This window comes from Rhodamnia argentea, chromosome 10 (genome assembly GCF_020921035.1).
Source record: "Rhodamnia argentea isolate NSW1041297 chromosome 10, ASM2092103v1, whole genome shotgun sequence".
Classification (NCBI taxonomy): domain Eukaryota; kingdom Viridiplantae; phylum Streptophyta; class Magnoliopsida; order Myrtales; family Myrtaceae; genus Rhodamnia; species Rhodamnia argentea.
The window spans coordinates 10,648,665-10,763,570 of NC_063159.1; the positions used below are offsets into that span (position 1 = coordinate 10,648,665).

Consider the following 114,906-nt stretch of genomic DNA (forward strand, 5'->3'; position numbering starts at 1 on the left):
CATGGACATCTTTAAATCTGGACCAACAAAAAATTGTTCCGAGTCAAAAAAAAAAAGAAAAAAAAGATCCAAAGTTGTCTCGATAGACGGTCTCGGTCGATCATTAAAGACAGCAAAGCCAGTATCCATTAATCCGAAGTGGAAAACCGATGCCGACTCGCAATTAACACGGGGGCCAAGAACGTGGTCGCCACGTGTCGCGGAACGGTTCGCCGGTGCGTTGCTGGCAGGTCTCTTCGCCGCCCCCACGTGCTTGGAAGGATGCGAGGCTAAGTTTTCGGGGCAACTGGGCGTAGGGGAATCCTCCACACAATGGATATTCGAATATGCTTCAGCATCTCTCAAGCGGAGCCGGCTAGCGAAATTACCCTTAAGCCCATGGGGTCCTGCGGAAATTGGGAGGTCCATTACTGTTTGCTCAAAGTTTGGGAGATTTTGGTTCGAAATTTCCCCTTTTGTATATATATATAATTTCGATTATAAAAGAGATTTTGCTCTGGATTTTGCGAAGTTGAACACTTCACGGCAAAATATGTTCACGACAATCATTGCTGGCGGGCACGCCTGTGTCTGCCCCTTCAGAAAGCGATCCAAAAGCGTAATCTTTCGCCGAATCGGCAAATCCACATCAGTCATTCAAGCGAAGGGCATCCCTGTGATGTCATTCGAGTTAAAAATGAAGAAGCGGGAGAGGGGGGCAAAAGGGGTATTTCGCCGGGAGCCATTAGGATGTGGTCGTCGTCGTCTGGGGTTCGCGCACCAGCTTAAAAAAGACTCCCTCTCCCGCTGCTGCTTCAAAAGCTCCAAGCTCTCTCAGCTTTCCTCTTTCGTTCGGTTCAAGCAACCGCGAAATAGCCCCAAGACTCGGTGCAGATTCGAAAAGTTTTAAGCTTTCTCGAGAGAGATTCGATCGCTTCTTCCTGCGGGAGGCGGTAATTGACTGCGCGCGACGGACGTAGAGCAGGTATTCAATTTGCTGTTTTCTACCTTCCTTTGGGTTTTCTCTTTTTTCCTTCCTTGACCGTACTTTGCGCGTTTTACTTCCATTTCTGGTTCAGACATATTAGCGTGTTCTTCTGGACGTGGTAATGGTTGACCTTATGTTGGAACTTAGAGGAAGAGTTGTGGGTGCGTTTAAGTAACTTCAATTAACGTTCGGACACTCTGTGTATTCCTGGAAAATGGGGGGGTCGATCTGCTCTGTCGATAGTAAATGCCACAACTTCATCTTTAGATCGTGTAATTAGTTGTGTTCTCCTTGAAACATTTGGATTAGTTGAGCATTCAAGTTTCTTCATACGGCCGACTCTTGTAGACCAAATTGAATTCGAAAGATGCCCACGAGCTTTGAGAATTTACCTTGAACTGAGATCTACGAAGATTGTGAAATTGAATGAACTCGTGTGCACTAATGAAGGCGAATGCTAGCAGAAAATAGAGCGAATTTTACTCGATTCCCACAGTATATCGTGGATTTCTTTAATCCTGTGCTTGTTTCTTGTCCGTTGAAATTGAAACCTCGCTCTGTTTTGATAATAATTCCACGGGGTTTCTGATGAGTTCTTTTTCCTGCTTTTCACCCAATTTCAGCTACTGTATCTGGTTTGTAACGGGAAGTGATTTCTTGCTTTCTCTTTGTGAGAGTGAAAAATCCACATGGGGTCACTTCCAGAACCAGGCCCTGATTGCAATCGTACCAAGCCGCTCGGGATTCGTTTTTTAGAACACATAAAGAAGGGTAGTCTTCCCTTTCGAAGTCACCAAGCCATCGTCTTGGTTGTTACGTTTCTTGCCTACACAAGCTACCATGCCGCTCGGAAAACTACCAGTGTTGTGAAAAGCGCCCTCGATCCCAAGTCACCTGATGTGGGATTGAAACTTGTTCCATGGAAGGCCAGTTACTTCTTTAACCCACCTGCAAGCACGACATTATCATCGGCCCTTGGAAATGGTTGGGCTCCGTTTAACGGATCTGATGGCACTACATTGCTTGGTCAACTTGATGTTGCTTTTCTCCTAGTGTATGCTATTGGAATGTACTTCTCAGGGCACTTGGGCGATCGAATGAATTTGAGAATATTCCTAGCAGTCGGAATGATCGGAACCGGTTTGTTCACATCGCTATTCGGTGCAGGATACTGGGCTAATATTCATAGCTTTTATTTCTTCCTAATCATGCAAGTGCTTGCTGGTCTGTTCCAGTCAACAGGGTGGCCTTCGGTTGTTGCTGTGGTTGGTAACTGGTTTGGCAAGAGCAAGAGAGGGCTGATCATGGGCATATGGAATGCTCACACTTCTCTTGGCAACATTTTGGGTTCTTTGATCGCTTCTGCTTTGTTAACCTATGGCTGGGGCTGGTCATTTGTTGTGCCTGGTCTTTTGATTGCATTTATCGGTTTGGTCGTTTTCTTGTTTCTGCCAGTCAGTCCTGAATCTGTTGGAGCTGAGAGAGACACAGACGAGTTTTATTCGCCTAGGAAAAATGGCGAGAGCGTGAAGGAACCTCTGTTGAGAGCAGAGTCAGATGACGAGGAAAAAGCTGTAGGGTTCATGGAAGCATGGAGGATTCCAGGAGTGGCGCCTTTTGCATTTTGCCTCTTATTCGCCAAATTGGTTGCTTACACATTCCTCTATTGGCTTCCTTTCTACATTAGCCATACAGGTACACTTACTCATGCCTCATTATCACTGTTTCAACTTTCTTTTCCACTATGGTGATGATCATTTAGTGTATACTTGTATTTAAATTCAATTTACGATGAACATCATCAAATATTTAAATTCAGTTACCATGAACATCATCAAATACATAATACTGCATTTTGCCTCAAGAGAGACTGCATTGTTGGGTTCTTCTTCGCCCCTTTTTTCTTGTGGTTCGTTAAAGATCTATTAATCGGGTCACCTCTATCTGTGTTCGGTGCTTACATAATCCTTCCTCCCTGCAGCTATAGATGGCAAGTATTTATCCAGTGGGGCTGCTGGAAATCTGTCTACATTGTTCGACATTGGAGGGATCGTGGGCGGAATTCTAGCAGGCCACATTTCTGATCACCTCAATGCCAGGGCAATAACAGCTGCAAGTTTCATGTACTGTGCCATCCCTGCTCTCTTCTTCTTTAGAAGCTATGGTCACCTCTCGTTGACCATAAACATGGCTCTCATGTTCATCACTGGTATGTTTGTGAACGGACCCTACGCTCTCATAACAACAGCGGTCTCGGCCGACTTGGGAACCCACAGCTCTTTAAAAGGGAACTCAAGGGCGCTGGCGACCGTTACCGCCATCATAGATGGGACAGGCTCTGTTGGAGCTGCAATTGGACCTCTGTTGACAGGTTATATATCCGCTAAGAGCTGGAGTGCTGTTTTCACAATGCTGATGTCTGCAGCTTTGGTCGCGGGGTTGTTCCTCACAAAACTCGTCGTGGCTGAAGTCACTGCAAAGCTCGAACATTCGAGGCACAAGGAGAGACTTCATCAAGATCTCCCTTGACATCACTTGGAACACGACAGAAATTAAGTTTATGATGGGAAATTTTAATCCCGTGCTTGATTCTTGCAAAGCGGTCCGGTGCTATCCTACTTCATCCAACAATACAGGATGAGGGGGAAGCTTCTCTCGTCACTCTTTGGCGGAGACCCTGAAGGGAGAAGTAGTTGGAGTCGAGAAGTGGGTTTGAAGGCCTTCTCCAAGATTTGGAAGCTGGCAAGAGATGGAACAACTCGGTTCCAGTTGCTCTGTTTGCTTGCGTGTGACATATGTATCAATACTATCTAAGAATAGGAAGGAGGAAAATCACCGATGAAACTTGATGGACCACATTGTCTCCAAGTTTATGTTTTTATGTCAGAAACTGATGGAAGGAGCGCTTGTGGCTTGTGAGATATTTCATAGAAGAATTTCTTATGCTGGGGAACACAGAATCACGCTAAAATTATCCAGAAGACTCCTAAAAACTGGAAAATCCGCCGAGTGCAGCTTAAGACCAATCAGGCATGTATTGAAGGAAGCAGAACGGCCTTGGTTTAAAGAGTTTTCAAAGGTTTCCTCTAAAAAAGCAAGAGAAAAGCGAGTTGAGTAATTTAGAGCGGCCTTAACATATGCCATGGCGATCTCACGACCTCGGTTAATACATCAGAGACTCTCTCTTGCATGGTCGAGGATGGCAAAATTAAAAGCCATGCGATCATGATATGATGCGCAATAGTTGAATCAGTTCTTCCTTTCGGCCGACAATGGGAGAGGTCGGAATTGGGCTGGCGAAGATCGTCACATAAGTTCAGTCAGCACAGCTCGTGAACATTGCCTTAGTGCATTGGATCTTAGCAATACCCACCTTGCTTTTATAGACGTGAATGCGACTATTGATATTTGAATAGCCCACTTAACAATAGCATGACCAGCCATTCTCTCGACGGTAGGACATATATCATGAATCCTGCCTCGAAAGACAAGATAATCCAATGGCACAATACAACATGCATCCCGGCTAATCAGCTAAGAATGGGCTTGATTTGCATCTCCAGCCATAGTCCAGAATAAATATGAATCTGCAAGGGATTGCACTCTTGCCATCCTGACCCACTTTCCAGGGACTTTTTGTTTTTCATCCTCGACGAGTTTTGGACTATTCGGTGACATTATGCTTCCTGTCACTTAAAAACCTTGTTTTATATTTTTAATCGGTAACTTGAATACATTATAATAACCATGAAATTAGGAGTTTTTGCTGAGCTTGTTCTTGTCTTTTTCTGAGTAAACACAATCATATGTATATTGTGTGGTCCATAAGCCCTAGCTGCAGGCTTTTATTTCTGGGCCAACTTCCATATACGTGAAGGGGCTGATGTCTCTCACTCTCCACCATTCTTCAAGAACCTTTTTTTTTTCCTCTTATAATCATTCTTCAATAGTAGTTTTAGGAAACATCAATCACGTGCCTAAACAAATTTACTCCGAAAAAATTGTAAATTCTCCGTCCATTAAAATATAATCCCTGCAAGTATACAGAAATGAGTTCATGTGTTCATTGAATTGTGATTTGTTATAGTTTTATCTAAAGCTCGCTTGAGGTCACCCGACCTCATGCTTGGAGGTTGGCACCGGACTCAGCCGTCGGCGACCTGATGAGGTCATGTGAGGTGGGACATTTTCGGAATTATGAAAAAAAAATTGTACTTGTATTCAAGAAATGCAGCAAAGACGCATCTAGACCTGCTTCAAGCCAGAGGTCTTTGGAAATGTAATTGCATCTTTCAAAAGCTCTCCAAAAAAATATGTCAAAGCGCCATTTCCATTTGCTTAGTGGAGTTTTGACAAAACCGAATCAAAAACATCATTTGTCTCGAAGTTCATGTTTATATGACAGAAACTGATGGAAGTGGCCCTTGTGGATTGTTAGATACTTCATAGAAGAATTTCTCATGCTTGGGAACACAAAATCGCACTAAAATTATCCAGAAGACTCCTGGAAAACGGAAAATCCACCGCATGCAGCTTAAGAATATCAGGCATGAATTGCAGGAAGCACAACGGCCATGGTTTAAAAAGTTTTCAAAGGTTTCCACTCAAAAAGCAAGAGAAAAGCGAGTTAAGTAATTGAGAGCGGCCTTAACATGTACCATAGCGATCTCACGACCTCGGTTAATACATTGCCAGATACTCTCTTTTGCATGGTCAATGTAGACATTACTAAAAGCCGCACGATCATGTTATGATGCCCAATAGTAGAACAGGTACTTCCTTTCGGCTGACAATTGGACAGGCTGGAATCGGGCCGGCGAAGATTGTCACATAAGTTCAGTCAGCACAACCCGTGCATACGCGTAGGGAGAGTGGGACATTCCCTTAGAGCATTGAATCTTAGAAATACCTCTTGCTTGTACAAATGTGACTGCGACTATTGATATTTGAATATCACTTACCATTAGCACAGTAGCACATCTAACATGAATCGTGCCTCGAAGGACAAGATAATCCAATAGTGCAATACAAACATGTATCCCGGCTAATCAGCTAGAAAGGGCTTGATTTGAATCTCCAGCCATAGTCCAGAATAAATATGAATCTAAAAGGGATTGCACTTTTGCCATCCTGACCCACTTTCCAGGTCTTTTTTTCATCCTCGACAAGTTCAGTCATCTAGCAGCGATTCAAGCATCACGGTATGCATTCTATGACCTGCAATCTCCCACAAGCTCCTAATATAAGTAGATATCCCTCTTCCAAATCCAACTGTATAAGAGGGGATGTAAGAAGTCAGACTTCAATACATGCTCCTATGTCGAAACCGTGAATGAAAAGAGGATTAAAAGTATGTAGAATAGCCTACCTAGGAGAGCAATTAAAAAAAAAGAATTGTTCCAATCAATTATACTGGCAAGATGGAAAACCTCACGACCATCATTCATGTCAAGAAAACGAGGGGGAGAGAACAGATCCCTCTTTTCATAGGAAGACTGAAAGGAAGATTCCCATTAAATCTGCTTGCCAAGAAGTGAAGAGTTTCTCAAGAAGCTGACTGCTTGTTCCAAACAAAGCAGGAAAAAAAAGATACCCTATAGTCTAGTTAGCACATTCTGGATGAAGCCTAGACCAGCTAGTGTGTGTATCTGGCTTACGGATCCTAATGCCGAAAAAACTCGACAATTGCCAGGTTTTACCCCGCTCCCCTGACACTTCTTGAGTAATAATTGACATCTATTCACCAGCTGGTTTGCCCTCTCATTTGAGTCGTTAAGATTAAGATAACAACATCCTGAATCCTCCAAAGAGCAATGCCCCCCATTTCCATCTTTTGCCTTCCCAATATGAAAGTAGTCACAGATAGGAAAAGCAAGTCCCGACACATTACCACCTGTCTCTGCACATTCTTAGAGAAACTGTCGGGGGCACTAAGGAAAAAATTTGTCAATGTTCCATCATTCTGTACATACTGCATGCATTTGCAGGTTAGGTGGTGCTTGTCTTCCTCCTGCAATCTCTTCTGGTAAATGATGGAATTCCATCTCATGTAAACCCAACTTGTTCTTTGTATACCAATAGGGACACAACCTCAAAAAAACAGATAACAGCTGTCCCATGACCATTCCATGGCAAGACATCTTCCGTGCCTTTTGACCCAAAAAAAAAGAAATCTTCCGTGCCTAACATCACCAATGACCTCTTCCCATGCTAACGGCTCTGCCTCTGCATTGGAACACTTCCAAGTAAACGTCACTGCTCTTCTTTAGCATTTGACATCAGGATAAAAGTCGACATGACAGCGGGATCAGTTCATGTAGCTATCTGATATAACCCATCAAAGAAGTCATTTCGAAGAGCCAAGAATCCATTTAATCAACCTAAAAGACATACATGAACCCCTTGTTTTTTAAGCACGAACCTTCTTTTCACTTCATTTCCAAGGCAGTGAGGAAATAACATAAATGAAACCTTTCATCATCTGAACAATTACAGTCATATAAAGCAAATCAAGATGGCATCATTGAGGGCGTCCATGATGATCTATTCAGCCATGATTTGTAGAAAGGAGGTCTTTCAAAGCACGGATCGGCAGGATAGACCATCGTCAACACTACTTGTCTCGATCAAAGGGTCACATAAAAAATCAACAAATTGAAATTAGCAACCTCGACTGGACCCTCTATCCTCTCCTTTACAATTGAATTAATTTATATTCGTTATAGGATTAGAAGGCGGATTCAAAATCCTTTCTGTTTCATTTCAACCCAATCGCTCTTCTGATTTTGGAAAAGAAATAATCTTCATCAATATGCCACTTCTTCGACACATATGTACAACCGGCAATAACACTAAACGGATATTCAAATTCGTCATTCCACCTGAAAGGTGATCTGTTCTACCTTGCAGAGGAAATTAAAGAACAGCCAAAAGAAGCTATAAGATCCTCGATATGACAAACTATCCAAACTAGAGCCATCCAATGCAGAACGAAGTAACCAAAATCTGCTAAAAGTGCGAACCTTTCTTAGTTCAATCTGGCTCCAACCATCAGATTGACTGCCACTTTAACTGTTGAGTCTCCGAAAAAGAAATCGGCAAAGGCGTCGCCTTTATAACCAAAAGCCGACTACCGTCGTCAATCATCATCGCTAGGCTTCTTGGGCTTGCGATACTTTTCCTCGAAGAGATTGGCCATGAAAATGGCGGTGCTTGCGAGCTTCTTCACGTTGGGAACGTTGTAGTTTTGAGCTACGTATATCCCGGCGGCGATCCCGGCTAGGAACGAGAAGCCGCTCTTCAATACGCCCATAGCAATTAGGAAACAAATTCTAGGGTTTTGACAGTGATCTGATCCATCTTAACAATACTGGATTGGAGAAATCCAGCTAGCTCCAGAAGTCGACTCCGAGCCCCCAACAATGGAGAATCTTTTTGTGGGGAATGCCCCAATTTTGGTTTCCACTTCCATTTTTCTTCGTGACAGAAAATAAGGTTAGTGGCTTTAATAAAAGGAAAATGGTACCTCCGAACTTTTAATTCAATATGTAATATAATTTCTAAACTTTTAATTTAATTAATATGATCTTTAAATTTTAACCCGATGCATAATATGATCTATGAAATTTTAATTTGATCAACATAGTCCCTAAACTTTTGAAACATATTCAATTTAGTCCATGAATTATAATGAAATGTTCAATATAGCTTTTCCATTAATTGAAGTTTAAGAATGACTTTGAACATTTTCTTATAGTTCATAGACTAAGTTGAACACGTTTTAAAAGTTCGAAGACCACATTAAATAAATTGAAAATTCGGATATCGCATTACATATTGGGCTAAAGTTTAGAGATCATATTGGTCAAATTAAAAGTTTAAGGATTACATTACATATTGAGCCAACGTTCGGAAAATTAATCAAACTGCGACTTTTATTGCATAATTCTCTCATGCTATTTAAAATATAAGCACTATTCCAAATTTTCGTAGGAAAGCGAAAATGTTAATATCGTTGGAGTGTCCTTCATTTCTTACTTTTGCCTTTGTAGAAATCTTAGGTGTATATTTTGATTGGTTTTAAATGTTAAGCACGTGAATATTTCATAGCATAAATAATAACGATATGTGAATTTCAGTGTAATTTTTCCATAAGTCCAGACAAACAATTACTTTTAATTTTTGAAAAGTCCATCCAAACAGGTCCAAAGATTTGTTAACATTTACAGAAATGAAGTGGACCTTAATTTTGTCGACATTACCGATTTGGTTGCGCAAACTCAAGGGTTTGCAGCTCAACTAGGCTCAGTGCAGGATTTTAAAAAATTTAATGCACTTAAAAAAAACTAACAAGCTGATTCTTTAGAAGCTATCGATTGATTGTAGCCATATCATGTGCAAATTACGGCATGATGCATTAAATAATTCGTGCACAGGGGCTTCCTTGTAAAAGACATTGCTCGAACAACAACGAAAGCGGTATGGGCCGTTTCGTCGGCCATCATTGCAAGCGTGATTCAATTGAATTCACTGATCGATTCACAAGTACAGGCAATGCATCATGTAATTTTTGGTTGCATACCCATTAGGCCCCACCAGGGTCAGTGACTTCGCAAACGAGTTTTTTTTTTTATTTGTCAAAGAGAAAACATTCGCATCCCATCTTCGCGTCACTGGTCAAAATCTTAATAATCCCTCCCTCAATCTCAACCCTTTCCTGTTTTTGCCAACGTATAGTTTTAGACGTCGACGGAGATTTTTGGATTGAACCTCGGATTCCATTCCATTCCAGTTCCACACAGGAAAGCCCAGCCCAGACCAGATCAGACCAGACCAATCACAATGTCTCATTTACGGCAGTTAGGTCGTAGGGGGTGGGGTGGGGTCCACCAGATCAGATCCCTTCACATGGTCCAGCTGACCTCGAGATCGCACTCAACACTCAGCTGATGAGTATATAGATTCTCGCTGTCTCCGTAATTTCACCTCGCCGCCCAGGTCATTCCCGTACTTTCGCCCCCGTCAATTACGCGGCGACGCCGGTTTCTCTCCCCTGTCCTTGTCCAATCTTCCCCGTCACGATCCAGCTTCGTCAACTCAAATTCCCATTTCTACCCTCAAGAGGCTCTCGCCTTTCGGCTCGTCTCGTTCCCTTCAAAAGTTTTGTCTTCTTCCGCCCAATCCGATCGTCATCGTCGCGAAATTCGCCTTTATATCCGCCTTTCGAGGCCCAGCTCGGCGTACCGGAACACCCCCCCCCACCCCCCCGAGTCGAGCATAATGAGTCTACTCAGGCGACTCGACATCATGGACCCTTTCTTCTGCCCGCCCCCTTCCTTCGTCGCCGAGACCTCCGTTTTCGCTCCCAGAGCTTTCACATTCCCTTCCTTCTTGGACGGGCCTGAAGACATCTGCCTCGCGCTCGACCTCCTGAGCCCTAACCCTACCAACTTCGACCTCCTCGACAGCGTCGAGGACTTGGTCCAGATCGAGAGGACCCCGTGCTTCAGCTCCTACCGGAGGGTCCTCCAGCGAGTGAGGCCCGAGTCCTACGACTTGCAGTCTCTCTGCTATCGCGTCTCGGCTCTCGAGTCGCGCTTCGACCGCCTGGTGAGCCCACGGGGCGCCGCCTCCGATCGGAAGTACACCTGGACGGCGGAGATCGAGGGGAAGGAGGCGGACCGGAAGTACAAATGGACGGCGGAGATCAAAGCCGGGAAGAAGGAGAAGGAGAAGGAGAAGCATCATCATCTCCATCATCACCTTCTCCACCACCACGGTGGAGCGAAGAGCTATAAGTGGACTGCGGAGATCAAGGAGAAGGGCGAGGAGGGGTATACACGGACCTACACGTGGAGGTCCTCGACAGGTGGGGGCGACGAAAGCGAGGCCAAATCGCACAAGGACAAGAAGGAGAAGAAGAAGGAGAAGAAGAAGGGGGATAAGTTCGCCACTCGTGCGGTGGAGATCGAAGAGCCTAGTGGTCATGAAGCTGTAGTTTTGAGACAGGTTCGTTGTGTAATGCTCAAGCTTTCATTCCAGTTTGCTTACGATTACACAGATTTAATTCTTCGTGACTGGCTTTGTTTTTTGGGTCCATGTTGTTCCTGGCTTCTCTTGTTTTGTTTCCTTAATTTATTGAGGTTTGATGTTGAAGATGCAGACAGTGACACTTCTTCACCGACTTTGAAACTCTTTTTGAGCACACGTGCACGATTTAAGTCGAGCGTAGTTTTCAGCTGTCTTAGTGTATCCTAGTTATTTGTTGAGCTCAAATTTGCCAGCATACTTCCCCTGCTAAGCTTCTGGGGTTTTAGAATATGGAAGAGTAGGTTTGACTGTGTGATCATTCTTCAGAACGTCGCAATGGATCCGCTGAGTTCAAACCACTTATGGGTATACGGTCAACTTCAATTGTTTCTTGCAGTCCTCTCTAATTCCTGATCAAAATCACAGAAAATATAGATCCGTGAAAATTATTGGCAGTCTGTTAATATGAATTTCCTATGGTCAGGATTTGTAGACTGATCAGTCTGTACCTGTTCCTGGTGATTACATTGTAAATACTTTTCTTTTTGGAAGGCGGACATTATTTATTGAGTATAGTGCATGTAGAGAGGGATAATGCAGTTGAAGAACAGAACAGAACGCTGATTGTGATATCCACGAGTTAGGTAGAAATTTTCGTTGATTAAGAAACTACTTATCCTTGTGATACTTGCATGAGCAGGGAAGAATTTTTATTCGTCATGGAGCATATGAACCTACAAATATCCATAATCCTTTGTCGGTTAATACTCGCGTTCTCTTTTCTTGAGTTGCTCCCGCTGGTTTAAGTTTGCTCTGTGGAAATTTTGTGGTTGTCAAGGGTTATGGTTCGCCAATAATTTTGCTCCCACTTTCACTGTGATTGATGGGTTTTCTGTGCTTCTGCATGTATTTTGGTTAAGGCTTTTGCCAAGAGAGCTGGGACTAACCGGAAGGCAAAGGGAAAGAAGAAGGACCTTTCTCCTCTAGATGCAGCTTTAATGATTCAGATGAGCTTCAGAGCTTATCTAATCCGTAGATCCCAGGCTCTTCGCGCCCTTAGAGAGCTGGCAGTAGCCAAGTCTAAGTTAAAGGAAATTCGGGCGTTTTTCAATAATTTCTCCTATCGTCGTCGTGTTGCTCATGATGCCGAGGAGCGTCAAAGGTTCGCCGAGAAGATCATTGTTCTGCTCCTAACTGTTGATGCCATTGAGGTAATACATTTTCAGTCACTGTAATACTCGTAGTTGTAGGTGAACAACTGGTATGCAGCTCGTGCCGATAGTTTTTCAGATAATGGAAGAGAGGTGTCTTTATCCTGCATTTAGTGTCATTATTTCTCTGCCCAGATTGATTCTTATTACATTGCAGTCTGCCATTTAACCTGCAAATATTTGCATATACCTGTGGCAAGTAGTACTTTGATGCCTCTGCTCAGTTTTTTTCCAACTGGGGAAGGACATGAGCTATCCCACTGAAAGCCACAAATGTTTGATCTTCTTCCTTTGTCCAGCAAAACTTCTCTCTCCCCTTTTTGGGTGTCTTCGACTAGGGGAAAGGAGGGAAGGAAAAGGTAGAGAGAAGAGGCGCGAGTTAAGGGAGGCAAATTCTTTTGTGTTTGCTGGGTTGCTTTTGGGTTCAGTTGAAACACGAAAGAGCTCAGATACTTTGTACTGAGAAAATGCTAAGTTTATATAGGGGTTATCAGTTTAGTTTGTATCCCTTTGTCTTGCACAGGAAAAGAACAGATACCGATCATCTCTTTTCATGGATGCCTATTAGTGACTTCATTTTGCTCTGCGGATGAGTAAGAAGTGGGAAGAGCGCCTTTGATCTCTTGGAGCAGCATATATTTTTTTGTTAATTGGGAACAGATAATAACAGACACTTTGTTAAAGAAAAGGGCCAGCTAGCTGATGTTATGGTGCGGGCAGAGAGTATCCATTTAGAAAGTGGAGGCAGGGTGCTTGCGTATGTGCATGCATATTGGGCCCTTTGTGTCTGGGGTTTCAATTTGCAATGACAAAACCGAACAGAAATCAAATCTTGAGCATATTGGCAACTTTAGAACTGAACTGGAGAAAAACTAAATGTAAATCTGAGTTAACTGTCACTTGCCATCCGTACTCTATGTTTCCTTGTAGTCTTTAGCAGATTTCTCCTAATAAGTTTGATTTATCAGTGGAATGATTAGTCTGTTGTGTTCAAAGATAAATGCGGGGCGCAGTGGCACAGATGGGGTATGGTTGAGGGATCATATGTGTTTGGCTTTGTTTTTGTATTTCTCCATTCCTTATCTTGGACTCTAGGTAGGTGATCACATTATGTAAAAGCTGCGTATAAGTCCCTTATACAGGTTTTGTGTTTTCCCCTATTAATGTTAGGGAGCTGATGTAATGGTGCGGGCTGCAAAGAAATCGATGATAGACGAGCTGGAAGCAATGCTAGAAGTGGTGGACCCCCATCCCCCGGATAAATCACTTTCCATGAGGAGAAGGACCTTTGATGTGCCTGATGGGGTCATCCAGAAGGAAATTGCAGATGGCGTGGCACAAATTGTGAAAATGCTCGACCAGGAGGAGAATAGCACCACCGCCTCAGAGACATAATTGTGTGCAGATCTTGCTCAGGGTGCCCTTGACCGCGGTATTTGCTCCTAGATTATGTGTTTTATTCAGAAGAGGCGTGTTTTCTTTCTGTGAGTCAATTGTTTCAAGTCTGTCGAAGCTTTGTTTTGTTGGATACCTTGTGGTGAGGAAGTGATATGATATCCTCGTGATGCCGATTGCTTCTTGTGCATCTTAATATCCTCTGAATATGCTGTAACTTCCAGGTCTTTTTTCTTACTCCATGGCGCTTTATTGCTTCAAATCTGAGTTTTGGGTTTTGCCCTCTTAATAATCACTCGGTTAAACTCCTCAGCTTTGTAGATTGAAGATTATAATGATGTAGAAGCAGTGATCCATTCTATTAGACGGTGGTAGGAGAACGAGAATGGCTGAGTTCCAAGTTCTGATCCGGTCCTACTTGAAAGCCCGTTTGTGGAAATTGGACATCTTAGTTCCATCGATAAATGGCCCACGTTAAGACAGCAACGTCATAACCCGGTCCAGTCAGTCGATGATATTTGATTACTTCGATAATGTGTTTGTGGACATTTCTTTTTTTGAATATATGAGGTGAAATCCATATATTTTGCAAAAACTCACTTCAAATTTTGGAATCGGGATATTTCACGAGAACGAATTTTCGAATATCCGAAATTAAATCTGGATATTTCGTAAAAACTTGATAAAAAGTCCGGTGTCCGCGTTCACGAACCATCTAGCGAGAACAAGACACGGCCTCATTAGCTACTTCCAAGATCGGCCGACTTTATTCCAAAGGCGAAGAATTGGGACCGAAAGCGATTTGAAGCGAAGCAATCGGGCAGCATCCTACGCGGGTATCCTACGGACAAATAGCAAGTGGGCGGGTGGGTGCTTGGTTCAAATTGCATGATCGGGCCCATACGAACCATCGGTTTGGATTGTCATTTGCCCGCTTGTGCCGAATTGACCACTATTACAGCGACATGTCTGGTTTCATTGTCTCTGGCCACTGTCCAAATTCCCGAATTCTGTACATTGTGGAATGCAAAATATACAAATTTAATCTTCTTACGCATCCATTAGTTTTTCCATATGCTATATCCCCACGTGAACGTGAACAACATGTTTTCACCTTTAAGCATCTTCGAGAGTTTGGGAGCATCGGTGACGATCGATCATGCATGTAGGTCGTATTCAATTGGGCCTCTCCCTTTTCTTTAATCGAGTTGCTTGGGCAATGCCTTTTGATTCCTAAAGACTTTCTACATTCTAATCGACCTCGTGCAGCATGTTGTGCAGTGCCCGCGTATAAGTTCGTCAAGAATCTTGGCTGGCCCAAAAGTGATTCGGCAAAAGCATTGGTCCGCTTAAGGATTATAAAATACGACGTTGGCCAAGAAAATAAAGAATAATTTATTAACTCTGCCCAAATGCCATGATTCGAAAAAAAAAAAGAAGAGAAGAAAGTGAAAAAAGAGAGAAGAAAACGATGAAAATCTTTTACGGATCGCATCGCCCAAAGATTCAGACAGCGTAAGCGATATCACCATTACGATGTTATTATAAGCTGCACGATGAATATATGACGCTGATCTTCTATAATTTGGTACCAAACAGGGTATTCTAAAGGTGCAACACTCACTGTAGGACACTCTTGACTGAGGCTTCCGTGGTACACAATCGTTACGATGGTTTGTAACAGTCCCACGACATTACAAAGTGTCAATGTAATCGAGCATAAAATGATCGTAAAAAATTTATAGCACGGTGCGCCGGTGGTGCACTTCGAAATCGTCGACTCTTGACCGACGCTGACAGTGGGTTTCAAGGAAACTCCCCCCCTTCTGTGAAAACGTTTTATCAGTAATGTTTCATTGCTGAGATTATGTTCCCCGGTTTAATTATCGCTCTCGGGGTCGTAATCGACGGGAGAGTCGCCCTCAACCGTCGCTTTCGCGGGGGAAGTTTCGATGGGGGAAGCTTCTAAGAAGAACACCAACTGTCAGTGGGGCCCATCCTTCCCCCCAAACCATTCCTAGTCTTTTTTTTCTTTTCCTGGTCAAACAAACCATTCCTAGGCTCAGGCAATCTCTCTCTTTCTGGCGTTTAGCCTCTTTCTTGACTTTCTCCCTCTTCCTTCCTTTCTTTATTTATCACGGCATTCATTAACCATCCAGCGTATTTAAATAACTTTCTCGAAGTAATATTTTTCTCGTGTCGTGCATAATCAAGGTATTAGAAAACGAGTTTCTCTTTATTCATTTTGATTGATCGGTGCCCTCAAGCATTTGCTAACTAAACCCGTTCGTCCATCGGGGTTGAAAACCCTTTTGGGTCTTTGTTTTTTTTAGATGACAATTAATCACGTTGTTGGTCGATTTAGTGCTTTGGTAATTAAAATTTACTTTTCGACAATCCGACAAGAAGAGTAGGAAGATGCGACCACATTGGTGATCCGCGCGGATATTATCATGAGAAACGTTTGATTTGGTCACGACGACTCTGAATTTTACAAGATCCGTTACTATCGGACCGCCACACGATGTCAGCAGGAGTAGAGCCGGAGTTATCCTACCGGTGGCGTGACCGAATCTATGCCTGCAGATGAATTTAGGGGTTGTCAGAAGTCGGGAAGGGATCGGGGAAAATCGAATCTATTGATCGGGAGATTCTTTGCATATTTGAGAGTTATCACCGGGCGAACCGCGGCAATTTCGAAAATGGAGAATTCCTTTACTTAGTCGCGTGGGCTTTGGGGGACGAGAGTCCTAATTTGCCTTTCTCGTCGTCAGCATCTTTGACTTTGACCGGGGCATTGCCAGCGGAGATTGTCCCCCGCCCCAATACCGCACGAGTCTCAAAGGCCATTGGGACGCAACACTCGGCCGCACGACCTCAAATCAAAACCCAGTCCCACTTTAAAAAAAGAAGAAAAAAATTCATGACACGTCGAACAGTGGTAAGCTCGTCACCCAAGTCAACGCCAGATGCCCTTCCTTTTCCTCTTTCCGGTTTGGTCCGAAGTTTCGCAAAAAGTACGTCAAAACAGTGCCGACGTCGAGCTGACGAGGATGTCTGAAATAATCAAATTCCACGGGGACGACCCCTTTTGATGTCTCTCGTCAGCTGTGCAACTTCGTCACGGGGCATTTATTATTATGAACTTTCAGCGAAAAAGAAGAGGCGTTTCCTTTCCACTTCCTCGCCAATCGAATGACTCGGACAACTGCCGAACCCTCTCATTTGCTCCAACAGGCGAAACTTGAATGCCCGATTAACAATTCTCCGGCTCGAAGGTACCCAACTGCCCACCTAACCATCACATGGGCACATGCTATAATTTTCGTCAAAGCCCGTCATTTTAACAACTTTATGTGTGTGCATATGCATGTAAATGTGATTAGGGCCGCGCAATATTCGAATAATCGGTCACTTTTACCGTTTCCTGCATCTAGTATTTTTGGCGAAGTTGCTTTCCATAAGTGAAAATCAAAATAGACGTATAGTCATATTTGACTCATATAGAGAGAGACTCATCTTAATGTTTTTTTTTTTTCGTGTGACTTGTGAATCATTGTACTCGAAGCTAACCGTAATAGTATTCAGTAAGAGTAAGTGAATCTTTTTAACATCGGATTGTTTTATTCCAATGATAATTTTGAAAGCTAGATATAAATGATTGCTTTAACGGAAGGACGTGATTGCATAAAACCACGTCAAGATCTTAGGTTCATCTATATTGATAAGGATTCAAAGTTAGACACATGGCGCTCAATTGGAAATGGTACTTTGTCGAGAGTGTCACCGGACACCGACAATGCTACGGTGGTGGTCGGGAGAGAATTCGTGGACGAAGGATTCGGAGAAGGAAACGAGGGATTCCATACAGTAAAATTGCATAAATATTATAGAGGATGAGTTTCCTTGTCGGGTCCAGGTGGAGTCGGGTCGACGGAGGCCCATGCGCTGCCAAGTCAGACGATCCTGTGGCTACGACTCTTCTGAGTGAGGAGCGAGGACCAAAGCCAGCGGGACCCAGTCCAGCCACGTGGGCCTCTCTGTTAGGCGGGCCCGCGTTCGTTCCAAGCCGCAGCTGCGACCGAAGGCGACGACACGTTCCGCACTCGGCCGAGTGGAGGGTCCCAATCCAACGTGGCCACGTCAGACCGAAGTCATTCACAGGTGTCCTCACGGTCATGGCCCGGTGAGTCGCACCTCCACGTGTCCGTCATGCCCCCTCCCTTTCTCCGGCCCCACTCACCTCTCACGTTACGGTCTTGGCGGTTTTTTATTAAGTTGTTAATGACGAAATCGACCATTCTAAACGCGAGAAAAAAGAATCCGGTTTTTCAGTTGACATCGGAAATACTTAGCCACGCGCGGCGCTCGAAAGTGGCGCCGACAGCTGCCGTTCGTTTAGCCGTGACGTGCACGCGCCACGTAAGAAAGTCCGCATCTTAAAAAAATTGGTGGGTTTTAGGCTGTGCTTTTCGGTGATGCGGCAATGCATCACCAACCCAGGAGCCGGTAACTAAAGGTTTCCGTCAAGATCGGCTCTCTATTAATACCAGACCTCCTCCGTCGTGATTCTCTTCTTCTTCTTCTTCTTCTCCTTCTTCCTCTCTCTTTCTCTCCTCAGAGTCCTGCAATTCGCGTTGCTTTTTCATACGCATTGCATCGCTTCTTGGCTCGAGTTCTTAGGCTTTTCGCTTGTAGCTGTGACCATTGCCGAGCTCTCTCTTCCTCCGCAGGTGATTATCTTCTTCCGGATTCATTTCTCTTCACTCTTTTTCCAAGGCATTTACACGAGTTGTCGTTCCATCCTCGGCTGCTGAGAAACGACGGAACACGAAAGCGACGTCCTTGAATCTCATTGGACGTCCGAATTCGTCTTTGTTTTCTTTCCGTTCCTCAGCAGCATCCAAACGACCGCATTGAATTCTTTTTATTTTTATTTTTCCTTTCTTGAAGATTCTATGTATATGGATGTGTGCCGTCAATGCGAGAGGCATTAACGGGGTTCTTGCGCGGTTTACGCTCGTCTATCTTTGAAATCACTGTTGAAATTCTCTTGCACCGGCGTTTGGAGCTGGTTCGCCAATCGTTTCCTCTTCTTTTTAGCGGGTACGGCACGATTCTTTCGCTCGTCAAAATATGGGCATCTCCCTGTTATCGTACCTGCCTTCTCTTCGAATGCGTGCATTCGCGCAATGCTCTTTGGCCTTCCTTCTCGTACAATCCCATTTCAGTTTGAATTCGTTTGGGACTCCGATTCTTATCTTAGAATCTTTTGCTTCTTTTTGTAGGCAAAAGATCGTAATTGGCACATTAATCAGCGTGCTTCGATTGGTTTGAAGTTTGAACAGCCGGGGGCTCAAGATTCCCTGTACCAGATGGCCCCTGGAGAGTTGAATAATGCCATGATTTGAAAGAATATTGACTTGGATTGGATTCCTTGTAATCCCTGTAATCGTTTTCCCTGCCTTTAGTTTTGCCCCAACAGGTCTCGAGAACACAGCCTCTTTTTCTTGTTTGACTTTTGTTGTTGCTATTGCGTGATTGATGAACATTTATGCTTTCAGTCCTGCCTCGAACCTCGCCGACTTTGGTGCGGTTTCGCCGAAACTGCATCTCATTAAAAGAGCTGATGCTATTTCTTACCTGTTTCCATCTTTTGATTGTTTTAAGTTTTCTTGGGGTATTTTTCTTGCACCCCAAGAAGGTTCCCCTGGTTTGGTTGTTGGCGTGGGAGGTCAAATTTTCCACGCCGGTCCTGTTTAGGCAATTAAAGAAGAAGATACTTTTCAGACTTGTAATTCTATTTTGCATGGTTTGACCTTCAAGCTCTTTCCTTTTTGGAACCTTCAAGTCTCTATGTAGACTCGAATCATTTCGGTGGTAACTCAATATTTAAGGCGAGTCTAGACTTTGAAAGTATCAAGCTATCTATCTCTCCTCATAAAACACGAAAGCCTCCGCCCACTTTGATAGGTTTTAGAGGGAAGCGTTTTGGGTGTGTCGAGGTCATCATAAAGATGGATCCTTTTGGAAAGCATGGTAAGAATGCTTTACACATATCTTAATCAGGAAGTTTTACATTATACAGGGAAACTGTATTGCCTCGTTGTTGATGTCCCCTGCACCTGTAACACCATTTGCCATCAGCTGTCTGTTTCGATGAACTATATTGCTTACTTGTATTGGTTATTCCAGCCTTTTGAACCTTATTTTTCTCTGGTATCTAGTTACACCTGAGTGCTTTTATTGATTCTTTGTTCATCTGCGTTTGAGACCTCATGCCCCATGAAGCACGAGTGGCCTTTATTCAGTAATGTCCATGAACTGAGCTTTTTGGTAGACCCTGGAACCTTCTTGTTATTGATTGTGCATGCTTTGGATGCTATGCCATGGTCATTTGATGGCACCTCTCGTGCTCGTATGGATGCGAATGAGCAATTAAAGTAGAACTGGAGCTATCAGTATTCTGTGAATCTTGATTTATGGCTAACAAGGTTTTTACTCGCTCATGTTCAGGCTCCTGTTGGTTAGTGGACTAATAGACAAGCAGCAGGACAGGCCGGCTTTTTATTGTGATTTTTTTGTCAGAATCGGATTGAACTGAAGATTGCAGATTTCACATTTGTTGCAACGGGTGCTGACGATCTGGATCAGATGGACCTCAAATCTAATCATGCTTCTCCTGTTCTAACTGAAACCTCTCCAATTAATAAGTCAAGACGAGGCCTGCGCGCCAATTTGCTGCCATGCTCAGCCCCATCTGCAGCTGTCTCACCTCTGTATCTAACAATACCAAGGAAAAAGAATGGGATTCTTGACGATGTTCGTTCTGCCGCATGGGTGGATGCTATGAAATCATCATCTCCTCCCCCCAAGATGATAACCAAGGACATCACTAATGACGTTGAAGCTGCTGAAGCAGATGTTGCTGACCAAATTTGGATGGTAATTTTACATATCTTTCTTGATTTTTCCTGCATTTGGCCCGCATTCTTGACGTTTGCTCAATTCTAGCTTTTAACTTTGCAGCAAAAGTATCCATCAGCTCTGTTGTTCTTTGAGAAATTCGCGAATTCTGCGAAGGGCAAGCGGATTGTTTTGTTCCTAGACTATGATGGGACCCTTTCTCCCATCGTTGAGAACCCTGACTGCGCATTCATGTCTGAATCTGTAAGAGTTTTCTTCACACATCTTACATGAAAGACACTTTCTAATTTTTCTCTTTGGTGTTATCACTCACCCCTTTCAACTTTTAGATGCGAGCAGCTGTTGAAGAGGCAGCAAAATGCTTCCCCACAGCAATAATTAGTGGAAGAAGTCGTGATAAGGTGACTAATGGGCGATTAATTGAATTTAGATTTGAATCCTTCCTTGCAGTTTTCATGATGTTTCAGCTGCGACTGATCATGTTTTTCGCTGTTGATCAGGTATTTGAATTTGTCGGACTGACTGAACTCTATTACGCGGGTAGCCATGGCATGGACATTATGGGCCCTGTTGGATCTTCTTCAGATGACCACCCGAACTCTATAAGATCCACGGACAAGCAGGTCTCAGATTCATCTTCTCTCGCTTCTGCCCACCATTTGGGCTCTCTTCTGATCTTTTGCATTGAATGGGCAGTGCATTTCTGGTTTTCAATCTCTTTTCCTGCTGTGGACACAAAAACTGAGGTGTGAATCGTCTGTCTTTTTGGTGTATATAGGGAAAGGAAGTCAACCTATTCCAGCCAGCTAGTGGATTTCTAACCACGATTGGAAAGGTGCATAGTTGTGCAATTTTAGTCTCATTTTAGGATACTTTAAGGTTTATGGACCGCAAATACTCATTGACTAAATGCCTTTCTTCAATCTCTGCATGAACAGGTTTGTGCATCTCTTGTTGAAGCTACAGAAGAAATTGAGGGCGTGACAGTGGAGAACAATAAGTTCTGTGTATCTGTACATTACCGCAATGTTGATCATAAGGTAGGCCTTTTATAAACTGCCATGTGAATACTGTTGTTAATTCCGCTTCCGTCTTCTGATATTTTCTCCTTTTTCAGGATTGGAAAGAGGTCGCAGCACGTGTTAATGGTATTCTAAAGGAGTATCCTCATTTGCGACTAACTCATGGGCGGAAGGTAATGCTCACTTTCCATCAAATGTTAACTTTGTAGAATAGCGAGTGTGGTAGTCCCGTTGAAAAGGGTGTGTCTTTCATGGTGTCACAAGCTACAGTCATGTCGTGAGCGAATCTCTGGCTAGCTTGTGCTTTTTGGACATTTGCTACCTTATATTGAGAGACTTCGTGCAGGCTGTGGTGACGGGCTCGTACACCAACTACTAGTTCCCCCCCCCCAAACTCTTTGACTGATCAAAAAAATAAACATGTTACCTTGGTAGAATCCCGTGGTTTTGTTTGCAGTTACCATGAATACTTTTCTATAATGAACATCGGTGATTTGATGCGTGTTTGTCTGTTCTTCTTTTTCAGGTTTTAGAGGTCCGGCCGGTGATCGATTGGGACAAGGGGAAAGCTGTTATGTTCTTGCTTGAATCGCTCGGTACTAATTGGCTTCTTTTTGTGGCATCCTTAATCTCTTGAATCGTCGTCTGCAGTTTTGATCATTTCAACTGGGACTGTATGATGAAGGCTTCTTTTTTCTCTCAGGACTTAGTAAATGTGAAGACGTGCTCCCAATATACATTGGAGATGATCGGACAGATGAAGATGCCTTTAAGGTAATAAATACATATCAACTTGGCATTGCTGCAGATATAGGACTTAACTACTGTCGAGAGTCGGTGGTTTACTAACGGTGCGTTATTGTACCCGACAGGTGTTGAGAGAGGGAAATCGAGGTTACGGCATTTTGGTCTCATCAGTTCCCAAAGAAAGTAGCGCCGATTACTCTCTTAGGGACCCCTCAGAGGTAAATATCATTGTTGATCAGTGAATGAGCTTGACAAGGGAAATCATGTTTTTCTTGAGCAACAGAGTGTTTCAAATTTGACATCGTACGTGTTTTTTTCCCCGAATATCTCGGCATTGTCCTGATTAAGTGGGGTCTTGGTTAGCTTACATCATTGTCTCTATCGTTTTTCTTCACATTGAGCATGACAATGATGGAATGTTCGCATGTCCATACAGGTGATGGAGTTCCTTAACTCGCTAGTACTGTGGAAAGAGTCAAGCACATTGTAATATACGATCGAAAGGAAAACGATACTACTACACATACTACTAGCAAAGTTATATAGAAAGTCCATTAGGAGACGCGCATCAAGAGGTTCTGGAGCATCTTCGGACAGAAGACCTCGAGCTGGCAATACATATGACGCCTTGGACTATTTCTTCGCACGAAGCTGCTTTCTGTGAACTGTAAATTCCCACCCCCTTAGCTTCAACTGTTGGCATTGCTCTAATGTCCCAGTGTATCTTCCATATGTTTCTCTCGATTTCGCTTCGCTTCTCGTCCAGCTGAGCTCCTTACAGCGGGAGAACAATATAGCCCTGACGATTTGTTCATTCTTTCACATATAGAATTGAAATCAAAGTGTTCATGAGGCCACTAATCTATGTAAGGAAGGATCACTGCCTTGTCCAAATTGTCTGATATTTGCGCAAAAAAGTGGTTTATGATCGAATGAAATTTATCTCAATGCGGGTCTGATCAAATTCATGTACTGGAACTCAAAATGGCTACTGAATGGAAATTCGCACCGCAGGCGCTTCCGTTTCATTAGCATATTTCGATTTGGATCAATAGGCCCGTGTGCCATAAATTTCCTTTGACAAAGCAGATCAGCATTTGTGCGAAAATGTACGCCTTTGGAGGGAAAAGGGCCGGTTGGCTCATGAAAATTTGCCATTTAGCATTGACAATGAGCTGAGCTGGGTGCAGTTGAACCGAATCGCTGCTTCGAAATGAGCTAAATAGTTTATGATACCGTTCGAAAGAGCGGGTCGGATGGTAAAACGATCGAATTGGAAACTGGAGATTTCTGTGTATCAGTGAAGCGGGGGCCATGAAAATTAAAGTGGGGAGGACAAGTTAAGGAGCGATTTAATTGACCATTCATCTTTGCCGTTCTGCTTAAATCGTATGATTCTCGGACCCACAAAAAGTTGTCCATGTCGAGTCTCCAGCACATGCTTGTCTTCACTTGCAACGTATGGGATCGATCGTAACTGTCCTTCTCGGTCTTATAGATCAGCATTCCACAACTGCCTTGGAGATCTCTCAAAAGGACCTAACGGTCCAATCTTTGGTGAGCAACGACCATTCGCCTTCGAGCAAACGAGGTTAAGTTAGAAGCCAAAGCAACGACAAACTGTGGAGATCTTGACGACCGACCAATGACGATTAGATCGTTCATGGTTGGAAAGATCGAAGATGTCACGAGTTAATGCGATGTGTCAATCTGAAGGATGACATCGATCGATCACATGAACACATGCTCGTCATGAATGAATTCGAGGCTCCGTTTTGAGCGGCCTATCTGCCTTCTGCCAATGCCAACGGTCAAAGCATCCGATGTTGTTGTTCGTTCATCTTCTGTTTTTAAATTAACTTAATTCTTATTCGGGAAGGTGAACGGGTTTTTATCATCTGAATCGAGATGTGTGTGTAGCCGATGCATCTCAACCTTTAGATAAGATTGGGTCTAGCTTGGCACTCTCCTGATACACTGGTGGAGATTCGTATTATGCACGTAATAATAGCTTAGTTTACGGAAAGGAAAGGAATACGCTTTGGATCACAGGGAAAATTGCTAATAAAGTCTCAAACCTATTGCAATTATGTAAATTCAGTTTAAATTTTTTTAATTTAACCAATTTAGTTCTAAATTTCTTGACGATATGCCAATATAGTCATCCGTTCAACTTTGATCGAAAAGCACTTATGTGGATGCTCATCTTCCCATATTTATTTATGTGGATGCTCATCTTCCCATACTTATAGGCACGTCCTTCACTGACATTGACAACTTTTTTTTTAATATTGTAATATTTTTCAAACCTTTTTATTTATTCTTTTCTCTTCTCTTCTCTTTTCCTTCTTTTTTGTTTTTAATTGTGGCCGGTGCGGGTCATTGAAGCTCGCCGACCATTAGCTAGCAAGGGTTGTATCCCTTGCTCGACCTTGCCCGGATCTCGGCCGGATGGCCTCACTCGCGGCCGCCGAGGGCTTTGCGGCTCAGTCTAGTGGCCAACGAGCTTTGGTGACCCTAGCCAATCACAATGAAAATAAAAGAAAATAAAAGAAAAGAAGGCAAAGAGAAGAAAAAAAAAAAAAGGAAAAAGAAGAAAAGAAATAAGTAAATGAAAATTCAGATAATATGAAAAAAAAAAAATGTCTCGCAGTTCCGCGTAAAACAATGAACGTCCATCTCATCCATTTCCGGCCAAAATTGCCACTCTTGTCTCTGTCTTTTTTTGTTGTGTTTTTTACAATATTTTATTAATATTTTAAGTTTAATTTTATTAAGATTTTGGTAATATTAGAATTTAGGCCAAAACGACATCGTTTTAGCTTTTATGTTTTAGTTTTTAGCCACATCATCATTACGTAGGAGAGCAATTATTAAATTTTTTTTTTCATTAGTCTAAATAGGCGGAGTTAACGGAAGGACTCGATTGCATCAATTTGACAAGTTTTATGACTTGATTATACTTTTTATAAGTTTTATGACTCAATTATATTTTCGTGATAAATTTTAGGACTTTTTATACACATATCCCAAGTGAGAGAGTATCTTGCATACATATGCTCCTCGGATACAAGGAGTTGGAGATGGGTTGCTTACAATTCAGCAATGGTCGATCGGCTTGAGACTCGATGGTGCTATCCGAAACAATGTGATGGTCGTATGGCCACCTCAAACCTGTACTGTACGTGCGGGATTCGCGTAGAAGTGGGCCCATTTGATTCGTCTTAACGTCTTCGTTCCTACAGTTATTCACATGGCGACACCCTTGGAGAGGGCTCTTTCGTGGGTTCTTGACGGTGGACGGAACGTCCCAAAAAAGTGCAAAACAACATAGTTTATGAGGTAATTGCTGATCTTACACGTAGTTTGTCACGTGGTGGTGTTGGGTCTTCAATTGCTAGAAGGAAGCAAATCCATCCAAGCTGCAGAATTAGACGAAAGCCCGTCCCGGTCTTCCATCTCTAGCAACAACTCTCACGAATTCTCGTCTGTGTTTCGCACACAAACTAATAAAATTAGTCACGGGATCCTCCCCTTTTATTCACAAGCGAAATTCGATCGATTGGTATTCGATAATCCGAACGAAGGGCGAGAATATTAGCACCCTTTATTGGAGCAAACCGCGAGCATGTAATTGAGCTGGTACGAAGATCCGATCCGTGAAATTGACTTGTAGAACGACGCGACGAAGTCTTCCGAGACTACTCTAGTATATTCAACTAAAATTATTGCTCTTGAGTTAGTTGATGTCGTTCACTTTGTTTGGGTAATTATGCTTTAGGTGATTGGTAGAATACCATGTTATCGGCGAGTTAGCGCAATCACACAAGAAAGCAAGATTAATGCTAATTAAACGGGACAGTGCCTATTCAATTTTTATTGCTTACGTAGAGACTTCTATAGTGAGACTGCGCACGTTTCTGCTTAAAGGCTGCTAAATATTACTTGCCGTACTAATCAACCTCGCCCTTGAAAGTTCTCTCCGAGTTTGACGAAGGGAGAGTTACAGCAAATGACAAGCATTTTTCTCTTCCCTTCCTTGTCGTGCACAAACGCAGGGTCTCATCTTAACTACTCTTCCGGTTCAATTTGTACCTTATTTCATATAGCTGGTTAGTGAAGTAACCTAGGAGAGAGAGAGAGAGAGAGAGAGAGAGAGAGAGAGAGACGCTTTTAAGTTCTAGAATACGTTATTCAACGATGATTTCTTTATTGGGCGACGTCCGTGTCGGAGATTTCCTGTCAAAATTGGCCGGATGAATTGAACCGATACAAACGCAAATTGTTTAGGACCGAATTGGAACCGATGCAAGGATTTAAGACTTTTTCGATACTTTGTTTTCCATATAAAATGCCACCCATTTCTTAGAACCGTGTTTCAATATGATTCGATGACTGGATCGAGCCAAGGAAACTCTCATTATACATTATGTGGATTTCCTCTCACGGACAAACGCGACTTGCAAAGAACATACAAATTCACGTTGGAAATGTTGGACGATCAGTTGCGATCCGCTCAAGGCGTCGTTCCGATATCCTTTAAATCGAGAGGGGTGGTTTAGCGGGGAAAGAAAATGCATGTCGCGGCGCGAAATTGCTTTGCCAATTCAACAAGGCAATGTTATTCCTTCTAACTCACAAGATCTGCCATTGTTATTTTTAATGGGGTTGACCGGAAGGTATGAAATAAAAAAAAAAGAGACGCCACGTCATACGCTGGAAAGTCCGTGGTTTGCTTGTGAAGAGAGGAATTCAAGTTTACACTCCTCCGAACTGTGAAATCTTTTTGGATTTGGACTGAGTAAAGCTACATTGGGGAGTTCTTTGCCGTACTATTTTCGAGTTCAATCACAAGAACGGGAGGAGATCCATATAAACCCTAGACTCACCAACAAAAACTATAAAAAAAAAAATGAAAACTTTGGTAAAATGTACAGAAAACCCAAGTACCCTGACCCCAAAAAAAAAAAAGAAAAAGAAATAAAAGAAAGTAACTTCCCTGTTCCCTCCTTGTTACATTAGCACATGCACATTTGGTCTTTCGACCTCCACAGAGGCACAATCAGACAGAACCAGAACTGACACAACAAGAGACCGACGTTGCCCGACCGTCCATATCTTGACATCCCGCAGTGATCCAATCCCCGCAAAGCTAGATCATACCCATGAGCTCCTGAAAGCCAGCCACTCTCTCTCTCTCTCTCTCTCTCTCTCTATTTAAGACCATTGCATTTTCCTCCGAGCTTGTCAAGAAGGAAGCAATGCAGAACAGCCCTTCCCACACAAATGCACCCTACACCCTCCTGCCGGAGGACCCCTCCCCGGCGAGGCCTCCGGCGAGCTCCCGGAGACCTGTCAAGGTGTTTGCAGCGACCGCCGCTTCCGTCGTGTTCCTGACGTCGCTGGTCATGCTTATCGTTAACCAAAGCCCCGAGACACCCACCGAGAGCGACCACCCCCCTCGCTCCGACCCCTTGACCTCCAGAGCGACGACGTCGTTTTCGCGGGATGCGGGGCGACTACCGACCGGAGTGTCCCAAGGGGTGTCCGCGAAATCGTACCCCTCCGTTCGGGACCGGCTTTCGTACAACTGGACAAACGCAATGTTCGCCTGGCAAAGAACAGCTTTCCATTTTCAACCTGAAAAGAATTGGATGAATGGTAGGTGCAACTACACACTCTACCATTCTCCACATTTCGCATCGTATGCCCTTTTTGCTTTACTTTGATTTGATCCGATTCAGCTTCATCTGATTGATTAGTCTTCTTCTGCTTTCTCTAAATGGCATGTCACTTTTTGTATCTTTCCCATTTTAAATCTACCGCATGAGCTCTTGGCTTCACCTGCCGAGTTTCATCTTAGTTCTTAGTTCGTCAGTTTTTTAATCTCTAATGTTGCACCACCCATTTGTCATGGTGACGACGGCGACGACCTCCACCAGTTTCCGTCGTTATGTGGCTCATGTCTAACTTTTCATATTTGGTTACTTTTCTTTTTCTTGTAAATTCTCGTAGAATGGAAACTGACCCAATGCAATTATTTCTCTCACTTGTTGCCATTTCCTCCTCGGCTGGATTCGGGATGCTTCCGCTGCAGATCCTGATGGTAAGTCCCCACAAGAATCCCTTCCTCTTGCTTTTTCCATATATTGAGCGATTTACTTCCATGCGTGGCTATCAGCATTTAATCCTGCAGTCATTTGATTAGCGTTATAGCTTCTTTTGGTAAGGCAAGCAAACGGTGATTAATTAAGCACATGGATCTGAGTTAGCTTTATAAAACTAATTGTGGTATAAGGTAAGATTTGACACGTAACTAAGTCGTGGGTCAACGGCGAATGGGGCCGCCTCTGTGTTGTGCGAAATTAGGGCTCTCGATCTGATCTTCCATACAAAAAATTTGCTCGGGCGGATGCAACCAAAAAGGCATTTCGATTCATTACAAGCTTCCAGAAATTATTGAGAAGCATGACATCGACAATGATGCTAAGATCGCCACCAATGACTAACGACCAAAGTCCAGCGTCCTATTAATTTTTCATCGAATATTAGTCATGGACCAATCACAAAGTCTGAAGTGGAACGATAAGTAGGACCGTTGGTGGGGTCGGGTTCTGCAGTTTCCTTAACTTGTCCCCGTAATAATTGATGACTCTCTACTATATGCTTGGGAATGGTTAGTGTACATTAGATTTATTTTTGTTAGCTAGTTTAGTGTACATTAGAAATTATTTTTCGGTATTTTCCTTCATTTTCTAGCTAGGTGTAGGTTGAGATCCCGTTGTTTTATGCAGCTCATTTCTATAGACGACCACTTCGACCGTAGGAACATACTTGCCCTAAATCACTAAACCACAATCATTATTCTAATTCGGCAAAACTCCAGAAACAACCCTTACTTAGTTAAAAGTTCTAAAATTTCCACAAGGGTTATGATGGCCGAGATGAGTGGAACACTTGTCTAGAATCATCAACAAGGATCTTTGCTTTAGCACATGAATGAATTGGAGGGCTAGAAAGCGCACGTTCATGCTCAATCCGAAAGAGTTTTTATAAGCTCACTAGATTTCCACCTAAAATTCACCCGATCCAAAGGATCCAAAAATTAGTGATTGTGTATTTATAGAAGCAATGCAATCTTCAAAGCACCATCAAGCATCTGGCATGGTGGTATAGGTATATGGAGATTTAGGTCGTGCAATTCTAGGTCTTGGAGAAAGAAAGGAAAAAAAAAAAAAGCACGAGTTCATAATTTGTACCGAGCTCTTTTAACAAGAGCAATGCTAGATTTATTGAGATTTTTCGATCTATACATTTGTGTATTGGCTTTAAATAGGCATTTAAATAAATGGGTCATATCTGATACTGAATAATAACTTACGCATCGCATGACAAGTTAGATCTGAAAAGTGAAAATCGCATTTAAGATGCTTGGCATTTTTCTTCTACAGCTGCTCACAGTATATTATGCTGGCGCACATGGCGTTCAATTCGGACCATACAAATATTAAGAGTGTTTTAAGAGGTTGGCCAGTGGCAAGTGGTTAGGTTTAGCTCCAAACTTGGCAAAGAAAAGATCGGTTTGAATGATGGTTGGCAGTGGGCAGGCCAACCAAGCAGATAAGCTCTTTTAGCAGAAGTAGCTGTCAATCTTCTCGTTCTCTTTTTCGTTTTTTGGACTCAGCTCCCCTTCTTTCCTTGTCTTCACATGCAACCATCCACTGGATTGAACATGAAATCCGACGTCGCCCTTTTCAAATAATGCCTATGATCTTACCATCACCGTTTCACATCACCTTTTGGAGACTTCTATCTTGATCACAGTTTAAGAACATGCTGCATATTTAGCACTCAAATTTTTTTTTCTCTCAGATGTCTGACGTAGTGATTGAGTTGTGTCATTTCGAATCTTTTAAGTGTTGAACGAAACGACCCGAGAAGTAAAGAAACGGGGTTTGTGCCGATGCAGGACCGCTGTACTACATGGGGTGGTACCACCTGTTCTACCAATACAACCCGGATTCCGCAGTGTGGGGCAACATCACGTGGGGGCACGCCGTATCGAAGGACCTCATCCACTGGCTCTACCTCCCTCTCGCCATGGTCCCCGATAGGTGGTTCGACGCGGGTGGGGTTTGGACTGGCTCGGCCACCCTACTCCCCGATGGTCGTATCGTGATTCTGTACACTGGCGACACCGATGAGTCTATCCAGGTGAATGGCCTGGCACTGGCCATTGCCCCTGATCGCTAAAATATCTGCTAAATGTTGCTTTAGAAATTTTGTACATGCATTTTTCATTCAGACATTGTTAAACTCATGCTGCCCACTCGGGCCCGCCCTTGTGCAGGTCCAAAACTTAGCCTACCCTGCCAATCTATCCGACCCGCTACTCATTGAATGGGTCAAATACCCGGATAACCCGGTCATTGTCCCTCCGGCCGGAATTAACCCTGAGGAGTTCCGCGACCCGACCACTGCCTGGATGGGCCCTGACGGGACCTGGCGGATCTTGGTCGGGTCCAAGGTCGATGGCTCGGGCATTGCTCTCATCTACCAGACGAGCAATTTCACCGCGTTTGAGGCCCAGCCGGGGTTGCTCCACGCCGTTAATGGTACGGGAATGTGGGAGTGCGTGGACTTTTACCCTGTCTCGACCAACTCGTCGAACGGGCTCGAAACATCGGTTGTCGGGCCTGGCGTGAAGCACGTGCTGAAGGCGAGCTTGGACGATTTGAAGAAGGATTACTACGCGATCGGGACGTACGACCCGGTTAGTGATACTTGGACGCCCGATGACCCGGAGGCCGACGTGGGCATGGGGTTGCAGGTGGATTATGGGAGGTACTATGCGTCCAAGACCTTCTTTGACCAGAACACAGGGAGGAGGATTTTGTGGGGTTGGATCAACGAAACCGACACTGACTATGATGATTTGGCCAAAGGTTGGGCATCTGTTCAGGTATAAATCTATATATATGTCTAGCTCTGTACTTTTTCACTTGTGTTTTCTGATAGTAATTATACTTCAAATTAAATTTGATAACGTAAAACGAATGTGATCTCGATGTTCCATTACAGACAATTCCGAGGGTCGTAACATTTGACAACAAGACCGGATCGAACATCCTTGAATGGCCTGTGGAAGAGGTGGAGAGCTTGAGACTGAACAGCACCGAGTTCGACGACATTTTGGTTGAGGCCGGATCGGCCGTGCTGCTCGACATCGGCATGGCTACGCAGGTTTCTATTTGACAGCATTTCTAGTCCTCACGCAGTTAGTTAATTTTCCGCCGGACCCAATAATTACTCTGTTTTTGACTGCATCTTCAACTCTTCCGCAGCTCGACATAAGCGTGGAGTTCGAAATAGAGGGGAGCGATGCACTGGAGGCGCTAGAAGAGCCGGAGGCCATAATCGAATGCGCTACTGCTCAAAACCGGACGACTCTGGGCCCGTTCGGCCTTCTCGTTCTCGCCGACAAGTCGCTCTCCGAGCTCACCCCCATTTACTTCCACATAGCTAAATCCACCAATGGCAGCCTCACGACATTGTTCTGTGCCGACGAGACAAGGTTACTATCTCCGTCTTGAATACTCGATTGAACCTTGGATACCTTTTGGCATCAGTCGAGATTTTGATTAATTCCCGTCTGGAGATTGAGCCCCGCGTGTTATGCAGGTCATCCAAGGCTTTGGAAGTTTTCAAGAAAGTCTACGGAGGACCCGTTGCGGTACTGGATGATGAGAAGTTTACTATGAGACTCCTGGTCAGTACAATCATCAGCATATCCTTCCTTATCATGATCTTGCGCATCTTCCAACTTAAAATCTGAAATGCTGATCCAGGTCGACCATTCGATCATTGAGAGCTTCGCCCAGGGAGGGAGGACCGTCATAACGTCGCGGATTTACCCGACGGAAGCGATCTACGGTGCGGCGAAGCTGTTCTTGTTCAACAACGCGACCGGAGTGAACGTGACGGCCTCGCTCGAGATATGGCAAATGAACTCTGCCTTCATCCGCCCGTTCCCCTTGGAGGAAATGTGAGGCGATCCAGTCAAAGTCAACATCATTTTTGCTGGGCCTTTTCCATGGGCCGAACGTGCGGGCCCGTGTGAAATCTCGATCCAAGTTTACAGGCCGTGAAGCCTATTCTTTTTTGGTGGGTTACCTATCAATGTCTACTTAATTATTTTGTTCTTCGTTTTGCTAGAAATAAATTCCCGGTGCGTCCGTCCATTTTGCATTAGATAAGACGGGCGTCCTTCCTCTAATTAAGTTCGATTTAGGGTCTCTAGCCCTTCAGAAATAGCAAAAGTTAGAGCAAGTGGATGGTGATTATTGGGCCGAAATGTGTGAATGCCGTCAATTTTGTGGTTGCAAGTGTTGGCGGATGATTTTGTATAGAACTAAAGCCCATCTCTAGATAGAACGACTTGCGGAGTTAAATTATCCTACAATTCCAACTCTAAAGGAAGTCAACATCCAAATCATCCAAACAAAGCACGTAGTGTTTGATAAATACCTTGTAAAATGTTCGTCACAAAGCACCTTCAAAAACGAGAAAAGATGATGAAAAAGAGCACGTCCTCTGCAACCTTTGAGACCCCAGACGACGCAGCGTAGCGAGGTCTAAGAATTAGCCGGTGTAGTTAAGGTTAAATCACCTATCCCCCCTCGGTTTGTCTTTACATGTTATAGAAGACAAAGCATGGACAATAACGAGTCGAACCTTCCTGGAGAAAGGCATTCCAACTCTGTGTAATAATTACAACGTTAATAGGGTGTTCTCAATAATGGAAATCAATGCAGAAAACTGCACAACAGCAGAGGCATGCGAGGGGGACACTGATCAGCGAGTGACCCAAAGTAGGGGGCACGCAAATAAAGTATGTCGTTGATGCTAGGGTTTGATAGAATGCACAAGTTCTCTCCTCTCTGTCCATCACTAACTTCAGTCAACACACTAATACTCACAGAGGCTATATTAGCACTGTATGTAATCGCTAAATTATCGAGACAGAAGTGTCTTATACCATGTTAATCACAATTGAAACTCCATTCGCACTCCACGATCAAGATAAGAGAGGACATCACATATACTTGGCCTATATAAACCAACATTGATCATAACATTAATTTTGGGAAAAATTGTCTAAATGGTCTTAAATCTATTGCATTTTGGTCAATTCAACCATATACCTTTTAATTGTGTCAATGGAGTTAATTCGGCCATTTTTGGCCGAAAATTGCTGACTTGGGAAAATTTTAATATATTTATTATTATTATTATTATTATTATTATTATTATTATTTTTTATTTTTTACAATTGTGGACGGCGAGGTCACCAATCGACCATCACCATCCACAGCCAGGGGCCTCACTTGGTCTTGGCAAGGGCATCGCGGCCCTGGTCAACCACGGGCAAGGGCCTCCGCGCCCTATTAATAGATCAAAGCGAGGGTGTGGAGGCCCTTGCCCGTAGCCAACGAGTGCTGCGACGCTCTCGCCTAGACCAGCGAGGATTGTTGGCCCTATCCCGCGGCCAGCAACCTCGTTGTCCACAGTTGTAAAAAAGAAACGAAAAGAAATAAAAATAAAATATTACTGAAAATTGTTCACGTCAATTGGCATCCACGTCGGTGATTTTCGGTTAAAATTGGCCGGATGGATTCAATTGAAAAAACATGAAAACTTTTTAAGACTTAATTGACATAATTTAAAAGGTTTAGGAATGAATTGACAAAAGTACAATAGATTTAAGATTTTTTGTACAATTTTCTCTTCATTTGTGTGGTAAGATATTCCCTCGGAAGAGGGAAGTGAGCCCACATGAAGTATCACAGATTGTTTGTTGTTCTCATAATCCAGAAATTAGCAAACATTTTTAGAGACTAGCCTGTCAAAGTGAAGTGAAGAGACTAAAATGACTCTACATGTTTAGAGAGTGGATGCACCCATGTACGAAATTGGGGGCATATAAGCACTTTTCTCCTCGTACGTCTAGAACAAGGAGTTTAGAGTAACTAAAATGTTCAATTCCATCCCATGTTTAGAGTACAAACCGTTGTCGAAAGGGTGAAATAAAATGAAGGGACAGATATAAGGATAAAAGAACATGATAGCAGCACATGGGCTTGTCGTCGTTTCTTGCATGTGTTGGTGCTTTTGATGTTATCTTCACTCGCACACAAACAATAACACAAACACATCCGAGGCCGAACCCTAATCATTCAGTCTGCCTCAAGCTGTACATCCAATCGAATGCCCTCCTTCGTCCATGTCCTGCCTTCGACTTTGCATCTCTCTCTCTCTCTCTCTCTCCATTGGTTTTGCCAGCATCTTCTCATCAAGAGTCCCGTCAATTAGTAAAATGAAAGCGTTGACTCCATGTTCCATTCTCTCCTTGGATTCCTTCGAAAGAATCATCTGATCTCTAGACGGACGCCGAGATTCAAGGAGCGAGAAGGAGAGAGAACGAGAGAGAGAGAAAGAGAGAGAAGACCCTGTTACAATGATCATATTTGTACGGCGAAACTTTCATCCTTTTAAATGGACTCTCTCTTGAAACTGAACTTCACCACAAGGAAAAGAAAGCGGGTTCGCATAGAGTGTCTCTCTAAAACAGCTTCCTACGCGAACCTCACTGCATGCAAGCCCTAGCTTAAATCTCGGATCATCTTCTTCTCACTTTTCTGGAGATGAACGGCTTCGGGTACTGTCAATGCATGCATGGCTTCTTTCAAGTTTTTTTTTTACCCTATGTGCAACTGCAAGAAAGAAGCCCATTCTTCTTCTTCTGCTTCTTCTTCTAGGTTTGTGCGAGTAGCTTGGATGGGTTCTTTCATGATTGTGATTTTGGTTTGTCTGCAATAGAACCCTGCCAAGTTATTCAAAGCTCAGATGAACCTTACAGAGCATGCTCGTGATGAGAAAAACTATATCTCCCGAGAGTAAGAGAGTTTTTCTAAACTCATTCTACTAAAGAAAGATTATGTTGGACAAAATTAAAAACATGTCCCCACATTTTAGTATGATGCATAGTTGTATTAGACTCTACGTCATTTTTTCCACTGTCAATGCCTATCACTTGAGGGCTTGAAGCCACCCTGTCCCTGGGTGAGCGAGACTGAATGTCACGTTCGGGGAGGGAGATAGGTCAGAAAGTTTCAACCAGCATTAGTGGTTTTATCATGTAACCTCGCATCTTCTTTGACCACATTGATCTAACTCAATTAGTTTTGGAGATCCGATCTGTAGATGGCAACAAGAGCATCGATACCAGCTACGAATTGCTTGTGCAGCGATCAGCGAGTGATCATCTTGGGGTAGGTATGTAATACTTCATATATATATTATTCTCCACATGCATCAAGTTATCTGTCCCCATTTAACAAGCAGCCTTCAGGAATCAAAAACAAAAGTTTATGACGGCACAGACTGTTCCAAAACTCAAGGATCCTCCTCTGCATCTCGGCTTTATGTCAACGTAACAGGAAAGAAAAATGAAAACTTTAGGGGGTCGTTATGTAATCTTTAGCGGTAGTACTTGACTCTTGAGTGCCTTCTACTCTTGAAAATTGGGTGAAATACTTAAGTTTGGCTCACTTGCCAGCAAAGTTAGCTCATTATCTCCAGACTAATGCCACATATGCAATAACTTTTTTATATAAGTTAGACAAGGAACTTACGTGGCTTACATCCATTAGGTGTATCAGCATGTCGGTCCATCCGCCAAAGAATATCCGATAGATTCGTTCTATAAATGACGTGGTATGGTGGGGACAAAGCCAATCACAGTGAAAAAAAAAAGAGAGGTCCCAAACAACTGTCGATATGTAATCAGCCGCGTTAGTTCTTTATGAACGGCGAACACGAAGGAATTTGCATTTTCCCCCAGAAAACAATATCTCCTCTTGTTTCCACAATCTCAGAGAGAGAGAGTTCCCCCCAGAAAACAATATCTCCTCTTGTTTCCACAATCAGAGAGAGAGAGAGAGAGAGAGAGAGAGAGAGAGAGATTGAATTAACAAGATTTTTGTAGAAATACGACCAATGCTCATAATGAAGAATGGATTAATACCAGCGATAATGACCACATATCAAGAACTTGGATAAACAGCGCATGCGGCTGCGACAACTTACACAATTCAGTTGGATGCTACACAAAAGCCTGTCATTTACAAGAAAGATGCAACAACATTATCCTACACAGTACATATCATAATACCTATATGAATTTGTTCTTGTTTCTAGAAATATAAATGATCTCCTCTCTAACCATTTTCGCTTAGTTAAGCATTATACAAAGGTCAGACAGAAGCTCAAGGGTCGAATTTATATACTGCCGGCCTCGCTTTATAATGTACACGAGAAGTTGGCCAACAACCTCCATCGTCTAAGATGAATATCCTACAATCAGTATATACCACTGAGCAGTGAAAGTCTATTATTACCATGTCACTTCCAGAGTTCAATTGGAGAGTTGGAGGCAGGCAAGGACGACGTGTTGTTCTCTGGCATTATTACTTCAGCTTCTTGCCTGTCCATTTTCCTTGAAACAATGTTCATATCGATGTCTGGTGCGAAGATGTGATTTTCATTGGAATAATGGTGCTTTTCAGGAGCATCCTCTTGGCTCAGCTGAGAAGCAACGAACTTGTCGAGAACTCGCCAATCCGTTAATTGATCTGCCAGCTGGGCACTGCTATTGTCTGTCTTCTGTATGTGTTCTTCTTCAGTGATGGCCGGTGATGACTGCATAGCGCTAATTGCATGGTTCATGTGTAGGTCAACCAATGGTGCAACTGATGAATTGAGCATTTTCGGGATCTCTAGGAGTGGCAGTTGAAGGAAATGTTCTTGAGGAACTTGATATTGAAAATCCAGCTCTTTCTTGCAAGCATAGGGGACATGGTGGTAAGCGAAATTAGGGTGTGAAATTTGCTTGGGCGAGTCGAGTTCGGGCATGAAAGAGGACTGATCGTCATACCAACATGGAGATCCATGCTCGCTCATCTTACGTACGGTTGTCATTCTTTTCTTGAACACCCGACAAACAACCCAACCTTCTTCCTGTTCAAGCAATTGGAAAGGTTAACTTGTCATTTTTTCATCTAGTTATTAAATTAGGAGTGTTGAAAATAGCCAAAAAAAAAAAAAAAAAACACAAGAATAAGCTAGCTTAGTACCTCCACCCATCAAGACAAAAGTACAAAGATTACTCTAAGAGCTTTTGTTATGTCTTTCGCATTTGATGAAATCAACAATAAAGGCCAATCAAGATCTTCTCCATATTGCCCTATCATTTGGTAAATGCGGCGATACATAGGTCGTCGATAAATAACATTGCATGAATCAAGGCCAGCTAGCTAGCTAGGTAACTATGCCTTACGACATGATATTTCAATTAAGGCAAGTCTTCATTCTAACCCTACAAGCTCATGATCCGCATAATTGTATAGAAACAACAGACTTTGTCCAAGGCCATGATAAATGAAGGAATAGTCATGACGCTTCTGAGATGTCTTAAGGACCTCATGGTGCAATATGCATGGGAAATTCGGACAATTTGTAAAAGAATACGTAACAAGATGGTTGATAGTTACTTGCCTGAGGAGTTCCGTTCTCATCGGTCTCTAAACGGTATTCATGCATAATCCAATCAGATTTCTGTCCATTCGGAGCTCGGCCTTTATAAAAGACTAAGGTCTTCCTCATCCCAATTAAGTCATGCTTGGAATAAATAGCCTTGTCTCTTCCGGTTGCTTTCCAGAATCCAGCTGCGGTGGCTCTATTTGTGCGAGTTCCAGTCGGATATTTCTTGTCCTTATGGCTAAAAAAGTACCACTCATTTTGATCTTCCGTCCCAATACGGCATAATTCTACCCACATGTCACATTGCATATGAGTTAACAATTTACTTTTGCTTAATGCAGAATGTTATATTTAGTTGTGAGAACTTGGAACTACCAGTACCTTGAAGATCCCATGGCTCAATTTTGTAAAGGTCGATGTCCTTAATGACATCAAGATCGATCCTCCTTGAAGTGATCTTTTTCCTCAGGTAGTAATCAACAAGTTCTTCATCAGTAGGGTGGAATCGAAATCCAGGGGGGACACGTGAAAATGTGTTCATATTTGATCCTCTCCCTTTAATTGTATCTTACGACCTGCACTTGTGTTTAGACTTTTCAATGAGCAGTCCAAGAAACCTTCTCCAAGATCAACAAAACAGGATAACAACAGCTATGTGTAAGAAACATGGCTAAAGGAAACTTCTTTTGAGATTTATTCGAAGAGTTATATTATCGAAAAATGGCACTCGCTTAAAAATTTGAGTTCACACAAAACTTTGTAAATGTTAATGGTTGGTATCATGTGAATAATGTTCATACCAATGTTCATTTACATATAAGATTTCTATACTAAAATGTAGTTTTTATCTAGTCCGTTCATCCTAGCTCAAATGCAAGTGACACTGTAAATAAAGGCCAAATGTTAATTCAAAAGCACCGTTAAAGCACGAATTATCCCCCTCTTACTTCAAGGAAACAAATAAATGACGTTTAAAGTTGGCTGATCCATCAATTGAGATATCTTATGCGATAATTATTTATTCCCTACATGACAAACTGATATTACAACCGCTCTCAAGACGATCTAGGTAGTTAATGGACGATGATGTAACAGTAGTAACGATAAAATTCTTTGACGTGGAGTTGACCCTTAACTTAGGAGGGTAAACAACTACATTAGACATTTGTATGACCTGTCATATAATTCTAAGATGAAATCACATAGTTGAGTCCAGGATGCAAGAGTAAGCATATATAAATGAGCTTTGAGTCCTAGTTGCCGTTAATCCACTCAAAAATTATGATCTTAAACTATCAGATTATGGCATATGTCTTGGAAAAACTGGTATAACAGTAGGATAGCACTTCATAAGTGCACTGGTATGATTTCTACTATACACATCATAATTGTTTATCATTATCTCAATCTTATTTTATAATTCTTTACAGGATAAAAGAGATGCCCCTTTAAATCCTCGACATTTCAACTAGAAAAAAAAAATAAAATAAAAGAAGAAGAAGAATGTTGATGAGATCATCCTTGGAAGATGCGAAAAAGTGTCGTGGGACACTTTCCATTTAGTTCTGCTTTCATATATGACTTGTATATGTGTGCAGCTTCTAAATTGTTATATTCAGGACACGAAATGATTCTTGAACAGAAACTCAAAGGGGCATGCATGAGTGATCAAAGTCGATTAGCTTTTCAAGGTTCGCATGGGGCTCTTTTGCAACACTTTAGCCGTATATTCTCCTTATCAATATATCTGAACATTCACCGCAGTATATTGCCTAAAAATCACATTCAAGGATAAAGTTGATGGAACACTGCGGTTCATTTTCTTTTCTTCACATTGAATTGAAGTTAAGATGCAACAACAATATGGTTATCCACGAGAAAGCTGTCATTCAACAACAAGATGGACAGACTTCGTCACTGTGAATGGTTGAGAATAAGAGATCTAGCTAGAAAGGAGGAGAACAATTAATGATGTTATTAATGGAGTAGTTAATGGAGGCTTGTTTTGTTAAGCGGATGACGCCATTAACTTTCCAATAGATCTACTAAAAGAGAACTTTCAGCTCACTGCATAAAAATTCTTGAAGCAACCGCGAGTCTAAAATCCCAACAGTTTACATGTGAAGGATGATTTCCAATCTCCCTAAGAGACCTTACAGAGAGAGAGAGAGAGAGAGAGGTACCTAGTTCTTGAAGAACACAGAGTTGGATCTTCCCGAAACTGGCAAGGAAACCCCTTTTTGCTTCGAGAATGGAACTACAGCAATATTACTTCCACTCGAACACTTCAATTCTGACAAGGCTCCTTCTTATTGGGCAAAGAAAGGACGAGACGCAAGAGAGTAATGTTATCAAGACAGCACGCACTTCGATCCCTCGGGAATTGAAACCCCAACAGTCTTTTGTTGTTGCTCTTTGAACTTGCACAGGTTGTCGGGTTGTCGGATCGGATCCCGAGGAAGAAGTGAAGGGAGGCTGTCTGCGAAGGCAAAGCAAAAGAGGGGAAAAAAAAGGTGCGTTGTGTTCAGGAATGGAAGAATGGAGAGGGAGCAGGGTTAAATAAGACGCGAAACCCTAATGATAAAAGCTGGAATTCGTTTTATGATGAAATCTTTATTAGGGTCTCCCTTGTTTTTATTACACTATTATTATTATTATTGATTATAATAATGAGCTCTCATTATCTTTCACTGTCGTGGAAAGCAGAATTGGTGGAAAAGCTTGAGGAGGGAAGAAAAGGTGGCGCAAGATTGGCTGAGAGGAGAGATGGAGAGAGGGGTCCTGTTGTGCCACCTCCACCCGCAACTGATCGAGACCCTCCAAGCTTCATTAATGAGAATGTCGTTCTTCATCTTAATTTCTCCGATGTGTCCGAGAGAGAGAGAGAGAGAGAGAGAGAGAGAGAGAGAGAGAGAGAGGGGCAAAGGGTGAAGTGACAGGAACAAACATTACACCCCAATAAGCAATCTTGAAATCTTGCAGCAATGAGGTGGAAACATACAATTTGGTATATTTTTTTTTAACATAACATAGGAGACACGACCAATTATGACAAAGTACAAATCTATTTGTTTAAGCGCTAGCTAGTAGTCCGATCAAATTATCCGTGAAATTTCAATTTAACTAGGTTTAGATAACACATGAAATAAAATTTTGGAATATCAGCAAAGAGCAGTAGTACATTTCAATTGAAGATCTTAAAAGATCCCTGTGTTCCATTTGAAGGCACAAAAAGAGTACTTGGAAATACAACATAGTTGACAATCTAGCGAAGACATAGAGAGAGAGGGGGGGAGAGGTATAGGCTGGAGTGAATTGTGAAGAGACGAGATTTTTCTTTTTACAAAAAAAAAATGCAAGGTTTTTTTTGTTTTTGAGAAATTCATGTTACCCTCCCTCAATCTAAAGGTTGGTGTACCTTAAATCTTGAACTTTAAAGAGTTGCATTTTCTTACACTTGTTAACACTGTTAATTTTTTTTTTTTTTGGTCGGCATATGCTGCGCACATGGGTTTTAGGGGGTAAAGTGCAACATTTTCTTTGATTTTGTACTAATGTGCTTTTGGCTCTCAATTCCAAACTAGTAAATGAAATATAAAAATGGAAAAGTGCCACCGCCAACCCTAAAGTACCAAATTATTTTTCAATTGTTTGAAATACTACGTCAGTTGTATGATTATTTTTTTTACTGCTAAACATATACTTTACTGATTTAATGTGCTAATTTTAAGAAAGAACTTAAGAATTAGGGATGCTAAAAAAGATGGAAAATGTCTGGGAATAGGAACTAATGGAGCTCCGACACAGGGAGGGAAGAAGACTTTAGTCGCTTAAATTTTCCGTATCTCTTAATTTCTAAATGGAGTGCGTCTGTGTCTATATATATATATATATATATATATATATATATATATTATTTTGATTAAAACGTGTAAATATGCATTGCAGTTGTAGTTCATGCAAAAACAAGTATTTTGTGATGCTTGCATTGAGATGAGATCTGCTACTTCCATCGGTGTTTCCGTTGGGTATCACATCAATCCAAATTATCACTCAATGCAATCGATGATACTAGTGAAATTTATGAATTTAGAAACAACAATTGAGATTTATTAAGACACCAAACGGGATTGAGAAACCTTCTCTGCTGTCCGCGAGTCTTTTAACTCTCGCCGATCCAACATCCAAAAAGTGTATCTATAGACACATGTGGTTCTCTCTCACACACACATTCTCACACACACATACACATAAATACAGCCATGTTGGCCCCATGTTAGCCCGAACTCGATTCCTAGTCCCTACCATTTCCACCCTCTTTCTATGAAGCTTTCAACTGTAACAAGATGGGGATGATGATGGTGCTTGAGTAAACCCTGGTATCATGAAGGTTTCATGAAATATTGGTCCTGCGTCGACACATAGAATGTTACAATTGGCCGGTTCTTCAACATGGATTTTTCAACTCACTTCCATGTCATATGAGCCTATAAGCAGGTTGTTCAGTCGCATTATTACAGTCATGATCGAGGTTAATTTGGGAAAGTTCTATCTTCTTGTAATTCTCTTTTATTATTATTATTAACGATACTTTCTTACTTCACACCCTTGTCACGGTCAATAATTAGGAGATAAAGCAAAGTTAATTTTGAAAAAGAGCTCCATCTCCCAAAGTTCATACAAACTTTACAGCGATATTGCCCATTTGTTGATATATGTGCGTATTTATACTAAGCTCCTAGCTATTTCTAGGATGGTCATGTTACAACTGAATTTGTTCATAGATGCTGAAGGTGCTAGAGCAATGTGAATTGTTAAACTAACAATGCATTGAAACCACTAAAATTCTTGTCGAAAAACAGGGGTAGGCTAAGGAAAGAGCAAATGGTTGTAAAGGGATGTCGGGTTTGGTTGATCGGTTCTTTTAGTTGCTAGAGGATGTCTACATACATGATGAACCCGATTGAGAAGTAAAGGGGCTATGGAACCCCTTGTACTACGTGTACATAATTGCCTCTAGAGAGCAATGATTTTGCGGGAGTACCCGAATTTGCTCGTGATCTATACGCTTCCCTTCCACTCCCCCAAGTCATGATGATCATGGAGTTTCCCCCCGTCCTCACTGGCTGAGTCGACCGTAACGGGACTCAAGCCCCGTTTCCAACTGCTGCTCACGGCTTTGCTTTCATCCCGTTCCTTTCTGGTTTTGGTGGGTGTACACCATGGAAACTTGTGGATGGTATGAACAACCTAGGGTTTTACACTTCGAGAAACTTAATGTCTTGGATTTGATTTTCAGTTTGCTAGGCAACCTCATAGCCCATTTGATATATCTTACTTAAGTTATGATCGAAAACCTGCAAGATTTATCTTTGACAAAAAAATATAAAGGTGCCGGACTGATTGATTTGATCCATTGGAGTAACTTTTTAGGTCTTCCTCTCCTTCCTATGAGGTTTTCAGTTAATAAAATCATAGAGTTAATCAAGAGAAGCTGAAAAGGATCTTAGCCATACCCAATATAGATTAGTCTCATAGCTTTTGAGAGGTTTTGCGGGATTACCGCTAACTGTTCTAGAAACTTAAGCTATTAGATGAAACCGTAATTTTATAGGAATTTAGAAAGATTTGAACTTCAAATCTCTTGCTCTGTAGCCACACAAGAATTGTAATGGAAGAGAGAGGATGCACTTTGCAACATGGTATCGTAGTCGGTTCCTATCATTTTTGCGTGTGCTTCCACGCCTATTAGTCAAATTTCACGGGCAACTTCTACTCCGGCTAACACGTAAGAGAGGATGTAGAAGATATCCCACATCACCCGACAATGCGAATTTTTATTTTTTATTTTTTATCTTGATATTGACGTAATCCCTTTCACCTATCAATTTAAGATTATTGATTCGACTTTCTAACGGTTTTATTCTTCACAATTTACTAATCGAATGTAAACTTTATATGAAACATCCGACTGATTTCGCAAATGTTACTGCCTAACAAATGTGGATCCATTGATCAAAACCATTTCTAATACCGAAGTCAAACAGTATTAGAAAGGATGGAAGATGTTAAATTGAATGAGTCCGTTTCAAATATCACGTGGTGTGATATTCTTGCATCACTAAAACATGCTTGTGTTGTTGTTCTTTTTTTTCCTCTCGCGAAAAATGAATGATTTAAAAAACATTTTTTCTGAAAATAATGATGAAAATATTTTTTGTGTATATATTTTTGTATGTGATACAAGCGGCTGTTCTTGGAATAATACTTTTTTAATCATTCCTTTTTTGCAAAACAAAGCTCCATTTTTTTCACGGAAAATGAATTATTTGGAAAATGTTTTTTAAAAGATAATCCATTGTACCGGTTAGAATAGTTAGTCAATGAAAAATATTTTCGTTGCTCATAGCCGACAATGTCTACATATTCTCCTGAGCAATGGAAATAATTTATTCATTCGTTTTTTATAAAAGATATAAACAATTATTTTTAGAAAAATATTTGTTAAAATCATTTATTTTTTAAGAAATAAATAGAGCCTAAGTGAAAACTCATTAGGAAAAGTATAACAGAAGAAACCAAACGAAAGCGAATCATCTTCTTTTCGGAGATTGAATGGATGCACAAAAAGTTTCGGAGGCAAGCGGGCGAGGGCAAGCCGATTGGATTGGATTGGCTTGGTCGGTGAAAAATCCGTCTGCCAACCGTAACCGGACGATAACAAAGGGAAAGTGACGGATCTCCAACCGTATGTAACGAGCTGGCTGATGCTCAGGGGATGAGCCGAGCCCCCAGCCGACCCGAGCCGAGCCGATGAGGTGCCAACGGGAGATGGGGAGAGTGGCTGTGGCGGGTGGAGTGTGGGTCCCAGTGGAAGAGAAGTATATGATGGGCCTGCTGCTGGGTCTCTGAACGTGGCGGCTTGTGGTCCGGCGTGGGTTAGCCTACTATTATTAAGCTCCCCAACTTGTGGGGTGGGGGCTTTGTCCGAGCTGGTGACTTTTGTGTGTCCTACAAGGTTGTCCCCACTCGTTAGGTCCCGAGAACGGGGGTTCTCTTCTCTCGTGCGACGCAAAATTCAACACGTGCGCTTAGAATAAAAAATTTGTTGGTCATTTTGACGTCTAATTCTATCAGCAAAGCCAATTAGAAGTTTAGAAGATGTGTCTTGTACAATCCGTTCCACTTGATGATGATGTCCGACGAAATAAGCCGATCAAATATAAGACTTTCAATCTTTTCTTTTTCCTTTTTTTTTGTTTTAATCGAATGTAAGATTTTTCCGAAATTCAAATGTGCAATTAGTCGAAACACATCATAAAGGCCGTTGCGATTGACTCGGTTCGTTGTTATCCCACTCCAATAATGTAAATATGCATAATGCAATTTCTCGTAAAGGAGATTACAAATGCCCTTTAGCTATCCATTCACGATTTTTTTTTCGTTTTAGGTTGAAATATTTTATATGTTTTTTTTTTGGTGATTTTTACCATCAACTATTTTGAAAATTCGAAATGTCGATAAAGATGTGGTCCAATATGTAATTTCTCTAACATAAATTAGTAATTTTCTTTTCGTATTCCTTAAAACTGGTTAGCAAACTAAATGAGACTCTTAACTTAGTGCGTGTTATTGTTAAGAAGGTACACATGATTTAGGTTATGAATAGACAAGATGGAACTTCTTGAGACAACTTTCAATCAAGAAACAGTGTTCATTAATGCACCACTCACGTGAATTTATGCAGAATGCTGACAGTCAAGTACGTAACTCTTACATACAAATTCCAAAACGGATGGCCAAATGATCCGAGTACGAGAGAAACAGTAAAAGTACACCAGAAATCTTTAAATTTATCACGAAAGTACAATTCATTCCTAAAATTTTCAAAATGATTAATCAGATCTTAGAACTCGTCAAATTTGTTAATCAAGTTTTTCTGTTAACTTCATCTAAATTAACTAACGGAACGAGGCAACATAACTTTTTTTAATTGTTATTAGCTTTCTCATACATGACGTTGACATCAACTAAAGCATGAAACATAAAAATAAAACGATATCGTGTTTGTTCAAATCCTAAATTCTTTATCCCAAATCTTAGTTAAATTCGAATAAAAAGAAAAAAAAGCTAAATTTTTTTCTTTAAAAAAAACATGAACTAAAAAATGAAGAAAAAAATGATTTGGTTATACAAATTTGATAAGTTTTAGGATATGATTACACCACTCAAAAGTTTTATGACTTGATGGCACTTATGTAACAAGTTTTATGACTTATGGTGTACTTCTGCCAAAGAGAAACCATCAAAATGGGTCCTAAATAAATCATGCATGATGCTAAATCGCCTTGATCTCTTACCGACAAGTTATTGCTGCGTCTTCCAATTCGGGTGAGCGTACTTAAATGCAGCTTGCGGCCTGATGAGACTTACTTCAAAAGTGAATGCACGTTTTGCTCATGTGTAGGGTGGAGCTATTTCCATGCCCTTTTAAGGCAATCGATTAAGATGCTTTTGCGATGTCATATTGGGTCACATATTCTTGTCTGAGTCTATCTCATAGTTTTTCCATATTTTGATTTGTCTTCACATACGACGAAGTAAACTTGTCTTCTTTCTCTAAATGGGGTTAAAACAAGGAACCAATCAAAATTTTTGCTAAACATCTTGTAATCATGTCAATTCAGTTACAAATAATTTTTTTTTTTATCAATTGAGTCTTAAACCTTTTGCATTTTATATTAATTCAGTCCATTCGATCAATTTCGGCTGGCCATCGCCGATGTGGCCGGTCGTCATTGTTGGGGAAGGTCGCAATTTGCTGGGGCTGGACGAGGAAAAAATTGTCAAAAAAGTCCTAAATTTATTGTATTTTTGTCAATTTAGTCCGAAATCTTTTGATTTTGTCAATTCAGTTCTAAACATTTTGTATTTGTATTAATTCGATCCTAAATCTATGTTTTTTTTTGTCATTTTAGTCATAAACCTTTTACGTTTGTGCTAATTTAGTCTATCCGGCTAATTTTGACTGATCGGCGTTGACGTGGACACCGCTATTTTTTTTTTTCAAAATTCATATTTATTTAATTATTTAATTAATTTTTTTTTGTTCATCTTCAACCTCCTATCTCTTGGCCAGCATGATGAATTTCCTCTCTCTTGCATGAGAGAGGGAGAGAGAGAGAGAGAGAGAGAGAGAGAGAGAGAGAGAGAGAGAGAGAGAGAGAGAGAGAGAGAGAGAGAGTAATAGACTTATCTCGTTGCCAGGTGACGCCATGGCCGGGCAAGGCCGAGTGACGGAGTTATCTCATCGCTGTGCGATGCCATGGTCAGACGAAGTTGAGCTCGCCCAACCATAGCGACGCTAGATTTGGGCGAACCATGGCGTCGCATCACTAGGCAAGCTTGCCCAGCCTTGGCGATGCCCACGGCTCTTCAATCATCCGGAATTCATTCAATCGTCTTTGACAAAAGCGAGTGAGTGCACAAATGGCATGTTGTTCCTCCCGCTCCGCGAATGATTCCCAAGCAAATTCGAGCAACTCGATTTAATCCGAAAACGAATAAAATTTTGAGGAGAGTGGTGCGAACTCACTGGTATCCAACTCAAGCCGACCCTCGTACAATTTTGGAACTCGAAACGTTCGATCATAGTGGACTTGGATGAAGAAATTTGCAATTGACTTGGTTAGCAATATGCAGTGTAGGGTGAGTTTGTCCCTTCATTGACAGTTAAGAAAATATTCATCAGATGAAGAAGATGACCCAAAAAAAAAAAAAAAAGAAACGATAAAAATTTGAAAAAAATAAATTATTATTAAAAATTACCCGGTTAGTGCCGGTCGGCGTCCATGTTAGCTCCGGCTGGCCAAAATTCGTTAGATGGACTGAATTAGCACAAATGCAAAAAGTTTAGGACTCAAGTAGAAAAAAAGAAGAATTTTAGGACTGAATTGGTACAAATGCAAAAAGTTTAGGAAGGAATTGATAAAATTAAAATGTTTAGTACTGAATTGATAAAAGTGAAAAAAGTTTGCCGACCTCGCTTGCGACCTTGCCAAGGGCTAGCGAGGCCGACCTCACCCAAGCAAAGCAAGGCTCACCCTTGCCGGTGGCTAGCAAGGTGAGCTTGCCGGAGGCCGGCGAGGTCCGGCGATCGGCTAGAGGAAGAAGAAGGAAGGGAAGAAAATAAAAAGAAAGAGAAAGAAAAAAAAAGAAAAAAGGAAAAAAAATGTTATTAAGAGTTGCCACGTTAGCACCGACCGATCAAAATTGGTCGAATGGACTGAATTTGCGCAAATGCAAAGGTTTATGCTCAATTGGAAAAAAAAAATATTTATGATTGCATTGGCATAATTGTTATAGGTTTAGGTCTCAATTGGCCAAAAAAAAAAAAGACTCGTAACTGAATTAACATAATTACAATAGGTTTAGGATTCAATTGACGAAAAAAAGACTTATGACTTAATTTGTATAATTGGAATAGGTTTTTTTTTTTTTTTTTATAGTAATTTTCTTGCAGATTCAGCATGCCTACTCCTCATCTCAAGTATCTAAATATTTAAAGAAGATAAACGAGAAAAGCCAACGGTTTGAACCTCAAAAGTTGTGAAAGCTTAGAGGAAAGCACACAAGCAAGAGTAGCAACTAACAAGAGATAAGGGAAAACGTAATTAACAACATAGACGAGGAAAGACGAGGATGAAAGAAAAGATGATATTCGGTGAAGTGACAAAATGTGACTTTTATTTCTAAAACTAATGGAAAGAAACTACAAACTAGAGATAGAAGGGATAGGGTCTCATCCGTACGCGACATTATGAGCACCGACACTATGAGCACCGACGATTTTTTTTACTTTTCGGCGATCAGGTCAATGAGAAATTGGTTTTTGTGACGTGGCGTCGGTGGAGTGGCTTATCTCAATCGTCACGTAGAATTGATTGAATGATATTTAGATTGAGAAATGCTTCCTTGATAATCTGTCGGGAATTGATATAATTTCAATCGTAAACACACACACACAATCACTATATGTTTTGTATAAACCACTTATTGATTGGGAGATCGTGTGATAAAAAATAACCGACAATACCGTCAGACGGTCGGACTAGCAGCTTTCATTAGGTTGAGGATAATTGTTCAAAAAGTCTTAAATTTATCGTATGGCGGCTGATTCAATCATAAATATTTTTATTGTGTCAATTTAATTGTGAATTTTATGAAGATTTTCCAATTTAGCCATTCTAGTCAATTAAGTCCGGAGATCGCTGAGTGGACAATATTTACAATTCTTACATTTTAATTTTTTTCGAATTTTTTAACTGTTATTTTTCTGTTCTTTCTCTTCTTTTTTCAACTCTGGGTCGGCTACCCTTGCATGTTGGTCGACGAGGAGGGCAATGCCATTGCCTGGTCTAGAAAAGCGATTAGACCGCCATATCAGCGATTTTCGACCTTAATTGGTCGGAAGGACTAAATTGGCAAATTGTCGAAAGGTTTAGAACTAAATTGACAGTTGAAAAATATGTTCAAAAATTCTTGAACAATTTTCTTTTAGATCAATATTATCTTAACTATTCATCATGTGAGTCTCACTGGAAAATCCACGGGATCGACGTGGGAGGTGGACTCGACCAGATGGTACGAAAATTTCATGGATACAGCTTCTCTTACACCCCAGATAGATGCCCACCATCATGATTATTTCCATTTGATTTTAGCCCAAGATGCCCGGAGGAGGTTTCCATTCATGGGCCATGTTCTTTTCCTGCAAATTCGACGTATCTACAGGCGCAACACCTGATTGATTTTGTCAGGACTCTCAAGGACGTTATTGCCCTTTGGCTGCATCGGCCTGTGGTGACATCAACCTACGAGTACTCAATAGTCATATGTTCAACTTGGTTCACAATCTGAAAACAAAGAGACCCAATTATTTTGGAACTTTCCCACAGAATTCAGATTCCATCAGGAGGTTTAAACAAGTGACCTTTCTTTGTCAACGTATGATAACCGTGTTCATTTACGTCAAGATAATTCAAATTTCGCGTAGCATGCCTGGCGCTTCTGTCGTTGCTGCTAACTAATATTGATTTCTCTCCTTCCTGATTAAACAAAAATCAAGACCATCTTGACCCGAGGGTAATTTGTGGATGTGTGAAAGCTTTAGAAAATATCTATCAGGTGGAAAGCGTAGTGTACCAGCAACGAGAAAAAGATACTCAAGCTTGATAAGTAGGAATACAGGTCGGGCACAATTTGATTGGGACACCGTGCGCACAGACAACTATAATGAAACTGGAAAAGCAAGGGGCAAGAAAAGGGCAAACCACCTGCCTTTTTTCTCAGACATCAACAAGATAAATAGTATCTTTCTTTGGAAATTTACGATGTCTTCCTATGTACATTTAGCGAGAATATATAAATGTAGATATTCCAATAGATTATGCTAATAATCTACATTAGGTTCGCGCCCAATGCGCAAGTATTTATATAGCTTCTATATGGTAATTGGTTTGTAAATCACATCAATCATAAAGTAAGCCTATTTCTTCTCATCTTTTGATGAGTATCTCAATAGGTTGTAAAGCAATGGCCGAATGCGATGATTACTTGGTCTAAGGGCTTTCACCTAGATGTAACAAAGTGGTGTCAATAGTGAATTGAGTCCGTGGCTAACCGTTCGGTAAACCTGCTCCAGCAATACGGAATAACCGAGGTTTGGCCTACTCGAAGAAATACCATTCACATGGGGATAGGGGGATTATGGTTGAAGAAAATTACAAGGTGATTAGTGTTGAGGTGTGGTTCATACTCTCTTGCGACAGGAAAGCACGTGGGTCCCGCTCCACACTAAGTAAGAGAGGGTCCAGTGGGGCAACCCCAGTGGCGGTTTCAAGGGGGCAGCGCCCCCTGGATACAAGAGGATTTTTACAATTTAAGTTTGTAATTTTTTATTAATAGTTTGAGTTTGGGCTCATGAATAACTACTACTTTTTTTTTTTTTTGGTAAGGATGAATAACTACTACTTTATATGCTCTTTTTTGCTTGTAATCGAGTGATGTAATGAGAGGTATGAGGTGTTGATATAGTGGAATCCTCTTCTAGACGTAACCCTAATTTAATAGTGAATCTGAATAAAATCTTGTGTCTCAATTTTTCTTTTTCTCGCTTCTTTTATTTCGCTGCGATTATGCGCTCATCCTAACAATTACTACGAGTGCGAAGTTTGTAGAGGCTGTAATAGCCATGATGACTAGGACGTTCCTCATTGCTATGGAGGCCGTAATACATATGACACACATGATGCTTGGCATCGCAGAGATTGTCGTGGAGATTACCGGCAAGATCATGACTATTACTAACGACTAAGAAAGTTGCATCAATCCCATCGCACAATTTCTTCTTGTTTGCGAATTTGCGATTCGCGTTGTGGGCACATCATACCTAATTCGTTGTTGAGGATGTCGAATTGAGAGTAACCAACAATCTTCCTACGTACGAGTACTAGCTGCAATGCTCCAGCCACCTTATGGCGACGCCTCATCCTACATATACAAGTACGACGTAGTTTTCATGCACTCGTATGGATTAGTCGTGTTGAAAGTTGACACACTCATACTACATCAATAAAATGAAACGAGCTACATGCATTTTGAATCTTCCATTGTCAACCTATGTTACTAGATATAACAAGAAGTCTCATTACTCTCCAAGGCCAAGGACTATATATCAAAATCATGAGCTAAAATTGAAGGTCGAGATATCATCTAATCGATGGGAAAGTGATTTCCTTCTTGCTAGAAGGAGCAGTCGTTTTCCCTCAATCTAACCTTGTTTTTTTTTTTTTAATCTTTGGAAAACGTTTCCGGTTGATCTATTAGCTTTCCAGACATTTAAACATTGGAAAATTGGAAAATAATTTTTCGAAAATAATATTCCTTTTAAGAAATTTGGAATCCTAATTATAACTGAATCCAAACCGCGTGTATAATGTCGCGCGGCATAAGAATTACGTGTTAGGTGTTACTATAGTCTATAGAAGGCGATGATTAAGTATTAGTGCGGACGCTCAAGTAAAGTATTGCAATGCCATATATCATTTAACCTTTTTCATCCCGCACGGGTCACGACGGGCCATGCATCATTTGACTTAGGTGACATATGCGATTCCCATGAAAGTTAGTGTGGACAAAATGCTCTTTGATGCCCTTTTTCTCTCTGTTGGTGGAAAAATCTCACCTAAAAAGACAATAACAACATTTCCCACAAGGAGGATTAACATGATTGCGATTTGGTTCATATGTCACGGTCGGAATAATAATGGTGTTTCATTGCTGTAATAATATGAATAAGAAACGATAACAAATAAAGCTCAAGAAGTTGGGGGTCCCAAAATGATTAAAGCTATCCCAAGATTCACTGATTTCCGAAAATAAAACATGTCCCACTAGCTAAAATCAGTGATCAAGATGCATTAACAAAAAGTTGATTTGGCTTTTCGTGCCACCTGTCGTATCCCCAAGAGTTCTTTTTTTTTTTTTTTTGTTTAAGAAAATTTCATCTCACGTGAAGGAGAGGCACATAACTTCAAGATAAAAATGCAAATCAAACAAAACGAGTAAATCTGAAAGATAATCAACATGGTAGAGCTTATAGAGACTCGCTCATTTCACAAAGACGGATCTGCCATAATATCAAAGTACAACTGCCGGCTGATCGCCGAATCTCGCATTAACATTATTGATGAGCACATGTCAAGATACCTCTCCAGTGGCTACGACTTTACCAAGAGGTGGTGCCCGCCTAGATTCAGCATCTCAATAGCATCACCGTATAAAGATAAGAATAATACCAATAGCTTGAAACAGCACACTGTTTTGGCACTTAGATGGGCTAAGATCCAGGATCCAATCCCGAGAGAAGCAAACTATGAATGAAATCCAAATCAAATCCTTGCTGATTTGGGCCCTTCTGGCTTGCCAGGGTCCAGGATCAATCCTCCATTGATTTGGGCTGACCTTCTATTGAGGACGATGATCGTGTTGGTTCGGGAACAAGGAAGGGAAGCGCCTCTAAGATGAGCAATATAGCTGATGATGGCCAACTCAAAGTACTATGAATGACATTACTCCAAATATCCCTGAAAGTCTGTGCAACTCAAGAAACAAACAACAGAAAGATCCCCGTTCTTTTTAATCCAATTGCAGATCAGACAATTTGGTCACGAGAACATTTCTGCCTTTCCTGTTCGACCCAATATCAAAACGTTAACGAAATTATTTTTAGCTAAACGGATCAAAGAATGCCGTGATTTAACTCGACATAACAAGAATTAGAAGGATTATATTGCATAGAACTTCTTCAAAGGCCAGAAGTGAACGGGACTCCGGTTGCAGGCAACCATGATTGTCCCGCTAAAAAGTTGGCGACGGTGAATTTTGAGGCTTCACTGGAGCTCGTTATGACCCGGTAGCCTGACCACTTCACACGCCCACTTGTCGAGGCAGCTGGGCCTACGTTCTTATATTCTCCATAGTACAACGTGCTTAGTGCAAAATTGCCATCCCATTCTAGCCAACCAGCCGGATCAATTAGTGTATCAAGGTAAGTTTGCAGATACACGGTACGTGAGTATTGTTTCCATGGCCGACCCAAGAATGATTTGAATGAGCTAAGCACCGGTTGTAGATCGGGAGAGGCCATGACCCTAGAATTGTGGATTGAGATCCCCGTGTTTTGATTCGGGTCCGTCCGACCTTGGGCCGTAATCACGTTCTTCTGGCCACTCATAGGCCTTCGTGCGTAGATCATGCAATTCTGGAGAACCACGGCCGCGTTTCCAAAGATGAAGTCCACCGTGCCGTAGATGTAGCATTCTTTGTAGAACTGGCGTTCGGAGTGGACATAGAGAGTGTCCTGGTACCCTTCGAATCCACAGCGGTAGAACACAGAGAGGTCGGAACCGGATCGGAGAGCCACTGCTTGGTGGTTTTGCGGACCTGCAGTGTTGCGGAATGTGACTCCCCGCGCAATGAATCCATCACCCGTAACAGCTGCAATTCCAAAACAAGTATTAGATGGTGCATGAATAAACTATCTTTGCACTTACCCTTACCAAAAAAAAAAAAACTATCTTTGCACTTACTGCCTTACTGGTCAATGCATGCTTTATTTTTTTTGAACTTTTTGGCATTTGCTCAACTGGAGAACGTAAATATATACATACATATCTTGTGCATACTAATAAACTTTGTCGAACGTTGATGAAGAATATCAGATCATGCAAAAACCTATTTTACTGCTGTGATATGGGAGTGCAAACTCACCGACGGTGGCCGAGTTGAAGGTGGTGGAGCCCCCGCCGACACTCCGGCTGCCAGTGATGATGGTATATCTCAGTCCATCGCCGACCATCATTATATTATCGAGCCCACTCCCTATTTCAAGATTCTCCTGATAAACTCCTCTCTTCACGTAAATCACGAACCTCTTGCTTCCGCTCCTCTTTGCCGCTGCGTCGAGCGCCTGCTTTATTGTCCGGAAATTCCCTGAGCCGTCCTGAGCCACCGTGACGTCTGGGGTTGGGGAAGCCAACTGCAGGAGTCGCCTATCACCCCCAGTGACCCAACTGGGAAACCCTTGCCCCTCGTTTTGTGTAGTGTCTTGCGTGACCGGGGAGGAGGCCTTATTACTATTCAAGGCCAAAGCGTTGCTTATGAGCTTGGTGACATTGCTGTTGTACATGAGCTGGAACACGTAGTCCGCGACGCCGAGCTCCCCGAAACCAGTCCGACAGGTCTCGAGGTTCGTCAGCGCAGCGCTGAGCCAGGTCTGCCGGTCCGAGTCAGTGCAGTTGGCGGCGGTACGGTTGAGGCGGTGGATGGTCTCCTGATAGAGCTTCAAGCAGTCGGCCCACGCGGCCCGTTCGTTGTGGTTGCGGCACTTCACGCCGAGCCACTTGTTGTGGCTCTGTGCCTGGAGGGCACGGTCCATGGCCAGCTCGATGGCCATCTTCCCGAACTCGGACGCGTGCTCTGGCACGAAGCGCTGCGGAGCATCTTGCATGAAGTACTTGCACTGTTCCGGATAAGGAGTCTTGTTGCACCAACTTGTGGAAACAATGGCCAAGCCGGAGGAAATGAATGACAAGAAGAAAACCGAAAAGAACGTCAGGGCGAGCTTCGCCATAACCATTGACGAGCTGGTTGTGATTCTTGGAAGTTCAATGAGATTTTGGAGGTTTGTTGCTGCAGCAGAGGGGCCCTGTTTATATAGGGCAAAGAAAGGTCGAGGAGGATGATAGATGAGAGAGTAGTGATTGACAGATTGGCTCGAAGACCGACGAACGCCGAACGCGGCAATGGGTTGGTATTGCCGTACTGGTAATAGAATGCCTGCTGGATCTAAATATTTGACCGGGGACTTCATCGCACCGGCGTTTACATTTTTATGCGTTTCTTGAGGAAGGTCAAGTATTTATGATGATGATAATGGTTCGAACATGTCAGTAAGATATCAACAAAGTCGAGGAGGGATGATGAATTGCGGTAGAAAGTGGCCTCGCTTGGCAAGATTCTTCTGTCATCGACGTGGAGGCTGCAAGAATAGCGGAAGAATCGTCGCGATGGTTTACATGTCCGTACCTTTGAATGTCCGGTTCGCTCCGGAAAGTACAAGGAAATCTCGTCCTTACAGGAGAAAAAAAAAAAAAGAACACTTGACAAGTTAGATGGATAAGTAGAATAATAAATCATGTTCTGCATCTAATTACCGTAACAAATTAATTAGAGTATATTATTTTCAATGACGATAATTGCACAAGCATAAATGTTTGTTGATAATGAAAATACTTTTATTGATCTAATTTTTAAGCGATTTATTCAGATAATTTAATATATACTCTTTTAGAGGTGAGAAGTATTGATCCACTGAAATAATAGATAGGATATCGACGCTTATATGCACGTTAAAGTTATTTAAGATATGATGTGTTATTTTCACTTCTCCATGTGCACACATGCCAATTATCTACCGTCATTGGCAGAAATTGTTCGTTTCGTTCAATAGCGAACACAGTCAAAACTCTAGATAAGTATCATCTTCGTTCGACTGTTATGTAAACATGGCATTGAGCTAGTATGGTTGTAAATTGTAAACGCTCAAAATGCACGAAAAGCGGCTAATATTTTTATCATAAGACCCTCATCAACGTTATCAATCTTATGTACCTGATAGAGAGAATATTACGTGCAACTGTGATGCCACGTCACACTCGCACAAACTCACTCAGCGAGTAATATGTGTCGTTCGCGAGTCCACCTGTTAGAAAAATAAGAGAAACTCTTGCCCCTCTCTTTTCTCTCTTCATGGTCTCTCTCTTCCTCCGCTCGACTCCTTTCCCCTTCTTCGGTCTCGAGCCCGAGCCACTGCCATTGCCGGCCATGGTGAAGAGCACGCTCGAAGTCTCTGGCAACGGGCTTGCCGCCGATGCATTCCCGTCCCTTTGTGCGCCTCACGGTGGGGAACCTTGCGATGAAGATTCCCGTCACTGCCAAGCTTGCCCGCTCCGCTATTTATCTGCTGTCCTCTCCCTACTTTTGTAAGATTAAGCTCAAGAGCTCCCCTCTCCAGATTGTTAGCGGTCTGCCCTAGGAACTAATCAAGATCGATACTCTAACATTAGTTGTGGATTAAGTTGTGTTGAAAAACGACTTTCCCTATACTTAGGTAGTCATAATGTGTTGTTAGACCGCTTATGACTTGTGGGTAAAAAAGGATTTTGAGCACACTTCTAATGTTTAGTGAACCTACTGAGTTGCATATAATAGCGAACCGAGTTCATATTTTCTCTGCGCCTTGATCTACTTAAGAAGTAGATTTTAATTTATTTTCTTATTCTAAATATCTATGCGATGGTGCATGTTATGAGATAACGATTAAACGCACGATTAGAGATAGACGGTTTGGCGGGTCTGAATTGCCCCGCCCCACTTTCTTTGTTATGCATAAATATTGATATTGTATATAGACAGAGAAAAAACCTAAAGACGCTTGACGTAGAATCAAGAAAGTCTTATTCCGAAGGAGAAAAAAGAGAGGAAAGGATAGAGAATCGTTCTCTGTTCTTAGATCTTTGAGAGAGTCTCAAAGAGCAAAGACAATCAAGCAAGAGGAGCTTCAAGATCTGTAAGCTAACAATTGGATCGTTGGAAACTTCAAGACGTGTGTGTGGATACCCGTAAAGACGCAACAATTGGGGCTCTAATTCAGATACAACCGATTGTCAATTTATCTTCGATCCGCAAAAGGTACGTCTTGAATACCTATTGATTTCAATATATGCATGGATCCTATTTAGGATTTTGATTTATAAATATATTTCGCTGCGTTTACCAATCCCGAAACCCCTTCATAGACCGCCGTCGTCCCCTATCTCCCTCCCGATGCAACCAACCTCCCCGACGAGGTTTAGAGGCACCAAGACCTTCCTGAGCAGTTTCCTAGACCTGACATTGCAAGTGATGCGTGCTTGGCTGATTGATTCTATCAGTGTTCTCACATCAAGAAGTCGTCCCCCGCCTACCCGTGTACACGGAGACCTTCAGGCAAACCTTGCTAGAGAAAATGAACTTCCTGGTGAGCCTGTCTCGGTCAGACTTGCTGAGGTGGAAGGTGGCGCCGCCACCGCCTCCTCCAAGAGGAGACACGGCTCATCGAGTGGGGGAGGGTGGGTTGCCTCGGACGAGAGATAGGCTCGGGCTCGAGGTTGGAGAAGGAAAAAGAGGTTAGACAGAGGCGCGCGCGCGAGAGAGACCGTAGAGGGAGAGGAGTCAGTTTATTTTTATTTTTTTATAGGTGGGCCCGCGAGCAACATGTTTCGCTTGCTTAGTGGGCCCACGAGTGACACGTGTTGCTCGCGGAATGGGCTTGGACATCTGTGACGTGGCATCATAGTTGCACATAATATTTTCTCGTACTTGATTTTTTTTTCAAATTATGGAAGTGGATGGGTCTATTTAAATTTAGTAAAGCCCTTTTGGGGTGCAAGCCCCCGATCCGATCTTGGTCAATGTTTTTGACATGCACATGTTTCCAAAACCAAACTTGTTATATCTCTCATACCTTTTTATAAGTATCATGACTTAAAATTGTTGACAGGGAAAATTATTTAAAAAATCTTAAACTTATTGCATTTTGGCCATTTTAGTCCTAAACCTTATAATTTTATCAAGTGAGTTCTAACCCTTTTGATAATTTACCATGTATGGAAATTGCTAACATGAATTCCATTTGTCCTGCATTGCACAATCGACTCTCACGTGAAATTTATACGAATTTTTTTTATCAATATATTTATTTATTTTTGTTAAGTATTAATAGTGAGCCGCAGGCTACCGTCCGAGGCCCGACAACCCCCGCTAGCTACTAGGTGAGGGTGTGCGGGAACTCGCCGATAGCCGGCAAGGGTTGTGGCCCTCACTCATGGCTGGCGAGGTCCGCTAGCCTTGCCATCTACCGATAGGGGCTTCAAGGCCAACGAGGGCTTGCAGGCCTTCGTTTAATGGCCGCCAGGGGCCACCAAACCTTAAAAAAAAAAAGCTAAAAATTAATTAAAAAAATTAAAATTAAAAAAATTCACAGGTCATCATTAATAGTGCCACTTAGGATGGCCCAAGTCCACTTCAACGATTTTCGGCCAAGATTGGCTAGAAAAATTACACCGATAAATTGTGAAAATGTTCAAAATTCAATTGACACAATTAAAAAACTTATGATTAAATTGATCAAAGTACAGTAAGTTAAAAAAAATTGGATAATTTTTCCATTGCCGATAACATCGTCGTGTCACCAATCCCTTTTGCTTTACCCCTTTGAACGCACAGTATCGTGCTAATCAAGCCACATTACATTAATAGAAAGATTAGGGAGATTCTTTCATGCATCAAAAGTCGCATGCCAGCTAAGAAAGGGATCCATCCACGGATTACTTTTGCTCTCGTTTGACTTTTCCAAGCAGTTGACTTTGGACTTTCGGCGCCTACGCGTATTGGCCCCGTTAATCACAAAGAAACGTGCACCCAAATTCCAAGTATTCTTCCAATCAACGGTCCGCGTACAGCCATTATTCTTCATATTTTGTTTTGACAATTTTGGCAATTATTGACGCAGCGAATTTTTCTACGAGCAAAGAGATCTTCAAGGTTGGACCTGGATTTTCTACTTTTGGGCGCTGTCTACTTTGAAAATAGAGAATATATGATCGATCAGAGGCAATTGGTTCAAATGATTAAAAGGGGAAAAAAGGAAGAAGACAAGATCAGATCCAGTCGGTAGTAATCAATGATACAATTCAACGATGCTATGGAGCAGTGGTCAGAAAATGATGTATGCTCAGATGGGAACTTGAGAATCGGAAAGATAAGCTAAACTAAACTAAGTATCGTCGCCTCCTCTTCCCACCAAACAAGTTCGACATTGAAGAAAAGCAATGGAGACTATCAATTGACAAAACATGTAGGTATGCTACTCATAGATATGTGTGAACTTACATATATTTTCTGGGGTGCTTATTACAGTACACTAGGAAGAGATGATAGATGAAGTGAGAGATTTGTGTTAAAGCATAAATTGATGATTTGATGATTCAGGGCCAACAACCTCTAAATTGATAAATTAGAACTCGATATTACGAGGAAAAAGGAATTCGTTGTCGACCGTTTGTATCACGTGGCATGCCGACATGATATCACAATTGATAAAGCGAAGAACAATGCACCCATTTGACTGAGTTAAACACATGCAACTTAAGAATGAGAGGATATAGTCGATGTGATTGATAGTTCATGTATTTGGATGATATGTGACAAAAAATGCCTTCTCATGTACGATATGGGTAGTGCATTTATATTAGGTAAGGATAATGACATAAATGATCCCCGAACTTTTAACCAAATGTGCAATGTGGTCCTTGAACTTCTAATTTGTCAAATGCGGTATCTAAACTTTATCCCAATGTGCAACATGGATCTTAAACTTTTGGTACATGTTCAACTTAGTCCCCGAACTATATGAAAATGTCCAATTTGCGGGGGTTAAGTTGAACATTACCAAAAGTTCATAAACGAAGTTGAACATGCACCAAAAGTCTAGGGACTATATCGTACAAAATGTTTCGGGATCACATTGCACATGAGGATACATTTTAGGAAGCACATTGAACAAATTAAAAATTCAAAGACCATAATAATCATTTTTGTCATTTTCCCTTCACATTATTGTTGTTATGCTTAATGGGCCTTGTGGCCGACCCCAGCAGGTGTGGGATATGCACAGGTCTCGTGGGCCATTTGCTTTGTGGTTTTCTTGCAAATAGTTCGTGCTGGAAAACTTGTTCTTCCATGGACCCGCATAATTTGTGATGGAGATGATATTTGTCCATGTAGACTACAGACCATGTAATAACTTCTCGCCTAACATTTAATCTTAAACAAGAAGCAAATGTCTATCAGTTACAGTAATCGCCCCAAAGGTACATTAATTTACATGTGCAATAATGAATAAATAAATTAATATTGCTACTCTCAAAATCAAGACACTATACAGAAAAAATAACCATAGAGAAGAATTATATTTTAAAACAAGTTTACAATGAGAAGGCATCCATCAAAGACCTGGGGTAAATGGAAGGCCTGTTGCTGGTAACCACGACTGGCCGGCAATGAGGCGGCTCACGGTGAACTGGGACGCTACGTTCGCGCTCGTTATGACATGATAACCCGGCCATCGAACCCTATATCTCGTGGAAGATGCAGGTCCAAAGTTCTGGTACTCTCCGTAATAAACCGTGCTCTGTGCAAAATTAGAATCGCCCCACGAGCACCAGCCCACCGGGCTCACCAAAGACCCCAAGTAGGTTTTTAGGTAGACGGTCCGAGAGTATTGCTGCCACGGTCGGCCCAAGTACGTTTTGAACGCACGGACCACCGGAAGAAGGTCCGGTGCGGCCAAAACCCGTGAGTTCTGTATCACAATCCCCGTGTTCTGGTACCGGTCATTTCGGCCATGCGCGGTGATCACGTTTGCTTGGCCCTTCAGCGGCCTTCGAGCGTAGATCATGCAGTTCTGAAATACGACCGCCGCGTTCCCGAATATGAAGTCTATGGTGCCATAAATGTAGCAGTCGTGATAGAACTGTCGCTGAGAGTGGACGAAGAGCGTGTCTTGGTATCCTTGGATGGCGCAGCGGTAGAAAATGGCGAGATCCGAGGCTGATCGGAGCGCCACGGCCTGTCCCCTCAGCGGTCCTGCCGTGTTGCTAAATGTGATGTCGCGAGCGATGAAGTGAAGGCCATCTATTCCTGGGAGACACGTTTGAAAAACATTGACACATACTTCAATCGGGTTTTCTTTATCTTAAGAACGTTAATCGATGAAACCAGATATGATTATGTGAAACACTTGACAAGATTCTAATCCAAGGAACATGTACTTTGCGTAGGTCAGAGGGGACCAGCTGTGTACGACCATTGTCGCGAAATGCACGTCTATTCCTACTCATTCGATGTCCATAATCGCAGGAGGTCGCTTAATTTTCAAGTTTCTATGGTGAAATCGCAAAGAAGTTCGTGAGTTTAGCTTCCGTCATTAATGACAACATCAATTCCATACCACAAAATTGGTGCATACGTTACGTACCAGCAGTGGCAGAGCTGTAGGTGGTGAAACCTCCTCCGACGCTCCTACTACTCGTAATAATGGTATTTCTCATACTATCGCCCACCAGCATAATATTGTTGTTGTTAATCCCAACCTCTATGTTCTCTCTGTAAACTCCTTTCTTCACGTAAATTATGAACCTCGAGCTCATTGACCTCTGCTTGGCCACCGCGTCGATCGCCGCTTGGACAGTCCGGAAGTTCCCCGAGCCGTCCTTAGCCACCACAAGGTTCGCCCTCGCAGCCAGCAATGTTGACTGAAGCAGCTTCCTCTCGTCATCGGTAACCCAGCTTGGGAACTCCTCGTACTCGGTCTCAGGCCGCTCCGATCCGAGCAATCCCTCGTTGGCGGCCAAGCTGTTGCTAAGGAGCTGCGACAGGTTGGCGGATGAGGCAGGCATCACGAGGGAGTCCGAGACGTTCAGGTCCTGTGACCCGAGCCGGCAGGTCTCGATGTTGGTGAGGGCAGTGCTGAGCCAGGTCTGGACGTCGAAGTCGGTGCAGGTCCGGTTCAACCCGAGGAGGCCCTGAAGAGTCCGGTTCAGCTGGAGGAGAGTGTTGTCGTAGAGCTTCAGGCAGTCCACCCAGACGGTGCGCTGGCGGTGGTCGACCAAATCGGATCGGAGATGGAGGATTTGCTTATAAGCCTTGAGGGCACGTTGCATGGCCAGGTCGACGGCCATTTTCCGAAAACCAGATCTTTGCATGGACGAGTTGAAGTGGTTGTCGCGGGCGTGGAGCACGAAATACTTGCACGGCTGAGGATGCGGTGTTGTGTCGCACCACCAGTCGATGTCGCCGGCCGTGACATTATTATGACCCTCCTCAGGTGGTTGAGAGCATGATGTGGCGAATGGTGTTGAAGCAAAGAAGACGAAGACGAGGAGGGGGAGGTGGGTCGCACGAATGAGTGCCATGTGTCGTGTGTATCCTATGTTTTTTCGTCTGTCGGTTTGATTGGATCGAGAGAGATGTGCTGAAAAAGAGGGTCGTTATTTGGTGGAGGAGGTTTCTTTAAGTAGGGTTTGGGGATCAGAGTGTGAGCGGGGTTATCATAGGCTGACCTGTTCGACAAAACATGGAGGATGGCACAGTTAATAAGTTGCGATTGCAAGATAATCGCCGGGAGATCGATCGATCGATCGCCAATGATGCCTTTCTTTACTTAGTTACGTTACTGTGTGTTTGTGTATAACCCATTAACCTGTTGCTTCAGTCATAGCCAATTGAGAGAGAGGGAGGGAGATTCATGCAGATATACTCTAATTACGCAGAATGTCAAACACGTCTCTTTATTTTCTGGAGTCCAATATCAAATATGACCTTACCACTTAGGGGAGAGCTTACATTATAAGTAATGCTTAATAACTTCTTCTTCGTCTCTTTTTTTTAAAATCATAGCGTTTCAATAGCAGAGTCCTGAACATTGATTTAGCTTAGCATATCGAAAAGTCGTGAATAAAAGCATTTACTCTTTAGGTTCCTTAATCACAGTATTAGGTCTATTATCTTCATGATTTGGTGAATATCTCTTCAAGTGCGAAATCTCCATGCACAACACATTTGGTAAAAAACTAGAATATGGAGTTAACGCAAAAAAATATCTTCGCTTAGATATATATACATAGCTTAAGCTTGAAGCTGTCGCGTACGCGACACATATACCAACTGTTAAATCTTCTTTTCTTGGGCGGGGAAATTACAAACATAATGACATATAATGCAAGCAAAATCCAGAATTCCTATGCATTGCAGGCGGCGTCGCCTTTATTTGGCCTCAAGCAACATGTTCCGTACATAAGCAATGGTCCGAGTAGGATTAGTGGTGAAGCATATGATGGATTATGCGAGGAAGTAAGCAACAGTACCTTGAAAGGGAGAGGTCCGGTGACCCATCAGCCCCCTGCAATGTCGGGTTCCCCATGTGACTCGTATTTTGAATGCTACGCAAACCCATCCTTCGCTTCGTTCCATGATAGAGCTCAATGAGTTGCAACATCTTGCTAATGTTTGAGCTGATTCTCACCAAGTTCTTAGATCCAATTCAATCCCGATGTCGGGCTCCGTCTTAAGAAAATTATTATTTCCTTCAGTAGAGTCGAGCAGAGATGCAAAAACATGGAATTTTTCCCTTTGTACAATTGTTAACACCTGTGAATGGCCAAAAATAGGCATTGGCCATAGGGGCGATCGGTTCCAAAATGGGTGGTTCCCACGACAATCGGTCCGGTTCTCGGTTCCAAGGAAGGAACCATACCGACCGGACTGATGCACACCACTAATTAATCATTTCGAGATAGACATTGGTTTTGTGAGTCATTGACCATATTAAGCAAGATAAAAAATTTATTATTATAAGATATCATCCTGCCAAATTGAGATTAGCATAAATTTTGCTGATGGGAGGTTTGACTTTGCAAGATTGACATTGGCCGATGGATGGATGGTATTGGAGAGGGCAAGGAAAATTGGTACGTTAGAAGCGAATGGATATACGTGGCGAATTGGTTGGTGTGGATTCGAAATAGAAACCTATTTCAAGAATTTGATGCCAGTGACGTCAAAAACGAACGAAAAAACACGTCCACATGGGGGCACATTTTGAACGTGGTAAAACAATTCTTACTATGTGGAATTGAGATCCTAGAGTGCTGAGAATAGAATGGCATGGGCACAAGAGATAGGGAAGGCTTCAAGTGACTTTATAGAAGAGCAAGTAACGATGGGTTACGTGTATGACTACATGTTTCATTTGATGAATGAATATGCCAAGCTTCTTAGGTCCCAGAAGGAGCAGTGGAGGTCTGCTCTGACCTCGTGGCTTGCCCCGCAAATTGGGTGGTGGAGAGGGACTTGCCTTGCAAAACATAGGAACACTCTCACTTTGGGAATGAATATGAGGGACGTGGCAGATTAGGCCTCTCTCCATGAGCCCCGCCATGGTTCACAATACTATGAAATGGGAAAAAAAATGTAAATCTTGTATTTTCTACCACGATTTTCTGTGTCTATCATTTCATAGTTATGAAAAAAGAAGTAGAAATTCCACTGTAACCAATCCTTATTATAGCATGCTGGCACTACGATAAGACAACTGAAAGGCTCGAAAGCAATAGAAATGTCTCATTATGATTTTATAATCTCTAGGAGATTTCATCTCAGTGATTAAATCACATAACGATCAAACAGTGTGTTCAGAATATGCCCACGACAAAACAATTCATCTTCTTCATGTCTCTTCCTTCCTTGTTGACCCTTTCAATGGCTTCTACACTAAGTTTTCCTCTTTCAATTGTAGGCTTTATATCCTCTGTACACATCAAATTGGGATCTAGAATGTAGGAAATCTTCAAGGTAGTGAGAAGAAACACCATCTTGTCCCTTAAAATAGAATCCATTAGGTTGCATTTCAAATAGATTAGGTTCGAAATGACTAGTAGATACGTTTTGAATATCTAGGAGATGGCATTTTCAATTTTGATTTTATTTGATATATTTTAGATAATCTTACAATCAACTTGAAGTATACAAAAAAACCAAGTTAATTAGGAGTTTTAGATGGAGTTAAGATAGGAATTTATCCAAATCTCATCTATAGCAATTTGTGGAATGGTTTAGGATTTAAATCAACCTTTTCTTTTAGAGAAAAGTGCAAAAACATAATAATAATTAGGTCACATTGTCCTTCGATTTAATTCATAATATATAAACTGCAAAAACTAGCATAGCATAGCATACATGTTATTTAGAATCCTAGTTTAATAGATAGATTAGGTGCATATATTCATAGCATTTTAATTGTAACATTTCATAACCAAAGAAAAACTCTAAAGAGTCATTGACACTGTATTCTCATTTCATGAAATAACATGCATGTACGTCATTTCATATTATTATTCCCTAAGTTAATATTACAAAGACACTCCATAGATTAATAGTGATCAATTATTGCTTCCATATGCACTCTAGGTTCTTAATGTTTTAGTCAATTTATTCATTACTTTCGTTATTGAGTGTTCACTGTTCAATAATGATCACACACTTGCATGATCATTTGGCTTATGTTTAAAATCAACCAAGATCGCTTGCAAAATATTTCCGAAAAGGAAAATGCTTTCCTAACGATCTGACAGTCTTGTCGGTTATTTTTTATCGTAGATCTATACATTATCACCGCGTATTTTGCATAAAGCACTCATTAATTGAAAAATCATAGGGTCAAAAATAATGACAATCTTGTCGATCTGTCAGCCTGGCTGCTTCATTTTGAAAATAAGGAGAAAAGGTATCGAAAAGACATTATTAATTGAGGATAATCAAGTCCTCGAATCTATTGAATCTCTGATTCATAGAAGTAGAGTATTCTCTTACACTTTACTTGGGTGTCTAGTCCACCCCAATTGATTATGGCGGACCCAAAAGGTAAGAAAATTGGATGTCAAATTGAGTACCAAGTTGTGATTGGTAGGGTTTGGGAGAGTCCATGCTAAACGCCCGCAATTACCTCGTGAGAGAAACCTTCATCCGTGTTTAGTAGTTAATTAGCTTTTGCATGGGTGGTTCATCTTTGGGAAGTATGTGCTTATGTATACTTTGCGGTAATCCGAGGTCATATTCTTTAAAATGCAAAGATGACAAATGATATCAATGCTACACATGACTTATGTATATCCAGGATGAAAGTAAGGATAGGTCCTATTCTATATTTGGCTCATGTTCATGGAAGGATAAGGCTGCATTAATAGTGATATAATCTCAATAAAAACATCCCTTGTGGAGATGGGATAAAGGATTAGGTGGATGGTCATGCTATAAGGTGGATGGCTATGATTTATCTTTCTTACTAAATTTGGCATTCGCTAGCTGTTACATTTCTTGTTTTGGTCGAACCTACCATTGCATTCCATTGTCTCATATTGTACAAAAAATCCAAAAGAAAGGTAGCTTATATATCTTCATAAAATTTTCCTAATGTAGTCTTTCACCCTATGAGCACGGCTTGAAAATTTGTATCCAGTTTGAGCTTGAAAAGGAAATTAAGCTGATTTTTTTTTCCTATTTTGAATAGGTTTCCTAGTTAGAGAAGGTCCCCTAAAAAAATGTTTCCCATTTTAAATCCAATTCTTGTATGTGTGTGTGTGTTATTATAGAAAAGTCTTCGCTATGAAGAGTATCCAAGAGGCAACTTCTTGTGAATTACACTCCCAAGCAATCTAAGAGTGTTGAAGCCAGTAAATCTTGTGGTAAGATTTGTGAATTCCTTCATGAGATTGAGGGATTAATTCATGAGAAATTATAAGGCTAAATATTGTGTGAGATTATTAGCGTTTAATTCGGGGCTGAGAAATACTGATTGTATTTGAGTGACTTGAGTATGATTGTAATCTTCATTATATCGCTTGATTTATAGTTAAATTATTTGCTGTCACACCTATCAAACCATGTAAATAAGACGTTCAATTTATTTTTGTGTTTATTTTATGATTTGATTGCTTTTTTCCACAACACAACCTAAGCAAAACCAAATCAAATCCACGTCTGTCTAATCTAATTTCTTCCACCTTCATCATCAATACAATATATAAAGTCATCACCATATTTTGTCATTCATATAGTCCTCATCGTTCGGTCTGTTTTACATTCACACGGGACATATACAGACATGATGGGGACTACAAGAAGTGGTCATGTCATCGGAGTTGGAACCACGATAATGTTCATGGTAATTTTAGTTTCGGGGCATGATTATGGAGGTGCATTGAGCAAAAGCAGTCTCTTCTTCTAAGGCCGGAGATCGGGCAAATTGCCTCCTTCCCGGAGATTGACTTGGAGGAAGGATTCTGGTCTCGGCGATGGTTTGCAAAACCACGTATGTTGATCCTCTCTTTCTCTTTCGCCCCGAGTAAATCAAGTTTAGCTACCACATATGCTCACACCCTGATTTTTTTTTTTTTTGTGATATAAAAAACCTCAAAGTATGCCCACTATAACTTGTTTACCCTAAACTTTTTCTTGTGACATAAAAAATTCCAAATTTGTAAGTATGTGAATCATTTAACTTCCGTCAATATTTCGTCGCATGATTTTTCAACCAAATAATACCATTTTACTTCACTTAAGTCACGTGAATGCCATGTTAACACCATTTACTTTCCTTACATCCACATAGGCATATTTTTAAAGGTGTTAATTGATGGGATGTTGACGGATGATACATGTGTCGCACAAGTGCAAATTTGTAATGGCATAGTTTGGGATTCTTGATAGCTTTTTTCCTTTTAAATATGATTTTGTCCCTTAATGTCCTGCTTTAGCCGGTTCGATTTTGGTAACCCCGGCTGTCTAACGTCCCCTATTAGTAACGAGCCATTCAATACCTACGAGATTAAGCTAACATGACCGTTGATAAATCATTCACACACAGATAAAAAGAATGATCAAGTAGAGTTTCCAGTAGGAATTGACATGAGTGTGTAAATCGAAACATCAAATTTGTTCAATTTGAATTCCTTTTATTAGAGAGAAGCAGAGAAAGGTTGGGCAAGATTCTATAATCCAATCCACTACCTTCTGATAAATCTAGCAACATGTTTACCATATATCGGTTGAAGTGTTTCCCTTCGGTTTGTGTCGCTTGTTGTAGACAAATATCCAATACAATCTGTCTCGCAGGTTGATTTAGTGGGCGGTTACTACGACGTAGGCGACAACGTCAAGTTCAACTTCCCAATGGCATGGTCCTCCACAATGCTCGCTTGGAGCGTATCTGAGTTCGGGAGTCAAATCGGTCCAGACCTCCCACACGCGCTCGACGCGATCCGATGGGCCACCGACTACTTCCTCAAGGCCACGAGCGTGCCCCGGGCTCGTATATGCGCAAGTCGGCAAACCTTACGGTGACCACAACTGCTGGGAGAGGGCCGAGGACATGGACACCGCTCGAACCCCTTATGTGGTGGGTGCTCAAGCACCCGGCTCGGAAGTTTCGGCCGAAATCGCCGCCGCTTCTTTGGTTTTTGGTTTGGTCGATGGTCGCTATTCTACCCTGCTGCTAAGTCGGGTTAAAACGGTAGACATAACGTTGATTCACTTTGCGTTCTGGTTGTCAAAGTATGCACATTAGTCAGAAAAATGATCTTATAAGGACATGTGATATATGTAACAGGTGCATGAGTTTGCGGATAAGTATAAGGGGTCGTACAACGACAGTCTTGGAAAATGGGTGTGCCCATTCTACTGTGATTTCAACGGTTATAAGGTAATGTCACAGTAAATTTTTCCATTATCCCCGAATTGTTTAAAGTGTAACCTATCAAACAGTTTTTGTTGCGCGGAACCAAGCGATCGAACAATAAAATAGAAATAGACAGAACAATAAAATAAATCGGACAGCAGATGTATGTAGTTCGATCGTAGAGACCTACGTCCACGGGGAGAGCAGCAACGAATTCCACTATAGATCAAACGATATACGGAGATTACAGACCAAACTCGAGTAACTCAAACACTCTCGGTGTTTCCCAAGCCCTAATTACATCCAAGAACACACACAGTGTTTAGCCCCAATTCTTCCGTTGACGCCTAAATTTTGATTAATCTATTTTTTGCATAAAAATTATAAAAAAATCATCTCACATATTTATTTTTAGCGTACATTGCATTGGCATATAATCGGGCAAGCAGAACACTTAATTTAGCATGCGTCTAGACTAGGCACGGGATGGAAAAATACACCGAGAAGATTTGAAACTTCAAGGACTGTATTGCAAATACTTAAAATTTCGTGGACTGTATTGCAAATACTTGGAACTTCAGGGATTGTATTGCAAATACCAAAAGAAGATGAAGAAGGGAAGATGATGAAGGGAAGATAATGAAAAGAAGATGAAGAAGGGAAGATGACGAAGGGAAGATAATGAAGGGAAGATGAAAATGGAAGGTGAAGAAATGAAGATGAAGAAGGGAAGATGAAAATGGAAGGTGAAGAAATGAAGATAAAGAAGAGAAGATGAAGATGGAAGGTGAAGAAATAAAGGTGAAGAATGAAGGATGAAGAACTTTGCCTATAAAAGAGAGAGCTCTTGAGAAGAGTTTTAGAAGGGAGAAGGTAGAGAGCTCTTGAGAAGAGAGTTTAAGAGGGGAGTAGAAGAGAATTGAGAGAATATTGAGAGAGTTTTTGAGAGAAATTTTTAGAGAGGAAAAAGAGAGTTCTTGAGAAAAATAGGAAGAGAAAATTTGAGAGTGAAGAAAAGAGTTTTAGTCAAGCATCATCTTCGACGAGTCCCGACACATATTTCGCCTCTCGCCACCCAACAACGTCATTGCTTGCCATTTTCGACGACAGCCGCGCTCTTCCAGCTCCGAGATCTTAAAGGGAACTATAACGTGTATGTGAGTAAGATTTTGTGTAATAGAAGGTAATCATTTCCATCTCGATCTACAAAAATGTAATCGTTTGGTTTGAACATTTGTTTGTTTATTTTAGACATGCCACATGTTCCAAATTTTAGAATTATTACATGTTAATTTATTTTTATAAATATTTGTGACTGGCTGCGTTTTCTTTCTTTCTAAATCACCCATGGTGTATATCGTACAAAGTTCAATGTTTTACATCCCCATAAAAAAGAAGAAAAAACCAAAAAAATTGCATCTTTGAATTTCAAGTAAAATCCATCAAAATTGCCAAATCAAATATTTTTCATGAAAATGGTACCGAAAGGGCGTTAGAGTAATCTAGCGTAACCAAATCCCCGAATTCAAAATCTCCGGTTCGCGGAAATAAGATAGTTTTCTCCCGCTATTTTATTTAGGTTTCTAATCAACCTACCGAAAATGATTAGTGGCGACTCCAAATTCAAAACACGTTGCATGTTAGTTATTTGAACCTTAAGTTGCGATTTGGTATGGACTTGGGAGAGTCCGAGTTAGGTTAGTTAATTAATTAACCCGATAATCCATTAGCCCGAAAATTAACCCGTTTATTTTTTAGGTCGCGACAACTTAGCGACTCCATTGGGGATCCAAAGAGGACTTAGGCCAGATAATTTCATGAAAATCACTTGATTTGGTAAACTTTGGTTGAATTCTCATTCTTAGGTGTTAAATGTTTTTGCAGATTGGGAGTTATAAGGGGAGGAGTGATCGGCTAACCCTTTGTTTTGCAGGCTTGGTGAATTGAAATTGTGATTTAACTTTTGAATCATTGAAGCGGTGTTTGCCTTTAATTGTTGTGCATGATTTATCGTATTTGCACTACATCGCACACAACCCGTGACCGGACCCGGGTCACACTAATAGTTTTAAGATGGTATTTAGATGGTTCTTTAACCTTGGTGGTAAGGTTTCGCTAAAGGTTATCCCATCTGGATCCCGAATTTTTTTTCAAAAAATGGCTCAAGGGTCGTTCTCATACACGTGAGGCTACGATGCATGAGAATCGCCCTTGTCGACCGAACCAAGCCGAAGTGATTGGACCCGACTAGTCATGACTATTGTACGCGAAGTTGCGACTAGTCATGATGATTGCGCGTGAGGCTGCGACATGTCGTTTCGTTCATCATTTCACTTTGCAAAAGCCTTTTGGATAGATAAAATAAGATTTAAACTCACAATTCATGCGCATGTCTTTGTGATTGGCATTTTCTTCGTATGAGAGGTAATTTCTCGTCTCTTGTACCCTGTTATCTCATTTTTATTTTGGGCCGGTCCATGGTTTAGGTTGATTGTTTAGAAGTTTCATTGTCTTATTTCCAATTTCGCATTTTGCTTTCATAGCTTTTACAATTTCATCAGTTGTCCTCAATTCTGATTTGGCTTATTCCTGTTGTGCGATTTTTACTAAATTCTACGATCGAGCTTTGAGTAAGTGCCAAACACGAAAGTTGTAGACCTATGTTTCAACTAATATCTTGCAAAATTTCAGAATTAAATTCATAATTTAAGATGGCCCTTCGTTTTTTCAACAACATGCGGTTATAACAGTTTTCTGAACATGATTTTTTTGGAAAGACACATCAAACTGATTTGATCCGCGCATTTCTAGTCTGATTGGCCAACATAAAAGTTGTTCATCATCTTCTCAACTACAAGCTCGTAAAATTTGGACACGTTTTGACCAACGTACGAATTAATACGAATTTTTTCGTAAAAGCGGACAAACTGAAAATTACATGTTTCAATCCTTTAGTCATAATCACTTTGTTCGTTTGAGTCTAAAGGGATGTCATGGGCCGGCTCACTATTCTTGCTCCCTGTACTCATTTTGGGTTTGTTACTGCGTACAGGTAATTTATCACGGATCCTCCACATATTACTCGATCGATCGCGAAGAGGATGGCCGACATTAACACCGCCGTTAGTGCTGCCCTAGACGAGAAACTTGGCTCCTTGACCGAGCGCTTTGAAGGGATGATGTCCCGAAAGATGGAAGAAATGATGGCCACCTTCACCGCCAAACTTCAATCATCCGTCGTCAATCCAGCCACTTCCCAATCAAGAATACAGGCCATACCAACCTTCCGCTGGTGGTTCTAGCAGCAGACCGGTTGATCATCCCTACAAGTTCCCGAGCAACGGCAGAAGCTCAAGCTCAAGGAGTCGGACCGCTCACGGCGAAAACAAATTCGGAGCTGAAGGACCTCCCGAGTTGTGATTCGAAGCAAGTGATTATGGATCCTTGAACAACGATCGTTGGTGTATGATCCAAGATAAAATCAGTCGATCATTGGAATGGCCAGAAAGAGAGGCCTGTAGCAAATCAATTTGTGGACGACGCCCCGGAACGCCCGCAAAGAGAGATTCTAAATAGCCTTACTTGGGAGAATACGAGTAAAAGACCAAGCGAGCTCAAAGATGGGTAACTCCGTATCGTCCCAATTGGCTCTCGGTCATTTCAAACTCTAATTTAATCTTATTTTATTCTCGACAGGGGATTGCCAACTGTTTTGAGAACAATATAGCAAAAAGCGAACCAACCGTGGACGCCAACATCACCAGACCCTAGTGGTTGGGGGAATGACAGTGGTCCGAGGCATCTCGGGTTCGATCCTAGGATTTGGCGTCAATGTACAAAGATTAATAAAAATCTTTTTACTTCGCGGTTCAATGCCGATTGAAGCTCAGCCCGGATGGTTACAAAACCGGAGAGATAACATCACGGACATACAATCCAATCCGGATGAGTTGATCCTTTCAATTCAAAGTTCACAAGAAATTCGTACAAGGGTAAAGCGGTATCGTTTCAACTCGTTTAGAACATGAGAACGTACATTGATGCTTTCCCTTTTGATTTTTACGGGGGTCACTGCCTTTCCGGATACGGAAGTATCCCTTCTCCCCGAGAAATTAATGAAATGAGAAATTCCCGGAGCCTTTGACAATCTCATGTCTCGAACCAAATAATGAAGTTTTGCAACTCATTTGCATGAGCAGGGGCAACTCACGATCCACGCCCCTAAGAAGTTTCTTATGTGCTTGCAAATTCTATCCACCAAGATAAAAAGTTGCTGCATTTTATATGCTCGAAAACACTCATACATTGCATAGTTTGTGCATGATTGTTCCTCATGTTTAATTTATCAACTCTGAATAAGGAACATGAACTACATAAGATACACCAAATGTATGGAATGGGGCAAGACAGGGATGATGAAAGGCAATCTTTTTCCAAACACGTCCCATTTTTTCAGGCGAGTTGAACGGTGGCTAAGTTCCGCATTCCCCGAGGTAAAGAGTTTTCTCGCGAAAGGTACGTTAGCCGAAATGACAGAGGCATTCAATTCTCTATCCCAAACACTACAGGTGATCCATTGATTACCCCTTTTGAGCGGTGGTTTCATTTCTTTACCCCTGTCAAGAACCACCCCACATCGGGGTCCAGACGAGTTAATTCCAGCGGCAACACGAGGTAAATGGTTAGAAATTTTCTTGCTGGGACTAACATTAATCTTCGGGTGTTTCTTTGCATTTATACTCGAATTTTAATTCAAGTGCCTTAGGATGATGAAGAGCATTCACTTCTCTATCCTATACACTTCATTCTTTGCATAGCCCACTTGAGCCTGCAAATTCATTTCTTAAACCCTTGTTGGTGATCATTTGCTCATTCCAAAGACGAAGATAGCATTTTCCCAAGGATTAGAATTGGAGATGGTCGGGTCAACAGACAATTCCCGAATGGACTCATTTCTTGTATGCTAGATTTTTTATGTTTACATAATTTTTCTTTGTAAATGTTTATGTTTATTGTAATTCCTGGTTCAAAATCATGGGATTGTAAAAAAAAGGAGAGGCAAACTCAGCTTAAAGGAGAAGGGCCCGCTCTCAAAAAAAAAAAAAAAAAAAAAAAAAAAGCAAAATAAAGAGATGTCGAAGAGCTCTCAAAGAAAAAGGAAAAGAAATCTCTTCTAAAAAAAAAGAAGAAAAAAAGAAAAATGAGAGTCGGGAGTAAGAAAAGCAAAGGCCGATCTCATACGAAAATTTCAAGCATAGGAAAAGCAAAGTGCCTACCAAAAGTAAGGCCAATGCACATTCATTTGTAAAGTACTTCTGAATTTTGAATGTACGTTTTTGCCTGTTAAGTTGTAAATTCCATGTACATGTTTGCATTGTGTCTCTTGCAAATCCTTGACAGACACTTGTTATGAAGAAGACTCCCCAAGAAATCGGTTTGCAAAGTGCAATTTTCAAGAGAAATCTACCATCCCTCATTCAATGATGGTATTCTTTCGAAGACATTTCAGGAAGACCAAGATCGGTGACTAGTCGGCGATGATCACCAACGTCAAGCCCCTTCTCATTTAATTTCGAGCCAAAACGAGCCTTTTCGTTCCTCGGTCCCCAATCCTAGCCTACGTTATAACCCTCCAAAGTCTCTTCCGATTAGGGCACTTGAGTTAACGTAGAGTTAAATGATTTTAAGCATCACTCGAAGAAGTTCGAGCAAGATTATTTCTCTCTCATTTTTGCGGGATTCTTGACTTGTAAATCCGGAGCAAATGATGAAGAAATTCATTTCAAAGACCTTGACTCAACCGGAGTCCCCTTTGTAAACCTTTGACCTAGCCCTCATTACGGTCCTAATCAAGACCTCCAGATCGGCTCGGTTGTATCAATTGCGAGATTACTTGGATCCTTATCGAATGCGATGATGGAAAGATTGAGTGATTTCTCTTGAATCCTGCAGACAGGATAAATAGCTTTTCTCGAGAGTGAGAGAAAGCCCTTTCGGACCGAAGTCCCCCATTCAGCTCACATTCGAGGTATTCGTAATGTGAGAACCTCCCTGGACAAAATTGGTAATGCAAACTTGATGTAATGGTTATGCATGAACCATAGTATGAGTGATTGCATTATACTCATTGTTGAATATGTTTGTGTGTGTTACCTATGACATTCTATGATAGGTAATACATTCCCGATGTTCGAGTTCCCTCCCAAGGTCTCGAAATTCATCCAAGGATTATTGAATGAGCAAGTTTTGCTGGCAAATGCCTACCGGTACGATACAAACAATCCGCCGTTCCTTGATTAATCGTTTGGAGAACCCGGGTAAGTTTTCCGAACCCCTTTTCAAATTAACAACTCTTCTCATGATAGTTGTTATGATTCAATTCGAGCAATATGCCCCTTTTGTACTTATCGATTCCATTCGATGGTGCTCCTATCAAATATTGTTCAATTCGGGCAATATGCCTCTTCGTCAAGTCGTGTAGACATATGCACCGGCGATCTTGACATCTTTTCAAATCATAACGACGTAGCTCTTATGGTTTCAATCTCGGGACGTGAAGACATATGCACCGGCGATCTTGACATCTTATCAAATCATAACGACGTAACTCTTATGGTTTCAATCTCGGGATGTGAAGACATATGCACTGGCGATCTTGACATCTTATCAAATCATAACGACGTAGCTCTTATGGTTTCAATCTCGGGACGTGAAGACATATGCACTGGCGATCTTGACATCTCTTCAAATCATAACGACGTAGCTCTTATGATTTCGGTATCGAATCACGAAGACGTATGCACCGGTGATCTTGACCTTTAGTCGGCTCATAATGACATAGCTCTTATGATTTTCGGCTCCTTTATCAAATCATGAAGACATAAGCACCCATATTTTTGATCCAAACCAAATCATAACGACGTAGCTCTTATGATTTTGGTTCCCCTTTATCGAATCGTGAAGACATATGCACTTGGCGATTTCGACATTTAATCAACTCACAACGACGTAGCTCTTGTGAACTTGATCCCACTTCTTTCGACTCACAACGACGTAGCTCTTGTGATCTCAAACGACACACATATCTTGCGCTGTCTTGCATTAGGGAGAAGTCTCCGATAACAGATAGGCCAAATACCTTAAAATCCTTGCATCCGCAAAAAGAAACTTGGAAATTAAGAGAACCATTAGCTTACGAGAAATTTGGTAAAACAGGTATTCTTGTATGCGATCCATGTGCATGTTTCTCTAACATGGAAAAGAGGAATTATGACACATGTTATTTACAGTCTTGCATATCATGCATCACTTCATTACATTAAAAAAAAATGGGATTAAAACTCCCGCCAAAAAAGTTCATCCATAATTTGCACTATCAAAATTTAGGATTCAATTTTGTCTTTGAGCGGAACCTCTACGAGCCTCCACTCAAAGAGGGGCAGCTGTTGACGCCTAAATTTTGATTAATCTATTTTTTGCATAAAAATTATAAAAAAATCATCTCACATATTTATTTTTAGCGTACATTGCATTGGCATATAATCGGGCAAGCGGAACACTTAATTTAGCATGCGTCTAGACTAGGCACGGGATGGAAAAATACACCGAGAAGATTTGAAACTTCAAGGACTGTATTGCAAATACTTAAAATTTCGGGGATCGTATTGCAAATACTTGGAACTTCAGGGATTGTATTGCAAATACCAAAAGAAGATGAAGAAGGGAAGATGATGAAGGGAAGATAATGAAAAGAAGATGAAGAAGGGAAGATGATGAAGGGAAGATAATGAAGGGAAGATGAAAATGGAAGGTGAAGAAATGAAGATGAAGAAGGGAAGATGAAAATGGAAGGTGAAGAAATGAAGATAAAGAAGAGAAGATGAAGATGGAAGGTGAAGAAATAAAGGTGAAGAATGAAGGATGAAGAACTTTGCCTATAAAAGAGAGAGCTCTTGAGAAGAGTTTTAGAAGGGAGAAGGTAGAGAGCTCTTGAGAAGAGAGTTTAAGAGGGGAGTAGAAGAGAATTGAGAGAATATTGAGAGAGTTTTTGAGAGAAATTTTTAGAGAGGAAAAGAGAGTTCTTGAGAAAAATAGGAAGAGAAAATTTGAGAGTGAAGAAAAGAGTTTTAGTCAAGCATCATCTTCGACGAGTCCCGACACATATTTCGCCTCTCGCCACCCAACAACGTCATTGCTTGCCATTTTCGACGACACCCGCGCTCTTCCAGCTCCGAGATCTTAAAGGGAACTATAACGTGTATGTGAGTAAGATTTTGTGTAATAGAAGGTAATCATTTCCATCTCGATCTACAAAAATGTAATCGTTTGGTTTGAACATTTGTTTGTTTATTTTAGACATGCCACATGTTCCAAATTTTAGAATTATTACATGTTAATTTATTTTTATAAATATTTGTGACTCGGCTGCGTTTTCTTTCTTTCTAAATCACCCATGGTGTATATCGTACAAAGTTCAATGTTTTACATCCCCATAAAAAAGAAGAAAAAACCAAAAAAATTGCATCTTTGAATTTCAAGTAAAATCCATCAAAATTGCCAAATCAAATATTTTTCATGAAAATGGTACCGAAAGGGCGTTAGAGTAATCTAGCGTAACCAAATCCCCGAATTCAAAATCTCTGGTTCGCGGAAATAAGATAGTTTTCTCCCGCTATTTTATTTAGGTTTCTAATCAACCTACCGAAAATGATTAGTGGCGACTCCAAATTCAAAACACGTTGCATGTTAGTTATTTGAACCTTAAGTTGCGATTTGGTATGGACTTGGGAGAGTCCGAGTTAGGTTAGTTAATTAATTAACCTGATAATCCATTAGCCCGAAAATTAACCCGTTTATTTTTTAGGTCGCGACATCTTCGCGAATTAATCTTTCATTATTGTAAAGGAATTACATATATATTCTTACCACAAGTATTTCTCGGCTAGAACACATAGTCATGAAATTCTCGAAGAAAACAATTGTCTCGCACAGAGTTGATCTTGCGACAAAATTTCTTCAAGTTGGATGCAACGTCAACGAAACTTACGAGGACTCCTCTGCACTTCTTTGGATAACAAGCACTCGCACAGAAGCGGCACTTCAGTCTTCTTTCTAAGAATCATCCCTATATATATAAGCGAATAAAAAACTTTTTTTTTTCTCTTTTGCAGAGATTCCCACTAAAAGTTGGCATCTCTCATTTCCTCTTTCATTTATTTTAAGTCCACGTCCGAATTAGCTCAGAAATTTCAAACAAACTTTATCCAATCTTGATCGCACCTTCAAAATAATATCCGTTATTTTTAAGACAACTTTCACAATCAAGATAGATTTTCGCTTTGGGCTTAAATTCGAGACATATCATAACAGTTTTAATTTCGAAAGGCTCGCTTCAAAATTACCGGACAAATTGATTTGGGCAGCATCATGGTTATTCATGGTGACCAAGGCACAAAATTACTGGAATTATGTCGTGGCAAACATCCCTCGTCTGGACTACTATAAGTTCAAAACCATCAACTCCCTTCCTAATACAGGCGGTGGCTTTGCCGAGTTCGGGTGGGACGCCAAGCATGCTGGTATCAATGCCCTAGCTTCCAAGGTCGTCGGTTTAAATCTTCACTTCGTTGCGGCTATTAAAATTCACTCAGGGACAAGCTCCTTGTATTTCATTCTTATGCATTACTTTTGCTTCCCACTGTTTGAGCAGCAGGTTGTCATGAAGGACAGTCACTATACCGATATTTTCGTGCTCAATGCCGAGAAGTTTGTGTGCTCAGTTTTGCCTGAATCGCCGATCAAATCCGTCACCTACACTCCTGGTATTTTTTGTACTTCAGGCTCACGTTTCTCTCTCTAATTTCTGCTAATCTAGTTTTTAGAGGACAAGTAATGACTTCGCATTTAGAAAACGCTGCTGAATTCTTGAGAGAGCAACTGTCGCTTAATGTGTCAACTAATTCAGGGGGACTCCTTGTCAAACCAGGAGGGAGCAACTTGCAGCACGCCACAGCTCTCTCCTTTCTTCTTATCGTCTATGCGCTCTACCTGAACCTTGCCAAGCGGTTCGTTCGATGCGGCGATGTAAAGGCCACTCCGGCCATGCTCATTCAAGTAGCTAGAGGCCAGGCACATCTCACGCTCTTTAGTACTATTGCAGGTTGCAATTGAACCAAACCGTCTGATGTCATAGGACTAGTGCACATGATCGTCGACTATGAATGCCGTAGTTCATGGCTCGTTATTTAGCACAAGAAGGAAAATCATTGAAGTAATCGGCAAGCTTAACAGAGAATGACAAAATCGAAGATCAGAAAGAGAGTAATTTGAGGAAGATTCATTATATTAGGCTCTGGTGCTTCTATTTTGTTGGCGGACTATATATTAGGAAGCAACCCAATGAAGATGTCGTACATGGTGGGATACGGCGGGAAATTCCCTCGGAGGATCCATCATAGAGTCTCTTCCTTGCCGTCCCTAGATCGACACAGGCAACATATCGGTTGCAAGGACGGAACGCCGTACTTCGAGAGCAGCAGCCCGAATCCGAACCTGCTGATCGGGGCTGTCGTTGGAGGGCCGGACATCGAGGATCGGTGCAATGATTCTCGAGCCGATTTTGTACACTCAGAGCCGACCACGTATATCAATGCTCCTCTTGCTGGTGTGCTGGCTTTCTTCAAAGGGAATCCAAAGCCATAGACATTTTTCTTTTTGGGTCTGTAAATCCATAGACATTGAAATTGCAGAGAAATAAAACAAGAATTTGCATAAGGAACTCATCAACATTTCCCCTGAAATTCAGATTCCTTTATCTTCACCTTTTCGTTTTTTCAGATCAACTCGGTCACATGCGTTGTACATAAATATAGCTCTAGACCGACGTGCAGGGGTGAGAAGTATTGTCATAGTCCAACTATAATATCTTTGCCACAGACTATCGTGTTAGACATTCATCTATTTCAATCATGTATACTTCATAGAAAAAAGGATATATCAAAAACACATAAATGAACTCGGAGTGTCAAATAAATAAACTTAATGCAATCATAATACAATATCATTAATAATTTCCAATAACATCCATCATTTTTGTATGTTCATTAAATATTGTGAGCGGCAGTCCTTTTGTTAAGAGATCTAGTAATCATAAGGTTGGTGTTAATATGCTCAATTGACACTCTATTTCTGAATTTCTTCTTTAACAGATAAGTATTTAATGTCCATATGTTTAGCACCAATTGCGCTTGTCGTGCTATTGCTAACTTGTGAACTTTGTTAATATTCCATATTTGGATGCACAATTTGGAAGGGGAACAAGCTAAACAACGAGGGTAGATGCCATTAATACTCATTAAACTTTGGTCCAAGTTGGAGGGGCTAGATTTACCATTTAAGGACTAGATTTGCCATTTGCAATATGTACCCGATACAAACCTGAATTTGAACTAATTCAAAGTTTTTGGGCTAGATTGAACATGTAAGAATAGTTTAAGGATTATACTGCGTAAATTAAAAATCTGAAAATGACATTGCAAATTGTTGCGACATTTACAGTTTCTTTTTCAAGCTAGTTTATCGAACAAGAAACTGTATGAGCAGCATGAAGCAAGGGAGGCGACCAAATCACCCCCGCCTTTTCTTGAACATTGAAAATGCATTCTCAATGGATTTACATATAATCAAAGTGGTCTCTAATCTCTATCTAGGTTTTCGACAACAAAAAAAAATTCCGTCTCGGATCATTCTTGTCCAATAACTTATATTTGGTAGGCAAATTTCTTGCTGCCAGTTGAATTTGTTCATGAGCATAATTGGGTTTAGTATCCATCAGATCAGTTTAACCAAGTCATCAGCCGAGGACCTTTTCACAAGGAAATCACCAAATCTGTGTCGGAGTGAAATCGGGATACGCAGCTTTTATATAACAATAACTAAGCTGTGTTTTGTGTGGGAAAATCGTCTAAAAGGTCATAAACCTAATGTACGGTTGTCAATTCAATTCTAAACTTTTCAATTGCTTCAATTTAGTTCCATGCCTTTTGACAACTTATCAATTATAGTCATTCCAATTAATTTTAGCCAAAAATTACCGTCGTGGTGGTCTAGTCAGCGCAGACCCTCCAACGTGGCAAGTCGACGCTAACAAGGATATTTTTGTTTTCTTAAAATTTTTCTAAATCTTTATAAAAATTTTGAGTTTTTTTCTTTTCTTCTATTTTTTCTTCTTCCTCCCCACTTGCTAGTCCTCGACAATGGCCGGTGATTGGCCACAGACGAGGGCCGACGAGCTGGCGATGGTCGAGCCTCACACTCCACACCGGCCATTGTCAAGGCTTGATGACTGGCTAGGGGAAGAAGGAAAGAAAAACAGCAAAAAATTAAAAATTAAAAAATATAAAAAATTGTCCACGTAAGCGCTGTCTGTGCTATATAGGAAGGTTGACGTTCACTTCGACAATTTTTAGCTAAAATTGGCAAGTCGTCAAAAAAGGGCTAAAGTAACAAATCATTAAAATGTTTATAATTAAATTGGCACAATTGAAATGCTTAGGATTAATTAGCATAGTTGAAAAGTTTATGATTGAATTGAACGTCGTATAATAAGTTTAAAACTTTTTCGACAATTTTCCTTGTTTCGTGAGCTCGAGTCATGTCTGTTTCGATGTGAAGACAACAAAATGTATAAGGGTTATATATCATGCACAATAAAGATACGTGCTTATGTATCATCTTGTGATTTGGAGTCATATGCTTTAATAATATGCGAAAACGACAAAAGTTGTCGAGGCTACGCATGACTCATAAGTTTAGTTTTGGTAGCTAAGATAAAAGTCAGAATAATGTGTTTGGTTTTTGTTCACAATAAGGTTGGATATAATAGGGATATATTCTGGATAAAAATATTAAATGTGGAGGTGGGATAATGAGGGTGTGATTTCTTATGTCATGGTTTAAAAGCTAATTTTGGTCCAATAACAAAGTTCTCCACTTCAAGGGAAAAATAAAAATTAATAAGTAAATAAAAATGAAGTAGAAAAACTCTAAACTTAGGTTTTTGTTTGTTTTGTGGAAAAAATTTTCCGGGAAAATGTTTTCTGAGTTTTTCGGTGTTTGGTTCATGAAAAATAAGCTAATCATGAAAAATATTTTTCACCCATGAAAAATACTTTCAAAAGTGGGAAAATGTTTCCTCATTTTTCCTCTCTCCACTCCTCCACATTCATTTTCTTTTAATAATTTTTTATTTTTATTTTTATTTTTATTTTATTTCTTTTTATCTTCAAGTTTTTTTCAATTTTTTTATTTAATTTTTAATGTTTAATTGTTTAATTTTTTTCTTCCTCTGCCGATCGCTGGCCATGGTGATAGTGGATGACCAGCTACAAGTGAGGCTCGCCTCGACTGTCGAAATCTAGCGAGTTCGAGCCTCACCAACTGGTGGTGTGGTTTGGTGGCCAGTTACAAGCCAAAGAAGAAAGAAAAAATAAAAATAAAAAAGGAAAAAAAAAGGTAAAAGAAACATAATAAAAAATCAAAATTTTAAAAAATTATTAAAAGGCATGTACGGTGGAAATTGATTGTCCTTACCAAACGACAAAAAATATTCTTCAATTCATTTTCAAGTTTCAGCCAAACATATAAAAATGACATCATTTTATTGGAAAACGACTTCTTAATAAATATTTTCTAGAAACGCCACATTTTCGACGAAACAAATGGAGTCTTAAATGAGAAAATTCAAAGATATTTACAATTCTCGAAGAATGAGGGGCAAAGAGATTTAAAAAAAAAAACCCTCTTCTTCTCTTCATCCGTAAGTTTGATTCATGTTGAAATTTCACAACTCTTCAGTAACTCTTTGATTCATGTCGAAGCTCCCAAAAACGATGAGAGAATCAAAGCTCCTTCCCTTCCGTGATTCTTTTGTTGACATCGAAACTTCAAAAATGGTGAGGGAGTCGAAGTCCTATACTTTTCGGAATCGCGAAGGTGGATGATCATGTTTTCTCTCTCTTACTAGATTTGACATTTGCTAGCTTATCTATCTTGTCCATATTGCCTATCTTGTCGATATTGCCGTAGCCCGTTTACAATTTTCGTTAAATGCTGCAATGAGTTTCTTTATTGTTGAAGATTTTTTTTATTGAATATTGTTGAAGATTTAGATGGTACAATAATCACGCATTTATTGACTTGACGGAGGTCGTCTCCGTTTCTGCATTTGTGGCTTCTTTGTTTATGAACCTTATAGATTCTTACCAACTCTTTACGTGCGTTTTCGAGTTCATTTATGTTGAAATGCAATTTCTACCAAACGATGGACAGAATCGGGTATGAAAATATCAGATTTCTTTTTTTATGATTTACCAAACAATTAATGTAATAACAAAATTTCTGGATTCCATATTTATCATATCCATTCCAATGACTAGAAATCTAGAGGAAATAAATATTTTTCCCCATATGTAGTCGTTGTTATTTCCTTCATTAGGGTTACATATATAAAAGGCAGGATGGAAAACGATGAATCAATTCCATAAGTCCAAATGCAGTGAAGATAGACGCCCTATACGCAGGCGGATAAGCCTCGCACACTCTGTCTGCACTTTCTTTCACCCTCTGAGCACAGCCTAATCAAAACCAGGTCAATGCCACGTCTCTCTCATCTCATTTCTTTCACCTTCATCGTTGCTGCAATTTATGAGCTCATCACCATATTTCGCTGTTCAGACAGCCCTCATTGTTCGGTTTCTCCGACCTTCCGACAGGAGATATATACAGACATGATGGGGAAGACAAGAAGCGGTGATGCCGTTAGAGTTGGAACCACGATAATGTTAATGGCGGTGGTGGCGGTTTCAGTCTCGGGGCATGACTATGGAGATGCATTGAGCAAGAGCATTCTCTTCTTCGAAGGCCAGAGATCGGGCAAGTTGCCTCCTTCCCAGAGATTGACTTGGAGGAAGGATTCCGGTCTTCGCGATGGTTTCGAAATCGGCGTACGTTCATCTCCCCTCCCCACTCTCTCGTCCCGAGTAAAGCAAGTCTAGTTACCATAAATGCTCACAATTCTGACCTAGATTACCTTATTAAAGATGATTTTGTCCCTTAACTTCCTGCTTTGGCCCGTTTGGTTTCTGTAACCCGAGCTGTATAACGCCTCCTTTCCATCCGTGGACGTCAATGTGTAGGAAATCAGTGTACGCGTCTACTTTGCATCTTGTTTATGGCTTGTAAGAAAGAAACATGCATGCTTTGAGAAGGCCAACTTCATACGGCCATCCGATTCATGCAAGGGAAAAAGGTAATTTGCAACTTTTGCCATAATTCCAGCAAAGAAATGAAGTTTAGAAAAGGAACTTCATTTCGTTTGTGATGGAAAAAGTGAGTGGATAAATGCACTTCTCGATTTCTCTTCCTTGAGAATCAAGCATGTGATATAAGAGCCTTCATGAATGCTGTCTTGACTAACTTAATTGTATTGAATGGTTCGAAGTTTCATGTTTAAGGTCGTTGGATTGGAGGAGGCTATTAAAATCTCTCCTCTACCTGGAGTGAGATCTGCCCATCTCATCCCACTTTCATACGTTGTTAATAAAGTCTTTAGGTTGGTTGGGTCATCCCTCTCCCGTGAAGAGTATAGCAAAGCGAAAGTCGCACCAAACATATTCACATCTCTCACCCCAATATGATGTTTTAGATGCGATTATGATTTCTTTATTACACATGCGTTAATTCAGTCCTAAACCTTTTAATTTGATTAATTTAATATTAAATCTTTTGACACTTTGCCAATGAAGTCTATCCGGCCAATTTTGGCTGGGAATTCGCTGACGTGGACCGGCCATCCTACATGGTATAATCGGCGCTGGCGTGAAAAATTCTTGAATTTTTTTTGAAATTTTATGTATTTTTATCTATTTTCTTCCCTTTTTCATTTTGCTAGGCGGGCTCGCCTGGACGATTGGATTGGCTATTTTGTGAAATCGTCAAAGGTTTAGGACTCAATCAATCAAAACAAGACATTTAGAATTGAATTGGAACAAGTGAAATAGGTTTAGGACTTTCTTGGTGATTTTTCCTAGAAACATCATATTTGTCCAAATGATGGAAGTGACGGTACATATTTCGATTAATTGGTCGCCAATCTTCTAAGAACTCCATTGTTCCGTGCCCTATATATATATGGTGATTGATTAGGATTATTCTAATAATACAAAATAATTTCTGCCACGGAGTTGGTCAAGAAACTAGATTGAAGAATATTGTATGTCAACGTGTTTTCTTCAATTCGAATTCCTTTGATCAGAGAGAAGCAAAGAAAGGATGGGGAAGATTCAATGATCCAGTCCACTATTTTCTGATAAGTCTACCGTCGCCTTCTGTCGGTTGTAGTGTTCGCCTTGAGTTTGCGTCCTTGAATACATATGATCTGTCTCGCAGGTTGATTTGGTGGGCGGTTACTATGACGCAGGCGACAACGTTAAGTTCAACTTCCCAATGGCATGGTCCACCACCATGCTCGCTTGGAGCGTATCCGAGTTCGGGAGGCGAATGGGCCCGGATCTCCCACACGCGCTCGATGCGATCCGATGGGCCACCGACTACTTCCTCAAGGCCACGAGCGTGCCCGGGCTCGTGTTTGTGCAAGTTGGCGAACCGTACGGCGACCACTACTGCTGGGAGAGGCCTGAGGACATGGACACCCCTCGAACCCCTTATGCTGTGAGCGCACAATTCCCTGGCTCGGAAGTTTCGGCTGAGATCGCCGCCGCCTTGGCTGCTGCTTCTTTGGTTTTTAGGCGGGTCGATCATCGCTATTCGGCCCTGCTCCTAAGTCGGGCTAAAACGGTAATCGCCGAGGATCGGCATCCCTTTTCACAACGGTAAAAAAGTTACAGAAGCATGCATATGAGTCTTGGAAAATGAATTTATGAGGACATCTTATATATGGATTAGGTGTTTGAGTTTGCGGACACGTATAAGGGGTCGTACAACGACAATCTTGGACCATGGGTCTGCCCATTTTACTGCGATTTCGGCGGTTACGAGGTACACATCGTCCCATAAAATGCTCGTATTTTGATACAAAATACGTACATATCAAAGAGTTAAATTTTCTAAAGGCTCACTTGGACAGTGCAGGACGAATTGATTTGGGCAGCATCATGGTTATTCAAGGCGACCATGGCACCTAATTACTGGAATTATGTCGCGGCAAACACACATAATCTGGACTACCGTAAGTCGAAAACCATCAACTCCCTTCCTAATGCAGTCGGTAGCTTTGCCGAGTTTGGGTGGGACACGAAGAATGCCGGCATCAATGTCCTCGCTTCCAAGGTCACCGGTTTAAATCTTCACTTCTTCGCCGCTATCAAAAATCACTCGGGGAAAAGTTCCACGTATTTGATTCTTATGCATTGCTTTTGCTTCACACCGTTTGTGCAGCCGATTGTCATGAAGGATAGTCACTATCCCGATTTTTTTGTGCTCAATGCCGACAAGTTTGTGTGCTCAGTTTTGCCTGAATCGCCGACCAAATACGTCAACTACTCCCCAGGTATTTTTCACACTCCAGGTTCACGGTTCTTCTCTAATTTCTGGTAGATCTTGTCGATAAACGGCAGCTAGTGACTTCGCATCTAGTAACCTTCGCTGCTGAATCCTTGATCTCAAAGTCGAACTTGGGAATGTCTACAGAATTTCATTTCATCCTTGAGTGAGCTGACTGTTGCTTAATCTGTCAACTCATTCAGGGGGACTCCTAGTCAAACCAGGAGGGAGCAACTTGCAGCACGCCACGGCTCTGTCCTTTCTTCTCATCGTTTATGCTCGCTACATGAACCGTGCCGGTCGGGTCGTTCAATGCGGCGATGTAAAGGCCACTCCAGCCAGGCTCATTCAAGTAGCTAAAGGCCAGGTACGTCTCACTAGTGCACATGCTCTTCGTCTATGAACTGTCGCAGTTCATGGCTCATATCTACTTATTTAGTACGATAAGTAAATCCGTTGAAGTAATCAGCAAGCTTAACGGAGAATGACAAAATCAAAGATCAGAAAGAGATTAGTTTTAGGAGGATCCATCAGACTAATCTATGATCGTTCCTTTCGCAGGTGGACTATATACTAGGAAGCAACCCGATGAACATGTCATACATGGTGGGATACGGCGGGAAATTCCCTCGAAGGATCCATCACAGAGGCTCTTCCTTGCCGTCCCTAGATCAACACCCTCAACAGATGGGCTGCAAGGACGGGACGCCCTACTTCGAGAGCAGCAGCCCTGATCTGAACCTGCTGACTGGGGCCGTCGTCGGAGGGCCTGACATCGAGGACCGGTACAACGATTCTAGAGTGGTTTTTGTACAATCGGAGCCGACTACGTATATTAATGCTCCTCTTGTTGGTGTCCTAGCTTTCTTCAAAGGGCGTCCAAATCTATAAGACACTTTTTTTATGGTAAAAAATCTATAAGACATTGAAATGCAGGGAAATAAAACAGGCATTTGCGTAGTTAACTCGTCAACCATTTCCCCTAACGTATTCGGCCAACGGAATGCCTACTAAAATAGGAGGAAATGACTTTCCTTTTCTGAGAAAAGGTAATCATTTTTCCTATTTTTCTCACGCAACTTCGGGCTTTTCTCGAGGTTTTACTAGAGATGGCTCGTCGCTCCACAAAGAAAGATCTCCAAGATTGGACTTGAATTTTTATTCTTGAAGAAAAAAATTAATACGTAGAACAATGACAGTCGATGATCATTTTTTAATTACTTCTGTGGACCCAGGACCCCCGGGCGCTTGCTTGGCCCCTAGCGCCCGGGCCTGGATCAATCGAGGCCATGTTGGGTCCACAGAGGTCAAGCTCAAGACACCAATGCTCTTGCTCGGTTCTTTAGCTTTTTATGTCCAAGTTGCTAGCGTTGAAATAGCACATGTCCTTTTAAGGAAAATAAAGTAGCTTTTTCTTTTCAAAAGATGAAAAAATAATCTTCAATTTCAAATTTCAACCAAACACTGAAAAATATTATCGTTTTCTTGGAAAATGAGTCCGTGACAAATATTTTTTAGGAATGGCGGATCTGCTGGAAAAAAAAAATGGAGCCTAAAAGGCAAGCATCTAGAAAAGAAAAAATTATTGAAAACAACCAGCTATCCTTTTTTTTTTTTTTCAGTTAAAGAACGGAAAAGAACAGAGCAATTTCCTAAACCCTCTCTCTCTCTCTCTCCCTCTTTCTAGAGTCTGTCTGTCTCTGCCCATGCGCCTCGCGTTGTTTGATAGTGTCGTCGAGATTGTGCGCACGACAGTTATTGTCGGTAGGCCTCTTGTACCTTCAACTGCAGATGTCTCCTTTTTCTGATGTGTTGATGGTCTCGCGGTTCTTGTGAATATTGGTGGTTGATCTGCTAATTTTCTCATCTTATGCAGATCTGTTTTATGTCCCCCCCAAAATCTCAGTCTATATTTCATTTCCCAATTCCCGATTGTCGAATCGCAGGCATATCTTCTTCTTCATTGCTTCATTCTTGTATTGCCTATTCTGGGTATTAGGGCAATTTCCACTTTCTGCTGCATCCTTATTTTCTGCATTTCCCCGTTTGGCCATGTTTTTCTTTCCTTTTTTCCAGCATTTCCAGATTTGGTACTGTAAAACGGGTCTGGTTTAGAATCCGCCCTTTAGGTAGAAGCCATCAAGGATTTTAGCTTCAGTGATGGTTGGACTTTAACTTCAAGCTTAGAGCAAAATGTGTTGTACGGAGTCTCCTGTATTTAAGTCAACTGTTGTCCTGATTTCTCTATTATGAACTTGATCCTATAGAGACTATCTGCTTAATTTTCAGGTGTCCTCAATCTCTAGTTACTGCATCCGGTTTTTATTTAAAAAGGGCCCTTTTAGCGTACCGGGATTATCCCAGATGGATGTTGAAATGCAAAACTCGAACTTCACGGAGATATTTTTGCCATTTGAAACTCGTTGTAGCTTGCAGCAAAGAGTCCTAGCAACATCTTCAAGGGTCAATAGGGAGGGAAAGATCAAAATGCAGCAGAGGAGGTCTTCAACAGGTCGGCCAAGTGGAACGGATGGCTCGGATTTCTCCTACCGCATGGTTGTTGACTCCCGTAAGCTTCCGTTAATCCAAGCAAGGGTATTTGACCTTGTTCTCTCTTCATTATTGGTCTCCTGCTTATCATTTGGTTAATGTATGTTTATCTGCTTTTGCATTCCTCCTGTTTATGTCAACAGAAATTTATCATATACATGTTTGTGCTTTTTGTTCAGGGTATCAGAAAGTAGCCCAAGGCAGGTCTCGCTTACGAGCGTTGATCTCAATTCAGGTAATATGCCCTCATATATCCTTTAGCTGTGTTTTTGTTTGTTCACTTATCGTGCTTCCCTTTTGCAAAGTGTTTTCCTTTTTTCCCTTCTTTTCGATAGACAGAGTTCAGATTGTACTGTGTTAAGACTTCATCTATGTCCTTATTCTCGTTTATTGCTGAAGAGTGACAATTAGACCGGTCTATGTATATTGTCTTACACTCCAGAGGATAGTTAAAGCGTGGCTGCAACTGTAGTTGCCAGCTGATAGGATATACGCCATGTAATGATATAGTGCTCTTTAACTGGAATTTTGTGGGATGTTCTCATGGTGGATCAAATTGTTGTTGTTCATTGGATTATTGCCATTACTCCTGGTAACATTATCTCCATCTTATGGAAGTATCTTTTGAATATTTACCTGTTTTTCAGAATGTGGCTAACAGCTTACTTTCTTTATTGCAGGCTGTTATTCAACTAATGGGAGCAGTGCATCTAGTTCTATCAATTTCAAAAGGGAATGTCCCAAGTCCACTTGCTATATCATCTCTTGCAACGGCCTTTCTGTCACTTATTGTTGGTGAATTAGGTACTTGAAGTTTTCAACTTCTTCTGGAGTTGCAGTGTGCATTACCTTCAAATGCTGACATATAATTTTTCATTTTTTTTTTTTTGCTTGGTGTTGACAAGGTCAAAGACGAAGTCGAGTAAATGTCTTGCGATTTTACATATTTGCAGCAGCTGCAGCAATACTTCTATCAATCGCTTGTCTTTTTAAGGTTGACTTAAGATTGGAGATAACGAATTCTGTCCTGTCATAGTTCTGATTAATTATCAACAAATTGCTTCCTGTTGCTTTCCATAGAGAAGAAATTGTCAGTCATAAGCTCTTATGAATAATCATCTAAGAGAGAAAGAGATAGTGAAAAAAAAAAAAAAGAGAGGCTATCCTGTAAACTCTCCGCAGTTCGTGTTCGCATGGTTCATATTTTGGGAGATGGACTAGAAGAAAACTTTGTTTAAACAAATTCCATGATGAACTCTCTGATCAATTTTACCTTTTTTGATGGGCAAAGATAAAGATGGAGCTGGAAAGAATTAGAGTAGGTCAAGATAAAACTATATGCTTCTGATTTCACAGTTATATGTTCTGTAGATACAATTAATGGATGCCAGGGTTCTTTTTTCTCACGGCTCTATCTATCCCCATGTAGGACATCCTTAATGTTCATCTCGTGGAAGCGAAGAAGTTCAAAATTCTTGAGGTGGGACGTGTTGTTTTTGGTGAGCTCCAGATCCCTTGGCTCTTCATCTGTATCAAGTCGTTTCATATACCAGGCTATACTCACTATGATGTTCCAATCAATTTTCACAGGATTGTTGGTGCAGATGTTTGCTGTCAAAACGGCGGTATCACTCATTAGCAACATGTCCCCACCCAAGAGAACTTCCTGAGGCTGTCGTTTGGTTTTGATTTGCTAACCATTTTCAGTTCAACTAGCCAGTTAGGATTCCCTTGCGCACTTGTGACATATATGCCAAATAGCATGAGCTCCAAACTCGTGGTTCGATAGGCGCTGCAACTGATGAGAAGCCAGCACTTTCCTTTTCTGAGTAGGCTGTAGAATTGGCTTGGGGATGCCCTTTCATTTGAAAGTTACGGATTAGTGTTTGACTCTCGGTATCAATTTTAAGGACCCTTGGTTGTCCATAAAAGACAACAGTTTTTGTTTGAAGCGATTTTGGCCATCACAGGCTCGTTTGCTGATGTCTTGTTGCATTTTCAATTACATTCAGTTGACAGAAGAGCTTGAGAGTTGTGGCCGGTCCATTTCGAAGGAATTTCTCTCGAGTTTCTTCTTCAAAGACGAGCAAGATAGATAGAAGGAGAAAGAAATTTCATTGTGCCACTTAAGCATGATAGCTTACGTGGAGGAAACAAATTTCATGTAACAATGAAGAAGCTTAAAAAGAACTTTAAGTTCAGTACTTCTACTTAAGAAGCATCTCAATCTAATCACCCTCGTATCGGCTATCTACATAGTGCCACAGTACGACAGATACAAAATGAATTCTTTAGCCACACATCAATAGTAGGAGCAATACAATATACAATTCAACGTAGCTATCCATGAAGAGAGGCGTATGCATTGATCAAGGCCAGAGCATTACTAGTGAGGTGGGAAAGAGTCACGATCCGAGCTCTCACGGCGGTCTTCACTTTCCCGTTCATCTCCTTCCCTGCAAACCCGTCGGAGCAAGTGTCCTCGTTCGTCAAGGCGGCGCTCACCCAAGTTTGCACGTCACTGATCATCATCTCGAAGTCGTGTCCTTTCGGATCCTTCATCTCAGCGATGGACCTCCTGAGCTCGTCGACTGTGTCGCTCAGCAACTCCACGCAGTCCTGCATGGCCGCTGCCTCTCTAGGCTTCAAGCCTTGGCTTCTGGACAGGTTCGCCATCATGGCCGACGCCGAGCACGCATTCTCCAGGGTCACGTCCAGGGCGGTGGAGGCCAGGAGCTTAGGACTTGTCTGGATGGCGGCGGCAAAGCTCGAGAGGGAGCGGAAGCAGAGAAGAGGGTAGGTCGTTTTGTTGCATGATGTTCTGATGAACTCGGTGCTGGTTCCAGAGGCGAGGTCTCTGAGGGCAGAGCTTGGGGATGTGCAGGTAGCGATGGCTACGAGAAAGAGCAGGATTGTGGCGAAATTCATATCTTTCGAGGCTTCTCCCATTATGGTCCCCTATGACTATATTGGGTTCTCTAGGTACGATGGGCGTGGGATAACTAAATGTTGGGAGAGAGTTCCAAACTTATAGAGGATTAGAACGGATCAATAAAGACAGTTTCCTATTCAACCTGCCTTCGGATGAAATTTTTTCTAACGAACAAAAGAAATTCGAACGAAATAAAATTCGCGTTTTTTTTTTTATAATTTCCTGTCCTTGTCCAAGACCCTTTTTTTTTTAAAACTATCATTCGTTCCTTTTCGGATGAAAATTGGTTTTTTCAGCGATAGGGTTTGAACTTGCTCCTCAGCCACCCCAGATCGAAGTTAAATGCCGAAGCTTCCAGCGAGCGATTATTTCGCCAAGTTAAAGAAGTAAAACTCGGTCCACAAGTTGTCAAATTGACGGTATCGAACTATTGCTGCGGATGTATGGATGGTCTGAACCAATGCTCATCCCTGGAATGATCTACACAGCTCAGATTTTTTTTGTGGGGGGAGCTCTGAAGTTATTAGTCATCGTCATGTCACACTTAACGAAGAGAGGGGAAGGCAGCTGGAGGCTTGGTGTCTGTAAGCTCATTTCAGTACGTGGACGGCTTTGTTTTTGTTTTCCAACTCCCATCGCTGTGGGGTCTCGTCTCGTGGCGTGAAGATACGTCACGTAACTTCACTGGTCTCCGCCCCAAATTTCCGGAAGAAATAAGAACTTTGGGCTTTCTTGAGATCCATGATCCTCTACAAAAGAATTGTGGCTTACAAAATTATTGAATTTGCTGACGGATTCCACTGCTTCATGCTGGCCCCAGGACAACTTTAAAATTAAGGAAACGAAACAGAAAGTTCCAAGCGTATGGGTCCGTCAGCAAGCCATGCATTGTCTGTCCTAGGTTAATATACCTTCCAAAGGGCTAATGAGTCGTTCAATCGCACGAGGAGCAGCCTCGAGTTCGAGTTCTTTCGGAGATTGGATAGCATGAGCAAGTCCTCTCCTTTAAGTCGGTTCGTCCCCGCGTGCATTGGGGAACATAAGTTCGAGTTTTGTGGGGATGGTGGATTAGTCGGGAAAAATAATTTAAGTGCGATGTTGCGGTTGATGTTTTTAACGATTATTAGTTCGATACGTTGTTTTTTAGGGCGGAATTGTTTAGATATTCCTATGGACAATAACATATTAACAAGCTGATCACGTAGCCATCTTCATGCTGTTTGAATTGCATGTGTTGAGCATGCACGAGATCATACGGAACAAAAATGTATTTAAACCGTGGCTTCTCTGTTGCAAGCCGAAGCGGACAAATCCTATGTTTGACCCGTCATTTGATTTTCTCATGGCATCTTCGATGATGATTTGATAAGTGATCCCGCTCTATCTGTGACCTCGATTAATCCGCACGATCAATTAGATTCCACAGGCGTATGTGAGGGAGGCCATGACCGGTGGCTAGACGCGGAAATAAGCACGACAATGAATTGAATGATTGAGCATCTTGAAAGATATCAATAGCTTTAGGATTTTTTTTTGTTTAAGAAACGTGCACATCAGCACCGGTAATGTCACGTCGGACGGCCTCCATCATCGTCAGCAGTTTCCGATTGAAATTAACCAAATGGACTCATTTGACAAAACGTGAAAATGTTTAAGACTCAATTAATACGATTGGAAGGTTTACGATCGAACTGGCAAAAGTTTATTACATTTAAGACTTTTTTGGTAATTCTCCCATCTATAAGCAAGCCATACATGTCTGTCCTAGGTTACTATACCTTCCCAAGGCTTGATGTGTCGTTTAATTGTACGAGGAGGATTTATCCTTCCCTAACGCAACATACAACTCTCCGTTGTACTGCGCTCTCCAAGTGTGCTTGTTCCCCCTTCTTCCTTACCATGACAAGTCTTTGGAGGAGCTTTGAGTTCGAGTTCAAGTTCTTTTGGAGAGTGTATAGCATGAGCAAGTCCTTTCCTAAATTGGTTCTTCTCCACTTGCATTGGGGAACATAAGTACGAGTTCTGCGGATGAGTGATGAGTCGGAAAACAATTTGAGTGTGATATTGTGGTTGGCGTTCTAAAGATTATGAGTTCAATACATTCTATTTAGTGTGAAAATTTTAGATATTCCTTGTTCTCATCATCGGACAATGACATATTCACAAACCGATCACCGTCGCGTTTTTGTGTTGTATGATCTTGGGATTATCGTTTAGACCGACCATTGCATATGATTCTATGCATGCGTTGAACATGCACGAGATCATACTGAACAAAACTGTATTGATACTGAGGCTCCGTTTGTTTAGCGAAAAATCAAACGTTATTGAAATACATTTTCCTAAAATTCATTGTTTTTATTTCTTACAAAAATAAATAAATGAAAAAAATATTTGCATTGCTCGCGAAAATGTTTAGAGATAAATTATTATGAATAATGAAAATCTTTTTACTAATATTTTTAGTGATACGAACTATCGTTTTTAAGACATGTTTTTCATGTCTTTTTAACTTTCACGAAATAAATGAGGGCCAAGGCTTCTTTGTTAAGACATACGAGCCGAAGCGGACAAATCTGCGTTTGGCCCATCGGTTGTTAAGGATGCTGACACGGCGATGGTCACGAAACGAAAACATCAAATTCGGACAATCTTCCTACACCAGAAGAGTGGCCCAACCGTCCATTTGCTTTGCTCATGGTATCTTCTATGATGATTAGAAAAGTGATCCCGCTATGTGATGATTAATCCCCATGATCAATTGGGTTCCATAGGCGTATATGAGGGAGGCCATGACCGGTGGCTAGACGCATAAATGAGCACGACAATGAATTGAATGATTGAGGGAAACATATTGAAAGATATATTTCAGCGACTTTGTTGTCATGAGAAAAGAAATCCGAAGGAGTAATCCAAGAAGTCGGGACAACCAAATCAAAGACGCAACGCTTGGTAAAATTACCAAAAAAAATCATAAACATATCATACGGATGTCGATTCAATCTTAAACCTTTTAATATGACCAATTTGATGCCAAACATTTTGATGATCTGCAAATTGATTCGCTCTGACCAATTTTGGCCTGAAATCGCAGACGTGAACACCGGCCATCCCATGCGACATAGCAGACGCCGACGTAGACAATTGTTACAATTTGTTTAAAAAATTTTATTTTTTTCTGAATTTTTGTAATCTCTTTTATTTTCTTTTTTAATTGTGGCTGGAAACCTTCCCTGGCTGCAAAGGCCGTTGCTCATGGCTGAGTCGGCGACCTTTGCTGGCCACAATTAAAAAAGGAAAAGAAAAAAAAATCAACTTTTTAAACAAATTACCAAAAGTCCACGTCAAAGAGGGCCGTCCTACTCATTCCAGACGGACGGTGTATAGGTCAGCCACTTCCCGTCAAAATTGGCCCGAAAGACTCAATTGGCATATTATCAAAAGATCTAGGACTACATTGATCAAATTAAAAGATTTAGGATTGAATTGACATCCATATAATAGATTTAAGACTTTTTTGTACGATTTCTCCGTAGCGCTCACGGGACCATCATTCCCATGAACATGCTGGAGAGACCAAGAGAAAAGATCTACGTACCTCTCACAAGGGGTTCTACTTTACAAAAACCGTATGGACCCCGGATTCGCGTAAAGGACTCTTTATGGCAGCTATTGCCCAAATCACCCAAGGAGCCGGAAAGATTATTGACATGGTTCTGTTCTGGTCATATGCTTAACCAAATTGATCGCATGCTTTAATATTCTAATTTCTGAAAGTAGAGGCAACCTTAAAATCAATCTAGAGTCAGATGACTCGACCGAGATGTTTAACCGAGGACATCGACCCACCTCAGAAAAGCCAAAGATCTAATTGGAGAGTGCGAGTCTATCATAAAGCTGTTTAGGCTCTTATCATGTCCAGGTGACTCATCTAGTATTACTTGTCTGTTCATCAAAGTAACATTTCATTCAATTTCATAGCAATACAAGAAAGAAACAACACAGTCCAACTGCAAACTAAGTCAAATTTTAGACAACTTCATAACAAAACAAGCTCCATATAACAAGATAAATCATCATAACAAGTTCAGGGGTTACACGCTCGGAAAGCAGATCCGTGAGTTCTTCCAATTGAAATTGGCGTCCGATCACCGAATTCGTTTTTAGTAATGTGAACACATTGAGATCTCCAACTATTGCTATGATTTTGCCTTTTGGCGGTGCACGCCTAGACTCGATGTCCCCAACACAATTGGAAAACAAATTAACGATGTTGAACAAGCACAGATCCGACACCTATGAAAGCAAACTCCTCCAACCTCCTTCGATACCACCAGGCGGATATATGCAAAAATCCCCCAATCTTGAGTAGATCTTAGGTAAAAACCTTCTCAAAAATAGGAAAGAGAAGTTTTTAGATCTAAACTAGATCAAAGGAGAAAAACTCCTCCTTTACCAAAAAAAAAAAGAAAAGGAGAAAAAACTTATCAAAATGGGAGGAAAGCAAGAAAAAGAAAGGGTTAATACGATGGAAAACCTCAAACCGATACACTTATGACAAATTTACTCCATACTATTTTTTTAACTACAAAAAATTCTAAATCGGTACACTTGTGATAAATTTACCCCAAATTAGTATATACGTGACAAATTTACCCTCCGTTAGTTTTCATTAAATCTAACCGTTAAAGTGCTAAGTTGTATGACACATGACAATTGACAGGTATACCATCTTGAGATTTTTACCCTTTGTGTTGTCATAGATGTATCGGTTTAGAATTTTTCGTGATATTAATCTAATTTAACCAAGGGTAAATTTGTCACGAGTATAATAGTTTGAATTTTTTTGTGGTAAAAAAAGTTAGTTATGATAAATTTATCACAAGTGTATCGGTTTAGAGTTTTTTGTGGTCTAAAAAATAGTTTGGGATAAATTTATCACAATTATACCGATTTAGGGTTTGTCGTGGTAAAAAAAATAATAGTTTGAGGTAAATTTGTTACAGATATACCAGTTTGAAATTTTTCATAGTATTAACCTAAAAAGAAAATAGAGAAGTTCATAACCCTAGCCTATTTCCATTTTGGGCATAACACCCCTCCATGAAGATTCGAAAAGACGGCTATATAAAAATGAGAGGGAGATGAGAGAAGCTTAGGGAGGAAGAGAAAAGGCGATGCTCATCCACTAAGCGATGCTCATCCATCCACTATTACTTAATTAATGAAATTCATTGTTCTTGACAAAGAAAAAAAAAAGGGTTAAGGCATCGAGCGGTAACCCTCTCACGTGGCTCAATCAAATTAAGCCGATCGACCATCCGTTTGTCACGACGAACTTGCACCGAGGACATGCGCACGCCACACAATCATTTCGCTATCCCTTTTGGACATACATTGTATACATCGACAACAGCAATGACAACCACAACGATTATGACAATACTAATGTTACGGTCGACGGCCTATTGCAACATGTTAAAATTCAATTTGCCTAGATTTGCAAAATATATCAAGTTCTTTTCTTTTGTGATGATTTTGACAATAAATAGTGGCCCCCGCTCCCTATACCGTCCAAAAAATAAATCACCTATAATAAGCTATAAAACAAGGAGATGATGTCGTTGGATAATATCGAGCCTCTTTTATCCTAAAAGTTACCTTAAAATATAAAATTTTCCTTACACCTATAGATTCACGAGTCATTTCGACAATCGAAATGTTATAAACTCCAATTGATGTCTAGTGCTAGAACACAATTGTGGGCCATGGGGTTCGAAGGTTGAGGAGTTGCCATTCTACCTCGTGGATCGCCCGGAGACAAATTATATTCTAAGCTTAAGAAAAGATGACTCCATCACGAACCTTTCCCCTCAAATCCCGGCTGTGGATGCTATTAAGGCATGTGATGGCCACTCAAGCGTCGTGAATTCACCGGGAACGCCGCCTCTGCGCAGCAGTCAAGGGTGGCGCAAGTGGCGGTGCCTTGCCCACGATTCCAAACGTTTCTCCCTTCAAACGGTATAACCTTTCGTCACCTTATGTTAAGAGCGCATAAAATGATTGATTTTACGAATGATACTGTGAACTTCACTAATTACGCATATGAAATTTATCGAAACATCTAACTCTTTCGGGCAATCTTTTCTTTAAAATATGTGGGTTCTCTCAATTTATGAAGATAGCGACTCGATGTACAATTCGATTTTCATTGTATTTCCATTAAAATTGAATTATATGATCTATGGAAATATCATCGAATTTGTTGATCATCGTAAATGACTTGATTTGCCCTTAAGTGCTTAGTGTAAATTAAATAAACAAGCAATTTTTTATTTTATAAAAAAGGAGCGATTTTCTTCCTATTTCACGCATTACTAGACATTTGTTTCACTCTATCAAGATGATCTCTGTTGCACGCAGAGTTCAGTGGACACTCGCTCCCATTTTCGCGCTTTTGTTCCCATTTCGCCTTGTAGCTGAAAGCTTTTGAACTCACAGTAGGTTAGATTTGTTCTTAATTTAGTCAAAGATAAGATAGATTAAGTTTAGTTCTTAGTTCAGTAAAAGACAGGTCATTTATGGTCAGACCAGAGGATTCACAACGAATTGCTTTACCACTAAAGTCAATCATGACCAATTTCAGATCTTTCTTATCATGTGCACAGAATTTATAAACGAGGTTACTTATCGGCCACTGTATCATGCACGTTCTCCCATTGCGACTTCAAAACTGCACGTCGTGCCAGACGCAAATCCACCAAAATAAACCTGACACGCACTCATATAAGAACCATCCCCTTCTCCACCTTGATCTCCATGTCCAACGGGCAGAGGAAGAGAGAGGGAGAGAGAGAGAGAGAGAGAGAGAGAGAGAGAGATGGAAGCCACCAACCTCCATTTTCTTGCCATTTTTCTTCTCTTGGTCACCAACGTGAGTGCAATCACATCTGCAGCTGCTGCTGCTTCTTCTTCTTCCTCCTCGAGCTATTCCAACTTCATTAAGACCTCATGCAGCACGACCACGTACCCTAAGCTCTGCAACCAGTGCCTCTCCTCCTACGCCTCCGTCGTCCGCTCCAACCCCTGGAAGCTCTGCAACTCTGCCCTCTCCGTCTCCCTCCAGGCCGCGCGCAATGCCTCCTCCCTCGTCGCCGTCCTCTCCAACCAACGCGGCCTCACCAAGGCCGAGGCCACCATCATCAAGGGCTGCATCGAGAACCTTGAGGACTCCATCGACGAGCTCAAGCGGTCCATCAAGGCGATGGCCCGGATCGGAGGGTCGTCAACGTCGTCCTCGGCGGCAAAGAAGAACAAGGTGGGGTTCCAGATGGCTAGCGTAAAGACTTGGGTAAGCGCCGCGATCACGGACGAGGACACGTGCACCGACGGGTTCGCCGGGAGGAAGGTGAGTGCGGGCGTGAAGAGCAAGATCCGGAGCAGCATCGTGAACGTTGCCAGGATCACGAGCAATGCGCTGTCCCTCATCAACCACCTCAATTATTAATGTTAATTGACGGTCTCCACAACATAAAGTTTCTTGCTGCTACCTCTCTTGTTGTAATTATTTTTCTATCACATGGTCCATATTAACTAAGGACTGGTCTCTTCCATTTCGCAGGAAATTGTTGGTAATCATTCGAGCGAGAATCGACATTTATCTGATAAACGATGCCCAATGAATTGATTTTTCTTGGGTACTATACTACTACCCTCTTTCTAATTTGCTCACTACGTAACATGCGCGTGTCTCTCGATCTCGTACATCCTCGCAGGATCAAAGAAAGAAAATGTGTGTGGGCTGTGGAATGGAATTGTCTTCTTTCTAGCTAAGACTATTTTAATCAGAGTAATTAATCTTATTGAAAACTTGTAGGAAGAGGGAGACCTGTTCTCGAAAAGAATCAAACATGTAAAATAACTGGAGCGATATAAAAAGTGGGACGACTATTAACAAAAAAGCTACCTTGAGTACATTATTAAAAATAAAATAAAAAACCAACCGTTGCCTAATCTTTCCCATGTATGACTCAACTGTTAGTACCATCCAAGGCCGGTGATCATCCCAAAGAAGGGCCTCTCAAAACAATTGTCAAATACATTTGCATTTACTCGAGGACCTTTAGCTCGAGGCAACCTTGGACTAGTTTCGGCTTTGTGGGTTTTTAAAGAATGCTGAGACATGAATTAATGAAAGTTTTCAAATTCCCATCTTAGCCTCATTTACAATTTGCAAACCCAAAATTAGCCCCTTTTAGCTCAAAACCCTTGAAACAAAACCCAGTAGATCGCCGTTCCTTTGTCTTCACTCGCTAGATTGCCTCTCTTCTTCCTCGCTGAACAACGTCTCGGCTTTTTAAAATAAAAAAACTATCCGTTTCTGCTGGCCTCTCCCTTCGCTCACCTCTCTTCCTTCCACACGAACCCAGCTCACTCGCCTCTCTCCTCAGCTGGTGACCGGTGCTGCGATATCCCGATTGGTGTGAATCGCTATGCCGTGTCTTCTGAGTTAAGTGTAATTTCGATAACTTATCGAAGATTCCTTTTCGCCTTTCAATCATGAATACGAGTGTGTTTTGCTTGCTTCGATCGATGTAGATGAAAGAGAAATTTGATTCTTTGATAGCAAGGATTTCGAATCTGGAGTCCATCCCTTTGTCGGAGCTGAAACCTACCCAGGTACTTCACATTCATATGGGAGTTTATTTGTAGTTTCATAATATCAACTTAATATGACATCGTTGGTTGTAAAAATTTGGGCTGACCGCTAATTGCACTGTAATTTACTTGTCAAACTTAGCTGGAGGAAGAGTCCCTGTAATTCCACGTGTCGATCTGGGCATTGAAAATAATGTGAACTTCTATTTGGCTTGTGGGGTTGATAACATTTGGTGTTGGCTGCTTCATCTGATACCCAACAATTTATTATTTGTGCAGCAATTAGCGATTCTTTCGAGTACTTTTTCGGTATCCTTTGCAGGACCATCTCTATTGTGCTGAACTGCATAAGCATGGAAAAGATGGGCTTGCTGTGATGAATGGATTTTGTATGCAGTTGTTGTCCTTGCCACTTTAAGGTTGCAGTCAGTTCGGTGGTCAAAAGCCTAAAACTTTAGGATTGTATATTTGTAATACTCACATCTGTGATCTGGGTTTTGGATTCTGACTCACCCTGGTTATGCTAGTGAACATGTTTGACATGTCCGAGATGAAAGCCAATATTTTGGAGCATGATTTGAACTTCAGATTGTCCAAACCATTTAGAGTTGAAGTAATGACCAGAAGTGCTTGTAATGTGTTGCAGCCACTTGAGGGCATTTTGTACGACTGACTGCCGTGAGGCGCAGGTTGCCATGGACAAGTTGAGAGAGAAAATGTCCGGGCGATCAGAGGAAGTCGGAGGGCACATTGTAAAATGAGCAAGATGAAGGAAGAAGGCTTTTGACTTCGAGGTGATGAAACTAGCTATCCTGAGGTGAAGTTAGTTAGCTAACTTAAGTGAGTTGAGCTTCTGGGCTCTTTTTTCACTATGAGCATGCACTTTTACATAGGGTAGGATCAATTTGCAAACCTCATTTGCATGTGCCTTTGGATGGCCATATTAATTATGATAAAATCGGTCTCTTTTTAATTAAGAAATATCCACTTTCATGTGATTTTTTGTTTATAAATTTGTTAATATGCTTTTTTTTTTTTTTTTTTTTTGGGTAAGGATTAATATGCTTCTTTTACACTTCTCTTAACACAGAAAAAATTAAAAAACTTAAATCGGTCAATTTCCAAATATATATAATTACCAAACAACCTTTTTTCGACCCAAAAAAAAAAATTACCAAACAACCTTTCTCTAAAGTTGATTTCCACTTTTCAATCATAGTTTATCAAACATTCTTTACTTTTCATGAAACCCCTTTAGGCTAAAGGCCTTTGCATTTCCCTAAAGACTTTCCCAAAAGCCAGGCCAAAAGCACGCGGAGACCCTCGGACTCTCACTGCCATTAAGAAGTATCCGAGAGATGATTCTATTGTTCCATTCCTTTAAAAAAAAAAGTACTTGCAGTTACATTTTTGAAAGTGTCGGTACGTATCAAAACATTATTGGTGAAAAACACCGGTATTTTTGGTAACTTATTAGTAACTTGCCCATTTTTTCATGAAATTACTAACTTTTATTGACAATTTACAAATTATCGATATCTATTATCTTAAACTAACTTTTATTTATTTCTTTTTTTACCAATGTCGCAATCCAAAATGGTTGGTAAAGAACCGGTAAAAATAATGCAGAATACAAATAAAATAACGAAAAATAGTCAATGCTTCACCACCATCATAAAAGAAATTTTACACAAGCGGCCGGCTTGATTCACCTTTTATTTATAGATGATAACCACTACTCTCTCTATGATTGATTTATGAAGATGCTCGTGCAAAATTTTGTTTACATTGCCAGATTATGCTGTAATTACTTGTAATAGTTTGTAAATGGTAACAAAAACATTAAAAAAAATACAGAAAAACCAAAAAATTACCAGTAAGTAACTCAAATGGTAACCCAATGTTATGTGCTAATTTGATGAAAGAATTGGTGAATCATGCTAACTTCGGTGGGGTAATCTCTAAAAGAGTTGGAAATAGCAATGAGTTGCTAACCAAGACAAATATAAATATATATATTAAAAAAATGTTAGTGAATTAAATATACATATATAGGTATGTATTTAAACATCGCTAGTTAACTCAAATGAGAGTAATGTAGGACTTATCACATCCCATGTTAAGGCAATTCTACGGAAATCAAAGCACTTAAGAGTCTTTTTTTCTCCCTCTCTCTTTCTCTCCGTCGTCTTCTTCAACCTTCAACCGCAGGTGTGGATTTGAACTAGTATCACCCTCCCATCCCTCTCCTATCGATTATGTTAGTATTTTTTTATGTTCTTTTCTTATTTTTTCTCATGTCTCGATATAGATATGGGAGCTATCTTCTCCCTATCTAGTTTTAGATTTGAGAGAGTTTTAGATCTGTGAGCTTTCTTAAATATGCTTTCGGGGATTCGATATCTTTGTGGTCTATCTATGTACATATTCTTTGTCAATGGTGACACAGGAGCTTGGGCATCTTGTTCAACCACGAAGATTTGTTCTTTCAAAGGTTATATCTGTGTTTGTTCAACCTACTTCAATTGTCTCCCTACACCGATGATGTAGAGGAAGCCAAATCTAGCTACACACCACCAACTGGCAACACTATAATTACTGGAGAATGAATTTTCGGTGTGTGCTCATTACTAACAAATATACGAGATCTAATGATTGGTTGCATATTATTTTTCTTGACAGATCCATACTTGTAGAACGAGTGTGTACTTCACCCTACTGTGCTCTGTCGATCCTTCTTGTTTTCTAGATTTGACTTTGTTTTGCAGTGCTCTGGTGCTATTCTTCGATTTACTTTGCTATGAAGTCTATGTACTTCTCAAAATTACTTAGTAGTTCAATATGACAATAATTAATAAATCACTCTAGTTTTGTAATTTCTAAAAAAGTTAGTTTATTCGAAGTTTTAGCAAGTTATGCAAATCAAAATTGGGAAGCTTGTACAAACATTACTAATTTGCAAGCTTTAAAAATAAGTTGATTATTTCATATATGTGTTAGCAAGTTCATTAAAAAGTACTCTGAAAAACATGTTAGACAACTATTACTGGAAAAAAGCCTATTGTTATTGACAGAGTTCATCAAGTAATGAAGATGTCCCAATCTTTTGTTCTTATCAACGTGATACATGCATGTTATTACAATGAATTGACAATAATGGAGCTCTCATGTGCCTGTTCAATTATTAACAAAAATGAAGAAGTTTAATGTTCAAGAACTCAAACCTGATTTCTCGGCTGATTAGGATCGTAATCCATGATTAAAACCAAAGGCTATTATTTAAGGGTCCTGACCAACCGTCAATGATGACGTTGGCAAGGATCCTGCATTGCTGGAATGCCAGCCACAAGGCAGCTGAATTATGATGCTAGTCCAATTTCCTCGCACATCGGGAGGCATTCATTGGCCATAATCATCTATAAAACCTGCTCACTCAGGAACATGCCGTGGATACTTAATTACATCCGATCAGAAGCGCACACTTGCTGCGTCCGCAAACAAATAAAGAATAAACTAGTATTTTAAGTTTTTGGAGGAGGAATAAATTAATATTTGAAACTTCGAATCAAACAAACTCAATAGGTCGTGTGGTGAAGGAATCTATATGTATAATCCAATTATATGGGATGGAGAGGTTCCTAAATTTTTAGGGATGTTTCCCCTCTCCCTTTCTCTAACTATCCTAGCAAGAAAAGACTCTTGTGGACTTGGTTCGAGCTATCCCAGCCAGGCTAGTCCGAGGGTCATGTGACCCCAGCAATTGACGATTGGTGTCGTGCGGCCCCATGCATCACCTAGCCAGGGTTGCATAACTCTAGGTCAAATCTGGCCCACGTAGCACAATTCAGACCAAATCTAGCCATCATTGGAATCGCGCAACCCGACCAAGCATGTCGGAGATACCTTGATCTTGGCTACGATCGGCAAGGGCTTGGCGAAAGATTAAGCCAGCTACAGTTTGACCCCAAAAAAAAAAAAAAAAAAGTCAGCTGCTGAAACATGCCCTTATTTTGCTGATAGATTAAGCAAAGGGGATGATATAGATAGATAGCCCACTTCAACATGTTCAAAGCTGGCCAAATCTATGGACCTCAACCAATCCTAGATGACTTGCATTCACATAATGACCATTCCCCGTCAGTCATTCGGTCAGAATAGTCGCGAAATAATTGAGATCTCGATATCTAGTGCGACTTTTCCTCAATTCCATAGGGCATTTGATCAGATGAAAGGATAAGTGGCATTATGATGAGAATTCTTGCTATTCTCTCCCATACCTGCGCCGCTACTCATCGCTATTCAGCTACTCAAAATACGCTACAAAGGTTGCACCAACTACTAAAAGGCCATGACCCTTCAAAATTGGAACTCGAAGCTTCCCAAGATTCCACCGGGTCACTGTGAGTTCCTAGTTCTTTTATTGGCAAAAAGTTGGCAAAGAAAAGCGAACTTCCCTTTAGTTCGAGCAGTGGACGACGACACGGTCCCGTTACAAGTTGTTGTAGCCTCGTTGAACCTAGTTCTTGTGAGGATTGTGGAGGCGCCGAAAGAGTGAAGAGAAAAGTGTTGAGCATGCGGATGATCTTGCTGCAACTCATGAAAAGCATTGAGGTCAAAGAAAGCCCAAAGCTCTGCCAGACCCAGCATAAAGAAGTGGAGAAAATGATGCAATAGAATAGGACACATCGTGAATGTGCTATGATCAGCATAATTCTGTATCATGCCATGAAAACTGAGATCAACACTGACATGCTTCAACTTCATGGTTTCTGTTCCATGCAGAGATCCGTGGATACTTATTCATTCATTTTCTTGACTTCACAGTTCAAATTTTGATGAGTTTTCGCACTGTGTTAAGTTTAGTTCTTGATTTATTGAATAATAGTTTATTTATGTTCGGAGTAGAGGATTTACAAAGAGTTACTTCTTTACCCGTAACGATTGTGTTGAGTAAGAATTGAACTTGAAATTTCATGCTTGTTGAGTTATATTGACTAGCAAGATCACCTAGAAGGGATGAATAGATGATAATACACAAACTTCAGAAATAATTGCAGGATTAAACAGCTCAAGTTGAGTATACTCTAGACTAAGTAAAAGAGAGTATAAGTACGATCACTGTCTGATAATATTTGGCAGTGTATAAACTTCTATAAAGTAATAAGTAGATAAGAGTAGAGAGATAGAAGACTTTGCACACAGAACTTTATAGTGGTTCGGCTAAGATTAAGCTTACATCGTTTCTCCTATGCTGATGGCCTATGGGTTGGATTCCCCTAGTAAATCGATGAGAAATAACACTAGCGAGTGCTGCTAATGCTCAAACGCTTCTTCTCGAAGTAGTTGATGCATATACACAAGCTTGACAAGACTCACTATCTCACACCTAAGCATAAACTATAAATTTGCCAACACTTCTCAAAAAATAAAAGTATAAGCTCACTAAAGAAAACTTAGGATAAGTGAAACTCTATTGAACTTTGGGATTTTAACTATGTTGATCTATCTCTTTCTTTGGCATCTTAGTATTCTTTCATACTCCTCAAAATCCAAAACTTCTCATTGGACAGTCTTCATGAGGATTAATCTCCAAACTAGCCGTTGAACAATTGATAAGAAGATTAAGGTAACCGTTGATTTCAAACAATCAGAGATTCAATCAATTTGTTTGCCCATAAGAGGAGTGCTTCGGCTATGGAAAGAATCTTATCTTCAGATGATTGCCAGTCAATAAAGATATCTTGCATGATATATTGCAAAGATAATCTTTTAGATAGAATGTCAATCAATATCTTCTGAAGAGGAAATTCATGCCAATCACAACCTGAAAAGCAATGAGATTAAATATCTCAAAATAATTTGAAAGATCTCATCAAGAACAATGTCCCAAGTAGAACGGGTATTTTGCTAATATTCAGCCTTCGTAGTATTCCGATGACATCCAACGCCTTGTTGATATTCAAGTGTAAACCTTACTAATATCTGCCTTGCTGATATACACCCAGTAGCTTTGCCGATATTTACATAGACGTGTTATCTAACTTTTTTTTATATGATCAATTGTTATTTCCAAATTATGATAACAACGTCAATAATGAATTCCGTCGATATAAAACCTTGATTCTTCTAAGTCAATATGAATTTCCCATTTATCTAGACTTGTTCATTAGGTCTTTTTAGTCATGAAGAATCTTGTGAATATTACTTGAAACATAAACATTTCTTGCATTAATTAAGATCTATCTATAAACAATGGATAGTTTTGTCAACTCAAAATATATTAGAAGGCTTTCTCAGTATTGAGACACAAAATATACAACCGAAATCAATCATGACTAATTAAAAATTGTCTTTAGCATGTGCATTGGATTTTTAAACGAACTTGCCTGTCGGTCACTGTACCATGCACGTTCTCACATTCCAACTTCAAAAGTCAATGTCGTTGCAGATGTAAATCCACCAAAAATGAACCTGACGCACACTCATATAAGAACCGCCCACATCTCTATCTTGATCTCCATAACCAACGAAGAGAGAGAGAGAGAGGGGGGGGGGGGAGATGGAAGCCAAGAACCTCCATTTTCTGGCGATTTTGCTTCTCTTGGTCACCAACATGAGTGCAATCACATGTGCTTCATCTGCTTCTTCTTCCTCGAGCGATGACACGAACTCCAACTTCATTAAGACCTCATGCAGCACCACCACGTACCCTAAGCTCTGCAACCAGTGCCTCTCCTCCTATGCCTCCGTCGTCCGCTCCAACCCCTGGAAGCTCTGCAACTCCGCCCTCTCCGTCTCCCTCCAGGCCGCACGCAACGCCTCCTCCCTCGTCGCCGCCCTCTCCAAGCAACGCAACCTCACCAAGGCTGAGGCCGGCATCGTCAAGGACTGCATCGAGAACCTCGGCAACACCATCGACGATCTCAAGCAGTCAATCAAGGTGATGGCCCAGATCGGAGGGTCATCATCGACGGCGAAGAACAACATGGAGTTCCAGATGGCTAACGTGAAGACATGGATGAGCGCTGCGATCACGGACGAGGACACGTGCACGGACGGGTTCGCAGGGAGGAAGGTGAGCGCCGGTGTGAAGAGCAAGATTCGGAGCAGCATCGTGAACCTCGCCAGGATCACTAGCAATGCGCTGTCCCTCATCGACCACCTCAAATATTAATATTAATTGAAGATCTCCATAGCATAAAGTTGTTGTTGCAACCTCTCTTGCTGTAATTATTTTCTATCCCATTGGTCCGTGTTAACTAAAGACTGCTCCCTCCCATTTCGCAGGAAATTGTTAATAATCATGCGAGCGGCAATCGGCATTTTTCTGATAAATGATGCCCAATGAATTGATTTCTCTTGGGTACTGCTACCCTCTTTCTAATAGCGACTAGAGAATTTGTTTGCTACATAACATGCCCATGTCTCTCAAGCTCGTACATCCTCGGTGGATCAAAGAATGAAAATGCGCATGGGCTATGGAATGGAATCGTCTTGTTCCTAGCTAGGACTATTTTAATCAGAGTTATTAATCTTTATTGAAAACTTGTTTAGAAGAAGAGAGACGTGTTCTTGAAAGGAATTGCGCATGCAAAGTAACTGCAGAGATATAGAACGTGGGATGACTAGTAATGAAAGAGCTACCTTAAATACATCAAAAGAAAAGTCAACCATCGCCTAATATTGGTTACCTATGACTCAATTCGTAGTACCACCATCCAAGTGTGGTTTCCAAGGATATGGTCATTATGCGTGCTCCGTAGCACCTCAAACTTTCATTGATTGAGGGCAGCATCCAAGAGATGATTTTATCGTCCCGTTTCTAAGAAAAATGTTCTTTTTTCACATGCGGATAGATTTTTGAATGATTTGGTAAGTGCAAAAAAATCATTGGCAAAAAAGTTTACCAACCACGTGATTTCTCGGTAACTTATTAGTAACTTACCGATTATTTCATGAAATTCATAACTTTTATTGATAGCCAAATTGTTGATATTTGTTATCTTAATCCACCTTTTATTTATCTTTCTTGCTAACGTCGTAATCCGAAAATATTTAGTAACGTAGCTAGAGATAACTTGGTAAGTCCCTTTAATTTGATATGGTAATTTTTATAAGAAAAAATTGATAAATTTAAGGTATTACTAAGAAATGCAAATAAAAGCTAGAAAAATTAAACCATGCACTGCCGGTGTAAAAGAAAATTTACATAAGCATATTTATCCACCATTGATTTAAGGATTATAACCAACGCTCTCCCTATCAATGGTTTAGAAAACCGTTTGTATAAACTTGTGTTTACCACGCCAAAGCATGTGATAATTACTCATAAAAATTCGAAAACTATAATGAAAAAGTTAATTTTAATTATCGGTAAGTAACTTCAATGAGTATTGATAACCTAATATTATGGAGTAATTTAATGAGAGAAAAGTTGGTGAACCACGCTAACATAGGTAATGTAACCTCTAAAATTTCCTTCTGACCAAAAAAAAAAATCTCTAAAAAGAGTTGGTAATCGCAATGAGTTGCTAGCCAAGACAAATAAAATTTGGTAACTCAGTTGAAAAACGTTAGTAAATTAAATAACTATCTTTCAACGTACGTACGTAACTTCAAATGTGTTAGTAAGTTTATTCACAAATTACTCTGGGAAAAATAGGCACAAGTCATTTTTTTTATCAACATTTTATAATTACCAACACCCACCAAAATATAGCAGTATAGAAAGAAAATCCTACATGGGAAAATAGAATTCTGCCCAATATTTCATGTGCCATCGTTGTGGCTGCGCGCTCAACAACCGTAGGACAATATGATTAGACAAGTATTCCTGATGGAAAAGCGGATGGTTATCGACGAGAACAGACTTCCATCAAGTTGTTAAGATGTCCAAATCCTTTTTCTTGTCAACATATATAATTCATGTCTTTACAATGGTTTGGAGACAATGGAGCTCTCATGTGCCAGTCCCAGTCCAGGTATTCGACAAAATCAAGAATCTCAAACCTGGTACCTCGGCAGCAATGATGATTTTGAAGTTTTCCAAGGAGGAATGAATTAATGTTTGAAACTTCGTATCAAACGAATTCAAAAGGTATCATGATGAAGGAATCCGATCATATCCATGGGATGGAGAGGTTCCTAATTTTGGGGGACGTTTCCCCTCTCCCTTTCCCTAACTACCCTCGCAGCAAAAGACTCTTATGGCGTTGGTTTGAGCTATTGCAGCCAGGCGACTCCGAGGGTCGTGTGACCCCGCTGATTGATGACTTGGATCACGCAACCTAACTAGGGTTGCACGACTCTAGGTCAGATTTGGCTCAGGTGGCACAACCTAAGCCAGATCTGGCCATCATCGGGGTCGCGCAACCCGGCCAAACATGCATGGGGTACCCTGATCTCGGCTACAATCAGCAAGCACATGGCAGACCTTGCCGATGCATGAGTATCACCGACGCCACTCTCAACCACTTCCAACGCACACACTCTCTCTCTGTGGAATGTTTTTTCTCTAGTCATCACCTCAAAATTACATGCAGACACCAATTCATCTGGTCAACATGAACACAACGCTTACTTATTAGTCCATGTCAGCATTTCCATTTTTATTAAAACGGAAGGACCAACTCGGACATAAAAAAACACACATACTTTACGGACCAAATTGCACCAAAAAAATTTTCAGGAACCTTTAATGCCCTTTTGCCCCCATTATGACATTCTAGTCATAATTACTCCACTGTTAATAACAATAACAGCACAGAAAAATGTTTAGTTGTTTATATAATCAAACCCAAAAAGGAAAAAAAACTTTGCTATCAATTGAGTTTTAAACCATTTCACAATTTAGGTGGGATTTGTTTTTTATCGAAAAGAAACCTTTCATTTCATTCAAAAGAGAAATACATAACGTGATGCAAATCAAACACAACAAGAAAATCTCAAAGATAAATCAATTTGGTGCAGCTTGTACAAACTCGCTCATTCTACAAAAACGCATCAAGGCAAAATCGGCGACCGATTACAGAATCTCGTATCAACATCGGTGATGATCACACTCCAAAATTTCTTTCTCAACTAAGTACGGCTTTACCAAAAAAAGGTGCGCACCTAGGTTCGGCATCCCTTACACCATCACCGTATATAGATGACAACAACAACACTAGATTGAAAAAGCATAGATAACGCCTTGTAAATTCTAGATCTATTTACGGATCGAAATAGAATAGCACCTAAATTTAAATGTAACTCTAGATCGGGAAAGAAGACCTGCAAAGCAGAAATCAATTAATCACAAAATAAATTTCGGATACGCCGACTATAGAAGCAGTAGTGGAGTAGCGCTCGACTATATGAAGCAAGCACTAGAGCTGAAGCGAGCGAGTAGATTTAGAATAGCGGATTTTTTTTCGAGATCTTGTGCTTGAATTTCTAAGCTCACTTGGACAAAGTCGATCGATCGCCCCGAAATCAACGAAGAAAACTTATAAAAGAAGAGGATATCTAGAGATATGAAAACAAAGGGAGGTGGTCCTAAGCATGACCATAAAAGGCTTTATATGAACTTTGAGATGTAAAATTCAGGGGTATTTCCTAAGATAAATGGGAGAAAAGTATTTTCTCTCAACTCGAGGAGATGACAGTGGAGAAGGTACATTCCACGTCAACTTCGGTATGTTACCGCAAGGCAAGCAGGCAGGCATAGTAGCCTCCATCGTTTGGGATAAGTCATCGAAGTTTCGGCTCATATGTAGCTGGCTTGTGTTCGCACGATGCTTGTTAACCAGCTTGTTGGCTACGTATTTCTGGTTAAACAAAGAGAGAGAGAGAGAGAGAGAGAGAGAGAGAGAGAGGTCCCTCTCTCCCCCTCAGAGAAGACCCTGCATTTAGGTGAGATGTTCATAGGCCACGGAATGTTCCCGTTGAAGGTGGGGAGAGCTCCATCTGATGGGCCTCCATTTTGAGGTTTATAGAACTCTTTCCAGACGGGCGATCAGTCGAGCTATTGAGTGCTCTCGCTCAAAGGTACACATTTTGAAAATCGGACAATCCGTCCTATCCCATGCCCATGATTTGATGTTTCCCCATAACAAGGAAGCACATCTTATCTAGTAAATTGACAATTGTGATCGAGAGGAGGTTTTCTCGAATTGCCAAGACGAAATGGGGCTGCCCTAGCTTATTGAGTGCTCTCACTCATATCGGGCAATGGCCCGAGAACAAATGACAACGCACTCGGCGGATTGGTAATAGTAATTGTATTCGAAACTTCGACCAGATCGTAAAACCCCACGTGCTTAGGCCAAAAGTAGATCCAAAACGACCAAGCCGTCCCAACCATGAAAAAGCTTGAAGGAACGTCTTTTGGCGAAAGTCATGATTAGATATGGTGCGCTTTGCCAGAAAGCTAACCCCCCCACCCCACCCCAATTCATACTTCTTTTCGAAAAGCCACGTCTATCCACGCGCCATGTTCTTTCGGTGCCAACTTTCCCTCGATTCTCCTCACTTGAAACTCAAGCATGAAGAATTTCATGTATGAACGCCAGCCACAAATAAATATCACGTGGGCCATGTCCGGTTTAAGTGTGAAAAGAAATTCGACTATAATCTGGGGCTTTTTCCCTAGGAAAAAGATGAGCAAGACAGAGATGTTTTGTCTTGGGAGTAAACAAAGAGAAGAGGTGGGGCTAATGCGAGCTCATGCTATCACCAAATTCCAAAAATGTCAGGGAAGGGGAGCCCGTGCCATGTGAAAGACGACTGACTGACTATTCAGTCATCACCCACGTGGTAAGAGTGTCCCCAGGACGACAATGGTCCTCCTTTTCTGCTCCTCTTTACTCTTTTCCCCCTCCCACCAGCTCATGGCGCACGCCGTGATTGAGGGGATCTCTCCCCTCTCGTCCATCCCGACTTGTTATTTTAGAGAAAAGCCTAATTAGCTAAGTTTCGACCAAAAAAAAAATATATCTTTACGCAACATGATATATCAAGATGTTATTTTTAAAAAATAAAAAATTTCGATACGTCGAGACATATTATATATAAAATATATATTTTTATATATACATGATAAATCATATTAACGATGAATTTCTTATTTTTCTTTTATTATATCAAGATTATTTTTTTATTGGCTAAATAGATTAATTTTGAGATGGCTGGGTATATATAACCAAAGTATATATATTTCTTATAAATTTACATTTTGATTCTTAATTTATTAAAAATGCTTAAAATTGACCCGTCCGTGTCAAAATGACATATCGGGATGCTGGATTCGTGTGTCATTAGCGTATCTGGAATGCCGACCTCGGGTCAATCGCATATCAAAGAGTGTCGGAAGAGCATCGGAAGAACGTCGAAGAGTGTTGGAGTGTTGAAGAATGTTGGACATGATACGAAGATCCCCAATGTCGGACATGTCGTCAGCTCGTCGAAATTTTTTTCTTTTTTTTTTTTTTTCCTTTCCCTTCTCTTTTTGCTAGTGGCCAATGGCGGGCGAGGGTCGCCCTCACCGGGCTATGCCTAGGTGAGGGCAAAGGCCCGGTTCCTCGCTTAGGCAAGGGTTGGCCTCATCGAGCCTCACTTGGGTGAGGTCAATGGGGGGTAAGGCTTGCCCTTGCTCAAGCATAGCCCTCTCCGGCCATTGGTGAAAAGAAAAAAAAATCAAAAAATTATTGAAAATAATGTTCACGTAAATGTCGGTCATGCCACGTAAAGGCGACATATCTATGTTAGCGATTTCAACCTAGATTGATCGGATAGACCGAATTGATACCAATGTAAAAAGGTTTATGATTAAATTAGCCTAATTAAAAGTATTTCGCCGAAAACTTCCACAACGAAAGATTTTTCATTGACAAGCGCAAAGCTTTCGGCTTCATTGTTTTAGACGGGCCCTTTAGCAATTCCAAACATGAAGTAAAAAAACAACAAAAAAAAGCAATAAATGGTGCAATAAGTAAAATGCACGAAAGGTAAACGCTTGATAAAATAAATTGCAGAGCAAAAGATAGGTTGTTTGATTGATTGATTGACCCTTTTACAAAGAGTTGTCTCTGACTATTTATAGGCGAACAAAATAAAACCGTCTCCAGTGGTTTCTTCTTGTGTGCATTATCCCAAAACTTTCGGATCTGCCTCCGTAATTGCTCCTCTTACCTTCAAGATGGTTTAAATATATATTTAATTGCTTCATATAACCATGGGCGTCACGTACCGACATAATTGTGTCATCGACATTTCCCTTGGACCAAGCTTTATTTGCCCGATGTTCCGGCTACCAACGTGTATATCTTAATGGGCTTTATGACTAACCAAGGCCTAAGCCAATTTTGGTATCAACAGAAAAGTTTAGGATTAAATTAATATCAATACAATATATCTAAGACTTTTTTAGGACTAAATCGAAATATCTCCTGGCTTTAGCGTCATGTGATTCACACGGACCCTACGCTTCGTCGTCTTCCTAGTAACGACGAAGCTCCAAGATTGATATAAACTCGTGGTTCGTGACCAGCTTCTCTATCTGTCTTCCATGTGGCGGAGACCGAAAGCTGTATCTTGGTTGATCAATAATTAGAGCGTGGCCATTAGTTGTCGGTAGACCAGCAATTCCGCACTGTCTGAATAGCAATTCCTGGTTATACATTACTAATACGTTCTTGCCGTTATTCGTTTTACCTCACCAGGAAGGTGAAAAATTATCAAAAAATAATCTTAATATTTATTACATTTGTGACAGTTGAGTTCTAAACATTTTGATAATTTATCAATATAGTCATTCTGGCTAATTTTAATCGAAAAACGCTGATATAACTGTCCAGTGCAATCCTATGTGGCATACCGATATTAACGTGGATATATTTTTTTAAAATCTCTTATTTTTTTTTCTCTTTTGCCGATGGTCGGTCTAAGGCAATGGACGACCATCAATAATGCTCAAAGAGGGCTAGGTGAGAGTCATCCTCACTTGACCCAATTCTCTGCGGGCACCGTCGATGGCCGTCCATCATCATAGTCATCGTCTTAGACCAACCACTGGTGAAAAGAAATTAAAAAAAAAAAGTAGAAAAAAGGAAAAATATTCGAAAAAACAAAAGTGAAAATCAGATTTTTTTTAAAAGTCGGTAAAAAATGACCAAAAAGACTATATAGTTACATAGGTAAAGTGTTTAGGACTTTTGTTATTCATTTTTCCCTAGGTGATTACCTACGGTAGTAATTTATAACTTGAGTCAATACCATGAAAAATCTCAAACTAGTACACCTATGATAAAGTTATTCCAAATTATTTTTTTATCACAAAAAAATTCAAAATGATATTCTTATGACAAATTTTTTCC

At 41.0% G+C, this 114,906-nt stretch overlaps 12 protein-coding genes, 2 long non-coding RNA genes and 1 pseudogene across 21 annotated transcripts; 10 read left to right on the top strand and 5 right to left on the bottom strand.

Annotated features, from left to right (window-relative positions):
• Positions 1 to 747: 747 nt before the first annotated feature.
• Positions 748 to 3,825, top strand: LOC115742656 (putative glycerol-3-phosphate transporter 1). The gene is made up of 3 exons (XM_030677075.2): positions 748 to 964; positions 1,591 to 2,662; positions 2,949 to 3,825. The coding sequence occupies exons 2-3, from the start codon at positions 1,657 to 1,659 to the stop codon at positions 3,494 to 3,496; spliced, it is 1,554 nt and encodes a 517-aa protein (XP_030532935.1). The 5' UTR covers positions 748 to 964; positions 1,591 to 1,656; the 3' UTR covers positions 3,497 to 3,825.
• A 2,081-nt stretch (positions 3,826 to 5,906) lies between these two features.
• Positions 5,907 to 8,425, bottom strand: LOC115742660. Its single transcript, XR_004015594.2, has 2 exons — positions 7,990 to 8,425; positions 5,907 to 6,238 (listed from the first exon to the last, which is right to left on the bottom strand). It is a non-coding gene; the product is annotated as an uncharacterized LOC115742660 (long non-coding RNA).
• Positions 8,426 to 10,079: 1,654 nt separating this feature from the next.
• LOC115742657 (BAG family molecular chaperone regulator 7) lies at positions 10,080 to 13,839 on the top strand. Its single transcript, XM_048271531.1, has 3 exons — positions 10,080 to 10,975; positions 11,917 to 12,207; positions 13,378 to 13,839. The coding sequence occupies exons 1-3, from the start codon at positions 10,247 to 10,249 to the stop codon at positions 13,600 to 13,602; spliced, it is 1,245 nt and encodes a 414-aa protein (XP_048127488.1). The 5' UTR covers positions 10,080 to 10,246; the 3' UTR covers positions 13,603 to 13,839.
• A 4,374-nt stretch (positions 13,840 to 18,213) lies between these two features.
• Positions 18,214 to 23,259, top strand: LOC115742658 (trehalose-phosphate phosphatase A). 3 transcript variants are annotated; one of them, XM_030677079.2, is made up of 12 exons: positions 18,214 to 18,335; positions 20,119 to 20,547; positions 20,632 to 20,772; positions 20,859 to 20,930; positions 21,030 to 21,152; positions 21,308 to 21,364; positions 21,468 to 21,569; positions 21,647 to 21,724; positions 22,078 to 22,147; positions 22,255 to 22,325; positions 22,424 to 22,516; positions 22,735 to 23,259. In XM_030677079.2, exons 2-12 carry the CDS (start codon positions 20,257 to 20,259, stop codon positions 22,786 to 22,788), a joined length of 1,152 nt encoding a protein of 383 aa, XP_030532939.1. In that variant the 5' UTR covers positions 18,214 to 18,335; positions 20,119 to 20,256; the 3' UTR covers positions 22,789 to 23,259. The 3 variants fall into 3 exon arrangements, with proteins under 3 accessions (XP_030532939.1, XP_030532938.1, XP_030532940.1); XM_030677078.2 differs by lacking the exon at positions 18,214 to 18,335 and adding an exon at positions 18,596 to 18,708; XM_030677080.2 differs by lacking the exon at positions 18,214 to 18,335 and adding an exon at positions 19,124 to 19,641.
• Positions 23,260 to 27,401: 4,142 nt separating this feature from the next.
• Positions 27,402 to 32,515, top strand: LOC115742654 (beta-fructofuranosidase, soluble isoenzyme I-like). Of its 2 annotated transcripts, XM_030677073.1 has the most exons (9): positions 27,402 to 27,769; positions 27,860 to 27,959; positions 28,396 to 28,404; positions 30,268 to 30,512; positions 30,649 to 31,260; positions 31,380 to 31,541; positions 31,643 to 31,872; positions 31,980 to 32,067; positions 32,147 to 32,515. In XM_030677073.1, exons 1-9 carry the CDS (start codon positions 27,560 to 27,562, stop codon positions 32,345 to 32,347), a joined length of 1,857 nt encoding a protein of 618 aa, XP_030532933.1. In that variant the 5' UTR covers positions 27,402 to 27,559; the 3' UTR covers positions 32,348 to 32,515. The 2 variants fall into 2 exon arrangements, with proteins under 2 accessions (XP_030532933.1, XP_030532932.1); XM_030677072.1 differs by having other exon boundaries at positions 27,402 to 27,959.
• Positions 32,516 to 34,978: 2,463 nt separating this feature from the next.
• Positions 34,979 to 37,158, top strand: LOC125312666. Of its 2 annotated transcripts, XR_007196743.1 has the most exons (4): positions 34,979 to 35,629; positions 36,596 to 36,807; positions 36,926 to 37,024; positions 37,092 to 37,158. It is a non-coding gene; the product is annotated as an uncharacterized LOC125312666 (long non-coding RNA). The 2 variants fall into 2 exon arrangements; XR_007196742.1 differs by having other exon boundaries at positions 36,926 to 37,158.
• Positions 36,364 to 40,410, bottom strand: LOC115742659 (NAC domain-containing protein 7-like). Of its 2 annotated transcripts, none has more exons than XM_030677081.2 (4): positions 40,082 to 40,410; positions 38,280 to 38,478; positions 37,914 to 38,185; positions 36,364 to 37,376 (listed from the first exon to the last, which is right to left on the bottom strand). In XM_030677081.2, exons 2-4 carry the CDS (start codon positions 38,437 to 38,439, stop codon positions 36,762 to 36,764), a joined length of 1,047 nt encoding a protein of 348 aa, XP_030532941.1. In that variant the 5' UTR covers positions 38,440 to 38,478; positions 40,082 to 40,410; the 3' UTR covers positions 36,364 to 36,761. The 2 variants fall into 2 exon arrangements, with proteins under 2 accessions (XP_030532941.1, XP_030532942.1); XM_030677082.2 differs by having other exon boundaries at positions 38,280 to 38,515.
• A 12,614-nt stretch (positions 40,411 to 53,024) lies between these two features.
• On the bottom strand, positions 53,025 to 55,159 carry LOC115742653 (pectinesterase-like). The gene is made up of 2 exons (XM_030677071.2): positions 54,231 to 55,159; positions 53,025 to 53,957 (listed from the first exon to the last, which is right to left on the bottom strand). Exons 1-2 carry the CDS (start codon positions 55,096 to 55,098, stop codon positions 53,266 to 53,268), a joined length of 1,560 nt encoding a protein of 519 aa, XP_030532931.1. The 5' UTR covers positions 55,099 to 55,159; the 3' UTR covers positions 53,025 to 53,265.
• A 5,366-nt stretch (positions 55,160 to 60,525) lies between these two features.
• LOC115742708 (probable pectinesterase/pectinesterase inhibitor 60) lies at positions 60,526 to 62,536 on the bottom strand. Its single transcript, XM_030677150.2, has 2 exons — positions 61,600 to 62,536; positions 60,526 to 61,262 (listed from the first exon to the last, which is right to left on the bottom strand). The coding sequence occupies exons 1-2, from the start codon at positions 62,534 to 62,536 to the stop codon at positions 60,568 to 60,570; spliced, it is 1,632 nt and encodes a 543-aa protein (XP_030533010.1). The 3' UTR covers positions 60,526 to 60,567.
• Positions 62,537 to 67,284: 4,748 nt separating this feature from the next.
• LOC115742709 lies at positions 67,285 to 79,554 on the top strand (annotated as a pseudogene).
• Positions 79,555 to 83,404: 3,850 nt separating this feature from the next.
• LOC115742790 (endoglucanase 8-like) lies at positions 83,405 to 87,303 on the top strand. Its single transcript, XM_030677285.2, has 7 exons — positions 83,405 to 83,855; positions 85,300 to 85,707; positions 85,816 to 85,908; positions 86,002 to 86,199; positions 86,308 to 86,419; positions 86,616 to 86,779; positions 86,974 to 87,303. The coding sequence occupies exons 1-7, from the start codon at positions 83,505 to 83,507 to the stop codon at positions 87,301 to 87,303; spliced, it is 1,656 nt and encodes a 551-aa protein (XP_030533145.1). The 5' UTR covers positions 83,405 to 83,504.
• A 724-nt stretch (positions 87,304 to 88,027) lies between these two features.
• On the top strand, positions 88,028 to 90,910 carry LOC115742711. Of its 3 annotated transcripts, none has more exons than XM_048271353.1 (7): positions 88,028 to 88,176; positions 88,842 to 88,981; positions 89,142 to 89,197; positions 89,643 to 89,766; positions 89,868 to 89,974; positions 90,392 to 90,442; positions 90,553 to 90,910. In XM_048271353.1, exons 2-7 carry the CDS (start codon positions 88,900 to 88,902, stop codon positions 90,649 to 90,651), a joined length of 519 nt encoding a protein of 172 aa, XP_048127310.1. In that variant the 5' UTR covers positions 88,028 to 88,176; positions 88,842 to 88,899; the 3' UTR covers positions 90,652 to 90,910. The 3 variants fall into 3 exon arrangements, with proteins under 3 accessions (XP_048127310.1, XP_030533012.1, XP_030533013.1); XM_030677152.2 differs by having other exon boundaries at positions 88,029 to 88,176; positions 90,392 to 90,461; XM_030677153.2 differs by having other exon boundaries at positions 88,036 to 88,176; positions 88,849 to 88,981; positions 90,392 to 90,461.
• A 144-nt stretch (positions 90,911 to 91,054) lies between these two features.
• Positions 91,055 to 91,982, bottom strand: LOC115742710 (21 kDa protein-like). The gene has a single exon (XM_030677151.2). The coding sequence runs from the start codon at positions 91,909 to 91,911 to the stop codon at positions 91,303 to 91,305; it is 609 nt and encodes a 202-aa protein (XP_030533011.1). The 5' UTR covers positions 91,912 to 91,982; the 3' UTR covers positions 91,055 to 91,302.
• A 5,127-nt stretch (positions 91,983 to 97,109) lies between these two features.
• LOC115742699 (21 kDa protein-like) lies at positions 97,110 to 99,445 on the top strand. The gene has a single exon (XM_048271783.1). The coding sequence runs from the start codon at positions 98,775 to 98,777 to the stop codon at positions 99,399 to 99,401; it is 627 nt and encodes a 208-aa protein (XP_048127740.1). The 5' UTR covers positions 97,110 to 98,774; the 3' UTR covers positions 99,402 to 99,445.
• Positions 99,446 to 106,987: 7,542 nt separating this feature from the next.
• On the top strand, positions 106,988 to 107,918 carry LOC115742700 (pectinesterase inhibitor 4-like). The gene has a single exon (XM_030677141.2). The coding sequence runs from the start codon at positions 107,112 to 107,114 to the stop codon at positions 107,724 to 107,726; it is 615 nt and encodes a 204-aa protein (XP_030533001.1). The 5' UTR covers positions 106,988 to 107,111; the 3' UTR covers positions 107,727 to 107,918.
• Positions 107,919 to 114,906: the final 6,988 nt, after the last annotated feature.

What these genes read in the sequence shown, in the direction of transcription:
- LOC115742658 (XM_030677079.2), top strand. Translation starts at nt 20,257, where the DNA reads ATGGACCTCAAATCTAATCATGCTTCTCCTGTTCTAACTGAAACCTCT. An exon ending in GCGCATTCATGTCTGAATCT is followed by an intron (nt 20,773 to 20,858) that starts GTAAGAGTTTTC and finishes TTCAACTTTTAG; the next exon opens with ATGCGAGCAGCTGTTGAAGA. An exon ending in TAAGATCCACGGACAAGCAG is followed by an intron (nt 21,153 to 21,307) that starts GTCTCAGATTCA and finishes TGGTGTATATAG; the next exon opens with GGAAAGGAAGTCAACCTATT.
- LOC115742656 (XM_030677075.2), top strand. Translation starts at nt 1,657, where the DNA reads ATGGGGTCACTTCCAGAACCAGGCCCTGATTGCAATCGTACCAAGCCG. An exon ending in TTTCTACATTAGCCATACAG is followed by an intron (nt 2,663 to 2,948) that starts GTACACTTACTC and finishes TCCTCCCTGCAG; the next exon opens with CTATAGATGGCAAGTATTTA.
- LOC115742708 (XM_030677150.2), bottom strand. Translation starts at nt 62,536, where the DNA reads ATGGCACTCATTCGTGCGACCCACCTCCCCCTCCTCGTCTTCGTCTTC. An exon ending in CTACAGCTCTGCCACTGCTG is followed by an intron (nt 61,263 to 61,599) that starts GTACGTAACGTA and finishes CGTGTCTCCCAG; the next exon opens with GAATAGATGGCCTTCACTTC.
- LOC115742653 (XM_030677071.2), bottom strand. Translation starts at nt 55,098, where the DNA reads ATGGTTATGGCGAAGCTCGCCCTGACGTTCTTTTCGGTTTTCTTCTTG. An exon ending in CTTCAACTCGGCCACCGTCG is followed by an intron (nt 53,958 to 54,230) that starts GTGAGTTTGCAC and finishes TTGGAATTGCAG; the next exon opens with CTGTTACGGGTGATGGATTC.
- LOC115742700 (XM_030677141.2), top strand. Translation starts at nt 107,112, where the DNA reads ATGGAAGCCAAGAACCTCCATTTTCTGGCGATTTTGCTTCTCTTGGTC.
- LOC115742657 (XM_048271531.1), top strand. Translation starts at nt 10,247, where the DNA reads ATGAGTCTACTCAGGCGACTCGACATCATGGACCCTTTCTTCTGCCCG. An exon ending in AAGCTGTAGTTTTGAGACAG is followed by an intron (nt 10,976 to 11,916) that starts GTTCGTTGTGTA and finishes ATTTTGGTTAAG; the next exon opens with GCTTTTGCCAAGAGAGCTGG. An exon ending in TAACTGTTGATGCCATTGAG is followed by an intron (nt 12,208 to 13,377) that starts GTAATACATTTT and finishes TATTAATGTTAG; the next exon opens with GGAGCTGATGTAATGGTGCG.
- LOC115742790 (XM_030677285.2), top strand. Translation starts at nt 83,505, where the DNA reads ATGCCACGTCTCTCTCATCTCATTTCTTTCACCTTCATCGTTGCTGCA. An exon ending in GCGATTTCGGCGGTTACGAG is followed by an intron (nt 85,909 to 86,001) that starts GTACACATCGTC and finishes TGGACAGTGCAG; the next exon opens with GACGAATTGATTTGGGCAGC. An exon ending in ATACGTCAACTACTCCCCAG is followed by an intron (nt 86,420 to 86,615) that starts GTATTTTTCACA and finishes CAACTCATTCAG; the next exon opens with GGGGACTCCTAGTCAAACCA.
- LOC115742699 (XM_048271783.1), top strand. Translation starts at nt 98,775, where the DNA reads ATGGAAGCCACCAACCTCCATTTTCTTGCCATTTTTCTTCTCTTGGTC.
- LOC115742710 (XM_030677151.2), bottom strand. Translation starts at nt 91,911, where the DNA reads ATGGGAGAAGCCTCGAAAGATATGAATTTCGCCACAATCCTGCTCTTT.
- LOC115742711 (XM_048271353.1), top strand. Translation starts at nt 88,900, where the DNA reads ATGCAGCAGAGGAGGTCTTCAACAGGTCGGCCAAGTGGAACGGATGGC. An exon ending in CCGCATGGTTGTTGACTCCC is followed by an intron (nt 88,982 to 89,141) that starts GTAAGCTTCCGT and finishes CTTTTTGTTCAG; the next exon opens with GGTATCAGAAAGTAGCCCAA. An exon ending in ACTTATTGTTGGTGAATTAG is followed by an intron (nt 89,767 to 89,867) that starts GTACTTGAAGTT and finishes GGTGTTGACAAG; the next exon opens with GTCAAAGACGAAGTCGAGTA.
- LOC115742659 (XM_030677081.2), bottom strand. Translation starts at nt 38,439, where the DNA reads ATGAACACATTTTCACGTGTCCCCCCTGGATTTCGATTCCACCCTACT. An exon ending in TGAGCCATGGGATCTTCAAG is followed by an intron (nt 38,186 to 38,279) that starts GTACTGGTAGTT and finishes ACATGTGGGTAG; the next exon opens with AATTATGCCGTATTGGGACG. An exon ending in ATGAGAACGGAACTCCTCAG is followed by an intron (nt 37,377 to 37,913) that starts GCAAGTAACTAT and finishes TTGCTTGAACAG; the next exon opens with GAAGAAGGTTGGGTTGTTTG.
- LOC115742654 (XM_030677072.1), top strand. Translation starts at nt 27,560, where the DNA reads ATGCAGAACAGCCCTTCCCACACAAATGCACCCTACACCCTCCTGCCG. An exon ending in ACACCGATGAGTCTATCCAG is followed by an intron (nt 30,513 to 30,648) that starts GTGAATGGCCTG and finishes GCCCTTGTGCAG; the next exon opens with GTCCAAAACTTAGCCTACCC. An exon ending in AAGGTTGGGCATCTGTTCAG is followed by an intron (nt 31,261 to 31,379) that starts GTATAAATCTAT and finishes GTTCCATTACAG; the next exon opens with ACAATTCCGAGGGTCGTAAC.